At 43.2% G+C, this 115,824-nt stretch overlaps 4 protein-coding genes across 5 annotated transcripts in view; all 4 read left to right on the forward strand.

The window, feature by feature from the left end:
- LOC115105360 (uncharacterized) overlaps positions 1–7,141 on the forward strand; it is a 10,106-nt gene extending 2,965 nt beyond the window's left edge. Inside the window, exons 2-7 of the mRNA XM_029627311.2 lie at positions 321–441; positions 2,179–2,345; positions 2,641–2,828; positions 2,962–3,106; positions 4,114–4,238; positions 4,845–7,141. Coding sequence (XP_029483171.2) covers positions 321–441; positions 2,179–2,345; positions 2,641–2,828; positions 2,962–3,106; positions 4,114–4,238; positions 4,845–5,867 — 1,769 coding nt within the window. The 3' untranslated portion in view covers positions 5,868–7,141. The remainder of the gene's footprint in view (positions 1–320; positions 442–2,178; positions 2,346–2,640; positions 2,829–2,961; positions 3,107–4,113; positions 4,239–4,844) is intronic.
- An 11,755-nt stretch (positions 7,142–18,896) lies between these two features.
- Positions 18,897–90,366, forward strand: LOC115105365 (myomesin-3-like). The gene is given in 38 exon segments (XM_029627325.2): positions 18,897–19,170; positions 21,539–21,669; positions 36,569–36,673; positions 45,646–45,805; positions 46,440–46,597; positions 47,170–47,262; positions 48,387–48,475; positions 49,269–49,313; positions 53,335–53,475; positions 54,460–54,621; positions 57,011–57,152; positions 61,848–62,047; positions 63,188–63,241; positions 64,390–64,517; positions 67,229–67,412; positions 67,722–67,896; positions 68,204–68,325; positions 69,944–70,060; positions 70,063–70,130; positions 75,361–75,487; positions 76,377–76,561; positions 76,691–76,805; positions 76,990–77,146; positions 77,439–77,545; positions 77,628–77,672; positions 77,943–78,079; positions 79,041–79,185; positions 79,526–79,585; positions 82,754–82,821; positions 82,969–83,076; positions 86,162–86,249; positions 87,042–87,080; positions 87,543–87,648; positions 88,597–88,760; positions 89,050–89,086; positions 89,309–89,331; positions 89,449–89,504; positions 89,839–90,366. Coding segments are annotated over 37 exon segments (4,284 nt in total). The 5' UTR covers positions 18,897–19,170; positions 21,539–21,562; the 3' UTR covers positions 90,106–90,366.
- Positions 90,367–91,512: 1,146 nt separating this feature from the next.
- Positions 91,513–92,912, forward strand: LOC115114877 (fatty acid-binding protein 10-A, liver basic). The gene is made up of 4 exons (XM_029643368.2): positions 91,513–91,724; positions 92,028–92,200; positions 92,505–92,594; positions 92,798–92,912. Exons 1-4 carry the CDS (start codon positions 91,658–91,660, stop codon positions 92,846–92,848), a joined length of 381 nt encoding a protein of 126 aa, XP_029499228.1. The 5' UTR covers positions 91,513–91,657; the 3' UTR covers positions 92,849–92,912.
- A 9,593-nt stretch (positions 92,913–102,505) lies between these two features.
- On the forward strand, positions 102,506–106,686 carry LOC115105374 (serine/arginine-rich splicing factor 10-like). Of its 2 annotated transcripts, XM_029627352.2 has the most exons (7): positions 102,506–102,698; positions 103,616–103,773; positions 103,929–104,033; positions 104,985–105,088; positions 105,364–105,547; positions 105,677–105,727; positions 105,905–106,686. In XM_029627352.2, the coding sequence occupies exons 2-7, from the start codon at positions 103,745–103,747 to the stop codon at positions 106,131–106,133; spliced, it is 702 nt and encodes a 233-aa protein (XP_029483212.1). In that variant the 5' UTR covers positions 102,506–102,698; positions 103,616–103,744; the 3' UTR covers positions 106,134–106,686. The 2 variants fall into 2 exon arrangements, with proteins under 2 accessions (XP_029483212.1, XP_029483203.1); XM_029627343.2 differs by lacking the exon at positions 103,616–103,773 and having other exon boundaries at positions 102,507–102,698.
- The last annotated feature ends 9,138 nt before the right edge of the window (positions 106,687–115,824 follow it).

Genomic DNA, 115,824 nt, shown 5'->3' on the forward strand with positions numbered 1-115,824 from the left:
CAGTTGCTTATATTCCCTCCTCTGTAGCCCTGGAACAATTACACACTTTAGTTCCTGCTGCCAATGAAACAAAGCCCAGCTTACGTAAGCCCTGTTTGAGTTTGGCCCACAGCTGCTATGAGTGAAAATGGAGCAAGTGTATCCCGAGAGAGGCAGATCCTTTGACAGAGGCTGTTGCTGTGAGCATGTCACATAGGTCGCGACAATGTTGAATAATAGAGCAATGCTTTTTGTGTACTGACTAGAGAGACGTTATACTACGAATGCTATTCGGAAATGGACAAGTTAACTCTCCCCACCGTCTTTCTCTTTATCTATAGGTTGTTCCGCCATTGGTGAAGGGAAGCCATACTTCATCTCTAGGAATTTCAACACTGTGCTCCACTGGAACAAGTTCGACAGCCCAGATGAAGGGGTCCTTTACAGTGTCCTTTACAATAGGTGAGAGACAGGAATACCGTGGTCACCTTTTCACCTTTCAACCCAACAACATATTTATGTGCCTAGGCTAGGGTGACCTAGGGCGACATGTGACTTATGTCAACAACATTTTAAAGCTGTGTGCTGAAAGACGGAACCATGCTCCTTTTCAGCATCATTGTCCCCATCGTTATCCCCATTGTTGTCCCCATCGTTATCCCCATTGTTGTCCCCATCGTTATCCCCATTGTTGTCCCCATTGTTGTCCTCATTGTTGTCCCCATCGTTATCCCCATTGTTGTCCCCACTGTTGTCCCCTTTGTTGTCCCCATCATTGTCCCCATTGTTGTCTGCATCGTTATCCCCATTGTTGTCCCCATTGTTGTCCCCATCGTTATCCCCATCGTTGTCCCCACTGTTGTCCCCATTGTTGTCCCCATCATTGTCCCCATTGTTGTCCCCATCGTTATCCCCATTGTTGTCCCCATTGTTGTCCCCATCGTTATCCCCATTGTTGTCCCCATCGTTGCCCCCATCGTTGTCCCCATCGTTTTGGATATGGTGGGTTGCTCAATTTGCTGCTCCACCTACTGCCATCAGCCTTGAAACCATGGTGCTACTGTACTTCTCCATGCTGCAGGTTGAGCTCCACTGGCTGGGGCAAACCTTCGCAGACAGGCTGTGGTCTGTGCATCACCACAGGCCTCACTCTGTTTCTCTGCACACCACAGGGATAAATCTGTAAAAAAATAATTGCCTGTAAAAATGTAACATTTAACTTTACAAACGGCACTCAGTTCACCTGTGGCTATGCAAGGCCAACGTTTTCGTCTCAATCACTTTGTCTTACCGCCTCTTTGAGATATCGCTACAAAGTGGAAACGTCAGCTCATCTAATTGGTCATGACACGGTCTGACGGGCAAAAGCCAAGTTTCACACCAATCGCATTGATTTGTTTCTCCGAGACGGTCACCTGGAATGGCTTGCATGTCCTTATTCAATGCCTCATAGCTCCACCATCAAATCAGTTCAGAAAAAGATTGGCCCTGATCATCCCCGCTGAATATCGGTTCCCTGTTTGACACACTATCCTTCAGTTATTTTTCTATGAGGAAGTAAGGGGTTAAATAACACACCTATTTCAGAACTCTGTTGTGCTATTTATGGTCTAGCAGCTAGGATGCCGCACGCACACCCTGAAAGGCAATACATTTACAACATGTGATATGTCATGATAAATGCTCATACATGCTCATAATTTATTTTTTTAAAGCATTGTACCTGCAGGCATCAAGTAAAGTGTTTACATTTACATTTACATTTAAGTCATTTAGCAGACGCTCTTATCCAGAGCGACTTACAAATTGGTGCATTCACCTTATGACATCCAGTGGAGCAGCCACTTTACAATAGTGCATCTAAATCTTTTAAGGGGGGGGGGGTGAGAAGGATTACTTTATCCTATCCTAGGTATTCCTTAAAGAGGTGGGGTTTCAGGTGTCTCCGGAAGGTGGTGATTGACTCCGCTGTCCTGGCGTCGTGAGGGAGTTTGTTCCACCATTGGGGGGCCAGAGCAGCGAACAGTTTTGACTGGGCTGAGCGGGAACTGTACTTCCTCAGTGGTAGGGAGGCGAGCAGGACAAACAGGACAAAAAGTGTTAATCAATATTTATTACAAAATGCAACATTCAATTTTGGCTAAGGGTTCCTTACATAGTGTGTTTTATGTTTGATCATGTTTTTTGTGTTCATTATAGGTACGGAGACCCATACAAGCTGAATATGGCGTGCCAGAACATCACAACTCTTTCTTGTGACCTCACTGCAGAGACACCATACATCTATCAAAATTCATACAGTGCTCAGGTTTTCGCCAACAGTCACTCCCTAGGCCATACAGCACTGTTTAAACCTCTGAGAGACAGTAAGCAATTTCCTCTCTTTATCATACTTTTTCTAGATTGGGATGTTTTTGGATTATGTGTTGGCTCAGAGGGCAGAATCCTTAGCTGTGATACATACACATCGCTCCAATTGTCTGTTCATATTCTCTAATGACATCAAAGTATGTTTCCATGGAAGCTTCTGTTACTCACCAATTCGTCCAGTTAGCATTTGGCCCATACTCAATGGGTTTATCCTGTTCTCTTCAGATTGTCACTAATTCGTTCTTTTTCCTTAGTCTTATTCTCACTCTTAATTTGTCTTTTACACGTCAGCCGTCCTTGGGCCGCCCAATGTGTCTGTGAAAGCCACAACATCATCTTTAAAAGTGACTGTCATCCTACCGTTAGGACCGGATAATAAGACTTCCATCGAGGAGATTTTCAACAGTACCAGCTTTTCCTACCATAAACCTCCAACCGTCTATATCCTCAACATCACTCGTCCTAGCTGGGCAGCACAGGTGATAAACCCCCCCACCCCACACACACACGTACTGCTCACACAATATGCATGCAGACACACGCACACCCACCCACACACACACACGTTAGATACACAAAACATGTTCTGACTGCTGACTCTTTTTTTCGCAGGTCCACGAAAGCACAACTGGAGAGTTTGTCCTCAACAATCTAAAGAACATCAGTGTAGAGTACTGTGGCTATGTAGTGTACGTCCCAACTGTAGAAAGGCACCGAAATCCCAGTGAGAGCCATACCTTCTGTGTGGCATTACCAGGTGAGGTCATCTGGTGTCCCTCAAGGCTCTGCATGTATGCACAAGCTGGTCTCAGAGCATTTCGTATTATTTTGTATGTAAATCCGAGACGCTCCATGTTACGTTTCGTATTGTATGTATTCATTTGTGGCTGTCCATCACCCATGTCGTACGATATGTTACGAATTGGAATTTGTATTATATGTTCTGAATTAGAAAAACGTACAATATGTTCGAGCTAGGTGGCTAATGTTAGCTAGCTGGCTACCGTTAGCTAGGCTAGCGGCTATGGGTTAGGGTTAGGGTTAAGTTTAGGAGTTAGGTTAAAGGGTTAAGGTTAGGGGAAGGTTTAGCTAAAAGGGTTAAGGTTACGGTTAAGGGAAGGGGAAGGGTTAGCTAACATGCTAAGTAGTTGCAAAGTAGCTAAAAAGTAGTAAATAGTTGAAAAGTTGCTAATTAGTTAAAATTCTCAAGTTTTTCGTGATGAGATTTGAACTCGCATCCTTTGGTTATACATCCACCCATCCACCCCGACCAACCACCCAACTTTCGTTTTTGCTTTAAGAAACCATCTGTCTTTTGTAACCATACCAAACGTAACATATCATACTAATTTGAGTGTCCCGGATTTACATTTACTATGTTACGTCTAGTCTATGAGACCAGGCTGGTAATGCCTTTCATTTTTGCCTTTGCTAGTTATGTTGAATGAATCATCTGTGAATGATTTGAGTAACCATACTGTTACCATAAAGAACTTAAAGGCATACTGCAAATGCATAGACTGTGGTTTCACAATGTTAAGGGTATTCCTACTGCCTTTTCAAAGATTATATAAAGGCTCACTTCCTGGTGAAAAGACTGAATGGAGCCTCTTATTTATGCCTCCTTGAAACTACTGCACTGACTGACCTCACAGACACGCCCACGCTTGCTCTATAGCGCTGGCAATTTACAATAGGCTCTGAGAGTGAGGCAGCTGTATTGCCACTACTGAGGTGTAATAGAAACAATCTTCCCCCATCTAGGTTACCCCCGGCTGCTGTTCCCCTGGTTCCTCCTCTTAGGGTGTCTGCTACTTGGTTCTCTCCTGCTACCGGTGGTGGTGTGTCGTCACTATGTGAGAAAGAAGAGCAACATGCCAGACGCCTTGGTAAGAAATGTTGATTGGAGATTTCCCCATATATGAAGGAGTGCCAGTTCCTGTTACTGGAAAAACAGGCCTCCAGGCCAAACTTACAGTAACATGTGTATGAGAGGCCTCAATAGGGTGAAAAGTTTCATCTCAAGCAACACCTAACTTGGAAGAGGGCACAATGTGTAACAGTAGTTACAATAAAATGTTATCTCTTTGCAATTTACACATGCACTGATTTATGAGGAAATTATTTAACTTTATCGTCATTCATTTTCTCTTTAAAGGGCTGCACTTACCAATCTTCCCAAAGTTGTATCTGTTTTATTCCAACTCCTCTCATATGCTGAGAAATCATACCCGTTTAATCAGTTGTATCACTGTAATTTGCATTTCATGCCAAGAACTGAAAGCAATTACAAAAGATTACAGCAGTGTTGTTTCAGTTGAGCTCATTTCATTCTTGCCATGAAAGTTGTTCAGAATTATAATTGAACAAGTTCATTTTGGTTTGACATACATTGTAACCACTCAATGATTCCAAGGGTTTGGTGGGATGTAGAAGGGGTCATAGAGGTGTTTTAGTAAGTTACATAAACTAAATCCTCTTTCTCTTCTACACAGAAACTGACAACCAGCAACATCCCACCTCCATCGTGGTACCCTCCAGAAGCCATCACTATCTCCACTGCCAAGCTGTATCATTACCCTGTGGGGTTCTCCTATGGTGACCTGAAGACTGGTAAACTCCAGATGGGGTCAAAGTTCACCAGCAGTGGGTCTGGGTCCTATTCCCCCCAGGACAGACCCTCCTCCATTGCCCAGCCCAGGCACTGTGACACCTACATGGGCCAGCAGGGTCCACCCCCAGAGCACTCCAACAACAGCACCCAGTCCTCCAACTATAGCATGGTCGTAGTGCAGGTATCCAATGAAGGTGTGAAGGAAGAATGCCATCACCATCCAGACAGCGAAGACAACATCAACTCTCCATGGTCATCTGAATCCAGTGACCACAAACCCAGTTGGGTTCAAGGTGGTCCAGTTTTGTTTTCGCATGGGGCACCACCTGAGCCGAACCAGTGTGTTGGAGACAGGGACTCAACAGGGCACCCCCTGGTCCTGCCCACATTGCGGCGTATTGATGGCCAACTGCAGTTGTCCACTCTGCTGCTCCAGCCAGAGACACAGAGTGCCATGGCCAGCATGGCACTGCCTACAGACACTAAGGGGCAGCCCCTTTTGTGGGACCTAGACAACACTGGGCAAGGGGCATCACTATTGTCTGATCTGGTCACCACGGGGGAGACAGAGTGGTTGGGCCCTGGTACAGGGAGAGAGGAGGAGAGAACAATATACACCCCAATCTCTCCAATGTGTTTCAATGACTCACCATCTCACTCCATACCTCCAATCAACCTGGCAGACTGCGAGACCTCATCAATGACATTGTTGTCTGGTTACAAACAACACTGGGTACCCCTTGCCCCTCAAGGTCTAACAGCAGAGGATAACTTTGTGATTTCCTCATATGCTCCACAACAGGCTTGGATTGATCAGGAGGAAGAGGAAGAAGGAGAGGAAGGAGGGGATGAAAGAGGCAGTGAATTTTTTCTGGGAGGTTGGGTGGTACAAATTCTAGGATGATTGGTTTTCGTTTTTTTAGATCCCTAAAATAATCTTAAGGGCCTCTGTGCCTGTTCTTCGCTCTGTTTGGGTCTCCAATGTACGCCAGAGACAAGTTCCGTCTCAGCGAGCCTTCACAAAGTGCAGGGAGAAGATGGAAGGAGCAGAGAGAGGGTTTTGGTGGCAGTGCAGAGTGGCGCTTTCACGGTCCCTCTCCTGCCTGCCATGGAGCTTATGATTCAGAAACAAGAGCAGGATTCTACTCCAGTATCCAGCACACATGCCCCCCTCAATGGAATCCTACTGAATTAATGCTATAATTTTGGCCCTTTTTTACATTATGACAAATGTTGGATGTAGGATCAAGTGCTGTAAAATGTAGGATCAAGAATATAGGATGAAATGCTGTAAAAAATAGATTCTGTACATTTGATTGTGACGCTCTCTTTCATTTGCATATTTTGCAACATTTCCAGAAACAGGCTAGTTCTTCCAATATATGTGTGCATACATACACACATCTTAATGTACACTAACGTGTTCATTTAAACCATGACTGTGAAGTTTCTGTATCATTTGAAGAAATTCAATGTACATCCAGGGTTGAATCTGGGTGGCATAAGGTAGTAAACGGCCTGTCCTCTCATGTCATAATGTCACAGGCACAAAGCTTTCATTTCAGCATATCTGTACTTTTGTCTCTTTCATTTATTGTTTCTCGTTTGTCATATTATCTGTGTTATCGTGCTACACATTATATGCATCACAATGCTGGTGGCAAAAAAATGTATCGAAAACAATTGAAATTCATATTAGCATTGAAGGTGATGCATACATTTCTAAAATAGTATTGTCAGAAATACAAAACATGGCAGCGTGAGTTACCCGAGAAACGTGTCAAATAACTTTGTTGTGTGTGTTTTGTCTTCAGAGTACGTGACCTCAATAACGTCCTCTCATTGTTTGCTGCTCTTTTGAGGTGATGAAACTACAGTACAGGAGACAAAAGGCTTGGGTCATTCTCCACGAGGGTGTGGTGGTTATGGTACTTTGGTGAGCTACTAACGCCAAACAGGGCACTTAGTATCTAAGTGACAATACCTATGTGTTTACTACACTTTGATATAATAATAGGCTAATAAACTGTTAAAACTGTCAGGTGTGATGTGTATCACATATTCAGCATATATGTACAGTATAATACTGATTTGTTTTTTATAATGGGTCACTTTTATAACTAATATGACTGTGAATTTAATGTTTTCATTAAAAAGGTAACTACTTGTGCTACTGAATTGGTTGATCCATCACTGCTGTCAAACAGTACTTCAGCAAACATGAGCTTCAGTGACATTAGTAAGCAAGGGAAGTTGAGGGGAAGTCTTGATGGGCTGACACATCAAGTGCTTTTTCTATGACTATTCTTCACTTTTACAAATATTATTGATCAGTCTAGATGAGTGCCCGTGTGAATAACAAGACGTTTCACTGCTGTCTCACTGAAAGGCTCCAGCATGTTCTTCCTTATCATGAGGTCTTAGCCAAACACATCAGAATCACCTCCCTCCCTGCCATGTCAACCCGTGATGTGGTTTATGCAAACAAGCCAAAGGGCACAGAAAGAAATACAGTGTGTCCCTCCTCCATCCATATATATTAGATGACTCAATAAAGTGTTGGCTGGTGGGATATTGAACAAAGGTACCAAGGTACAGTGTGGCTGCCAGTTGCCAGGTTACGGTTTCTGTACAACCAACTGTCGAACTAGGGAATAGGTAAGATTAGGAGAAGTTCAGGGCCCATATTCATAAAGCATCTCGGATTAGTAGCACTGATCTAGGATCAGGTCCCTCTGTCCATAATATTGTGTTCAGTCTGATCTAAAAAGGCAGATCCTAGATCAGCAGTCTTACTCTGAGATGCATTATGAATATGGACTCTGAACTTGTATGATATCATACAGTAGCTGTGCAGCACGTTCCATTCAAACGTGTCATACTGCTAATAGATGAATTCGCTGGCTGTTCTCGGGGGACTTTTTTCCAGGAGTTTCATAACTAAGCCACGCCTTTTTTTTTATGCGTGCTAACGTAAATCTCCTGGGCCCTGAAATAATTCCCTCAAATCTACTTCGGCCCTGGAGTCGGAAATCTAATTTGACACCAGCTTTTCTGCAGTGACAAACTGGAGAGGTTAAATATCACTGTAATAATTGAATGGATTTAATTGCTCATAAGCATAACGTGTGGTTCTGCTGTGCAGAAGGGGGATGTAACGTTCGTTGTTGGAAGGGTTGGACCAAGGTGCAGCGTGGAAAGCGTTCATCATCTTTATTAATGTGAACCAGCAACAACACAATAAAGAGTAACACAATGAACGTGTAGCTTTGTAGTGCAACAATACAAAAACAAGATCCCACACACAACAGGTGGAAAAAGACTGCCTAAATATGATCCCCAATCAGAGACAACGATAGACAGCTGCCTCTGATTGGGAAACATACTAGGCCAACCTAGAAACGAAAAACTAGAATGCCCACCCTAGTCACACCCTGATCTAACCAAATAGAGAAATAAAAGGATCTCTAAGGTCAGGGCATGACAGGGGTCTTGCCTCCAGACCTCATTTGGACATTTTATGGCCACAGTGTGCAAGCGCATACACACACACACACACACACACACACACACACACAATGTCTTAGTATACGTGTGAGAACTTTTGGGGGACCAACAATTGATTCCCATTCAAAATCAAATGTTTTCCTAACCCCTAATCCTAACCCTAAACCTTACCCTAACCCTAACCCCCTATCCTTAACCATAATTCTAACCCTAACCCCCTAGCCTAAAATAGACTGGCAAAATGTCCTCACTTATTTGAATTTTAGTTGGTTTACTAATCTTATGAGGACTTCTGGTACTCACAAGTATAGTAAAACGTGTACACACACACACGCACACACACACGCACACACACACATACTATAGGCTATAGACTTAGGCTATACGAAGTGCATGCTCGGAGAAGTACAGGGCAAAGTTATATTTCTGAGAAAATGTCTTTCTTCCTGAGGTTTTGCATTGCTGGGATGGTGTATATAAAACTAGGCTTCACTGCATTACCAGCCTGGTCACCCGTGACACAAGTCAGTATTCGACTTCCATCCATGTCTGAGGATGTCAGGAGATGTGGAAACCGGCCACTGGGGGCAACAATGAGTGCTCTTAACTTCAAGTAGGCATAAGCATCTGCCTCTGATTCCAAAGGTTGCATGTTTGAATCCTTTGGATAGAAAGTTGTTTTCAATATTTTTGTTTTAAGCCTATCCCAAACCTTACCCCTTACCTTAACCATTCGGATGTTAATGCCTAACCTTAAGAATTTGGAGGTAATGCCTGAACTTAACTCTAACCTTAAAAATTCAGACTTTGAACTTAACTTTAAAGGATTAGAACAAATTCCAAATTTGATGTTTGAGAAACATGGATTAATGTCTAATTATGACGTGAGACTGTGAGAGCAGGTAGCATTACACACTGCAATGGATAGGCTATCACAATCATGAGCCCTGGCCTGCCCTGCTCTTGCTGATGTAAAACCGTTTTGTGCTGCCTAACCAATGCTTTATTTTCCAAAATATTACAAATCTGTGTGCGCAGACTAGGCCTGTCGATGTCCGGGTCAGTTTGATAGGGAGAGCATGAAGATGAGAAGGAGGACAGGAGGTAAGCTTGCTACTGCTATAATTGATTTGAATAGAAACAATATGGTTCATTGCCCATAATGAAGCTATTTATCAGAGTTATAGACCTCACAATAGGCCATATTCAAGTAATTTACATTTTCAATTAATTTACAACTTACATTACCATGAAGTGGGAACCACGGAGATGGAAAGCACATAGGTGCTGAAAGTAGGTTAATTCGAGAAGGCCTAATTAATTTAATAAACAAATTAGGCACGTTTGGGCAGTCTTGATACAAATTTTTTAACAGAAACGCAAAGGTTCATTGGATCAGAATAAAACATTGCACATACACTGCTACCATCTAGTGGCCAAAATCTAAATTGCACCTGGGCTGGAATAATACATTATGGCCTTTCTCTTGCATTTCAAAGATGATGGTACAAAAAAATACAAAAGAACGGTTGTTTTTTTCTTTGTATTATCTATTGTGTTATATTATCCTACATTCCTTTTACGAACTTCAAAGTGTTTCCTTCCAAATGGTACCAATAATATTTATATCCTTGTTTCAGGGCCTGAGCTACAGGCAGTTAGATCTGGGTGTGTCATATTAGGCGATCCTTAAGATTAACAGTCTTCATTATAATTTGACTATTTCTTCCGATTCAAAACACAAGAGGTAGATAGTCTACTATCCATAGATTTTGTCAGCCAAATCCATCGGTGTCAGTGAAAGGCTTGGTGTGTTAATTAAGAGTCTAATTAACACATTTTAAAAATCCCCATCAAAATCTGTCAGTTTAAGCTAGAGATGTCAGTTTTTTTGCATAGGCTGTGCGTCTCAATCCACCACATCCACCTTTTTCGGCCTTCCGCATCTGTGGTGGAAAGTGGCAGAGCTACAGACCAGGAGACTTCCCGAAAATTGGTCTTGTCACAAAAACGTCTGTAGCGTCCGAACGGTTTGGCCTACTAACTAATATGACCACTCTATGGAAATATGAGACTCAGGAGCATGATGGTGTTCCCCGTTTTGCTCTACGACCGAATTCAATTTATGTATAGTTTTAATGCCGAATTCAATTTATGTATAGTTTTAATGCCTAATTCAATTTATGTATAGTTTTACGTCTACATTGGCCCTAAAATTCCAAATCAAAATTGTAAATGATCCATGGTATGACCATCCTAAAACAATTCCATATGTTAGCTTAGTAGAACCCCCCTCTTATGTTAAAGAAAATGGCTGAAAGCATAGGCCTGCCACTTGTTACTTTAAGATAAAAAATAAATGATGGACCTGATTATATAAACCGATCTATAATGACGCTTTAGTCCACAATTCTTAATGCTAGAAATAACGTGTAAAGTGCAGGGAAAGACGTGATTCCGATGCATATGGGATATCTTTCATTTAGCTCTATGACATTCAGAGGCTGCGCTACAACCTTCTATTGCCGACCACACAAAAATGTACTTTGCACGGGAAGTAATGTGTGATTCTGTCACTATCAATTGATGTTCAACATTTCAATGGGCTATTAAACAACATACTAACTCCATATCAGTCAGGCGCAAGCCAGGTAGCCTAAGAAGGAACGGAAGTGTTATTTAGGCTATATTATTGTTATTATTTCAAGGCTATAGCCTGCCATTTAAAATATATATTGTGAAACATTTGTGACACGCTAGAGACTGGCAGGAGTGTTCAGCATTTCAACAACACATCAACAACAGCACTTCAACAACACATCAACAACAGCACTTCAACAACACAACAACAGCACTTCAACAACACATCAACAACAGCACTTCAACAGCACATCAACAACAGCACTTCAACAACACATCAACAACAGCACATCAACAACAGCACTTCAACAACACATCAACAACAGCACTTCAACAGCACATCAACAACAGCACTTCAACAACACATCAACAACAGCACTTCAACAACACATCAACAACACATCAACAACACATCAACAACAGCACATCAACAACAGCACTTCAACAACACATCAACAACAGCACTTCAACAGCACATCAACAACAGCACTTCAACAACACATCAACAACAGCACTTCAACAACACATCAACAACAGCACTTCAACAGCACATCAACAACAGCACTTCAACAACACATCAACAACAGCACTTCAACAGCACATCAACAACAGCACTTCAACAGCATGCCTATAAATGTTGCATTTAGGCTCTATAAAATTAAGGGAAAAAAGGGGAATAATACTTTGAGTTAAATAACAGTTCAACGGAAAAATGCCTTATACAGTACATTGCCTTTGAATTGACTTTTAGAAACACGAGTTTAGCCCGTATCTGGTTTGAGGATCATGCAGTGTGCATACAAGTGCATGCAGGCCTACCTGATGATATGCAGCTGCTGGGTTAAAAAAACAAATCTTAAAAATTCTTAAATTTGTTGATGATCAGATACTTCAGTTGTAACTGGTTCTGTTGAGCTACATTTTTTTACAGTTGTTAGAGACCTTTAGCACGGTTCCAAACTTAGACTATCCTCTTTCTTTAAACAACAGCCTGTATACAAATTAAAATGTAGTGAAAATGTAGTGAAAGAGACTGCAACCATCCTGACAATGCGAGAGGTGGAGTAAGGATATGGGAAACTGTCCAGCCCCTTGGCGGGTATTGCAGACTTTTATTCTTACTTTGACTGTTTCCCTTTGAACAGCTGTCAAGACTATTGAAGCTGTGTTCACTTGCAACAACACTCTGACACTGTCACGTTCTGACCTTGGTTCCTTTTTTATGTCTTTGTGTTAGGTTGGTCAGGGCGTGAGTTGGGGTCGGTAGTCTATGTTCTTTTTTCTATGTTATATTTCTATGTGTTTGGCCTAGTATGGTTCTCAATCAGAGGCAGGTGTCGTTCGTTGTCTCTGATTGAGAATCATACTTAGGTAGCCGGTTTTCCCCATTTTGGTTGTGGAGTGTTTCATTTCTATTTAGTGTCTGGTCACCTGGCAGAATTGTTTCGTTTTCACTTCGTTGTTATTTTGTGTACTGTTCAGTTTTTCATTTAAATTATGACCAACACTTACCATGCTGCATGTTGGTCCGATCCTTCTTACTCTTCCTCAGATGACGAGGGATATCGTTCCAGACATAAACCCCACCTTATCTGTCAGACATTCCCTCTACACATCCTCTCCTGCCTTCTTCTCTCCATACCCAAGAAGAAGAGAGAGAGAATTGCCGTGATTGACCCTCTGGTCTTCTCTAACATACAGTATTCACGAATCTCCATGAACTTTCTCAGCGGACCCCAAATGAGTTTTTTGAATAAAGTGCAAATTGCATTTCAAACTGAATTGAAAAGTGTCACCGCCTGCTCTCGATCAATTGACGCAGTGAGAGTTTTACTCACTTAGAAATGATTTTCGGGTATTAATAACCTGATGTTAGCTCGTACTGACCCTATCGAAGGATAATGTTTACATCAACCTCTCCCCTCACAAACGAAACAGCCAGGTGGAAAAGCCAGCATGGTATTTTTCAAAAAGTGCAACAAGGAGACGATGGATGGAAAATAAAGAGGGTATCTAAGAGAAATACAGTTCCTAATACTTTTTTTTTGCTCTTTGGTGTTTCATAACTTATCATCTTACATATTACATAAATATTACTTAATAGTTCCTTTGGGAGTTGAACTCAAACCTTTTGTTCCAAATGTCTTGTTTGAGAGTGGGCATTTTGATGGGCTCACTTAGCATATTCTCTGATCTGAGGCAAAAGGCAGCCTCTCAAAAAGCTACAGCTTGACGGGGTGGGGCAAACTCAATTTTCTTTGAAGTAATGAAAATCTTATCAGCTAGCGTTTGAAGACTTTGATGGGCCTAAACAAGGGGAACGGGTACATTTTGGTATCTTTTACAACACACTATCACCCCAATAGTCTCTCTTGGCAGTGGCTATCTTTTTTTCTACTTACGCACATTAGGTTCCGCTCAGATAAGGTGGACCAATTCAAAACAAATCAAATCAAATTGTATTAGTCACATGCGCCGAATACAACAGGTGTAGACTTTACAGTGAAATGCTTACTTACGAGCCCCTAACCAACAAAGCAGATTCCCCAAAAAATATGGATAAGAATAAGAGATAAAAGTAACAAGTAATTAAAGAGCAGCAGTGAAATAAGAACAGCGAGACTACATACAGAGGAGTACCGATACAGAGTCAGTGTGCGGGGACACCGGTTAGTTGAGGTAGTGTGTACATGTAGGTAGAGTTATTTCAAGAGAGTAGCAGTGGTGTAAAGAGGGGGAGGTGGCTAGATGTTCATATTTTCTTTGACTAGATGTTCTTATGGCTTGGGGGTAGAAGCTGTTTAGAAGCCTCTTGGACCTAGACTATGACTATGAACAGTCTATGACAAGGGTGGCTTTAGTCTTTGACAAATTTTAGGGCCTTCCTCTGACAACGCCTGGTATAGAGGTCCTGGATGGCAGGAAGCTTGGTCCCAGTGATGTACTGGGCCATCCGCATTACCCTCTAAGTGCCTTGTGGTCGGAGACCGAGCAGTTGCCATGCCAGGCAGTGATGCAACCAGTCAGGATGCTCTCGATGGTGCAGCTGTAGAACCTTTTGAGGATCTGAGGACCCATGCCGAATCTTTTCAGTCTCCTGAGGGGGAATAGGTTTTGTTGTGCCCTCTTCACAACTGTCTTGGTGTGCTTGCACCATGTTAGTTTGATGGTGATGTGGACACCAAGGAACTTGAAGCTCTCAACATGCTCCACTGCAATCCCATTGCTGAAAATGGGGGCATGCTCAGTCCTCTTTTCCTGTAGTCCACAATCACCTGGCCTTCTCCCTATTGGCCGTCTCATCGCTGGTGGTGATCAGGCCTATCACTGTTGTGTCATCGGCAGAAAACTTAATGACGGTGATGGAGTCGTGCATGGCCTTGCTGTCATGAGTGAACAGGGAATACAGGAGGGGACTGAGCACACACCTCTGAGGGGCCCCTGTGTTGAGGATCAGCGTGGCGGATGTGTTGTTACCTACCCTTACCACCTGGGGGCGGCCCGTCAGGAAGTCCAGGTTCCAGTTGCAGAGGGAGGTGTTTAGTCCCAGGGTCCTTAGCTTATTGATGAGCTTCAAGGGCACTATGGTGTTGAACGCTGAGCTCTAGTCAATGAATAGCATTCTCACATAGGTGTTCCTTTTGTCCTGGTGGAAAAGGGCAGTGTGGAGTGCAATAGTGGATCTGAATCTGTGGATCTGTTGGGGCGGTATGCAAATTGGAGTGTGTCTAGGGTTTCTGGGATGATGTGCTGATGTGAGCCATGACCAGCCTTTCAAAGCACTCCATGGCTACAGACGTGAGTGCTACGGGTTCGTAGTCATTTAGGCAGGTTACCTTAGTGTTCTTGGGCACAGGCAGTATGGTGGTCTGCTTGAAACATGTTGGTATTACAGACTCAGACAGGGAGAGGTTGAAAATGTCAGTGAAGACACTTGCCAGTTGGTCAGTGCATGCTCGCAGTACACATCCTGGTAATCCATCTGGCCCTGCGGCCTTGTGAATGTTGACCTGCTTAAAGGTCTGACCTGTTTAAAGGTTACTCACATCGGCTGTGGAGTGCGTGATCACACAGTCTTCCGGAACAGCTGGTGCTCTCATGCATGTCTCAGTGTTATTTGCCTCGAGGCAAGCATAGAAGTAGTTTAGCTCGTCTGGTAGGCTTGTGTCACTGGGCAGCTCTCGGCTGTGCTTCCCTTTGTAGTCAGTAATGGTTTGAAAGCCCTGCCACATCCGATGAGCATCAGAGCCGGCGATGTACGATTTGATCTTAGTCCTGTATTGACGCTTTGTCTTTTTGATGGTTCGTCAGAGGGCATAGTGGCATTTCTTATAAGCTTCCGGGTTAGAGTCCCGCTCATTCAATGCAGTGTTAGTGCCAGCCTCTGACTGTGGTGGTATGTAAACAGCTATGAAGAACACAAATGAAAACTCTCTCGGTAGGTGTGCGGTCTAAAGCTTATCATGAGATACTCTACCTCTGGCGAGCAATAGCTATAGCCCATGTTTGGTAAGTTTATTAGGTTGAAGATACAGAGCAATTTTTTGGTTTACAAGCGAAAAAGACATGTTCGAGTAATGTTCGTGCACCCTCTCAACAAAAAGCCCCCTAGCAGATTGCTGTATACGGATGCCGGGATCTTGACCAACTTAGCAGTGAGTGAGTCATGACCATGAAAACACACAAGACTGATGGCTAAAGCTATGCTCAACAAGTATATTATTCTTCTGGTTTTATGTAGCTCTGTTTGTGATACTTTACCTTGCCTCGTTGGCTTGTTAGCTTGCGAGGTAAATCAACATTCAAAAGACATCTGCGATGTTGTAATGTCGACAATAACCATCTGATTACCCGTTTTCTGACTTCCATGAACTGCATCTGAATTTGGATGGGATCGTATTTACTGCCATGCAAACAAACCGCTTTCTGATTCGGAACTGTGCTGGCAACTTTTCATGACGTAGCGGGGAAATGTGTCTTTGCACTGGCAGTCAGTGCCGTTTACGATGAGGGACGACAATAGTGTTTTCCATGAGCAGGGCCTTATTTCTATTACAGCATGTTGGATAACTGTCATTCATATTCCATTCACCCAGTTCAACGTAACACCGAGAGGTTTAAGGCTACTACATGATACTCTAGTTTTCCCTATACCCATCATGAGGTCGCCACAACCTAGCCTATGAATTTACAACGTAGGTTCACACAGGTCGAGAGAAACAGTTGAGATGGCAGACAGTGACACATGGACAGATAGTGACACGTTCAATACCGTCTTTCACCCTCTTACCTGCATCTAGCTTATCTAGGTGTAATCATTAGTCCAGCAGTTGCAAACAAGAGTTTCTATTGGACAAACTCAGGTATTTTTATCGCCGTTTCGATTGCTTCCGTTTAAGAAACGTTTTCAACAGAATCAGTGGAATAAATACACCCCTGATCAAAACAGCCACATTGTATTCCTTCTCACCTCTATGCACTTTCCTCCTCTCACCTTTTCCCTTCGTTTGTGGACTTCAGTGAACAACACATCAGCTGTATGTGACCAGGCGGAAAAAAACTACATCGTTACACACAGCCTACGTCGTTACACACAGCCTACGTCGTTACACATACGTCGTTACACACAGCCTACGTCGTTACACACAGCCTACATCGTTACACACAGCCTACGTCGTTGTCCCCATGTTAGCTAAAGTAACGTCCTAGTCAACATAGCTAATATAACTAATGTGTTAGTAAACCCTTCTACAATCATGCAGTAACGTTACAGTGTATAGTCAGTAAGCAGTTACACCAGCGGGCTTGAGGAAGAGGAGGATGTGGAGTGCCATGTCGACAGCGGGCTTGAGGAAGAGGAGGATGTGGAGTGCCATGTCGACAGCGGGGGGAAGAGGAGGATTGAGGAAGAGGAGGAGGATGGAGTGCCATGTCGACAGCGGGCTTGAGGAAGAGGAGGATGTGTGCCATGTGCCTTGAGGAAGAGGAGGATGTCGAGTGCCAGCGGGCTTGAGGAAGAGGAGGATGTGGAGTGCCATGTCGACAGCGGGCTTGAGGAAGAGGAGGATGTGGAGTGCCATGTCGACAGCGGGCTTGAGGAAGAGGAGGATGTGGAGTGCCATGTCGACAGCGGGCTTGAGGAAGAGGAGGATGTGGAGTGCCATGTCGACAGCATGTGGGTGTCATATTGGAGAGAGTTGTAAAAGAGGGGTCTCATTAGAATGTCCAAATAGTGGCATTTAACCATTGTAGCTATACAGCATGCCACTTTAAGCTGACATATTAGTTAAGTGTCACCTAAATTGATGTGTCACTTGTATGTCACTATAATGGTGTATTTATAACATTACTGACTGACTGATCACTGATTTGTACGGTAAGTGGAGCTAGATTCTCCATTACAACAGGAACTAATAAAGCTGGTCTCTTCAGCTGCTTTGTTCTGGCAGGGGCAGTCCAGTTATTCTTAGTCAGACTGTCACTGGTGGTATATGATGAGAAGAGGGGGCTGGCAAGTCCAGCTTGCATTGTTTACTGATATACCAGAGGCAGGTGTGGACAGTAAATGCTTTAAATAACCCCCCAACCCGGCACACAAAGAGATGGCCTTGGATGAAGCCTCTTAGTGTCTTTTTAAACCCTGTCACACGGTATTGAACTATCTTAACACACACACGCATACACTAAAACACGTGCATGCACGCGCGCACACACACACACACTAGAGCTGGGATGATAAACCACAAATGATCGACACCGACCATAGAGATCACAGGCATTTTGCTGATATCGTTCAGCAGTCAAATGTTATAGTGAAATAGATTTTTGTCCATATCACCTAGCTGCCGTCTCTCTCTCTCTATCTCTGTCTCTCTCTCTCTCCAGCCAGTCTGAGCTCCATGTTTAATAGTGTAGAACAGTGTGCAATCTTCAAGGACTAATCAGAGATCACTGTAAAAGGATAAAAGGAGACAGAGAAAGGAGGGGGGGTGGGGGAGGAGGGGAAGAAAGAGAGGAACTTGGATCAGGGGAGAGACAAAAGTGAGTGAGAGGGGAGGGTGAGTGGAGAGGGGAGGGAGATACAGGCAGGAGAGGGGGGTTGATAGAGAAAGAAATCAAGGACGGAAAAGTAGTCTGCGAGATAAAGGGAGAGGTTTGAAAGGAGGAATGGCGTGACTGGATCACAGGTGCGAATACGATCACTAATAACCCTTGTTCTTTGAGAGGGTGTTCAAGGCCAGTCTTTCAATAGAAGAGAACCAGGCTGTTTTATCTAGGCTCTGTCTTTACCCTTATCGCCCCTGGTCTCAATTATGAGGGAAGGCCATTATGGGGCCAGATGAAGAGGAACACAGAGAATGGACTAGCCCCCACCCCCCATTTTCTGTGAATGTTCAACTACCAATAGGTTTAAGATGATCTTGTTTTATAGACACGTTCACTATATAAAGTCAACCATATATTCACACTCATCCCAACCTGACAGTTACTGATCAGACAGTTGGTGGAATACCTTAGGCATCGTTTCCCCTGTGGTCATTCCAGCTGCTGCTTTCAGCTGCCTAGATCATACCGTCCACTCAACCCTCAATCCTATTGTGTTGTTCTATTGTTGCTACTGTGGCATCCTTGGCCGCAGGTCTGCAGTGCTGACTGTAAGTCTATCTGGCTGGATGGCATTGGCCGGTGTGGGTGGGGGTTTGGGGTTTGGGTTTGGGGGTTGGTGGTGGGGGCACCGGAGGGGACGTGTCAGTAGTCTATATTTACCACCTTGAGTGCATTGTGTTTGGCCACATTCTCTTCGTGAAGGACACTTTGTGTCCAGGGCCAGGTTCACCTTTACTGCTCATACAGGGAGAGGCAGAGCGAGGAGCACCGGAGAGAAAGAATAGAGGTACTGTAAAGACAGGTGAGGCAGGGAGATTAAGAGAGAGTGAGACAGCAATTGAGAGAGACAGACAGTGAAAGGTGGACAGGGGACAGAGAGAGAGAGAGAGACGTGTGTCCTTCATGCTCATCTTGAGGGCCTGTGGAGTATAACCCTTTCTTCAAAGACAAACGTAAGTGGCTTTTTAATTCACCCTTACGGTACACCGTGATGTCATGACTTCCTATTTTCTTTCTCATCCACAAGGACGTGTTAAGGATACATTGCAAGGGTCATAAACTTCACATGAATATATAGTGAAAACCAGTACTGGGAAAGTAACCCAATGACAATTAGCGTCTGGTGACTTATTAAGTAAGGGAGAATGATGGACTTTTAATTAAGCCAATGGCAGTGGTGCAAAGTACTTTAGTAAAAATACTTTAGAGAACTACTTAAGTCGCTTTTTGGGGTATCTGTACTTTACTTTACTATTAATATTTTGGACAACTTTTACATTTACTTCACTACATTCCTAAAGAAAAGAATGTAAGTTTTACTCCATACAATTTCCCTGCCACCCAAAAGTACTCATTACATTTTCAATGCTTAGCAGGACTGGAAAATGGTTCAATTCACGTACTTATCAAGAGAACATCCCTGGTCATCCCTACAGTCTCTGATCTGGCGGACTCACTAAACACACATGCTTCTTTTGTAAATGATGTCTGAGCGTTGGAGTGTGCCCCTGGCTATCCATACATTTTACACAAAACAAGAAAATGGTGCCATCTGGTTTGTTAATTATAAGGAATTTGAACTTATTTATACTTTTACTTTTCATGCTTAAGTATATTTAAGTATATTTAAAACCAAATACTTTTAGACTTTTACTCAAGTATTATTTAACTCGGTGACTTTCACTTTTACTTGAGTCATTTTCTATTAAGGTATCTTTACTTTCACTCAAGTGTACTTTTTCCAACACTGGCCAATGGGATGGCATATGTGTTTACAAAAATGTTTGACTATGTTTCAGTGTTTGTATTATTTCTTAATCTTTCCTCAAATTCATGTGGTTGAACGTCATCTTCTTCCTCCATGGAGTAGCCTCAACGGCCTCCATATGCAAATAATTCATGTTACTATTACGCTGAGCTTTGCATGTCCCATTTCCCTTTGTCTCCACAAGAAGTAAGACAAAAAAACAGAACTTGAGAGTGCATAACTATTCACCCAATTTTAGTCTTCTCTGACCAGAGTACCTTCTACCACATGTTTGGAGAGTCTCCCACACGCCTTTTGGTGAACACCAAACGTGTTTGCTTATTTCTTTCTTTAAGCAATGGCTTTTTTTCTGGCCACTCCTCTGTAAAGCCCAGCTCTGTGGAGTGTACGGCTTAAAGTGGTCCTATGGACAGATACTCCAATCATATCTCAAGCTGGTTGAGTGTCAAAAGAGTCTCTACGTTTGGCAGCCTTCGTGGATATGAGTTGAAATTACACTCTCAGGACGATTAGGTAAAGCCCACATGTGTTGTTCAGACAATCCATGATCTACCAAATGACAAATAATTCATCCCCATGTTACTTTGTCTTTTCTCATCAGAGAGTTGGACTGTGCAGTCTACTCAAGACATAGGGGAAATTGCATTGTGAGCAGAAAGAACATTACTCTCCACTTTCTCCACAGGGGTCCGGGTATCCAGGCACGCACCAGCTAAGACAGATGCATTTTAACACGCTGGAGGTTGACCTTTTACCACCTGTGCACAAACAACCCTTTAGTTTTGCACAACAATGAGCCGTGAAGGGAAACCAGTGGGGATGCTATCCTGCTGAAGTGTTTGCCATCAGCCGCTTGCTAACGTCAGACCAGCAGGCTCACTGCAATGTCATTCAAACCATTAAAGCATTAGACACTAGCCACTCGCTAACGTTAGCCCTGGTCGTCCAATGTAATTCGAACAGACCAGAAGGAAAAACAAATGAGGGTGTTTATATTGCTAACGCGCTAACACTGGTGACAGTTGCTTGTGGGGGTGGGTGAAGGAAGTTATCACTCAGGCTCTGGCCTGGTTCTGTTGGTTGGGCGAGCTGCACTGTCGGCCTCCCCCAGAGTAGAGAGTGATTAATGACTGCTTGGGTGGCAGGCAGCGGCATGGTGGCAGACCTGAACTAATGAATTATAACTCGCTCAATGGCCCACAAAGGGCCAGTTCATTTAACAGAGGCCTGAAGCACACCTTTCTCCACGCCAGCTGCACCTGTCTTTACTTTTACTTTACGCATTGGATATATGTTGTTGTTGTGCTAATACGATATTACAGGTTTTGGATGCATTTCCATTGACACCTGGCTATTTGAGATCCACCATGAGCATAATTACTATGGTCATAAATGTACATATTCCTCACAATGAAAGTGAAAAGAGATCTCTGTAGCGTTCCTTTGCGAGTCTCCGACATGTCATCTCACAGAGTGGTCCTACTGTGCAATGTTAGATGATACATCCTCCTCCCTTCATCCCTCTCTCTCTCTCCTACCTCCTACCTCCACAGGTGTTCACAGGTCAGGGGTTCACCATGGCAACCAAGACGCTGATGACACGGGTCCAGGAAGAGCAGTCCCACCAGATGTCCCATAGCATGGCACTGGCCTCGCAGATCAAGAAGAAAACCTTCACCTCCAGGTAAAGGCACCCTAGCACACACACCCTGCTTCGTCATCATACCATAGATCATGTTCAGCCAATGCTTTTTATAAAAAATGAGATAGAATAAAGAATTTCCAGAAGATATCTAGTTGAATATGGTGTTCTGTATATACACTATAGTTTACAAAAGTATGTGGACACCCCTTCACATTAGTGGATTCGACTATTTCAGCCACACCCATTGCTGACAGGGGCATAAAATGGAGCACACAGCCATGCAATCTCCATAGAAAAACATTGACAGTAGAATAGCCTTACTGAAGAGCTCAGTGACTTTCAACATGGCACCGTCATAGGATGCCACCTTTCCAACGAGTCAGGTCAACTGTAAGTGCTGTTACTGTGAAGTGGAAACGTCTAGGAGCAACAGCGCCTCACTCGCGATGTGGTAGATCACACAAGCTCACAGAACGGCACCACTGAGTGCTGAAGCGCGTGGTGTGTAAAAATCATCTGTCCTCGGTTGCAACACTCTCTACCAAGTTCCAAACTGCCTCTGGAAAAAATGTCAACACATTAACTGTTTGGCGGGAGCTTCATGAAATACGTTTCCATGGCCAAGCAGTCGCACACAAGCCTAAAATTACCATGCACAATGCCAAACGGCTGGAGTGGTGTAAAGCTCTCTGCCATTGGACTCTGAAGCAGTGGAAACGCGTTCTCTGGAGTGATGAATCATGCTTCACCATCTGGCAGTCCGACGGATGAATCTGGGTTTGGAGAACGCTACCTGCCCTAATGCATAGTACCAACTGTAAAGTTTGGTGGAGGAAGAATGATGGTCCGGGGCTGTGAAGGTAAATCTTAACTCTGCAGCATTCAATGACATTCTAAATGATTCTGTGGTTCTAAATTTGTGGCAACAGTTTGGGGAAGGTCCTTTCCTGTTTCAGCATGACAATGCCCCTGTGCACAAAGTAAGGTCCATACAGAAAGGATTTGTCAAGATCGGTGTGGAAGAATTTGACTGGCCTGCACAGAGCCCTGACCTGAACTCAGTCGAATACCTTTGGGATGAATTTCAACACCAACTGCGAGCCAGGCCTAATCGCCCAACATCAGTGCCCGACCTCACTGATGCTCTTGTAGCTGAAGTCCACGCAGCAATGTTCCAACATCTAGTGGAAAGCCATCCCAGACAAGTGGAGCCTGTTATAGCAGCAAAGGGGGGACCAACTCCATGATTTTGGAATGAGATGTACAAAAAGCAGGTGTCCACATACTTTTGGTTATGTAGTGTATCATACACTTACTTTATGGAAAACGGTTTGCATGGGAGTAAAGTACAGTCAATATTGCACCATTACTGTATGTTACCAGATATGTGCATAGCTAGACAGATGAAAAGTGCTCTGTATATAATGGAGCCCTGTTTTGTTGTGGGTTGTGGGATGATATTAGAGCTTTTAAATAAGGACATGTATCCAGTCGGGCAGTTATTGTGAGGTCATTGAGACAGCAGAGCAGTGACGCAGTGTGTGTCCGGGAGTGTGTGTGTGTGTTCGCTTAAGGACTGTATTAGAGCTACACTCACGTGCACAAACACGCGGTACACACAAGTCCATGTGGATAAAGTAGCCTTTGCATTACACTAATATAATGTATGCAGGCATACACATTCACATACACATGTCATTGAGACCCTCTCCAGAAAGAGAGACACGTTGCCGCTTTTATTGATTTACCTACGGATGGGCAGTCAACCTTGTCTGCCTCTCCCTGCCAAAGTCAGCCTTCAATCCCCAGAACAGCCCTGACTCACCACAGAGTCACCCATGCTCATATAAACACACACACACACACACACACACACACACACACACACACACACACACCATACCATTATGTGCATGGCGCCGTTAGGCTAACGTTTTACAGGCTCCTAAACAATTGTGCTATTGTGTGTGTTTTTTTGCGTTAATTTAAACTTATTTTTTGTACATACTGTTTCTGCCACCGTCTCTTATGTCGTGGAAATTTCCTCTATTTACCTAATCATGAGAGCAAACCACACACACACACGTCAGAGTTAGTTATAAAAGTCCATCTTTAATTATATGAGCTCTTATCACAATCCTGTGACTCTCAGATAAATTCAGTGTCTACCCAGTGAATTCTCTGAGAGCCCCCTTACAATGCAACTGAGTTCCTTTAATAGCAAAGACACCCATAGTCAGACAGCATAGACATAATTCATCGTTCAGCTTTGTCTCCTTTCCCAAACCCCAGAAACCATAAACCAAATCCTCCATATCAACAGGCATATATCAAATTGTCATTTATATACAACCCACTCTATATACAAACTCCTGGACAAACTCACGGAGAGGGGGGTGAGGCTATAGGTTAAGATAGAAACAACATAAGAGGGAGCATAGAATGATTCCAGACACTGCAAACCCTCCTTTCCCCACTGGGAAAGGTAGGGAGTAAAAGATATGTTTACACATGATGACACTTTGACCTCTCCCCTCTCAGCGGCCCAGGCAACTTAGTTTTGACATAGAACAGATAACTGCAACCTCACCACAGTATTATACAAATATACCATTCTGATGAGAATTAACTTACACACATTTGATGAATATTAAACATCTTACAAATGTTACCAACAAATTCTGATAATTCCACGACAGACCGAAAAGAGCTTCGGATATCAGTGTAGTGATTACTCACCTCGTAATGGACGAAGATTTTTTTTCTTTAACGAGTCAGACGCGAAGATGTACTTCAGACACCGGACAAGGCCCAAATCCCCATCATTCGCATAAGGAAGAGACAGAGATATCGGGGGGGTAAGTCAGGGTGCCTTGTAAGGATCCGACGGTGAGTGGGTAATCCACCTCTAACATCAGTCCTATTAGCCAATGTGCAGTCATTGGATAACAAACTGGATGAGCTCTGATCAACACTATCCTACCAACGGGACATTAAAAACTGTAACATCTTATGTTTCACCGAGTCGTGGCTGAATGACAACATGGCTAACATACAGCTGGCTGGGATCGAGGCACCAGCTGTTCCGGAAGACTGTGTGATCACGCTCTCCGCAGCCGATGTGAGTAAGACCTTTAAACAGGTCAACATTCACAAGGCCGCAGGGCCAGACAGATTACCAGGATGTGTACTGCGAGCATGCGCTGACCAACTGGAAAGTGTCTTCACTGACATTTTAAACCTCTCCCTGTCTGAGTCTGTAATACCAACATGTTTCAAGCAGACCACCATACTGCCTGTGCCCAAGAACACTAAGGTAACCCGCCTAAATGACTACAAACCCGTAGCACTCACGTCTGTAGCCATGGAGTGCTTTGAAAGGCTGGTCATGGCTCACATCAACACCATCATCCCAGAAACCCTAGACCCACTCCAATTTGCATACTGCCCCAACAGATCCACAGATGACCAAATGTATATTGCACTCCACACTGCCCTTTCCCACCTGGACAAAATGAACACCTACGTGAGAATGCTATTCATTGACTACGGCTCAGCGTTCAACACCGTAGTGCCCTCAAAGCTAATCACTAAGCTAAGGACCTTGGGACTAAACACCTCCCTCTGCAACTGGATCCTGGACTTCCTGACGGGCCGCCCCCAGGTGGTAAGGGTAGGTAACAACACATCCCCCACGCTGATCCTCAACACGGGGGGGGGGGGCCTCAGGGGTGCGTGCTCAGTTCCCCCCTGTACTCCCTGTTCACCCATGACTGCATGGCCAAGCATGACTCCAACACCATCATTAAGTTTTCTGACGATGTGATAGGCCTGATCACCGGCAATGATGAGACAGCCTATAGGGAGGAGGTCAGAGACCTGGCAGTGTTGTGCCAGGATAACAACCTCTCCCTCAACATGATCAAGACTAAGGAGATGATCATGGACTACAGGAAAAGAAGGACCGAGCAAACCTCCATTCTCATGGACAGTGCTGCAGTGGAGTAGAATTAGAGCTTCAAGTTTATGGTCCAAACACACCAAGACAGTCGTGAAGAGGGCACGACAACGCCTATTCCCCTTCAGGAGACTGAAAAGGTTTGCGATGGGTCCTCAGATCCTCAAAAAGTTCTACAGCTGCACCATCGAGAGCATCCTGACAGGTTGTATCACTGCCTGGTATGGCAAATGCTCGGCCTCCGACTGCAAGGCACTACAGAGGGTAATGCGTAAGGCCCAGTACATCACTGGGGCCAAGCTTCCTGCTATCCAGGACCTCTATACCAGTCTGTGTCAGAGGAAGGCCCTAAAAAATTGCCGAAGACTCCAGCCACCCTAGTCATAGACTGTTCTCTCTGCTAACGCACTGCAAGTGGTACCGGAGCACCAGTTCTTGGTCCAAAAGGCTTCTTAACAGCTTCTATGCCAAAGCCATAAGATACATGAACATCTAATCAAATGGCTACCTGGACTATGCGCATTGAGCCCCCCACCCCCATTTTTACGCTGCTGCTACTCTTTGTTTATTATCTACGCATTGTCACTCTACCTCTACCTACATGTACATATTACCTCAATTACCTCGACTAACCTGTGTCCCCGCACATTGACTCTGCATCGGTACCCCCTGCATATAGCTACTGTTAATTTATTGTTGCTCTTTAATTATTTGTTATTTTTCTATTTTCTTATTTTTTCTTTTCTTTTCTTATAATACTTTCTTAACAGTTGTTTTTCTTAAAACTGCATTGTTAGTTAAGACCTTGAAAGTAAGGATTTCACTGTAAGTTGAAATCCTGTTGTATATGTCTCCATGTCCCTGGATTTCAACTGCTCTCTGGACATTCACTCCCGGATCTCACAGCTAGCTGGCTGCTATCCGTGTGTCTATCTGCTTTCGTCGATTCCGGAGCAAACATCAATTACTCCGGAGCTAGCCAGCTCCGTCAATCACTCCTGAGCTCCGTCAATCACTCCTGGGCTGCAGTCACCTATCCGGACCCGTTTTACTGCCTACACGGAGCCCCTCCGGGCCTTCACAACTGGACTGCCGACGTTATCTACCCGAAGGAGATCCGGCTGGCTCCTCTGTCGCGACGTTACCTGAACGCCCATCTGCAGCCTGCTAACCGTTAGCTGTCTTACCGGCTGCTCTCAGAATAGACAATCGGACAATTTATTTATTTGTATTATTATTATGTTTCTTCTTGGGCCTCTATAACTATATCTATTGTTTTTATTTTTTTTGTTGTTGTGTGATTTGGACTAATCCCCTCTACCACACGGAACCCCACTAATCTACTGACGGAACGCAAGAGGTGGCTAACAACAGACCTCCATCCTATGCTAGCTTGCTACCGATGTCCTGGCTAGCTGTCTAAATTGCCGTGACACCCAAACCAACCTCTCCACTCCCTGGACCCTTTTGATCACTCGACTAAGGATGCCTCTCCTTAATGTCAATATGTCTTGTCCATTGCTGTTCTGGTTAGTGTTTATTGGCTTATTTCACTGTAGAGCCTCTAGTCCTGCTCACTATACCTTATCCAACTTATTAGTTCCACCACCCACACATGCAATGACATCTCCTGGTTTCAATGATGTTTCTAGAGACAATATCTCTCTCTTCATCACTCAATACCTAGGTTTACCTCCACTGTATTCACATCCTACCATACCTTTGTCTGTACATTATACCTTGATGCTATTTTATCGCCCCCAGAAACCTCCTTTTACTCTCTGTTCCAGACGTTCTAGACGATCAATTCTTATTGCTTTTAGCCGTACCCTTATTCTTCTCCTCCTATGTTCCTCTGGCGATGTAGAGGTGAATCCAGGCCCTGCAGTGCCTAGCTCCACTCCTATTCCCCAGGCGCTCTCTTTTGATTACTTCTGTAACCGTAATAGCCTTGGTTTCATGCATGTTAACATTAGAAGCCTCCTCCCTAAGTTTGTTCTTTTCACTGCTTTAGCACACTCTGCCAACCCGGATGTTCTAGCTGTGTCTGAATCCTGGCTTAGGAAGACCACCAAAAATTCAGAAATTTTAATTCCAAACTACAACATTTTCAGACAAGATAGAACTGCCAAAGGGGGCGGTGTTGCAATCTACTGCAAAGATACATTTACATTTAAGTCATTTAGCGATAGCCTGCAGAGTTCTGTCCTACTATCCAGGTCTGTACCCAAACAATTTGAACTTCTACTTTTAAAAATCCACCTCTCTAAAAACAAGTCTCTCACCGTTGCCGCCTGCTATAGACCACCCTCTGCCCCCAGCTGTGCTCTGGACACCATATGTGATCTGATTGCCCCCCATCTATCTTCAGAGCTTGTGCTGCTAGGCGACCTAAACTGGAACATGCTTAACACCCCCGCCATCCTACAATCTAAACTTGATGCCCTCAATCTCACACAAATTATCAATGAACCTACCAGGTACCCCCCCAAAGCCTTAAACACGGGCACCCTCATAGATATCATCCTAACCAACTTCCCCTCTAAATACACCTCTGCTGTCTTCAACCAAGATCTCAGCGATCACTGCCTCATTGCCTGCATCCGTAATGGGTCAGCGGTCAAACGACCTCCACTCATCACTGTAAAACGCTCCCTGAAACACTTCAGCGAGCAGGCCTTTCTAATCGACCTGGCCGGGGTATCCTGGAAGGATATTGATCTCATCCTGTCAGTAGAGGATGCCTGGATATTTTTTTTAAATGCCTTCCTAACAATCTTAAATAAACATGCCCCATTCAAGAAATTTAGAACCAGGAACAGATATAGCCCTTGGTTCTCTCCAGACCTGACTGCCCTTAACCAACACAAAAACATCCTATGGCGTTCTGCATTAGCATCGAACAGCCCCCGTGATATGCAGCTGTTCAGGGAAGCTAGAAACCGTTATACACAGGCAGTTAGAAAAGCCAAGGCTAGCTTTTTCAAGCAGAAATTTGCTTCCTGCAACACTAACTCTAAAAAGTTCTGGGACACTGTAAAGTCCATGGAGAATAAGAACACCTCCTCCCAGCTGCCCACTGCACTGAAGATAGGAAACACTGTCACCACTGATAAATCCACCATAATTGAGAATTTCAATAAGCATTTGTCTACGGCTGGCCATGCTTTCCACCTGGCTACTCCTACCCCGGCCAACAGCACTGCACCCCCAACAGCAACTCGCCCAAGCCTTCCCCATTTCTCCTTCTCCCAAATGCATTCAGCTGAAGTTCTGAAAGCGCTGAAAAATCTGGACCCCTACAAATCAGCCTGTGCTAGACAATTTGGACCCTTTCTTTCTAAAATTATCTGCCGAAATTGTTGCCACCCCTATTACTAGCCTGTTCAACCTCTCTTTCGTGTCGTCTGAGATTCCCAAAGATTGGAAAGCAGCTGCAGCTGCCTCCAGGCAAGCTTCAATGCCATACAACTCTCCTTCCGTGGCCTCCAATTGCTCTTAAATACAAGTAAATCTAAATGCATGCTCTTCAACCGATCGCTACCTGCACCTACCCGCCTGTCCAACATCACTACTCTGGACGGCTCTGACTTAGAATACGTGGACAACTACAAATACTTAGGTGTCTGGTTAGACTGTAAACTCTCCTTCCAGACCCATATCAAACATCTCCAATCCAAAGTTAAATCTAGAATTGGCTTCCTATTTCGCAACAAAGCATCCTTCACTCATGCTGCCAAACATACTCTTGTAAAATTGACCATCCTACCAATCCTCGACTTTGGCCATGTCATTTACAAAATAGCCTCCAATACCCTACTCAACAAATTGGATGCAGTCTATCACAGTGCAATCCGTTTTGTCACCAAAGCCCCATATACTACCCACCATTGCGACCTGTACGCTCTCGTTGGCTGGCCCTCGCTTCATACTCGTCGCCAAACCCACTGGCTCCATGTCATCTACAAGACCCTGCTAGGTAAAGTCCCCCTTATCTCAGCTCGCTGGTCACCATAGCATCTCCCACCTGTAGCACACGCTCCAGCAGGTATATCTCTAGTCACCCCCAAAACCAATTCTTTCTTTGGCCGCCTCTCCTTCCAGTTCTCTGCTGCCAATGACTGGAACGAACTACAAAAATCTCTTAAATTGGAAACACTTATCTCCCTCACTAGCTTTAAGCACCAACTGTCAGAGCATCTTACAGATTACTGCACCTGTACATAGCCCACCTATAATTTAGCCCAAACAACTACCTCTTTCCCAACTGTATTTAATTAATTTATTTATTTTGCTCCTTTGCACCCCATTATTTTTATTTCTACTTTGCACATTCTTCCATTGCAAAACTACCATTCCAGTGTTTTACTTGCTATATTGTAATTACTTTGCCACCATGGCCTTTTTTGCCTTTACCTCCCTTCTCACCTAATTTGCTCACATTGTATATAGACTTGTTTTTTTACTGTATTATTGACTGTATGTTTGTTTTACTCCATGTGTAACTCTGTGTCGTTGTATGTGTCGAACTGCTTTGCTTTATCTTGGCCAGGTCGCAATTGTAAATGAGAACTTGTTCTCAACTTGCCTACCTGGTTAAATAAAGGTGAAATAAAATAAATAAATAAATAAATATGTGTTGTATATGTGATCATACTTCGTAACTGGTGTTGTGTGGTGTTTTTAACGAAAGGAATAACCAGCCAGTGGTCCCAGTTGGGTCCCAGTTGATTGGTGTTTACTCTGATGATAGACACAAGAAAGTACATTAGATATGCAGGACGACAGTATGTTGGGGTGGCAGGTAGCCTAGTGGTTAGAGTGTTGGGCTCGTAACTGAAAGGTTGCTCGATCTAAATCCCTGAGCTGACAAGGTAAAAATCTGTTGTTCAGGTCCCTGAACGAGGCAGTTAACCCACTGTTCTTAGACTGTCATAGTAAATAAGAATTCATACTTGCCTATTTAAATGAAGGTAAAAAAATAAATGTTTTATGTTGATGGCTGTAGATTTGTGATTCAAAGCATGCATGTCAATATCAGACTGGGTATTTTGTATTCAAACATAACAATGACAACCATTTTACACAATACAATAAAGGGAAGTACCTGACGATAAACACAAGGAAGCACATTAGATGTGCAGGACAACAGTCTGTTGATGGCTGTAGATTTGTGATTTGTCTGTTAGCATGGAAATAACTGAATTAGCAGGGAGCTAATGTGACCAATACAATTAGAGCATGCTAGCTAACTCGTTCTTATAGCAATAATTATATAAAAGTTCCCACTATCTAACAGATACTGTACACATACACAGTATAGTGGTTAGTGATTTGGGGATCAAATCCCCGAGCTGACAAGGTAAAAATCTGTCGTTCTACCCCTGAGCAAGGCAGTTAACTCACTGTTCACCGGGTGCCGAAGACGTGGATGTTGATTATGGCAGCCCTCCGCGCCTCTCTGATTCAGAGGGGTTGGGTTAAATGCAGAAGACACATTTCAGTTGAAGGCATTCAGTTGTACAACTGACTAGGTATCCCCCTTTCCCTATATACACATCCGGAGATATACACTACTGTTCAAAAATTTGGGGTCACTTAGAAATGTCCTTGTTTTTGAAAGAAAAGCAGAAAAATGTGTCCATTAAAATAACATCAAATTGATCAGAAATACAGTGTAGACATTGTTAATGTTGTAAATGACTATTGTAGCTGTAAACGGCTGACATTTAATGGAATATCTACATAGGTGTACAGAGGCCCATTATCAGCAACCATCACTCCTGTGTTCTAATGTCACGTTGTGTTAACTAATCCAAGTTTATCATTAAGGCTAATTGATCATTAGAAAACACTTTTGCAATTATGTTAGCACAGCTGAAAACTGTTGTTCTGATTAAAGAAGAAATAAAACTGTCCTTCTTTAAACTAGTTAAGTATCTGGAGCATCAGCATTTGTGGGTTCGATTACAGGCTCAAAATGGCCCGAAACAAAGAACTTTCTACTGAAACCCATCAGTCTATTCTTGTTCTGAGAAATGAAGGCTATTCCATGCAAAAAATTACCAAGAAACTGAAGATCTCATACAATGCTGTGTACTCCCTTCACAGAACAGCGTAAACTTGCTCTAATCAGAATAGAAAGAGTGGCAGGCCCCGGTGCACAACTGAGCAAGAGGACAAGTACATTAGAGTGTCTCGTTTGAGAAACAGACGCCTCACAAGTCCTCAACTGGCAGCTTCACTAAATAGTACCCGCAAAACACCAGTCTCAACGTCAACAGTGAAGAGGCGACTCCGGGATGCTGACCTTCTAGGCAGAGTTCCTCTGTCCAGTGTCTGTTCTTTTGCCCATCTTAATCTTTTCTTTTTATTGGCCAGTCTGAGATATGGCTTTTTCTTTGCAACTCTGCCTAGAAGGCCAGCATCCCGGAGTCACCTCTTCACTGTTGACGTTGAGACTGGTGCTTAAAGCTGCAATATGTACATTTAGGGCGACCCGACCCGATCTGTTATTTTCATTGAAAGCAAGTCAAGAAGCAGCAGATCTGCTCTATGTGCACTATTTCTATGCTTCCATTATGAAGTTTTGTTTTTGAGGCTTTTATTTTTGATTTTTTTACACCAGCTTCAAACCGTGTAAAATACAACATTTTTGCAGTTGAGACACAACATCATCATAATAATAATAATAATAAATTACAATTGTAGAATGCTTTTCATTAACAGATGTAAATCACAAAGTTCTTTGCATTGAGAACAACCATTAAAATAAAAAGGCTTTAAAAAAGGACTATAAACTTTCAAAGATGGTTTAGTACTATACACGATACAGAAAATAATGAAGGACTCGACAAGGACAAAACAACAGAATTCTAAGCTAACATATAAGACCAACAACAGACACCACGTGCTCTTGAATATAGGGTGGGTAATTTCAATCGTAGAAATATCATTCATATATCCTGTCCCTTCAGACCACTGCAGTTTAGCTGGTACACCATTGAAATGTGAATTGAATTGAACATTTCACTTCTAATTACTACCACAAATATGGCATCCGGTCCACCCACCATTAAATGTCCATTTCTGTTCTATTACCTATATTTCTATGATTTCAATAGGTTTCTTGTGGAGGATTGACAGTATAATTTAAAACAACAGACATTCCAATTCAAGTCAACATTCTCTGTTAAGTGCCCTCTTATACCCCTATAAACAGTAAGGAGAACACTTGCTTGGGAGGCAAGTCGAGACAATAAAGTTGTACGGCATCTTAAAGTAATAGGAGAGGTGCCAACTTTGGCTCAACTTTGATCCACAAGGGTCCATTACACTTTAACAAGAGCAACTACCGCTGCCTTCAGGAGATATTCTGAGAGATAATGCTTGTATCAGGTCTTATGTGTGAGAGATAATGCTTGTATCAGGTCTTATGTGGGCTGCTTGGCCTATATTCAGGGTTTTGAATTGCCCCACGCTACAACACATTTCTGAAAGTCAGAGTTTATTTCCCCCACAAAGTGAATACAGCCAGCTAATTTATGCAGCCATATTGCTTCAGGCACTCCTTTCAGAAAGAAAGACTACTTGTGATGACAATGCAAATTGTTGTGACTTCCCGTTTTATTTTGTTTATTTGCTGGGACAGTTCCCCTTTTTCACAGAGCTCAGAGAGAGAAACTTCTGCTTTTTCTTTTGTTTGGTTCCTGGACTGTTCCGCAGCGTGCAGAGAGAGAGAGTGATAGGGTGTTGTTGAATAATGTAGCATGGAGCCTAAGGCTGGACAATATCACTCTGGCTCTGGTCCACTAAGCACACACAGTAAATAGAGGCCTGCTCCTTCACAAAAGTGTGTGGTTTCGATATTGATATCATTACTCCCCAAAATGTCGCTGAAAAACAACACGAGGGGGTAGAAAACGCACTAGCAAATCTTTACAGAGTTATAGTGTAAATTCATAGATGATATGCTTTCAAAGGGATCAATATTAATGCATCTCTTTCCAATATAGAACAGGATACATGGGCATCCTATGAGATACATTACATGACCAAAGGTATGTGGACATCTACTTGTCCAACATCTCATTCCAAAATCATGTGGTTAATATGGATTTGGTCCCCCCTTTGCTGCTATAACAGCCTCCACTCTTGTGGGAAGGCTTTCCAACAAGAGCATCAGTGAGGTCGGGCACTGATGTTGGGCGATTAGGCCTGGCTCGCAGTCGGTGTTCCAATTCATCCCAAAGGTGTTTGATGGGGTTGAGGTCAGGGCTCCGTGCAGGCCAGTCAAATTCTTCCACATCGATCTCAACAAACAATTTCTGTATGGACCTCGCTTTGTAAATGGGGGAATTGTCATACTGAAACAGGAAAGGGCCTTCTCCAAACTGTTGCCATAAAGTTGGAAGTACAGAATCATCTAGAATGTCATTGTATGCTTTAGTGTTAAGATTTTCCTTCACTGGAACTAAGGGGTCTAGCCCGAACCATGAAAAACAGCCCCAGACCATTATTCCTCCTCCACCAAATTTTACAGTTTGCACTATGGTAGCTATGCATTAAAATGCAAATCAATTTATAATATTTTTGACATGCGTTTTTCTGGATTTTGTTGTTGTTATTCTGTCTCTCACTGTTCAAATAAACCTACCATTAAAATTATAGACTGATCATTTCTTTGTCAGTGGGCAAACGTACAAAATCAGGAGGGGATCAAATACTTTTTTCCCTCACTGTATTGGTCCTTTTGTGTGTGTGTGTGTTTGTGTGTGTGTGTGTGAGAATGACATTGGCCTAGCTCGAGATAGCTGAGAGGCACAAGAAATGCACTTTTGAATTAGAACCACTACTGCGTGCTTCTGTCACAAACAGGCACAGAGCCATGGCTACTGGTGCGTCCCCTGAAGGTCCATGACACCATTTGTTTTTTAAAGAAAAAATTGTTACATGGGAAATAATGGCATGTGATCATGCAACAGCAAATGAATACAATGCTGCTGCGTCTTAATTAAGCACATGTCTACACAACATGCACTGGATTCATAGCCAGAGGTCAACAAACAATCCTTATGATTAGTGACCCTGTTGCAATTGTTAAGAGCTGGGTTGTATTCATTAGTCCACACTGTATCAAAGTGTTTTGAAACAGAAAACTAAAAATAAAAAGCTTTTCCTATTGGACAAGTTCTGGTTGTCCCTTCCTGTTTCATTTAGTTTTATTTTTGTTAATTGCCAAATGAATATGACCCTGGGGTCAAAACATTGGCCGTTCGTTCCTCCTGGCTCTACAACCTCCCCACAACAAAACAACATGGCTTTATGCACCACTGAAAAAGAGGAACAAAGACGATTAGAACTAGCAGAACAGAAGGCAGCAGGTGATTATAACATTACTCTCAGTTGAGAGAAAACAGGTCAGCCATAGCATTGCCTGACTAGATTTCAGCTTGGTTAGGACCCCACATGGGAGCACCTATCTCAACCAGATATCACCTCAGCTGCAGTTACTGGCTGGGTGGATGTTTTGTGGGACTTTTTAATTCATGATCCATAAAAACAGGATGAACTCGCAGGGATGTTTAAAGATTCAACATGATGCTCATTTGTCATAACTGAAAAGGCCATAGAGAAGATTTATGCACAATTGCTACAGCTGCCATGCTAAATCAAATCAAATCAAATTGTAAGGTCTACACAACAGGTGTAAACCTTACCATTAAATGCTTACTTACAAGCCCTTAACCAACAATGCAGTTTTAAGAAAAATAAGAGTTAAGAAAATATTTACTAAATTAACTGAAGTAAAAAGAAAGTAACACAATAAAATAACAATAACAAGGCTATATACAGGGGGTACCGGTTAAACGAGGTAATTGAGGTATTATGTAATGTACTGCAGGTAGGGGTAAAGTGACTATTACCCCCCAAGAAAATGGGGGATAATTGCAAAAAACGAATATTGTATAATCTCGTTAGAATGTTAACATGGTAACAATTCATCACACAACTGATTTATTGTTCTTATCTTTACACCCTTTTTTACATTGGTTTGGAGGTTCCCAGGTGTTGCACTGCTGTGTTCCCTTAAAATTGATATGACGAAAGGCCTTTGTACGTGTTACTTAAAAGCAAGAGATAACGACTTCAAATCTTACATTGAACAGACGTACACAATGCATCCGGAGGTGATATCACAAATTAATTAACAAACCATTCGATAGCGACGACTGACTAGTGAATAAAACGCTGCCTCTTAATTCCCTCTCTACCTTTATCCTGTATCTAGTCGCTGATCCAAATAAAGGCCTGTAGTCCACTCTAAGCTGTAGAGCTAGTCAGGTGGTCTTAGTTTGGACAGAGACATTGACATCGTTATTCACAGAGGTTATCCGTCTCTATTATCATGCTGAACTCCAGCTCTATCTCAGCTGTTAATATTGCCTTTGTTTTATTCAGCTGTTATTCTCAACAGCTTGTTCTGTTGGTAAGTAATCAGACTCCAGAGCACTTTGACAATTGCTGAGTGTCACAGGAATTGGAAATAATAAAGGCAAATGTAAGCAATGTTTCCGCGTTTCATTTGACATTGTAATTTTAAAAGCCAAAGCCATGTCCCCAGTAAAAATGGTTGAATAAAACATTGTGCTTGTAATTCAGTTTTGTTCTTTAAAGGTCACCTATGAGCGGAACTCCCTCAGGTTGTGTGGCCTCCCCTGGTGGTCAGATTCAGAATAGCAGGACAGTTGTAACTACACTTGACTTGGGGCTGAGATTTCCTGTAGATGTCTGACACCCTGGTGGAAATGACACCATCTAGCTTCAGATCCACGAACCCTGTCCCACAACTCTTGTCGGACAAAACAACCTCCTCGTGATTAATTGATCTTTTATTGAATGATCTGATTTCTACTTTGATTAAAACACCCAATGAATCTAATATGTTGTTGTTTGTTCTTTGTCCCTGTGATGCACCAGTGATGAGGAGGCTTCCTACTCTGAGTTCTATCCCATCATTCCCGGTGATGTGATGTCGGTCAAGGAGATCCTGAACATCGGCAAATTCCCACGGCACAGGACATGGTATGTTGAGAAGAGTTACGCAGGTGTTAGGGTGTCTGATATATACAGTAATACAGTAAGCCTTGTCCGAACCAGAATGGCCCATAGGGCATGGTTCTATGTCCTATTTCTGTAGCGTGAGGTAGCTCCATGTACAAGCACACACCCCTGCATAGTCAATACAATACGATTGGTACAATTCGTAACTAAATGATGCTTCTAAAATGCATTCACGCACCAGCAACGGCCCGTTGTAACAGGAGCACCCTGAGGTAAGATCAATGAATGCTATTATGAAACAATTATGAAACAAATGATGGCAAAGTCAGAGTTGAGGCAACGTTCAAACTGAACCGTCTACAATCGGCAACGCCTCAGCGAAGCACAAAGCAAAGACATCTCCGCTGCATCTTCTCCTGACTAATTCATCCCTGCCTGGAAGTGCTTCCAGGCTTATCTCTCCTGTGTAGAGCACATCCAGAGTGAGGTGTGGGGGTAGTCCAGCAGTTTAGGTCACTGCCTTCAGAATACATGTACCGTTGCTCACATGGGTTTGAATCTGACCCACTGCACACTCTTTCATTCGACTTTTCCTGTTGCAATCACTTCTATATTTAAATCCCAGCCCCCGTCCCCGCAGGAGGCCTTTTGGTAGGCCGTCATTGTAAATAAGAATTTGTTCTTAACAGACTTGCCTAGTTAAATAAAGGTTAAATAAAAAATAGACATCCAATCAAATAGAGAATAGACTCAGAACATGACTCTGCAGTCAGCACAGTCTCTGACTCTCTGTGGACAGCTATCTGTATGAAACATAGCGTAGGCCTCTAAGTTAGCAACGTCAGCTATAAATATCAATGGGGACGCCATGAAACGCCAAAGCCAAAGCAATCTCTGCATCCTCCCACTCCACCATCCATGACAAGATGAGATCAAGTTCCACTGGCGCTGGCCCTTAGTTCAAGGGCCATCCTTCTGAAGCATCAGAGATTGACGATAAAACAAAGATTCCATTCATGTTTCTTTTTTGATTTTCACTCTTCATTTTCGCTGTCATTTAAAACTCCAGCTGCTCTATGACCTCATATACTGGCTCAATAAGTTTATATGTGATGTCAATAAACTAAACAGTAATCCCTGATGACACAAGTTTATTAACGAGCAAAGACGTTATAGAGGAGGGAGGGAAGAGAAAAGGGCTGCGGAGGAGGTGAATGTGATGAAGTAGGGTGCATCTTTTGTTTAAAGATTATATCACAAGCTTGGGGATTTCATAACCAGCTGTCATTGTAGAGAATGTTATACATCTCAAAATAAATAGGGCTCCAGACTGGAAGGTTTAGGTCACAGTAAACATGATGGGAAGGGGGAAAAGTGGCATCTCATAACACCCTTATCCAGGGACACCTTGCCCTGTCCCTATTGTTCATGTGGCTGATAATGTGATTCAATGTAGGCCGTCATTGTAAATAGAATTTGTTCTCAACTACTTTACTTCAGCTTGAAGCTGGGGTTTTGCTAAACCAATCCAAAAGGAGTTAGATTTGACATCTCCAAGTATAATGTAACTGGAAAAAATGGGTGAAACAAACCATCAAGACCTTTTCGGTCATTGAGGCACCTCAACCCTAAAAACCAATCAGGTCATGCCTGTCATGACGTTGACCTGGGGGTAGGTTTATGACAGTCATAAATACATCTTCCCCCCTTTTTCCTCTCTCTAGCCTACTGATGTGAAATTTGAAAACCCCTTGGTTAACATAGAGAGTCTGGGAACATCAGAAGGTGGGGCGAAAATGAACTATATTCTGGTAATACGACCAATTAAATAACATATGCGGTGTTACTTAATGAATATGATGTCAGTTCGGTTGTCATCTGAGGCATTCTCCTCAATAATTGGATGACATAAACTCTACAGTGGAAAGTCTACACATCAGAATTATCGAATTCACATGGAATTGTTGTTCAATTTAAATGTTTGAATATAAAATTATTGGTGAAGAGATGAAACGTAATTTTAGCTTCCAAATTTGAGATTTGGGTTTTCATAAGGCTAGGGCTCTGCTCAATCAGTGGCCCGCCCCTGTGAAGAGACATGGGGTATTTCAGACACACCCTTCTCGCTCCACTATATTTTTATTTATTTTTATTTGTCTGTTATTTTACCAGGTAAGTTGACTGAGAACACGTTCTCATTTGCAGCAACGACCTGGGGAATAGTTACAGGGGAGAGGAGGGGGATTAATGATCCAATTGTAAACTGGGGATTATTAGGTGACCGTGATGGTTTGAGGGCCAGATTGACAATTTAGTCAGGACACTGGGGTTAACACCCCTACTCTTACGATAAGTGCCTTGTGATCTTTAATGACCTCAGAGAGTCAGGTGACGTCTTTCGGGTGCCATTCGAAAGACGGCACCCTACACAGGGCACTGCCCTGGGGCATTGGGATATTTTTTTAGACCAGAGGAAAGAGTGCCTCCTACTGGCCCTCCAACACCACTTCCAGCAGCATCTGGTCTCCCATCCAGGAACTGACCAGGACCAACCCTGCTTAGCTTCAGAAGCAAGCCAGCAGGGGTATGCAGGGTGGTATGCTGCTGGCAAACACCTATATATAGCCCAAAAGCAATATAAAGCCTTGATGTAACTTCCTGTTCCAAGTACGTGAGGTCTGCAGCCTCTGCGTTAAAAGGACTAACATGTCAACTACAGAACTAAGCCAACCTCAGCGTGAGATTTGGTTGCGAATGGTATGAACTTTGAACTCTTATTCACTACAGAAGTGATACCTCCTAGCCGTTGAGTTAGCCACAGCAGCTGCAAACGCGGGCTAGGAAAGAACAGACAGAGTATCCCGTCTACCACACAACGACGTTACTACAACGTATCCAATTGACCACCAGAGACATTCTTCAAAGGACAAAGGACTCGGTTTGGCAACATGGTCTTCCATCTACCACCAACCTACCAAAGTGCAGCTTAGAGTAAATATTTATTGCATTTTCCTTTTCCAAATGGGCGGTAATTTAGAATGCAAAAGATACTGTATTTACGATAGCACAGCTTCTCCCTTTGTCCCTCAGTCTTCCCGCTCTTTCACTCAAACCCAGCCCCTTTTCTTTTGTGTAACCAGCTGTCATATCTGTTCCGCCTGCTAGGGACGTTTTCCTTTATGACGTAATATGTAATCAAGGTATAATTCATTCTGTGTATATGTAATTCTGTGTGATTAGTTAGATATTTAAGTAAATAAATAATTAAACCCAATTTTGTATTGCTGATTCAACTAGTTAGCCAGGGTTCGGAAGATAACCAAGAGTTTACAACTTTCAGATGAGACTGAATTAAGATGACGATTAATATTGACTTCTATTGATGCAAAATATTACTAGGTCTTTAAGAGTTTATCCGGAAGATAACAGCTCTATAAATATTATTTTGTGGTGCCCCAACTCTCTAGTTAATTACGGAGAAAGGATTTTATAGAATAGCATGTCATATCACTTAATCCGGCATAGCCAAAGACACAACATGCAATCACAGTACAAAGTTTAAAGTATGAAATAACTGATCTGTGACAACAAAGAAATGCTTGTTTGATCTATTCAAAGCATGTCAAAGCAGTACGAACCACGAAATGTAAACGCACTGAAATGAACTCTTACACCGTGCTATGAACTCTGGTTCCTCTCTAACAGGAAAGCCAAGAAAGATTAAGAAGCAATCTGCCAGTCACTGGCAGTGATGAATAGAGAGATCGAGTGAAGACGACCTTTTCTCCTTTAGAAAAGAGGACAAGTGTTTGGCAGCAGGAAGATATGCGGACTGAGAGGAAGAGTTAAAAAGAAAGGAAAGTTGTGGATCACTTGAGAGAAAGCCCATGCATCTGACAGCAGTAATAAGCCTCAGCTGTGCAGATGTGCCTGCATCTCGTTGTCATCTGAGTGGCTCTTTCACGCCCTCTTGTCCTCCCATCAACTGGAGTGCCAACCAGACCTCAGCCTGCTAACGTGCTTAGCTCTAATTCCAAGGCCCGGGCTCACCTTTTTATTTCTCTGCCTAGTAATCCCTTTCGCTCAGACAAGGTCTTTCTCCCTTCCGAAGTATATTTGCTGCATGGAAACCTAAAGCCGTTCCACCCAGGAGAGGAGCCGGATAGAAAGGGGATATTTTTGGGAGGAGAGAGTAGAGACTGATGAAATCCTCCTTGAGTGAATTTGGAAGGATATGTGGGATGGATTCTAAACCCCTTCATGGATTCGTCGAGTCTATTTCTGGGACACCTGAACGAACACCCCGGGGATATGGGATTGGCATGACATTTTGTTTTGATTCGATAACAATGTGAACACGATGCTCTCTCTCTCTATCTCTCTGTCTCTAACCCCCAATTAGAGGTGTGAGATTCTTGTTTATTCTTGTTTCACCTTTCTCTATTTCCCTCGCTCCCTCGCTCTTTCCTACAAATCCCACCCTCCTATCAGGGAAGATAGTGTAAATTCAGGACAGTATGCAAATTCGCTGGATGACTCATAGGACTTAGCTCTTTTGTGGGGAGCTCAATACACTTCCAACAGTGTGAAATGATCTTGAAATGTCCATTTGAAGCAGAGTAAGCCCAGCCCTGACTGACAACCACACAAAATCATTCCTGCAGCACTGAGTGTGTATGCCACGTGGGTGTGTGGCACGTGGGTGTGTGTGGCATGTGGGTGTGTGTGGCACGTTGGTGTGTGTGGCACGTGTGTGTGTGGCACGTGTCGGTGTGTGGCACGTGTGGGTGTGTGGCACGTGGGTGTGTGGCACGTGTGTGCACACCGGTTTGTGTCAAGAACTGCAACGCTGCTGGGTTTTTCGCGCTCAACAGTTTCCCGTGTGCATCAAGAATAGTCCACCACCCAAAGGACATCCACCCAACTGTGGGAAGTATTGGTGTCAACATGGAACAGCATCCCTGTGGAATGCTTTCAACACCTTGTAGAGTCCATGCCCTGACAAATTGAGGCTGTTCTGAGGGCAAAATGGGGAGGGGGGCGGGTGCAACTCAATATTAGGAAGGTGTCCTTAATGTTTTGTACACTCAGTGTATATGCATGCATGCATAAATGACCACTTCTCTAATCATGCATGTGAGAATAAGTGAAGTGTAGCTGATGTGTGTGTTCACACTACCAATTTCAGAGGACTATCACTGTCAGTCAGTCAGCCAGGCAATGGGACACCGGGATGGAAACCCCTCTATAGATCAGAGAGAGCCTAGGAGTGTGTGTGTAATAAAAGGCAGATGGAGACCTTGATCGGGGCATGTGTGGGGCGGGATGGGCCACCAATCAAAGAATATCAACATTGCATAAGAACCAGGGCAATGACACAGCAGTTGTATAACTGAATGCCTTCATCTGAAATGTGTCTTCCACATTTAACCCAACCCCTCTGAACCGGGGAGGGGGGGGGGGCATCCACATCTTCGGTGCCTGGGGAACAGTGGGTTCACTGCCTTGCTCAGGGGCAGAGCGGCAGATTTTCACCTTGCCAGCTCAGGGATTCGATCCCCAAAGCTCTAACCACTATACTGTGTAAGTGTACGGTATCTGTTAGATATTGGGGGCTTTTATATGTTACCTGCCATCTTGACTGTACTGCAGGACAGCTCAGTAGTGATTTTCTTGAACTAAAGCTATAGACCTAAAGGCTATACACTGAGTGAGCAAGTGTGACTAAACTGCTTGGAGTAACCCTGAATTGTAAACTGTCATGGTAAAAACATATTGATACAACAGTAGCTAAGATGGTGAGAAGTCTGTCCATAATAAAGCGCTGTTCTGCCTTCTTAACAGCACTATCAACAAGGCAGGTCCTACAGGCCCTAGTTTTGTCGCACCTGGACTACTGTTCAGTTATTCAGCCACAAAAAGGGACTTGCAAAAAAATTGCAATTGGCTTAGAACAGGGCAGCGCAGCTGGCCCTTGGACGTACACAGAGAGCTAACATGAATAATATGCATGTCAATCTCTCCTGGCACAAAGTAAAGGAACGATTGACTTAATCACTACTTGTATTTATGAGAGGTGTTGACATGTTAAATGCACCGAGCTGTCTGTTTGAACTACTGACACACAGCTCGGACACACAAGATACAAGACATGCCACAAGAGGTCTCTTCACAGTCCCCAAGTCCAGAACAGACTATGGCACTATGACTATGCGCACAGTACTACATAGAGCCATGACTACATGAAACTCTATTCTACATCAAGTAACTGATGCAAGAAGTACAATTAGATTAAAAAACTGTTAAAAATAGACCTTATGGAAGAGCGGAGACTGTGAAGCAACACATACATAGGCGCAGACACATGTATACACACACATGTACACATGGTTTTGTATTGTAGACATGTGATAGTAGTGGAGTAGTTGTTTCAAAAAATTCAAAAAAATAAAAAACGGAAAAGTGTTGCGTGCATATGTATTCACCCCCTTTTCCATGGAGCCCCTAAATAAGATCTGGTGCAACCGATTACCTTCAGAATTACCTTCAGAAGTCACATAATTAGTAAAGTAAATTCCACCTGTGTGCAATCTAAGTGTCACATGATGTCAGTATATATACACCTGTTCCGACAAGCCCCAGAGTCTGCAACACCACTAAGCAAGGGGCACCACCAAGCAAGTGGCACAATGAAGACCAAGGAGCAACGTTGTGGAGAAGTACAGATCAGGGTTGGGTTGTAAAACAATATAAACATCCCACAGAGCACCATTAAATCCATTATTAAAAAATTGAAAAAATATGGTACCACCAAAACTCACGGACCAGGCAAGGAGGACATTAATCAGAGAGAACACCATCCCCACAGTGAAGCATGGTGGTGGCAGCATCGTGCAGTGGGGATGTTTTTCATAGGCAGGGACTGGGAAACTGGTCAGAATTGAAGGAATGGTGGATGGTGCTAAATACAGGGAATGTTTCAGTCGTCCAGAGATTTGAGACTGGGACGGAGGTTCACCTTCCAGCAGGACAATGACCCTAAGCATACTGCCAAAGCAACACTTGAGTGGTTTAACCTGACACGCAGGCGTCCCATCTAGACATCTGGAAATGCAAATGCGCTACGCTAAATGCTAATAGTACTAGTTAAAACTCAAACGTTCATTAAAATACATATGCAGGGTAGTGAATTAAAGCTACACTCGTTGTGAATCCAGGCAACAAGTCAGATTTTTTAAATGCTTTTCGGCGAAAGCATGAGAAGCTATTATCTGATAGCATGTAACACCCCAAAAGACCCGCAGGGGACGTAAACAAAATAATTAGCATAGTCGGCGCTACACTAAACGCACCAATAAAATATAAAACATTCATTACCTTTGACCATCTTCTTTGTTGGCACTCCTAGATGTCCCATAAACATCACTATTGGGTCTTTTTTTCGTTTAAATCGGTCCATATATAGCCTAGATATCAATCTATGAAGACTGTAATCAAGGAAAAAAACATCGTTTTATAACGCAACGTCATTTTTTTTAATTAAAAAAGTCGATGATAAACTTTCACAAAACACTTCGAAATACTTTTGTAATGTAACTTTAGGTATTAGTAAACGTTAATAAGCGATCAAATTGATCACGAGGCGATGTAAATTCTATAGCTCTACGTCTGGAAATAATGTCCAGGTAAATCTCAACCAAAATATCCGGTCGGAGACCGGAAGAAAGGCAATGCCTTGCGTCTTTTTGACCCAAGAAACAAAGCCTAGGCAAATGACAAGACTGTTGACATCGTGTGGAAGCTGTAGGTATTGCAACCTCAGCCCCATTAAATGTGGTTCACCTTTATCAATGGGTTCAAGTCGCGCATGGATATATTTTTCCATTTTCAGTGATCAGATTTTCCTGCACTTTTCGATGAAACGCACGTTCTGTTATAGTCACAGCCGTGATTTAACCAGTTTTATAAACGTCTGAGTGTTTTCTATCCACACATACTAATCATATGCATATACTATATTCCTGGCATGAGTAGCAGGGCGCTGAAATGTTGCGCGATTTTTAACAGAATGTTCGAAAAAGTAAGCCCTAAGCTTAAGTGGTTTTTTAATTAAGGGGAGACATTTAAATGTCTTGGAATGGCCTAGTCAAAGCCCAGACCTCAATCCAATTGAGAATCTGTGGTATGACTTAAAGATTGCTGTACACCAGCGGAACCCATCCAACTTGAAGGAGCTGGAGCAGTTTCGCCTTGAAGAATGGGCAACAGTCCAAGTGGCTAGATGTGCCAAGTGTATAGAGACATACCCCAAGAGACTTGTAGCTGTAATTGCTGCAAAAGGTGGCTCTACAAAGTATTGACTTTGAATAGTTATGCACGCTCAGGTTTTTTTTTATTGTCTTATTTCTTGTTTGTTTCACACAAAATATTTTGCATCTTCAAAGTTGTAGGCATGCTGTGTAAATAAAATGATACAAACCCCCAAAAAATCTATTTTTAGTCCAGGTTGTAAGTCAACAAAATTGGAAAAATGCCAAGCCACTATATTATAAGATTATGTATATGTAAGGTGTCCATATTATGACCATAAAAATATCATTATAAACTGGTTGGTTCGAACACTGACTTCTGATTGGTTGAAAGTCGTGCTATATCAGACCATATATCATTGGTATGACAAACCGTTTGTTTTTTCTGTTCTAATTACATTGGTAACCAGTTTAAAATAGCTATAAGGCACCTCAGGGTTTTGTGGTATATGGCCGTGTTGCGTCGTGCTTAAGAACAGCCCTTAGCAGTGGTATATTGGCCATATACCACAAACATCCGGGCCTTATTGCTTAATTCTATTTTTATGATTAGGACAGCCTCACAAGGAGTTGGATTAGGACAGTGTCACAAGGAGTTGGTGTATGTACTGTATGCACGTTTGCCAATAGGCCTTTTCTCAGTGGCTTTCTAACAGGGAATCTCTTGGTTCTCTGGTCCAATAGGGATGTCCTGAAGGAGACCATGGCAGCGGATGAACAGGGTCTGAGAACTGGAGAGAAGTGGACCCTGTTTGGAAATGAGGCTGAGAAAGTAGAGGTGGAGGTGCTCAGGGAACAGCGCTATGTCCGCCAACGCTGTGACCGCATGGCCTTGCGTAGGCAGGTAAGAGTCTGCTCTGATCTCATCCCATACAGATATACACGGACACTCCGGACACTGAATTATAGGCCTACGGTATTGTGAATTCAGTAGGGCCAAATGTATAAAAACAGTTGCCCAGTTGAAAATCAACATGGTCTCATTTAACCATTGTAGTTTTATGTCGCCAACGCTGACATCCCTACATTCCCCCATGGCTTACTGACAATTAAGTTTCTTTGCCTTTATGTCAGTTCACCAGTAATCAAATCAAATCTAACTTTATTTGTCACATGCACCGAATACACCGAACAAGTGTAGACCTTACCGTGAACTGCTTACTTACAAGCCCTTAACGAACAGTACAGTTCAAGAAGAGTTAAGAAAATATTTTTCCAAATAAACTAAAGTAAGAAAAAAAATGGAATAAAAAGTAACATAATAAAATAACAATAACGAGGCTATGTACAGAGGGTTCCCGGTTCCGAGTCAGTGTGCGGGGGTACAGGTTAGTTGAGGTAATTAGGGGGGAGTGGCTATGCATAGATAATAAACAGCGAGTAGCAGCAGTGTACAAAACAAATGGGGGGGGGGGGGGTGCATTTGAATACCAGCTGTAGGTGTATTTGAATACCAGCTGTGTCTATCCGTGTTCCAGGCTGAGCAGAAGGCTTCCATCCATTTGAAGTATCTGGAGGACCTGAGTCAAAAGGCCCCAGACTTCCCTATCCCACTGAGAGCCCACATGGTGTGGGAAGGCATGGGGGTCAAAATCTCCTGCACCATCCAGGGATGCCCACCCCCTAGGGCCACCTGGTAAGCACTCACACTTAAGGCTAATGACCTCCATTGAAAATCTCTGAAGACGGATAGGTTACAGTATGCTTATTATGTAGCTACACAGGTTTTGCCATGTCAACCTTTGATTCCTGAATTGGAATATTGCTCTGATATTTGTGGGTGAAATTACCTCATTTGCTTCGATATTAGCCTTGGCAATGTGTGTAACCGTCACCCTTGATAAGCAGATGCACTAAAAGACTAGTGGATGAAAAGAATATGTGTTCAGTATTCATGCCTGAGCACAGTCAGAGCTGTGGACCAGATGACCAGCGGCTTATGAGTTGAACAATCCCAGACGGGACGCATGCATCCCAATGAGCTCCGAGAGTCTTGACTCGACTGAGACGGAGCTCAAGAAGAAATGTGAGATCAAAAGCCATCTATATGCTAAAGGAGTCGTGTTAACTGTTGCGTAGCATAGATTAGCATGATTAGCACCGGGCATGAACATTGAAAGCCTAACAGTGGTCATGTTTACATTTAATTGGGATTTTTGTTAGCTTATACCTATACATTTGAACTGTTATTAACTCTCTCCTTCCCAGGTATAAGGACGGGGTACCCCTGAGTGCCTTTGGCCAGGCTTGGAACCACAGTCTGAAGCAGAAGTTTGGCCTCAACACGCTGGAAATCAGAAGGTAACCGAAAGGATTTTCAAATGTGTGCCTTTAGCACCCTGCTGTTCAAGACGTTGTAGTTACTTCCACTCCCCTCTTCCATTTCCTCCTCCTTCCTTCTGAGTGAATATGAGAGTGAACCGTCTTCAGAAAGTATTCACACCCCTTGACTTATTCCACATTTTGTTGTGCTACAGCCTGAATTTAACATGGATTAAATGTGTTTTTCTCTCACCCATCTACACACAATACCTTGTATTTTAGTGCCTTGCTGCAAACAGGATGCATGTTGTGGAATATTGTTTATTATGTACAGGCTTCCTTATTTTCACTCTGTAAATTAGGTTAGTGTTGTGGAGTAACTACAATGTTGTTGATCCATCCTCAGTTTTCTCCTATCACAGCCATTAAACTCTGTAACTGCTTTAAAGTCACCATTGGCCTCATGGTGAAATTCCTGAGCGGTTTCCTTCCTCTCCAGCAACTGAGTTTGGAAGGACACCTGTATCTTTGCAGTTACTGGGTGTATTGATACACCATTCAAAGTCTAATTAATAACTTCAACATGCTCAAAGGGTTATTCAATGTCTGTTTTTGTTTTACCAATCTAACAATAGGTGCCCTTCATTGCAAGGCACTGGAAAACCTCTCTGGACTTTGTGGTTGAATCTGTGTTTGAAATGCATTGCTCAACTGAGGGACCTGAGGTACAGATAATTGTATGGGTGGTGTACAGAGATGAAGTAGTCATTCAAAAAGAATGTTAAACACTATTGTTGCACACAGAGTAAGTCCATGCAACTTATATGTGACTTGTTAAGCACATTTTTTACTCCTGAACTTACTTAGGTTTGCCATAACAAAGGGGTTGAGTATTTATTGACTCAAGACGTTTAAGCTTTTCATTTTTAATCCATTTGTACACATTTCTAAAAACATAATTCCACTTTGACATTATGGGGTATTGTGTGTTGGCTAGTGACAAAACATCTACGTTTAATCCATTTTAAATTCAGGTTGTAACAATGCTTTCTGAAGACACTGTACATGAGAATGTTGGCATGTCTTGTGATTTAGCTTTGGGCTCAGCCTGGAGCCAAGATGGTGGCACAAACACATGAGTCATCACCCTTCCCCATCCCCAGGTGCTCTGTTGAGGATGCTGGGGAGTACAAGGTGGTTGCCAGGAGTTCTCTGGGTGAAGCTACTACCATTGCCACTCTGGTGGTCAACTGTAAGTAGCTGCTGATTCTGACAACTGTCATGGACATGGTATTCCTAATATGGACACCGTACATGCAGATTGCTCCTCTGCCTCAAATTCAGATAGATCATGTTAAATTGGTAACCATGTCACATTTCCCCCTTTCCTGCTCCATACTAGTCCATACTTGTTTTACTCAAGTGAGACAACCTAAGGGGATGCTCATTCATACTTCTATGGGATATAAATCACCATTCATCCGTACCAATTATTTCCAATTCATCTTGATCCAGTTCCATCTGCTGTGATGGTTTGCACCTAGATGACTGGCATTCTATACCATATCAATAGCCTACACCTTCAATCTAAACTGATTAGTGCAATACATTACATGCATGCCATTACGAGTGAAAAAACACGTGTAGCTTAGCGCTTAGAGCATTGGGCCAGTAACTGGAAGGTCACTGGTTTGAATACCCTACCAGACAAGGTCAGAAATCTGCCGATGTGCCCTTGAGCAAGGCACTTAACCCTAATTTGCTCCAGGGTCGCTGTACTGCTATGGCTGACACTGTAAAACAACACACTTCACTGCCCCTATAATAGAGGGGCAAGCGCTCCTATTCACCTATCATCCATATTTCACGTGCTCACGTTCTCCTTTCGATTGTTTGAAATAGGCTCAAGGGAATATTAGTTGTGACGTGTATAAAAGTGGCTTTACCAGGATTGATTTGTCTCTCTTTCTCCCTCCTTTCCCTCTATCTCTCTGCACTCTCCCCACCCCCCTCTCTCCTCCTTGTCCCCCCACTCCACGATTCAGCATATCAAGGAGCTGAGGCCGCAATCAAGCAATCCTGGAACCCAAGTAAGTTTCATGCAGCACCTAATGAAAAAATGTCCTTTTTAATTTCTCTGCCGCCTTTTGAAGTTCACTCTCTTCTCTTCCGCTATGACTGAGCCTTTGAAGACACTGACAACTCTGGGGCTCTGCTGCATGTGCTCTGAAATGGTTTGGCTGACTGGATACAAGGATGGATTGAATGGCAAGGGGATGCTTATGGTTCATCGGAGTGTGTGTTGTGTGTGTGTCGTGTGTGTGTGTCGTGTGTGAGTCGTGTGTGTGTGTGTGTCGTGTGTGTGTGTGTGTGTGTGTATGTGTGTGTGTGTGTGTGTGCGCGTGTGTGCGCATGTGTGCGCCTGTATATAAAGAGGTTGATTGGGAGGGGTAGGTGAACAAATCGCTGCCATTTCAGCACCAGTCAGAGTCATGTATATTTCAGCACAGAGAGAAAGTGTGCAATTTGTTCACTTTTGCTGGCAGCTTGGCCTATATGTATAATGCTCCTAAGCCATTCTCCAGATTTTGAGCAAGTAGAGAGGCTGGTTGCACCCACAGGGAGACCATGCAGAGTAGTGATTAGATACTGACTAATAACCAACAGCTTATTTATATAGATTGTTTAGCACTGCTCTGTTGCCTTAGCAAATGACTCGCTCTTCCTAGATTGTGTCAGCATCACACACAACTGGATCAAACTGTTATTGACAATAACAAACTCGCTGTATCACACACTGTTTAAAGTGGTGTGCAAGTCACAATCAATGGACTCAGACGGTGGTGTCCTCTGCATGTTTGAAACGAAATAGCAATCATTCCAAATGAAGCTTTATCAGCATGTAATGCCATCCATACACACTGGCTGAGGAGAAAATGGGATTTGAATAGCAGAATGACATTAGTGTGGTGCTGAGACCTCATTTTGTCATGTGGAGCAGGGAGACGGATACTATTAGCCGATGTGGATTACTCCCTAGAACAAAGGGCAACCCCAGCACATTTATCATAATCATGACGGAGACATGCAGAGAATGACTGAAACAGAGAGATTGATGGGGAGAGATGGGGAGTTATTAAATTGATGTGCATCCGAGTGATTGTCCTGGTCTTTTATTTAGACAACGATCATTATGGAAACATGTCGGCAACCTTTCAGATCTGTTGGTGGAAAGGGGATCTGACAAGGCCTGGTAGTTTTCAGTTGTATCTGTCGACGGAAAAGGGGAGGTCCGAAAAGGAAAAGTTTCATGTTTGTAAATGAGCTTTTGTTGTTTAAATACATTGTGAAAGAGATTGGTGTGTTTTTCACTATTTAATCATGGCATGGGGTTGCTCAATGACAGACATGTATCACTTGATTGTTTTGTTTCAAAGAGACAAATAATCATGTTTTTTTGCTAAATGCTATACATCCGTCTCACTCTCAAGATATGTAATTAGTACTGATAGGTTTTACACAGTCAAATGTAACAAAAAACTCAATTGTTTATAAATTACTGTACACATACAATATTCAAAACATGTTTTTAAAAACATTAATCAATACAGTAATATGAGATCTGTATATAAAACATTTACATTTTACATTTGAGTCATTTAGCATATGCGCTTATCCAGAGTGACTTAGAGTAAGTGCATTTATCTTAAGATAGCTAGGTGAGACAACTACATATCACAGTAAACTATACAGGATACAAACATTCCATTCAAAGCTACAAAATGGATATATAGCGTTTTGCATAAAAATAAAAACATTCATACTCATCTAAAATCTGAGAAGAGTAATATTTTACACACATATGAAGGTACCCATAAGCAATCATTTAGGACGAAGAAACACAAATGTGAAACAATTGTGGATATAGCGTTTTGAAAATACATTTTTCATGTAGTGCGTTTGGAAAGTATTCAGACCCCTCAACTTTTTCCACATTTTGATTTGTTATTTAAAATTGATTACAAATAAATAAAAAATATTCTCATAAATATACACACAATACCCCACAATAACAAAGCAAAAACATAAAAAAATTGAAATATTACATTTACATAAGTATTCAGACCCTTTAAATCAGTACTTTGTTGAAGCACCTTTGGCAGCGATTACAGCCTTGAGTCTTCTTGGGTATGACGGTACAGGCTTGGCACACATTCTTCTCTTCAGATCCTCTGAACCTCTGTCAGGTTGGATGGGGAGCGTCGCTCCACAGCTACTTTCAGGTCTTTTCAGAGATGTTCAATCGGGTTCAAGACCGGGCTCTGGCTGGGACACTCAATGACATTCAGAGACTTGTCCCGAAGCCACTCCTGCGTTGTCTTGGCTGTGTGCTTAGTGTTGTTGACCTGTTGGAAGGTGAACTTTCAACCCAGTCTGAGGTCCTGAGCGTTCTGGAGTAGGTTTTCATCAAGGATCTCTCTGTACTTGTTCCATTCATCTTCGTCTCGATCCTGACTAGTTTCCCAGTCCCTACCACTGAAAAACATGCCCACAGCATAATGCTGGCACAACCATGCTTCACCATAGGGAGGGTGCCAGGTTCTTCCAGATATGAAGCTTGGCATTCAGGCCAAAGAGTTCAATCTTGGTTTCATCAGACCAGAGAATCTTGTTTCTCATGGTCTGAGAGTCTTTAGGTGCCTTTTGGTAAACTCCAAGCGGGCTGTCATGTGCCTTTTACTAAGGAGTGGCTTCTGTCTGGCCACTCTACCATAAAGGCCTGATTAGTGGAGTGCTGCAGAGATGGTTGTCCTTCTGGAAGGTTCTCCCATTTCCACAGAGGAACTCCAGAGCTCTGTCAGAATGACCATCGCATTCTTGGTCACCTCCCTGACCAAGGCCCTTCTCCCCCAATTGCTCAGTTTGGCTGGGCGGACAGCTCTAGGAAGGGTCTTGGTGTTTCCAAACTTCTTCCATTTAAGAATGATGGAGGCCACTGTGTTCTTGGGGACCGTCAATGCTGCATAAATTGTTTGGTAGACTTCCCCAGATCTGTGCCTTGACACAATTCTGTCTTGGTGCTCTACGGACAATTCTTTCGACCTTGTGGCTTGGTTTTTGCTCTGACATGCACTGCCAACTGTGGGACCTTATATGAACAGGTGTGTGCCTTTCCAAATCATGTCCAATCAATTGAATTTGCCACAGGTCGATTCCAGTCTTGTTGTAGGAACATTTCAAGGATGATCAATGGAAACAGGATGCACCTGTGTCTAATAGCAAAGGGTCTGAATACTTGTGCAAATACGTATTTAAAAAAAAAATGTAAACCTGTTTTCATTATGGGGTATTGTGTGTAGATTTGATGAGGAAAACAATGCATTTAATATATTTTAGAATAAGGCTGTAACATCACAAAATGTGGAAAAAGTCAAGGGGTCTAAATACTTTCCCAAGGCACTGTATAATGTCTCAGGAATATAATGGACCTTTTCAGAAATGGTCAAATGTTTCTCTCAATAATCTTAATCCTATGTTTACCCCCTTGTGAGGGAGGCCTTTTCAGGAACAAGGGTGCATGTGTGCGAGAGAGGGAGTAAGTGTGTGTGTGTGTCCTTTTGTGCTTGTGTGCGTGTGCGTGCGTGCGTGCATGCATTCCTGAAGATGAAAAATATCCCCCCTTCCATTACTAATACAGGCCAGTTGGCTTTTCTGGGCCTTTGTCCAGTTAATTAAGGTTCCTCTTTGCTTTGTGCATTTTCACTCTGCTGCCACAAGTGCGAGAATCTGAGGGAGAGCAAAGCTTGTTACTCATTGCTTGCTGAGAATAATGGGATCACACTAGTGTCCTCCATAGTACGCTGATGGCAAATCTCAACTTCATCTGACATAACGTCATCATGAGGCTGGAGATGGTGGGAAAATGAGTTCTCATCTCGGTGGATTATTTCCCATCTATATGTTTGTTCTTGCTTATTTCTCTTCTTCTTTTTGCCTTCTCCTCCTCTTCGTCGCCCCAACGTTCCCACCTCCACCTCCCTTTCCCTCTTTCTTTTCGTCTTACTCTTCCTCCTCCTCCCCCCACCCATCTTCCTCCTCCTTCCTCTGTAGTTGCAATGCTGGAGCGGGAGGCTCTGTTTGAGTTCAGCTTCCCTCCGACCTGGGCGAAAGAGGGGGAGAATCTGACCCTGCAGTGTGCCTTCTCCTCGGCCCTGCTGCCCTTCCAACAGGACGTGGCCTGGTTCAGAGATGGTGAGTGGAAGTGGATATTAGTCTGTTACGTTTGTGCGGTCTTGTCAACTCTTATCGACAATGACTACAGGAGTTGGCAAGACAGTACAAACAGATCTGGGACCAGGCTAGTATGAATCCTTCCCCAATATCAACTGGCATTGGCATTGTTGGTTGTATCGTCTGAACTGTATACATGCCATACTTTATACACTGAGTGCACAAAACATTAGGAACACCTTTCTTAAATGTAGTTCCCCTTTCACCTTCAGAACAGCCTTAATTCGTTGTGGCATAAACTCTACAAGGTGCCGAAAGCGTTCCACAGGGACGCTGGCCCATGTTGACTCCAATGTTTCCCACATTTGTGTCAAGTTGGCTGGATGTCCTTTGGGTGGTGGACCATTCTTGCTACACATGGGAAAATGTTGAGCGTGAAAAACCCAGCAGCGTTGCAGTTCTTGACACACTCAAATCGGTGTGCCTGGCAACTACTACCATACCCCGTTCAAAGGCACTTAAATCTTCTGTCTTGCCCATTGACTATCTGAATGGCAAACATACACAATCCACGTTTCAATTGTCTCAAGGGTTAAAAATATTTCTTTAACCCGTCTCCTGCCTTTCATCTACACTGATTGAAGTGTATTTAACAAGTGACACCAATTAGGGATCATAGCTTTCCCCTTGATTTACCTCAGTCTATGTCATGGATAGAGCAAGTGTTCCTAATGCTTTGTACACTCAGTGTTAATTCAGGTGAATCTCCAAGAGCCTTCCCACTGGGCACAGACGTCAATTCAACATCTATTCCACGTTCATTCAACAGACATGACGTGGAAATGACATTGATTGAACCAATGTGTGCCCAGTGGGCTGTTTTTTGTTGCCTCAGCTTCTTTGTATTATTCTGATGCACGTCACTTGCTAGAGGGTGCTGGGCCCAAGAAAACTGGTATAAATGAAGTAGGACCCGCACACAGGAATGCCACCTCCCTCCCACAGGAGTCCAACTGCGCCAGTCCAGCAGGGTGGAGCTTCAGACCGCCCTTCGCTCCACTTCCCTCACCCTGAAGGGCGTGCACAAGGAGCAGGAGGGCATGTACATGGTGCGTCTGCGTACCTGGGAGGGGGTCAAAGAGCATAAAGCCTACATTTTTGTCAAAGGTAGGTTCTGGGATGTTTCGTGTGTATCTGTGGGTCTGGCGTGAGGTTGCATATTCCCTATAACATTCACAATAGCAACTCTTGAGTTTGGAGTGTTTCTAGTTTTTCTGGTGAAAATGTGGCCACCATAACTTTGGTGGCAGTGGTGGGATTTCGGTGCCAGCAGGGGCACTATACCAACATTAAGGCAATAATAAGAAAACACAATGCCAAGAGCAAGGCAGCTGCCAGCTGACATGTTATGATCTTCAAGCAACTAGCCAACACTACAATTACAAGTAGCTTCTTCCCAAAGTTGCCTGGAGGCCTTGAGATACGTCTGGGTCCCATAGGTGTCTGTGGTTGGGTTTAGCAGTAGTGTGTTTCGAAACAAACCTTACTTGAAACCCACCAGATTCACAGTCACTTCACAGTCACGTCCACTGAATGTCTCATGACTCCAGTCACCCACACCTCCCCACCCCCTTGTCCCTCCTCTCTCCCTCATCCCCACCACTGCAAACTCCCAGCCAGAGTAAGACCTCAATATCATTAACAACCATTGCACTGCATTGTATTTTCTGTCTTATTTAAAAATCTTGGTCCTTAACTCCTGCTGGAGTTAGTCATTAGGGAGTGGAAGTGGAAGTGGATTCTTTCTTTCTGAATTTGCATTACAAATGGGTGGTAAGAGAGAAGAGACAAGGGCCATGTTTGGTTAAGTCTTTTAGCTTATCAGAGGGAGATATGGAGGGAGGGAGGGCAGAGGGAGAGAGGGAGAGAGACACACAGAGGGACCTCTTCACCACCGAGTACAACAAAGTAAAATGACAGACTGAGGGTGTCTACTAGTTCAACATGGTCTCAATAGAATACGTCAAAATAGTGAGATGTCTGACATTTGACCGCAAGTACATTTATGAACAGTCATACTGATACCTAGGCAATTGGTCACGACTCATCGGCCTTAAAGCTGAGATCTAGGAACAGTGAAATAGCGCCACTGGTCGCCCAAGGCACATTTGTTATTGTTTTGTTTAACAAACGGAAGAGATGCACATCCAGCGGCGTGTTCAAATAAAATCACAGTACCTACTCCGCTGTTCTGTGCAATGATGTCTTTTGTTGTTGTAATATCGCAAACGGACGGATTCCAACTTCAATGTCTCACACTTGCAGCATAAACTGTAAGAAGGTTGGGAAGACATTTTGCCTGACATTTCCCTACTCTTTTGTTGGTGCCAAAGCAACAGTCTCTCAAGCCTCAGAGAATAGAAAACGGGTCTAATACATGTCACATCTTATCTCTTTAATCCTCTTAACATAATTCCCTCGTTCCTTCTCTCTCTCTCCTATCTCTCTGTCACTATCTCTCTCTCTCTATTTTTCTCAGTCTCTGTTTAGTGCTCTCCTTTGTGCTGTCTTTATAACTAATGCAGATTTGATGACCTGTTAATCTTACCTCCAGACAACGCACCTTGCTTTCACATGGCGGCCCCAGACAGACATCGGGGGAGGGTTTAATTGAACTGCTGTGGATTACATTACCTTGATGGCTTTTAATCCTCTCCCTCTCCTTTTTTTCTATCTCTATTTCCCTCTGTGTTTCTCTCCCATGTCCCTGTCTCTCTCTCCTTCTCTCCGTGTCCTCTCCCTCTCCAGCCTTTTAATTCAATTTCAATTTAAGGGGCTTTATTTGCATGGGAAACATATGCTTACATTGCCAAACCAAGTGAAATAAATAATAAACTAAAGTGAAATAAACAAAACTAAATATTACACACAAGTTCCAAAATAATAAAGACATTTCAAATGTCGTATTATGTATATATGCAGTTTTGTAATGATGTTCAAATTGTTAAAGTACAAAAGAGAAAATAAATAATCATAATAATCACTGGTTGACCTTTTCTTGTGGCAACAGGTCACAAATATTGCTGCTGTGATTGTACACTGTGGTATTTCACCCAATAGATACGGGAATTTATCAAAATTGGAGTTGTTTTTTGTGAATTATTTGTGGGTCTGTGTAATCTGAGGGAAATGTGTCTCTAATATGGTCATACATTTGGCAGCTCAGTTTCCACCTCATTTTGTGGGTAGTATGCACATAGCCTGTCTTCTCTTGAGAGCCAGGTCTGCCTTCGGCAGGCTTTCTCAATAGCAAGGCTATGCTCACTGAGTCTGTACATAGTCAAAGATTTCCTTAATTTTGTGTCAGTCACAGTAGTCAGGTATTCTGTTTAGGGCCAGATAGCATTCTGGTTTGCTCTGTTTTTTAAAATATTTTTCCAATGTGTCAAGTAATTATCTTTTTGTTTTCTCATGATGGTTTGGTCTAATTGTGTTGCTGTCTCTCTCCCCCTCCCTCCCCTCTTCTCACGCCTTCCCCATTCCCTCCCCTACTCAGATGCGTCTGCAGTAGTGTCCGGTGGTCCAGGCTCTCCTCTGGACCTGAAGGTTTCTGACGTACAAAAGGACTATGTCTTCCTCACCTGGGAGCCTCCCAGTGCTGATGGAGCCTACCAAGTGGAGGGTTACTTTGTGGAGAGGTACTTTTCGACTGTAACACCAGTGTTTCACTAGTGTATGCACCGTTATGTTATCCTAGGGAAATTGTGTTTCCATAGCTAGGGCTGACAGTGAGGACTTGTGAAGCGCCACTGCATAATCAAAACAATTACTCTGTGAGAAGGTGTTAACGTTCAGTTAGCCATTGTTATTTAAATGTGAAGAGGCCTTTAGGGCTTCGTATGAATACCGTAACAAGGACATAGGTTGAGGACTCGTATAACCTTTTCACACTACTTAGCCAAGATGTAAGATCAAATAGTCATATGGATGAGTGATGGCCGTGCGGCATAGGCAAGATGCAGTAGATGGTATAGAGCACAGTATATACATATGAGATGAGTAATGTAGGGTATGCAATCAATATATAAAAGTGGCATTGTTTAAAGTGTCTAGTGATACATTTATTACATCCAATTATTAATTATTAAAGTGGCTAGAGATTTGAGTCAGTATGTTGGCAGCAGCCACTCAATGTTGGTGATGACTGTCTGATGGCCTTGATATAGAAGCTGTTTTCAGTCTCTCGGTCCCAGCTTTGATGCACCTGTACTGACCTCGCCTTATGGATGATAGAGGAGTGAATAGGCAGTGGCTCTCCTGTAGGAGATAGGCAGTGGCCATCCTGTGACATCGGATGATGTAGGTGTCATGGAGGGCAGGTAGTTTGCCCCCAGTGATGCGTTGTGCAGACCGCACTCAACTCTGGAGAGCCTTATGGTTGTGGGCGGAGCAGTTGCCGTACCAGGCGGTGATACAGCCCAACAGGATGTTCTCAATTGTGCATCTGTAAAAGTTTGCGTGTTTTCGGTGACAAGCCAAATTTCTTCAGTCTCCTGAGGTTGAAGAGGCACTGTTGCGCCTTCTTCACCACACTGTCTGTGTGGGTGGACCATTTCAGATTGTCCGTGATGTGTACGCCGAGGTACTTCAAACTTTCCACCTTCTCCACTACTGTCCCGTCGATGTGGATAAGGGGGTGCTCACTCTGCTGTTTCATGAAGTCCACGATCATCTCCTTTGTTTTGTTGACATTGAGTTTGATGTTATTTTCCAGACACTACACTCTGAGGGCCCTCACCTCCTCCCTGTAGGCCGTCTTGTCGTTGTTGCTAATCAAGCCTATTACTGTAGTGTCGTCTGCAAACTTGATGATTGAGTTGGAGGCGTGCATGGCCACGCAGTCATGGGTGAACAAGGGAGTACAGGAGAGGGCTGAGAACGCACCCTTGTGGGGCCCCATTGTTGAGGATCAGCGGGGTGGAGATGTTGCTTCCTACCCTCACCATCTGGGGGCTGCCCGTCAGAAAGTCCAGGACCCAGTTGCACAGGGCAGGGTCGAGACCCAGGGTCTCGCACTTAATGACGCGTTTGGAGGGTACTATGGTGTTAAATGCTGAGCTGTAGTCAATGAACAGCATTCTTACATCGGTATTCCTCTTGTCCAGATGGATTAGGGCAGTGTGATTGCGATTGCGTCGTCTGTGGACCTATTGGGGCGGTAGGCAAATTGGAGTGGGTCTAGGGTAGGGTGGTGGTGATATGATCCTTGACTAGCCTCTCAAAGCACTTCATGATGACAGAAGTGAGTGCTACGGGGTGAGAGTCATTTAGCTCAGTTACCTTAGCTTTCTTGGGGGCAGGAACAATGGTGGCCCTCTTGAAGCATGTGGGCACAGCAGACTGGGATGGAGATTGATTGAATATGTCCGTGAACACACCAGCCAGCTGGTCTACGCATGCTCTGGGGACACGGCTACGGATGCCGTCTGGGCCAGCAGCCTTGCGAGGGTTAACACGTTTTAATGTTTTACTCACGTTGGCCATAGTGAAGGAGAGCCCACACGTTTTGGTAGTGGGCCGTGTCAATATACACGGCTGTATTCTGCTAGCAAACGTGCAATCGTTGGAGAATAAAATCGACGAGCTACGATTAAACTACCAACAGGACATTAAAAATGGTAACATTTTATGCTTCGTGGAGTAGTGGCTGAACGATGACACTGTCAACATACAGCTGGCTGGTTACACGCTATACTGACAGGATAGAACAGCTGCGTCTGGTAAAGCAAAGCGCGGCGGACTATGTATTTTTGTAAATAATGGCCGGTGTACAATATCTAAGGAAGTCTTGAGCTATTGCTCAGCTGAGGTAGAGTGTCTCATGATAAGCTGTAGACCACACTATCTACCTAGAGTGTTTTCATCTGTATTTTTCATAGCTGTTAACATACCACCTCAGTCAGAGGTTGGCACTAAGGCAGCATTGAATGAGCTGTATTCCGCCATAAGCAAACAAGAAAACACTCACCCAGAGGCGGCGCTCCTAGTAGCCGGGGACTTTAATGCAGGGAAACTTAAATCCGTTTTATCAAATTTCTATCAGCATGTTACATGTGCAACCAGGGGAAGAACAAAAAACTCTGGACAACGTATACTCAACGTATACTCCACACACTAAGACGCATACAAAGCTCTCCCTCGCCGTACGTACATACCCCAACCAGAAGCCATGGATTACAGGCAGCATCCGCACTGAGCTAAAGGGTAGAGCTGCCGCTTTCAAGGAGCGGGACTCTAACCCATAAGCTTATAAGAAATCCTGCAATGCCCTCTGACGAACCATCAAATAGGCAAAGCGTCAATATCGGACTAAGATCAAATCATACTGCACCGGCTCTGACACTCGTTGGATGTGGCAGCGCTGGATGTGGCAGCGCTTGCAAACCATTACAGACTACAAAGGGAAGCACAGCCGAGAGCTGCCCAGTGACATGAGCCTACCAGACGAGCTAAACTTCTTCTATGCTCGCTTAGAGGCACCAGCTGTTCCGGAGGACTGTGATCACTCTGTCCACAGCCGATGTGAGTAAGACCTTTAAACAGGTCAACATTCACAATTCACAGACAGATTACCAGGACGTGTACTGCGAGCATGCGCTGACTAACTGGCCAGTGTCTTCACTGACATTTTCAACCTCTCCCTGTCTGAGTCTGTAATACTAACCTGTTTTAAGCAGACCACCATAGTGCCTGTGCCCAAGAACACTAAGGTAACCTGCCTAAATGACTACCGACCCGTAGCACTCACGTCTGTAGCCATGAAGTGCTTTGAAAGGCTGGTCATGGCTCACATCAACACCATCATCCCAGAAACCCTAGACTCACTCCAATTTGCATACCGCCCCAACAGATCCACAAATGATGCAATCTCTATTGCACTCCACACGACCCTTTCCCACCTGGACAAAAGGAACACCTATGTGAGAATGTTATTCATTGACAACAGCTCAGCCTTCAACACCATAGTGCCATCAAAGGCTTCTAAACAGCTTCTACCCCCAAGCCATAAGACTCCTGAACATCTAATCAAATGGCTACCCAGACTATTTGCATTGCCCCCCCCTCCCCCTCTTTACACCGCTGCTACACTTTGTTGTTGTCATCTATGCATAGTCACCTCAATAACTCTACCTACGTGTACATACTACCTCAACTAACCGGTGCCCCCACACATTGACTCTGTACCCCCCTGACTCTGTGCCCCCTGTACCCCCCTGACTCTGTGCCCCCTGTACCCCCTGACTCTGTACCCCCTGTATATAGTCTGGCTATTGTTGTTTTACTGCTGCTCTTTAATTACTTGTTACTTTTATCTCTTATTCTTGTCCGTATTTTTTAAAACTGCATTGTTGGTTAGGGGCTCGTAAGTAAGCATTTCACTGTAAAGTCTACACCTGTTGTATTCGGCGCATGTGACTAATAACATTTGATTTGATTTGAACCTGGCCTGCTTACCTGTACGTTCAGTCTAAACGATAAGAGTGATCTTAGACATAAGCTATCTTTGTTGACTCCAAATCAACAACACACAGCAAACCAAACTAAACTGTTGGGCCACAACTTACTCAGATGAGTGTGAGCAAATTGGATCGGGGAGATAAAACCCCTGCCAACTTTGATGTCATATCCATTTGGCAAAGCCCAAAGAAGAGGATGATACGCGTGATAATAATTCAACATGGAACACAACGTTAACTCAATCAAAGCCCTCCCATAGGTAACAGGTGCTCACTAATCACTGAAGCTGATCGATGCGCGCGTGTGTGTACTTTCATCATACTTACACATCTTTCTCTAGTTAGCATGCAGAGGGCACATTAAAATACTAATGTTAGGTCTCACTCTGATGTATTATATGATATATATATTATATGCATCAGAGAAAGACCTAATATCAGAGAGACCTAGCCTTCCAGTCACCTAGCAACACATACACGGCTTAATGTTCCCTCAAGCTATTTGCTTTCCCAGGTGGCTTCTTGTTCAGTATTGATTTATCAGCATTCAACGGCTGCTTTTCTTCACATTTTCTTATAAATTAGTTGTGAGACTTGTTATTTTGAGGTTATGTACTTGGGTGGAAAAATGATTGTCCTTTGTTGGCTGAAATGTGTTTCTCTTTTATGCAATCGAAAATGTTTACAAATGTATTTTATAGTGACAAAATTATATTCATGGAGAAATAACAAAATTGTGGAATGTTGAGCTAAGAACTATTTTGAAAGTCATAAAGTGAAATCAATTTTTAAAAATCTTTGATCTTTTCCGTTCCCTTCTCATATGGTCTCTTTCTCTCTCGCTCTCCCTCGCTCTCTCTCTCTCCCTAATCCTAGGTGTGACATTGGTAGTGGGCAGTGGGTGCGTTGTAATGACACCATTCAGAAGGCATGTCACTACCCTGTGAGAGGTCTGAGTGACAGCACCATCTACCAGTTCAGGGTGTGTGCCGTCAACCAGGCAGGTGTAGGACGCCCCTCTAAGGCCACCGAGCCTGTCATCACCACCGACCCTTTAGAACACACCAGAACTATGGGTAATCTGCACACTCAGATTTACACACACCGAACACATTCTGGGTAGGGGTCATTAGATAGAGAGAGACATAACATAGGCTAAATAGAATACATTGTGTTGTGTGTGTGTGTGTGTGGTGGGGGCTATGAGTGAGAGAGAGAGAGAGAGAGAGAGAGAGAGAGAGAGAGAGAGAGAGAGATAACATAGGCTAAATAGAATACATTGTGTGTGTGGTGGGGGCTATGAGAGAGAGAGAGAGAGACATAACATAGGCTAAATAGAATACATTGTGTGTGTGGTGGGGCTATGAGAGAGAGAGAGAGAGAGAGAGAGAGAGAGAGAGAGAGAGAGAGAGAGAGAGAGAGAGAGAGAGACATAACATAGGCTAAATAGAATACATTGTGTGTGTGGTGGGGGCTATGAGAGAGAGAGAGAGAGAGACATAACATAGGCTAAATAGAATACATTGTGTGTGTGTGTGTGTGGTGGGGGCTATGAGAGAGAGAGAGAGATAGAGAGAGATAACATAGGCTAAATAGAATACATTGTGTGTGTGGTGGTGGCTATGAGAGAGAGAGAGACATAACATAGGCTAAATATAATACATTGTGTGTGTGGTGGGGGCTATGAGAGAGAGAGAGAGAGAGAGAGAGAGAGAGAGAGAGACATAACATAGGCTAAATAGAATACATTGTGTGTGTGGTGGGGGCTATGAGAGAGAGAGAGAGAGAGAGAGAGAGAGAGAGAGAGAGAGAGAGAGAGAGAGAGAGACATAACATAGGCTAAATAGAATACATTGTGTGTGTGGTGGGGGCTATGAGAAAGAGAGAGAGAGAGAGAGAGAGAGAGACATAACATAGGCTAAATAGAATACATTGTGTGTGTGTGGTGGGGGCTATGAGAGAGAGAGAGAGAGAGGGAGGACAGATGGGTGTGCTGGTCAGATGCTGCGGATCATTAGGCACAGATGAAGTACGGCCAGGAGGTTGGCTCGCCTCTGACTGTTTCCCCCAGCTCTCTCTCTCTCTACCTCTCTCTCTGCCGAGCCCTGGCATGCTGGCATTGTATGGACGGTTTCTTCCATGTTATCTACTCATTTTGCTATCATGCATTTCATTTCCTTCTTTCTCTCTCTCTCTCTCTTTTTCTTCTCAATCAGTTATCAAGGTGGACAGAGGTAGAGAGATCACCATCACCAAAGACCAGCTGGAAAGTGAGAAACCACATACATCATCGTTGTAGTACTATTGCTAACAGTGTTCGTAGCTATGGCACTACAGCCTTTCAATGGTATCCCCCAGCTACTTACCCTAGACCGAATACTTACGATACAGTGCCACTGTATATTTCTGCTTTTCCCTTTCTATTCTTTTGACATTTGAAGATACATGTTCTGCAATTCTATACAGTTTAACATTACTTTTTGAGGGGAGGGGTATTTTGGAAACACAGTATAAGTGGAAGTGGAAAGTGATTTTTTTGTTTTGGTAAAAACATTTTTTTTGGTGGGGTGTGGAAACAGTTAACTTCAACACTAAATCATGGGGCAGAAAGAAAACTTTGCAGTTTAAAATTGTAAATATTCATCTCCAGCACCACCCCGACATCAACATATATGAAAATGGCGTGTTTCTATGTTTTGTAGTAAAAAAAAGATTTGCGTTTCCAATGACATCATCAACCAATGGTCAAAATCACACAGTGCACACTGTTGTCATTGGAAACACTTATCTTTCACTCTCTTTTTTTACTACAAAACCCCAGTGGCAATTTTGCCTATGATATTCAATATAACAACGTCATGTTTCTTCATATCATCCATCATGTAATAGCTTTGTGAAAGCAATGTACTTTGTTCCATTAGGTGGACTATTCTCCATGGTGTCCTAGTAAATGCCTATTATAGCCCAGGGTAGTCAGCGTGCTTCTCTCTGAACAGGGATCATAACATGACCCTGATGTAGCTCAAAGATGGAGGAGGAGGCAAACACCATGGAAACACCAGGGAATGGTGTACTATTATGAAAAATAAAGCACTATCTCAGCCTCATAGACTGCCATACTCTCTTTTTCGAGGCACCCTGGTACAACTTTAGGTTTCAATGAATCAATAACTGTGTGTGTGTGTCATGACAATCTGTGCGTTTCTCATTAAAAAAAAACATTTTATATCTGACCCTTGCTTGGTCATGTGATACAATGCTCTGGGTCTTGTTTAGCAGGGTACACCGTAGCAAAACTATTTGCAATGGAAAATAGTCCCCGTCTCCCCGTCTCAAAATGTTTTCTCCTTCTGACCATGACCCGGTTGTCTTTACTGTCTACTACACCCATCCTCCCGTTTCTTCCCTCTGACCTCAGGTCAGATGAAAGTCCCATTCCCTCCCACAGGTGTCCATGCCTGTGAGATGAGTGACAACTACGCCGTGCTTAGCTGGACTGAGCCGGAGCCCAGAGGCAAGGAGCAACTTACCTTCTATGTGGAGCGGGTGAGTTAAGGCCTGTGCTCCTACTCATACACACAATACAGAGAAACACACACACACAGACCAGCTACCCTCAACCCGGCCATCTTAGTGCGTGTAGCGTCAGCCCGCCGCTGCCCATTGACCTGTTTCACTGTTGTAGACTCGGAGCCAAATGAATGAAGAGCTCTGACCACTATGATAATTAAAGATTAAAGGGGCGGCAGAAAAACACTTATACGGTTGCCGGTGTCAGTTTAGGTGGGCATCAGTGCACTCGTTAAAAACCGAGAGACCTTGAAGCTGCTCTCTTGTCGCTAGCTAATTTGCGTTCTCATGAACTAACAACAAAAGTTCCTGTGATGTGCAAGGAATGATTCCAAGAGACCATTCCCTTAATGTCAAATAGAACTTACCCAGAACGCGGTTACCATGTTCTCAGAACTTAAGATATTATGTGTACAAAACATTAGGAACACCTGCTCTTTCCCTGACTGACTGACCAGGTGAATCCATGAGAAAGCTATGGTTATTGATGTCACCTGTTACATCCACCTCAATCCGTGTAGAGGAAGGGGAGGAGACAGATTAAAGACAGAGTTTTAAGCCTTGAGACGATTGTGTATGTGTGACATTCAGAGGCTGAATGGGCAAGACAAAATATTTTAGTGTCTTTGAACGAGGTATGGTAGTAGGTGCCGGGTGCACTGGTTTGAGTGTGTCAAGAACTGCAGCGTTGCTGGGTTTTTCCACGCTCAACAATTTCCTGTGTGTATCAAGAATGGTCCACCACCCAAAGGACATCCAGCCAACTTGACACAACTGTGGGAAGCATTGGAGTCAACATGGGCCAGCATCCCTGTGGAACGCTTTCGACACCTTGTACAGTCCATGCCCTGACGGAAGGTGTTCCTAATGTTTTGTGTATGTTCTAGACACATTTCATTGGAACGTTGCAAGATATTTAGGTGTCCAGTTTTCTGTGGTGAGGACAATATTCCATCAAAGTCCCACCAAGAATACACAGAACATAAGACGTTCTAGACAAGTTAAATGAGAACGTTGCAGGAACATTCATGTGCCCTCCCCAAAAAATGTATTACACATCACTTATTGATGCCGAGCCAATCAAGGCCCCGATTGGTGAACCACTGACCCATTCATAGCTCTTGTTGGCAATGTTAGGGATACTCACTCACACCGGTGCTTTTAACATATAGTGTTTTCAACAGACACATTTAACACACATGATTATATCGTGCATGTTCATTTATACAGTAATTATTATTCAACGTGTCCTAACCTGGGATTTGAACTCACAACCTTAGTTCACAGTACTTCGATCTTCCCGATGCGCCACCATGTCCGTGTCAAGTGTCAGTTAATCTGATTATTCTCTCATCCTTGAATTTATTGACTTATTTCAGCGATTTAAAAGGCTTTCTGTATAGCTGTCTAATATTGGTGGGGCATATTAACCTATTCACATATTAATGGCCTGTTTTAATGATAGCCCTGAATCACTATAATCAATAAAATGTTTTCTTGAGTGTACTTTTAACAGAGCTGAGATTTACTTCAAAGTGTATTCACCAAACCGGTTGTTTCAGATCTACACAAGCGCCTAAGGGAGGGGGATTGGGGTTTAGTCTGGCCAGGGCCTCTGGCCCAATAAGCACATGCCCTAAAGATATCGAAACGTTGATGGAATACTCTCCTAACCCTCAAACTGGACACGTTAATGTTCTTGCAATGTCCCATAAAACACGTCTAGAACAGTAATGTTGTATAATCTGATCAATTCTGTTTGACATTAAGGGAATGTTCTCCTAACCTGAACACCAAAACATGCTAAAACGTTTCTCACAAGGTTTTAGCTAACATAGATAGAATGTTCCCCTAACTAACTCAAAACTGGACAACTGGACATTACCTGTAACATTACAAAAATGTTCTCTCTCCCCATAATTGTTAGCTGGGTCAAAGCTCTCTCTGGGCTTTGGGGGTGATTAAAAGCATAAATCTTGGTTTTCTAGGTTCACGGTTGTGAATTAGCCACAGTTTTGTTCTGGTTTAGTTTTAACGTCAAGGAGGTTTTATAGTACAGGTTGTGGGTGTGTTCGTACATGGCCACCAAACTATAAAGGACACAAGTGTTCCTATTTTGATGAATGTCTTACAATGACTAAAGTTTATCAAAGTTCTGGTTTATCAAAGTCCTGGGGGGGGGGATCATTCATTTTACATCTCCCCCAAAGTGCCCCAGTTCTTCAATATCAACCAGGACTCTGCATACTAGATGCCCAACAGCTTGCAATTGCAATAATGAGAAGAAAAGCGGCAAACTGCCACAGGAAATTGCTTTATTGGACTTTTATAAGTAACTCTGTAATAAAACTGTCCAATCCATCAAAAGCATCTGCAATTGCCAAGAACTCCCGCTTCTGTTCTGCCCAGGAATATTCAAATATCCTCGGCTCGCCCTTGGGCTTGCCGTATATATCATCGCTGATCTCCTTTTAAAGACTGGGTTTTTATTCAAATGTACATTTTAAAAAGGACTTAAAGATATGGGAGTCAAGTTAATGGAGCAGAAATGAGAAATAATGGTGAGAAACATTTAGATTAATCACTGTGTGTATGTCTGTCTTTCTGCCTACTTCTCTTTCTATCCACCTCTGTCTCTTTCTGCCTGCCTGTCTCGCTCTCTGTTCGTACTTCCTTCTGTCCATCAGTCCATTGCAGGTAAAAACAGCTGGCAGCTGGCCAGCATGGACATCACGGTGGGCTCTCCCAGGTTCCCCATGTTTAACCTACAGAAGGGGAAGTCCTACTACTTCCGGGTGCGCTCCGTCAACAAGTTTGGCGTGAGCGAACCGTCAGAGCCGAGCCCGCCAATCTCACTGGGACAACCCCAAGGTGAGGGAGAGGGATAAACATATTATTTCTTTAATGTTACACTAGTTCCATTGATATGGATTTGTGTTTTCTCTTCTAAATAAAAAAAAAACAGTTCTAGGGTTATTCTGCAGGGACAGTGGTTCTTTAGTTAGCCATTTTCATCCAGGTTGGTTCTTCCTTCAGTACCTTCTCTATGGAAGATTCTTTTTTTTAAACAGTTCTACCTTGAACCATAAAGGGTACTCCTACAGGGATGGCTTTAGATAGAATGTTTTTATTTTCCTAAGAGTGTGCCAATCAGCTGAGCTCACTGTGTTATCCTGTTAGCTGCTCCTGCTCCAGCCACCTCCGTCTTGGCCATCCGAGACACAGATTCTGCTGTCCTGCTTCAGTGGCAGGAGCCCAAGGAGAAAGAGGGCATTCTGGGATACTACCTGTACTACAGCGAGGCTGGGAAGCAAGAGTGGAGGACGGTCAACAACAAGCCAACCACCCACACCAAGTACAGTACTGAACTCACGGTGCCATTTAAATGAACTGAGCTCCTCTTTTTTGAAAGCTGTTTATATTGTGCATTGGATACATGTTGTAGTTCTTATTGCCACTAATTATACAACAGAACATGATTGTACAGTTTCCAGGACACAGATTAAGCCTAGTCCTGCTCCATGACCATTTCCAGTTAAATGGCTTTTTAGTCCATAGAACCATCCCAATGTAGAAAGAAATGCTTAGGCATTAGGGCTATACGAATAGTCAAATTTGACATTGCAACACCTAGGCCTAAATGTATTGTTTTTTCCTCTCAGTTTTACAGTCCATGGTCTGAAGTCGAAGAAGGAGTATGTGTTCAGAGTGAAGTCTGTGGGGCGAGCTGAGAACAGTATCTACTCCAACGAGTCTCCCCCTATCCTGGTGAAAGCAGCACTCAGTGAGTACCAGACAAAAAACTGCGGACTGACCCACAATGTTGTACATGCTACTGGGATATATTCATTAGGGCAAACTGAAATAATGAAACAAATAGAACTAGTTCAGATAGTAGCTCCCTTTTCCCCCCGTCTGTTTTCAACGAATCACGGAATAGTAATTAACTAGGAAGTCAGGGCACAACGGACAAATTTTGTTTTTAGAATGTCAATTTCACGAATATATCATATCTTATCGATTACAGTCTTCAATTAATGTATTATTACCTCATCAGTCATATTCTGAATGTTGCAAACCCTTGGATATCTGCACAAACTCTAGCATAGATCATGAATCAGCGATATACAAATTGGCTTAATTATTTATTTACTAACTTAATCACAGAATTACATAAACACACACACACAATAGGTCATAAATTGGTTACTGACATGATAGAAAAGTCCCTAGTGGGCTAAGCCGATATGGCAGCTTGGTAGACAAAGGAAAGGGGTGGTAACAGTTCAAGAGTGGGAAGCTCTGAGAGGATTCACTGTTATACAGTTGATAACTACACTCATAGAAATTGCTAATACTTTGAACATGAACAACCACTCATTCAAAATGAGTGTATGCCTTTGCTGTCCCCCTCTGCGATCGCTGGTCCATCTGCTGGATAGTCAGTTGACAGAAAGCCTCTGGTTTGTCCACCAGAGATCAATGGCTGTTGTAGGTTGTTATAATGGACTACTTCAGAGTACCATTTGGAAATGTTCTCAGATCGGATGCATTTACCAGACTAAAATATTTAAACAGCTGCAGCTTGAAATTGTTCTTTAGTTTGTAGATTTCTTAGCCATTTCAACGTGGGAATGATCACCATGTTCTCTGGTCTTGTCCTTTGGTAGAGTTGCCAACCATTTCAACATGAAGCGACGGTTTCCATGTTTTCTGGCCTTGTCTTGGAGTTGTAGTTTAAACCACTTCACACACCCTCAATACTCCATGGCAGCAAAGAGAGTTTCTCCCAGGAATTTATGACTGTTGTAAAACATGTGGTGTACTTCATCAATCTATTCCTGATCTCAATTCACCATTAGTTCATAACAGCCTCATGAACCCATTACATGATGACAGGTATTAAATCTAATGGGTAGGCTCCTGATTTATTTTGGTGTGTCCACAAACACAGTGAAATACATAGACTTGTGATGAGGCAGGAACCTGATCAATAACTGCTGACCCCTCTCACTGCTGTCTCACTCTATAATAGCATGTCTGATAATAATAACATGCACTCTGCAGGATGCTACATTGTAATGACTGCTCATTTTAGCTGCCACTCACAGTGATGCCAGATTCCAAATCTGGACTCGGATCAGTTGATGTTACGGCTGAAATCCAGGACTTTGTGTCTGGAACCCTCTGTGGCCTTACATTAACTGACCTGATACATGGAAGTGGCCAGAATAGAATATAATCGAATGGAATACAGAAGAATAGAAGCTGATTAGCTATTTATTCAAAACACTATCTATCTAAACTATCTAAATGCAATACTTTTTTGTTGGTCTCTGGGCAGGCTGAGGAAAAGTATAGCATGCCCAAACGTTCTTTTCAAATACATCTCCCCTTCCCAGTCGCCCCATCCCCTTCCTCTGCCATCGCCCTGCTGCTCTGCACTGGCTCGGAGATGATTCTCACCTGGAGAGCCCCTGCTAACAATGGAGGAGACCCTGTACGAGGCTACTACCTGGACCAAAGGACAAAGAGCTGGACGCCTGGAGAAAGGTCAACACCAAGCCTGCCAAGGAGAGGCAGCACAAGGTGAGGAAGGATCTGGTGCCAGTACCCAGATGTCAGTGCTGTTAGAATGTTGGGTCACATTTGACATGACAAAGGCCCTCTACCAGAGTAACGTTAAGTAAGGGATAAACGCTGATGCTCTGTGTATTATCTTGTAAATAACTGACGACTTTTATTCCTCTTATACCGCAGTTGCCAGAGAAAACAATACAGAAGCAAATATTTACTGGAGGAAATGACATGTTTTCATTGATATTTGAATTTTGATAAGTAAAATCGTTATTTTCATCCTCCCACCAAACCTGGTCATTCGTTCTATCGGTTAGGTAGCCAACATAGCAGGCGGAACAAACTTCTGAGCAGAGTTCCCACATCCGGTTTTCAGAACATCTGCTTGTTGGCAACTCCACTAAGGCTAGGTTGCCAAAGACATGACCCAGTTGTCCATTCTTTGCGATTTTGCCTGGCATTGAAGAGCAGCTTTGTCCTTAAGGAGACACTGTTCTTTACAGTAGAGGAGATCGCATTGCATATCAAACACTAGGCTAGAAGCTACTGTGGCTAAATAGTTTGTTGCTAGCAAATCTGCCAATGTGACAAACAAATTCAACAATACCAGTTGCTGAAAGCAGCTGGTCAAACTACAAACATGTGGGAGGATTTGAAATCAAAGCTTCAACGGCATCTTGAAGAACAGGAGAAATTCATGTCCATCGCTCACCACGTTAGGTCATCAGATGCTGCAAAAGAAATTCCATGCAAAAGCAAATCAATGCTATCTAGAGAGCTAAGTTTGCCCTCGCTGGACCTGCGTTTACACTGTATCCTATTTCGGTTTGCATGGTTGTTGTTTTGGCTCTCTGTAACTTTGTAGCAAGTATGGCCTGCATGGTGCAGTGGTTTAGAATGGGAAAAAGGTGCCTATTGTTGGAACTACTTCAGAGGTGTCCTATATCTTTTCCAACTGTCCTGTATATCTACATGTAATGCCCACTCTTGTAACGGCTCTCGTCGGTGGTAGGAAGAGTGGACCAAAGCGCAGTGTGGAAAGTGTTCATGATTCTTTTAGTTCAAAACCACTCAAACAAAAAACACACAGTTCTGTCAGGCAGAAACACTAAACAGAAAACAAGATCCCACAAAATCCAAAAGGAAAATGACACCTTATATGTGATCCCCAATCAGAGACAACGATAGACAGCTGCCTCTGATTGGGAACCACACACGGCCAAAAACAAAGACATAGAAAACATAGACTTTCCCACCCGAGTCACACCCTGACCTAACCAAACATAGAGAATAAAAAGGATATCTAAGGTCAGGGTGTGACAAGTCTAGAATGCCTTCCTAGCTAATTATTCAACAATGTCGTGGTATAACTAAAATGTAATAACCAACAGGGGCACAACTTGCATTTTTGTCCCCTCTGAAATACACCCCATTAGAACAAATGTCTTTGTATCTACGTAGAAAACAGAATTAGTGGTGGTCAGAGAGCTGAACATAAGGCTCCGGTGGAGGTATACTGGAAGAAAAAACACATTCCCTCTACTACCTTAGCTGTGTTACTAGGCAACGAGTAGTGGTGCCAATGGAGACTAATGGAAATTGTCACCTGTCTCTTTTTGCAATGGAAATTACAGGTGTCCTGTAATTTTATGGAGTGCAAAAGAGTTATATTTAAGCAAAAAGGCCAGGGGGGGATGTGGTATATTGCCAATATACCACGGCTAAGGGCTGTTCTTAGGAACAACGCAAAGTAGAGTGCCTGGTCAAAGCCCTTAGCCATGGTATATTGGCCATATACCACAAACCTCCGAGGTGCCTTATTGCTAATATAAACTGGTTACCAACGTAATTAGAGCAGGAAAAACAAATGTTTTGTCATACCCGTGGTATACGGTCTGATATTCCACGGCTGTCAGCCAATCAATATTCAGGGTTCAAACCACCCAGTTTATAATGTTGTTTTTAGACTCAACAGAACAAAGCAATTCAAAGTCTGCCATACTGCAAAATAGTTTAGAAGTTTGGAGCAAACCGTGCTTTTCCACTAACCAGGGTCTTGTTCAGGAGGCAGACCGAAACAGGGATGCAATGTCCAATAAGAAACGCTTGTTTTTGTTTTCTATTGCAAAACATATTGCTGCGGTGTGCCCTAATGTCCAAGGTATTTAACATATAAAGCCATTGATCTGCTTGCAGGCATTAATGAAAACAGTGGCCACATGCAGTGCCCTCTGTTGGGTGACTCCAGCCCCTACCACTGCCCAGTCTCTTCCAGTAATAGTTCCTCCCCATCTCTGAGTTCGCTTTTTGCTCTTATTTTTACAAGCTGCTCACTTGCTGCCTTCATGTAAATGAGATAAATTAGAATATTGATCCAACGGAGGCGTCATGCTCGGGACACTTTGGTCTTCCTGCTTGTGTAAGCCAATGTAAATGACTTTACCCCCTGAATCCTTTCCTTCCACCACCACTGGTTTAGCAGTCAGGCAGACATGCCATCTATCCAGCCTCGTTAGAAGTATGTCTGAGATGTGAATCCTTAGGATTTTTAGTTATCTCGCTTAGTTTGGAATTCCACCTCCATTTCGACCGCAGTGCCTTTACTTCCACTGATTCAGAATCAGGTGAACTGATGCCATCTGGTGGCGATAAGTTGAATCGACAGACCCTTTGGGACGAACGCCCCTTATCCCCTACCCCTGCTATACTTCACTGCAGAGCTCCAAGCAGCACTGTCTAGGTATTGATTTGATGAAGAGACTTTTGTTGTACCTAATTAGGGCTAGCCTAGTGACCAATCTATAAAAAAAAGAGACATAGTCTTTCGATGGTGTGATTCCTATCACACTTAAATAAGCCCCTCAGGTTTGTCTATTGATAGCCATTGTCCCATGGCTCAGTCCCCCTAAAGCAGAATAACTTCATAGGTGATAAGGACTTTAAAGGCTAAGTGGCTGTGAATAAAGTGGTTGGGATCAATGATCTGAATCCCCTTCCTAAAGCCATGCAAACGACACTGGCATAATTTAATCTTTGCTTTACAGTATGTGGCTCAGTTAGGATTAGGTTGTTCTCAACCTTACAAGTAAGTGTACACTACCGGTCAAAAGTTTTAGAACACCTACTGATTCAAGTTTTTTTTTTCACTATTTTCTACACTGTAGAATAATAGTGAGGACATCAAAACTATGAAATAACACATGGAATCATGTAGTAACTAAAACAGTGTTAAACAAATAAAATACATGTTATATTTGAGATTCTTCAAATAGCCACCCATTGCCTTGATGACAGCTTTGCACAAACTTGGCATTCTCTCAACCAGCTTCATGAGGTAGTCACCTGGAATGCATTTCAATTAACAGGTGTGCCTACTTAAAAGTTAATTTGTGGAATTTCTTTCCTTCTTAATGTGTTTGAGCCAATCAGTTGTGTTGTGACAAGGTATGGGGGTATACAGAATATAGCCCTATTTGGTAAAAGACCAAGTCCATATTATGAACAGCTCAAATAAGCAAAGAGAAAATGACAGTCCATCATTACTTTAAGACATGAAGGTCAGTCAATACAGAAAATGTCAAGAACTTTGAGTGTTTCTTCAAGTGCAGTTGCAAAAACCACCAAGCGCTATCATGAAACTGTCTCTCATGAGGACTACCACAGGAAATGAAGACCCAGAGTTACCTCTGCTGCAGAGGATAAGTTCATTAGACTTACCAGCCTCAGAAATTGCAGCCCAAATAAATGCTTCACAGAGTTCAAGTAACAGACACATCTCAACATCAACTGTTCAGAGGAGACTGTGTGAACCAGGCCTTCATAGTCAAATTGCTGCAAAGAAACCACTACTAATGGACACCAATAAGAAGAAGAGACTTGCTTGGGCCAAGAAACACGAGCAATGGACATATGACCGCTGGAAATTTGTCCTTAGGTCTGGAGTCCAAATTAGAGATTTTTGGTAACAACCGCTGCGTCTTTGTGAGACACATGGGTATTTCCCACCGTAAAGCATGGAGGAGGAGGTGTTATAGTATGGAGGGGGGGCTTTTCTGGTGACCCTGTCTGTGATTTATTTACAATTCAAGGCACATTAAACCAGCATGGCTACCACAGCATTCTGTAGCGATACGCCATCCCATCTGGTTTGTGCTTAGTGGGACTATCATTTGTTTTTCAACAGGACAATGACCTAACACACCTCCAGGTTGTGTAAGGGCTTTTTTTTTTACCAAGAAGGAGAGTGATGGAGTGCTGCATCAGATGACCTGGCCTCCACAATCCCCTTACCTCAACCAAATTGAGATGGTTTGGGTTGAGTTGGACCGCAGAGGGAAGGAAAAGCAGCCAACAAGTGCTCAACATAAGTGGGAACTCCTTCAACATTATTGAAACAGCATTCCAGGTGAAGCTGGTTGTGAGAATGCCAAGAGTGTGCAAAGCTATCATCAAGGCAACGGGTGGCTACTTTGTTTAATACTTTTTTGCTTACTACATGATTCCATATGTGTTATTTCATAGTGTTGATGTCTTCACTATTATTCTACAATGTAGAAAATAGTCAAAATAAAATAAAAACCCTTGAATGAGTAGGCATTCTAAAATGTTTGACCGGTAGTGTACATCAAATCAATGGAGTTGAGTAGAGACGAGAGTGTAAATACGGAAACCCTTACCGTGTACCTTATGTTTGTCCTCTGCAGCTCCGTGCCTTTCTTAATTTGCTGAAATCCATCCTTTTTTTAACAAAACGTTAATCAAATGCAACCACAGACTGTTTCCTCATCTCGACTGACAGCGTCTCGATCTAGTTGGAGGTACACTCCTTCCACAGTCGTCGCAACCCAACTCCACCGTCATGTCCATATGTGTGGAGTTGAGAAACCAAGCTAAATTAGGACGTGAGAACACAACCTCAGATTTAAGATGAATCTCTGCGAATATGCCCGAGGTAATCCAGCTACTGTGTTGCATTATCTTTAAAAAGGTACCTTTTTTGTTTTGTCCACGGTTTGTCCATGCAAGAGCTGACGTACTGAAACTCAAAGCTAGCTGACCCTTGTTTTCTCAATGACCAGAGTATTGTTCAGTAGGCACCAAGCAGAAAACTTGACCAATAAGAAATGCTCATTTCTGTTGCAAAAATGTTTTGAAATGTTTTTCCTGGTTGTGTCCTAATGAACACAACCCTGGTTGTAATTTGTGCAGTAACTGTATTCATTTTATGGTGTCTTGTTTACAGGTCTGTAATCTGGATGGGGGGCATTACTATCAGTTCCGTGTTTTTGCTGCCAATGTGGTTGGTGTTGGTAAACCCTCTGAGCCCAGTGAGGCTTTCCTGTGTGAGGAGTGGACCATGCCTGAGCCAGGTGAGGATGATGCAAGCATCATGAAAACACACACATTCACTTACGCATGCACATACACACGGATGCACACACATGGTCGCTGTACACACACATGGTCTCTGTACACACACACACTTTTACTCTCTAAAACACACACACATTCACACGTTTGCTCTCTAAAACACACTCTCTCTCTCTCTCTTTCTGTCTCTCTCTACTCACTCTGCCATTCGGTAATGGAGCAGTTCAGTGCACAGCCGTGGCCAGCTGTGTTTCTCATATAACGCTGCCTGTTGTGATATTCATATTGGAAATGGAGAGAGCCACACACCATTTATTCCACACAGCCCATTAATCCAGCTGAATCCAGCCGGCTCTCCCCGCGTCGTAAATAATTTAAATGCGACTGAAAATCGTTAAGCAAATTAACTACCGTGCACTGGCACTAAGAACGAAGGGGTAGATTAAGCAAAATCACTTTACTTGTTTTTTAAATGTTATTATTACTGTTTGTTCATTTCTTTATGATGGCCTGTTCTGTCACGGACAACTTGGCTGTTTATGGGTGATTATAGAACACGGGGAAAAGGATAAATATCAATATTCTCCCTGTTTTATCCTGGTTTTAAATCATTTCAAATACTTTATCTCTGCTTGAATAAGCATGCATGTTGCAATGTAACCAATAGAAAATTCCAAAAAGTGCAGTCCCTGCCCACCTAGCACTCCAGTCAGGATGAACCAAACACTGATTTCAAATAGTATTTGCACCCAGGTCTGGTTGGTATTTTTCTAACACAGTAGACACTTATCAATCCATGTACTGTATAGAATGTAAGGCTGTATGGCTTGATCCATATTTCTCTCTTTGTGTTATGCTAACTATGCTAACCCCACTCATCCCACCCAGGCTGCCCGTATGACCTGGAATTCAGGGAGGTGAGGCATAACTCACTGGTCCTCCTATGGGCAGTGCCTCTCTACGAAGGACAGCAAGGACCAATCACAGGGTACCTGGTGGAGCTGAGCGAGGGCGACCAATCACAGAGCTGGACTGCTGTGAATGACGAGCCAATTGCAGATACCTTTTTGAAGGTTGGTGAGATATACTTGGTTTATTGTAATAAGGATATAGATACATTGAAATAGAGTTAATATGTTTTTGTTTTTGATAAAATGATCAAATGTATCAAATATTTCATTTTGGTGTGATTGTGTTCCCAGGTGTCAGGTCTCCAGGCAGGTCGGACCTATCGTCTCAGAGTGTGTGCCTTCAACAAGGCTGGAATGGGCATCCCTTCTCTGCCCTCTGAGCTTATCAGAGCCCAGACTCAACCAGGTAAGTCATTTTAGGGTTTTAGTTAGCCTGGTTCAAGGTCTGTTTGTGTTTGACATAACAATGACCATAGGAGTTGGCCAAAGAGCACAAACATGTCTGGGACCAGGCTTGATTTTAGCAATACTAGGTCCCTGATTAATAATATCACCAAAATGACTTTTGATTCATGTTCTTTCTCCATCAGGCACCAGAGACATAGAGATTGGTGTGGACAATGATGGCTTCATCTTCCTGGCCTTTGAGGCCACTGAAATTACGGAGAAGAGCACGTTTGTCTGGCGCAAGAACTACAAAGAGGCCATTGAAGCTGGGAGAGCCAGGGTACTGTGGGAGAACAATAGGTACTGCAATGTTGTATGTGTGTGTGTGTGTGTGTGGTGTGTGTGTGTGTGTGTGTGCCTTTTACAGAGAAAGAAAAAAGTGACCTGTAGAGTTGAGAGAGGGCATGTAACCCATGAAAGACTTGTTTAATGTTAAGAGGTCACCAAAGGGTCAGACTCAGTGGAGATTCTTCCTCACCTCACACTACAATGTAAAATGTACTCCCTTTTCACTGAGCACTATTGTCCCATTCAGGCCTACTGAGTCCCCTGGTCTGTCCTTTAAACCTACTGTCCTTCTGTCCGTCCCCAGGTCCATCCTAACCTTCACAAACGCCACTAAAGAGGACCTGGGCCTGTACACAGCAGAGATGAGTGACAACCCAGACATCTCTTCCAGTTTCACCTTTACCGCGGAAGGTACTTTATACTCCAAGCTAAAGAAGACCTGCGCAAAAGATAGCTGTTCCCTGTAATTCTCCCTCTCTCTCTTTTCCCATAGATCTGAACAGACTGACCGAGCTCGGCTGGCACATCTGCCACCCATGTAAGACTTAGTCTCTGTAATAATACAAGTCTCTATCGAGCTAAAACAGTCGATAGTACTCCTTTTCAAATAGAAACAGGCATAATATATTGTTCAACATCACAATTTCAACACGCTATTCCCTCAGATGCTTTCTTGGGTAAGCCCTATTTTTTCAATTCCTGCCATTGTTGTTGAGCACCCTTCCTGATGATGATTTTGTTTGCGGAAGCTTGGAGGCCAACCTGAACCCATAACCTATTCCCTCTTCATTGTTCTCTCCCCCTACAGTGATAGCCCTGCGCTCCAAGTGGCAGGTGGAGGTGTCAGAGAAAGGGAACGTGCGTCTCTGGATGCAGACTGAGAGCCTGAGCAACGCTGCAGAGCTCCGCCTCATTCTCAACGACAGAGAGATCTCCAGTACTGCAGTAAGGAGCGCTTCAAAACACAGGCTACGTGTTCTAATCTCAGAACCCAGAACTACATCTTGTGCCTACTGGTCTGTCGGTAGAGTGTGTATGTCTCAAATGAATACTAAAACTAGCTTGGGTGTCAGAATGTTCCTGCTTTAATCGATGGTGCAGTGTTGTATGAATAGGAAGGTGACAAGTTGGTTAAAACAGAAATAGGCCGAACCAGGCAAGTTATAGCATGTCTACCGGAGGTGTGCATAAAGCATAAGCTACTGCATTTTGCAAACACACATTTATTTCTGAATATATGCAGATGGTTATTTGTTCCTGGATGCATTTGAATTTCTAGTGAAAATCTCCATAAATCAACGAAATCTAGACGTGCCACAAAATAGCTAAATGTTTGATAGTTCCCCATTCAAGTTTGCATTAGTAAGAGGTATTGACTGTATAGAAAGAGAAAGTAATCACACAAACAATCGCAATAAAACATGTTTACCCTCACCATCATACTTGCAATTTAATTTAAACACAAATCGCCTTCATAAAGATTTCCACCAGAATGTGCGTAGCAACATGATAGCAATGTTGATTTGTTATGAAATCAACCTAAAAAAATAAATAACCACAGGTTGGAAGACTACTGTCGGCAGAGGTTGTTGCAACAGATGTGGATTTTCCATGGGGTGAAACTAATATTACACAACTTGCATGTTTTTCACGTGAACGTCAACACTGCTAAGGATTTATTACTAAATGACTACAGATGAGGATTTTGTGAATAAACCAAACCCCATTTCCCCCATTTTATCCCCTTGCCTTGATTAGCTCAAATCAACATGCAAGTCACACTTGTAGAAGTTATTGTAGAAACGTGGATTCTGTGAGGTGCGCGTGCCTGCGTGTGTGTGCACATGTATGTACATACGTGCGCATTCATGTGCTTGTGTGTGTCCTCTCTCTTCTCTCTCCCTAGGCCCACAAGATTAACTTTGACAAGGCCAGTGGGCTGATAGAGATCCTGTTTGACCAGCTGTCTAAGGAGGACGAGGGCTCCTACACAGCCCAGCTCTGCGACGGCCGCGCCAAGAACCAGTTCACCCTGGTGCTCGTGGATGAGAGTGAGTCCATCTGGTCACCCAAACTCATCACCAGGATGTTCATACTACCGAACCGAGCTGAGCTAAACCAAGCTGTGATGAGCCTGTTTTCGCATCCACCATAGTTGCTGGAAGTGCTGAGCCAGCACAGTTTGCTTCAGATCGGCACAATAGTGTGAAAAGGGCAGCTTACTATTTCTGTGAACTCTAAAGAGCAGTAAATGTTTGGCATGGCCTGATATATAGATTTGTTCCAATCGATTTGGTTATTGCAGTCAATGTTACTGTCTTATTGTTGGTAGTTACTACATATCCTCGGTGTGCCAGTAGGGAAGTGACCCTGTGGTTGTGTCTTTGACAGAGTTCCGTCAGACACTGGCTCAGTCCATAGCCAACAGAATGGACTACAAGAGAAAGTCAGGTGAGTGTTCCCCTATTGGCCCCTAGTTCACCCCTGACCTCTGGGCTGGATCCAGTGCTTAATTTTGTAAATCGGGAGGTCCTGGAACACATAGTGAGTGCAGGAGTGGTGGGGGGGTATCCGAGGGGGTATCTGAGGTACCGGAATACATTGAGAAAAAAAGTGTCAAACACAAAGTGTCAGCGCAGCAGACAGAGTAAACAGTCAAGTAGCCTACTGTCTACGGTGGTGAAACAGACAGCGCTCTCCAAGTAGCCTACTGTCTACGGTGGTGAAACAGACAGCGCTCTCCAAGTAGCCTACTGTCTACGGTGGTGAAACAGACAGCAAGTAGCTCTACGGTGGTGAAACAAGCTCTCCAAGCCTACTGTCTACGGTGGTGAAACAAACGGTAGCCTACTGCTCTCCAAGTAGCCTACTGTCTACGGTGGTGAAACAGACAGCGCTCTCCAAGTAGCCTACTGTCTACGGTGGTGAAACGGACAGCGCTCTCCAAGTAGCCTACTGTCTACGGTGGTGAAACAGACAGCGCCTACTGTCTACGGTGGTGAAACACAGCTCTCCAAGCCTACTGTCTACGGTGGTGAAACAGACAGCACTCTCCAAGTAGCCTACTGTCTACGGTGGTGAAACGGACAGCGCTCTCCAAGTAGCCTAGCGCTCTCCAAGTAGCCTACTGTCTACGGTGGTGAAACGGACAGCGCTCTCCAAGTAGCCTACTGTCTACGGTGGTGAAACAGACAGCGCTCTCCAAGTAGCCTACTGTCTACGGTGGTGAAACGGACAGCCTACTGTCTACGGTGGTGCTCTCCAAGTACTACGGTGGTGAAACGGACAGCGCTCTCCAAGTAGCCTACTGTCTACGGTGGTGAAACGGACAGCGCTCTCCAAGTAGCCTACTGTCTACGGTGGTGAAACGGACAGCGCTCTCCAAGTAGCCTACTGTCTACGGTGGTGAAACGGACAGCGCTCTCCAAGTAGCCTACTCTCCAGTAGCCTACTGTCTACGGTGGTGAAACGGACAGCGCTCTCCAAGTAGCCTACTGTCTACGGTGGTGAAACGGACAGCGCTCTCCAAGTAGCCTACTGTCTACGGTGGTGAAACGGACAGCACTCTCCAAGTAGCCTACTGTCTACGGTGGTGAAACGGACAGCACTCTCCAAGTAGCCTACTGTCTACGGTGGTGAAACGGACAGCACTCTCCAAGTAGCCTACTGTCTACGGTGGTGAAACGGACAGCACTCTCCAAAGCATTTTAGACGTCACTGCAGTAGGCCCACATACCTGAGTATAGCTGCGGGGCTGACACAAGTCTGAATTTCTTATAGCCTCATTTTCCAGACGTCAATGTACAGCGACCTTTTTAGACGACACTTGCAGAACACATTGTGCATCGTGCACACATGCTCAGCTGTGGGGCTGACACGACCAGCATGTCATATCATTTTCAACACATCAAATGTAGCAGTTGAATAAATATCACAATATTGGAATATAACTTCAAATAAGATAAATCAGTGTAGGCTACAGCAGAACACACACATGAGAATATATAGGCCTTCCTGTGTGAAGCACCTATTCAGATTACCTTCACAGTACTGAACAAGTTTGTAAAGGGAAAAAAATGTCCTACCTTAGTTTTCAGAACCTCCCACAATGACTCTCCCCATGTCATGTCCATTGAACCCCTAAGAGTCCATTTCTTGCTCAAAGCCATGAGCGGGCCTGTGGCTGGGACAATTAGCTTCCTTCTAAGGATTTTCTGAAGACTCTGGCTGTAGTGTCTATTACTTCATTTTGAGTGTTAAATATTTATGTTTTTTTTATTTAACTTTGATTTAACTAGGCAAGTCAGTTAAGAACAAATTCTTATTTACAATGATGGTCTAACCCGGACGACGCTGGGCGAATTGTGCATCGCCCTATGGGGACTCCCAATCACGGCCGGGTGTGGACCAGGGTCTGTAGTGAGACCTCTAGCACTGTGATGGAGTGCCTTAGACCGCTGCGCCACTCGGGAGCCCTAAAAACTATTACCTGGGTATCCTCTTTAGCCCTGTCTATAAGGCTTGCTGCCACCAGATGTGCCTTGGTTCGGGCATGTTCAAAAACCTTTTTCTCAGAGGACTTTTTTACGTCGGAGGCATAGGATGTTAAATGATTGTACATCCCACCCACTCTTTTGCTAGTTTCATCCCTCCCAGTGATTTCTAGACCCCAAGTTCCCTACCTTTTTTCATGTTGTACAGCCCAACTTTTAATTCTACATGACAAGCCAGGGGTTATATGTTTGATTGTTGTTGAACTGCAAATTGCACCTGCTCTGAGCACTTCGTCGGTGGATGCACTGCCCCCCTCCCCGTCTCACTCTCCTGCTGAGTCTGACTCGCTAGTAGGCCTACAAGCTAGTGGAGATGCTGAACTGGTGGGATTAGCAGCGCTGCTAGCTAAGGCATTGGCATCAGGAACAGTTTGCCCCTCACTCCTCTCCTCCGGCAACGATAGTTCTCTGGCTCGTTCTGGGTTCCATTCACCGTCTTTTTCTGGATTTTTGGACATGAAAAAATGACGTCAAACTCGATTGCCTTTTCTTTTCCATTTTTTTAATGTGGCCTCCCAGGATTCAAATTCAGTAGGGAGACGACCAGCCTAGGCTATGTAACGTGATTACATAGGGACCTCTTCACCAGCTGACCACCACTACCAAGACCTGTGTCAAGATCAGTTACTTACCCCACAAGGCCCCTCCCCATGTCTCTACGTACAAATAAGAGAGCAGAAATAACAAGAAGGCAACTTGATTTAACGCTGATCATTTTTATTAGAATGTCTACAGTGCGAACAGCGAAACAATGAATAAATCATGCCGCGAGAGGTACCGGATCCAGGCAAATAGGTGGCGGAACGAACAAAGTCAAATCTGAGAGGTGCCGGATTCGGCTGTCCAAAGTCCATGTAGGATGTGTTTTTATTTACTGCCAACAGTGGATAAAGATCCGATTTCTGCGTAAAATGCTCCTGTCAAATAGGCAGCTATAACTTTAGAACATAATATATAATGCTGACACACCAGAATATGGCGAGCTTCATTGATTGACTGCCAGCAAAGACAGCCGCTGTATCTCTGGTCCAGTGGACGCAGTTAATCATTCGCTCTGTCTTTCAAGGACCCTATTTCCTGGAGTTTTTGTCATGGACCGTGACAGAGGACTGTGAGTTCATAATCAAATGCAAGGTAATTTAGAAATATCCAATATGTTGTTATCTTTGTTCTGAAATAATCACATGGATTCTGGATTCTGATATGCCTGTGCGTCGTTATGAATGTATTCCGTGCACAGTGTTACTGTATCATTAGAATCCTCTGTCTTTCTGGGTCCAGGTGACCAACGTAAGCAAGGATACGACTCTGAAGTGGTTCAAGGACGGCGTGGAGACTCCAGCTGTGTATGACCAGCAGACTGGAGTCAGCACCATGACTGTGCAACAGGTACACCATACCACATCCAGTCCTCATGGGGCTGGTTTCCTGAACCCAGATTAAAATTAATCCTGGACTAAAACACACTTCCAATGGAGATTCTCTTTTGTGAATGTTTTTAATCCAGGACTAGGCTGAATCTGGTTCCAGGGAACTAGCCCATAATGTCACATGTCACTTTGATCAACCCCACTATTTAGCGCACAACTGGATATTTGACCTGGTGACCTTCCGGCTACAGATCCGCCTCTCTAACTATTAAGCTCCTAACCACCTAATTTTTGTAGCATAGTAATGTACACTACAGTTCAAAAGGTTTGGGGTCACTTAGAAATGTCCTTGTTTTTGAAAGAGACGCACATTTTTTCTCTCTATTAAAATAACATCAAATTGATCAGAAATACAGTGTAGACATTATTAATGTTGTAAATGACTATTGTAGCTGTAAACGGCTGACATTTAATGGAATATCTACATAGGTGTACAGAGGCCCATTATCAGCAACCATCACTCCTGTGTTCCAATGGCACGTTGTGTTAACTAATCCAAGTTTATCATTAAGGCTAATTGATCATTAGAAAACCCTTTTGCAATTATGTTAGCACAGCTGAAAACTGTTGTTCTGATTAAAGAAGCAATACAACTGGCCTTCTTTAGACTAGTTGAGTATCTGGAGCATGGGTTTCAATTAGAGGCTCAAAATGGCCCGAAGCAAAGAACTTCTTCTGAAACTCGTCAGTGTCAGAGTCGTGTGTATAGGTGGCAGGGAAGTCACGCGCAGGAGAGTCAAACGGAGTGTAAAATGGAGGCTTTTAATAAATGCCCAATTAACATGCTCCAAACACTAATATGTACATCCAGAAATAAACATGGGTACGAGGGCCCGTCGCGCACCTATACAACCATCAAATAACACTGACATAAAACCATCTCTGACAAAGACATGAGGAAAAACAGAGGGTTACGACTTTGGCAGAAGTCGTGACAGTCAGTCTATTCTTGTTCTGAGAAATGAAGGCTATTCCATGCGAGAAATTGCCAAGAAACTGAAGATCTCATACAACGCTGTACAAGATCTACCTCAATCAGCCCGACTAACCGGTGCCTGTATGTAGCCTCGCTACTGTATATAGCCTCGCTACTGTTATTTTTCACTGTCTTTTTACTGTCGTTTTTATTTCTTTACTATTGTTCACCTAATACCTTTTTTGTACTGTTGGTTAGAGCCTGAGAGTAAGAATTTCACTGTAAGGTCTACACCTGCTGTATTCGCCGCACGTGACAAATAAACTTTGATTTGGTTTGACTCCTCCCTTCACAGAACAGCACAAACTGCCTCTAGCCAGAATAGAAAGAGGAGTGTGAGTCCCCAGTGCACAACTGAGCAAGAGGACAAGTACATTAGTGTCTAGTTTGAGAAACAGATACCTCACAAGTCCTCAACTGGCAGGTCCATTAAATAGTACCCGCAAACACCAGTCTCAACGTCAACAATGAAGAGGCGACTCTGGGATGCTGGCCGTCTAGGCAGAGTTCCTCTGTCCAGTGTCTGTGTTCTTTTACCCATCTTAATCTTTTATTTTAATCGGCCAGTCTGAGATATGGCTTTTTCTTTGCAACTCTGCCCAGCATCCCAGAGTCGCCACTTCACTGTTGACGTTGAGACAAGTGTTTTGCAGGTATTATTTAATGCTCAGTCCCCTCCTGTACTCCCTGTTCACTCATGACTGCACGGCCAGGCACAACTCCAACACCATCATTAAGTTTGCCGATGACACAACATTGGTAGGCCTGATCACAGACAACGACGAGACAGCCTATTGGGAGGAGGTTAGAGACCTGGCCATGTGTGGTGCCAGGACAACAACCACTCCCTCAACGTGATCAAGACAAAGGAGATGATTGTGGACTACAGGAAAAGGAGGACCGAGCACACCCCCATTCTCATCGACGGGCCTGTAGTGGAGCAGGTTGAGAGTGGTGTCCACATCACCAACAAACTAACATGGTCCAAACACACCAAGACAGTCGTGAAGAGGGCACGACAAAACCTATTCCCCCTCAAGAGACTGAAAAGATTTGGCATGGGTCCTCCGATCCTCAAAAGGTTCTACAACTGCACCATCGAGAGCATCCTGACAGGTTGCATCACTGCCTGGTATGGCAACTGCTCAGCCTCCGACCACAAGGCACTACAGAGGGTAGTGCGTACGGCCCAGTACATCACTGGGGCCACGCTTCCTGCCATCCAGGACCTATATACCAGAGGAAGGCCCTAAAAATAGTCAGACTCCAGCCCCCCCTAGTCATAGACTGTTCTCTCTGCTACCGCATGACAAGCGGTACCGGAGCGCCAAGTCGAGGTCCAAGAGGCTTCTACCCCCAATCCATAAGAGCGCCAAGTCGAGGTCCAAGAGGCTTCTACCCCCAATCCATAAGACTCCTGAACATATAATCAAATGGCTACTCAGACTATTTGCGTCCCCTTTTACGCAGCTGCTGCTCTGTTATTATCTATGCATAGTCACTTTAATAACTCTACCTACATTACCTCAATTACTTCAACTAACTGGTTCCCCCACACATTGTCTCTGTACCGGTACCCCCTGTATATTGTCTCGCTATTGTTATTTTACTGCTGCTCTTTAACTACTTGTTATTTTTATTTCTTATTCTTATTTGTATTTTTCTAACTGCTTTGTTGGTTAAGGGCTTGTAAGTAAGCATTTCACTGTAAGGTCTACACCTGTTGTATTTGGCACATGTGACTAATACGATTTGATCAATGATCATCACACACACACAGAATGTGTCAGAGTGGTCTCTACAGTATGAGTGTTTATAGATCATTGCATGATTACCCACCGGGCACACACTGGTTGAATCAACGTTGCTTCCACGTCATTTCAATGAAATTACGGTGAACCAATGTGGAATGGACGTTGAATTGGCGTCTGTGCCCTGTGGGTAGGATTGTCTGTGTACAGAAAGTCAAATGTGTTTTGGGTATTCTCAAACCCTGTGTGTATGTGCGTGCTGACGTGCCTGTGTGTGTGTCATAATGATTGACTGTTTTGTCTCTGGTGAATCTCAGGTGACTAAGAAGGAGGCAGGCCACTACAAAGCCGTGGCGTCTGATGGTAGAGGACAGGATGTCAGCACACTGGAGTTACTAGATGAAGGTGAGACGTCATGGCACTGTCATGGACAACCACAGACATGGGCCCATGTTTGTAAAGCAATCAGTTTTGCTTCGTAGAGCCTAATGAATATGATGACTTGGACTGGGGGAGGACCTGATCCTAGATCAGCACTAGTACTCTGGGAAGCTTTGTGAATACGGGCCCCGGTCTAGCCGAAATATCAGGGAAATGTTACTCTCTCAAGTTACATTGTTATGAGGCAATTTCAAAGTGCATTATTGTTATGTCTCATGATTATTCTGAAGATGCAGAAACTGAGACTGCACATAGTGTAATATTATGCATAGAGGTTAATGAACATTATAAACTGGGTGTTTTGAGCTCTGAATGCTGATTGGCTGAAAGCCATAGAATAACAGACCATTTATCACGGGTATGACAAAAAAATACTTCTTACTGTTGGTAACCAGTTTATAATAGCAATAAGGCACCTTGGGTGTTTGTGGTATATGGCCAATATACCACTGCTAATGGCTGTATACAGGCGTTCATAGAATGTCCTATATGGACTTTGGTCAGCCGGATGGGAGACACTTTTGTTGACTCTTGTTGGCCCAGGCAGGAACACTGTAGACCAATCACAGCGCTTAGAGACCCAGCCCAGAGGTCAGAGGTGAACCAGGGGCCAATAGGGGAACACTCACGCGTTGCATCATTGATAAGAATAGCCCTTAGCTGTGGTATATTTGCCATGTACCACACCTCCACAGACCTTATCGATTAAATAGAGCCCAATGTCTGGAGACATAATTATTCTGTCTTTATTTACAGAGTATGACAAGCTCCTACAACTCCTGAGCAAACAGTGTGGTAAGTTCAGCATGGATTTCCTAATACTATTACGCCAACATTTCAGTACCGAAACAGGAGTGACTTCTCAAGCATTCTTATGAACAATTTTTGGATGGGAACAACGAAGTCATTAAATGATGAAGGATCGGCCCCCTTTTTTCAATTTTCACCTAAAATGACATACCCAAATCTAACTGCCTGTAACTCAGGCCCTAAAGCAAGGATATGTATTTTCTTGGTACCATTTGAAAGGAAACGCTTTGCATTTCGTGGAAATGTGAAAGGAATGTAGGAGAATATAACACATCAGATCTGGTAAAAGATAATAAAGAAAAAAACAACCGTTATTTAGTATTTTTTTGTACCGTCTTTCAAATGCAAGAAAAGGCCATACTGTCAACTGTCAATATCCCAACAACGACATTCTGTCACAGAGTATCATCTCTCTGAATTTGACTTTTTCCTCTCTCTGTGGCACAGCGCTGTCTGCAGGCCCAGTGAGGATTCAATGCACTGCTATGGGCTTCAAGCTCTACTGCTCTCTCAAGTACTATATCAGCTACATGAAGACCAGCTGGCACTTCAAGTGAGTTCCCTGGCCTGGCCTCTGTACTCTGCCCTGCCACACGGGCTGTGCTCCAGGCCTACTGTATCCACTTTGTCTACATTATACAGTCAGCCTATGCTATACAGAGTAGAGTGAAGTTGCCCCTAGGCACTGAGCTTGGGTCAGTTTAGCATTTTCCCCACTAATTGTTAAGGTTTGGATTGGGTGAGGGGAAGTTGATCCTAAATCTGTGTCTAAGGGAAACATCATACAGGGAACAGAGACTGGACTTTTATCGCCACCTGCTGGCAGCTTTTATGGTTAGCACCAACCACCAACCCTGGTTCTACAGAGTTACGGAGCAGGCAGGCTTTTGTTCTAATCCAGCATTAACACACCTGATTCAACTAATAGACTAATCATTAAGACTTTGATTAGTTGAATCAGCTGTGTTGGTGCCTGTCTGGAGCAAGAGCCTGCACATCCTGTACCTCTCCATTACGAGAGCTGATGACAACCCAACACGGAAGAAACACATGAATTTCACCTGAACACAGGTGGAGTGTTCCAAAAACACGTTTTCATGTGATCACATGTGATCTTATGTGAAGTTAATGTGACAACATGTAACTCAACATGTGATAACACGAAACTACACGTGAAATCGTGATTTTTCTGTAAGGGCACTGCTGTAGCGACATGGTTTGTTGTCTAATTTTAACTCAAGAGTTGCTTTAGCGTTTGTGTTTTTCTTCACATCGCCCCACAGCTTCCTTAGTGAGACAGTCTGAGCCCTTAATCCCAAATCCATCTCATCTCACCAGTTTGAAAAAGACCAAACGTAAAGGCTTTTACAAACAAACTGAACAAGTAAAGCCCTCAGACATAAATAGTCATGGCCTTGTATGGAAGTATCTTTTGTTGGATTTTTAGAAAAACAATATTCTATTGAATTGTATTACCATATTCTATTTCATTGTGTACCAGGGAGAGTAGGATTGACCAGTTGGAGAGGTGTAAGCCTGGCAGCAGTATGCAGAAGGTGTGGGTCGAGGTCTTTGCGCCCACGGAGAACGATAAGGGGAAGTACACTCTGGAGATGTTTGATGGTCAAGAAAAGCACACCCGCTCACTAGACCTATCTGGACAAGGTTAGTCTGACCAGTCTGATTCACTCAAAAAGCAGTATCGTCTCAAAGCAGTTAAGCGAAATAGGCTTCATACAGGGGGTTTTACTGCTTCAGATTCATGTCAATGTCTTCAGAGATAGAATGTAAACTTCCGAATTGGACTATTATTACTCAATTATAATTCAATGTGTCTGCAATCTTGATCTACCTTCACATCTTTCGAGACAGGCAGTTAATGAATATTACACTCTTCCTAAATACTTTTACAGTAATCTATATTGAATTATCTCTATCTTTCTCTCTTCAAAAGCCTTTGCTGATGCTCTGTTGGAATACCAGAGGTTGAAGTAAGTGCAGTACCATATTGATGGTGTGTTCCCAGCATGGCTTGCAGTGGTAAACACTAACACAAACAATTGTAGGTACTATTTTCAATCACTATTCTCACATGGGCAAACCGAAAACGGTTCTATATTCAATATTGACGAGTTGACATATAGTATGGCAATGGATATGAAACCATTTGCAAATGTATTTACCAGTTTTTACCCTTGCTTTTTGCTACAAAGGCAAGTGGCGGTTGCTGAGAAAAGTGAGTAGCCTACTCTTTCATTGTTTCTTAATAATTGCATTTTCTGTACACTGGAATGATTGAATGAGCTTCCTGTGGGTGATTAAAAGGGAGTAAATATCCTTCTCGTTGCTTTAGATCGGGCCAGGGTGACCAAGGGGCTACCAGATGTGGTGGCTATCATGGAGAATAAGGTAGGCTAACTTTGGGAAATAATACTGTCCTATTACGTGGTTACCATGTTCACCAGTCCTTCATTATCCTTTTACGTCCAATTTGTGTGATTGTACTGTTAGACCAACGAGTAGAAGTGCTGATCTAGGATTAGTTTAGCCTTTTAGATCATAATGAATACAATTAAATGGACAAGGGGGACTGATCTTAGATCAGCATCTTCTCCAATACGTATTTCTTTTTAAATAACCTTACCTGCCCATGTCAACAGTGATAAGTGATATTTGGTCATTATTCCTATTTACATTGACTGTTGTGAATCATGTCATCTTTATTTCCCTCTCTCCTCCTCAGTCTCTGTGTCTGACCTGCTTCACTGATGGTGACCCTGCCCCAGAGATGTTCTGGCTGAGGAACGACAAAGGCATCGTCTCGGGGGGCCAGTTCAACATCGCCAACGAGAATAAGTGCAGCACTCTGACTGTAAACAACGTGACTAGCGAGGACACGGGCAACTACAGCATCTTTGTGCGCAACCAGTACGGCACTCAGACGGTCAACGTGACCGTGAGCGTGTACAAGCACGGCGAGAAGCCTCCACCCGATGCAGTGGAGATGTAAGGAAGGAAGGAGTGTGTGCCCAGTGGGTTGTGTTTGTATGGTGGTTCAGCCAGTTGGTCTTCATGGGGTTCAATTAGAGTTACTGAGGAGTGAAATATAAGAAGCAGTTCATTTCTGGCATTGGGATGTAGCAATGACTAAGAAGTTACATGTGCAAGGGGGAATACGGTCAATTTGGGGCCCAGTCAAAACTGCAACAGCCTGTATTCTTGTGTCATTATACTGCCAATAAATATCCCAAGAGTGTCGGCTATAATTTTATGATGTCGCCCCTTTCTTTCTGGAGCAATTAAATAATAGGACCTGTGAGCAGGGACGAGAAAGCTCGGAAGTAGGATTCATTGGCCAAGGCAAGCACATTAAATGTTCATTCCATGTCTTGACAGCAGCAGACTTGATCCGAATTCCAATTATCTCCCATGTTGTACTTCACTAGACGTGTCATGTTAGTCATGCACATGGAGCAGATTACAGAGGTGCGACGACACGTCAAGTGCGTTTTTCCACATCAACCTAATTCATGCTTTGACCTCCGTGTAATGAGGCAGCAATCTCGCTCATTCAGAGTCTGCACCTGCAGCTTAAGTAGGTCTATTAGCCTGTTAGCTCTCCACATACAGTATTTGTCATATCATGCGTCTCTGCAATCGCTTGTGTGCTGCTAATAAAGTCATTTGATCTTGGTGGCTTGACACGGTTTCATTCACCTCAACATGCTTCTGATGTTGTTATTGTTTGCACTGTTTGAGATGTCTGCCAGAGGGATTCGTCATTTAATGATTATTAGAAACATCTCATTACAAGTGTGGGCAATTATTATGCGAGCAAAGAGTAGCTAAGACATGTCTTCTGAACTGATAGACAAGCTTTTGTCCAAGGTGTCATTCACCCATCGCCTGGTTAAACAGTGGAGTAGGTTGTTTTTTTAGGAAGATTCCACAGGACATCAGACCTGGGTTCGAATACTATTCAAACAGTTTCAGAGTTTGCTTTAGCCTGCCCGGAGTGCCATATGGTCTGGTTTGCACTTTTGCAACGATTTTAGCGGTTCCATTGTACTAGGCACGCTCGATAAAGCCCAGCTAAATTATTCAAAATTATTTCATACAGCAATTTAACCCAGGTCTGCATTTAGGACAGTATTGCAAGAAGGGCTCCCCTGAAACAAACTTGAGATCTGCGTCTCAGAAGTTTCAGAATCTATTGGGATGAGTAAAACCCATGCATATGTCATTTTATGACGATACGATAGCACAGCTCGGACATAACGTACTCTTCCCCATCCCAAGACAACTGGAAGTTGGGGTCTTGCCAGACAGAGATGTAAGCGAACTCTGGGTTGTTCAAACAATGAGGAACATTACTTCAGAGGCTGTGTTACTGATTAGACACAGATGCACAGAGCGGAGCCCCTTCTACCTGCTGATATAAGTAGCTGTGGGGGACACAGTGCCGTTTCTACATTTGTGTTGAGCTTCGCACAGCTGTCTCAGGCTCCTATTGCCCATTTTGGTGAAGGAGGAGAAACCGGACCGGTACAGACACAGACGACATGGCCTTCAGTGGAACGTGGCAGGTGTATGCTCAGGAGAACTACGAGGAGTTCCTCAGGGCCATCTGTGAGTTTCCTAAAGATTCATTACATTGCACCTATAGGGTTGTTTAGGGCTGAATCTGAAATGTATGTGCTTGATTCCTCGTGTCCTCTTTCTCAAAACTCATTGGAGGCTAGAAGATTAATGGTACCTCCCCTCTGACCTTCTCATCTAATGAGTTTTGAAAAGGAGAGAGGATGTAAGGAATCAAGGAAATACAAGAGATTCGACTATAGATTCCCAACTATGACCCAAAATGAAAAGGTAGGGTTTGCCTCCATGGCTCCAATCCTAAGCTAATGAGTCAACCTCCTGCCCATCCATCAGCACTCCCAGAAGACGTTATCAAGCTGGCCAAAGACATCAAGCCCGTGACAGAGATCCAGCAGAACGGCAATGACTTCGTCATCACCTCCAAAACTCCTGGCAAGTCCATCACTAACTCCTTCACCATCGGCAAAGAGGCTGACATCACCACCATGGATGGCAAGAAGCTCAAGGTAGGCAATCCCAATGTACCTGTCTGTGGTGAATCTATACTTATGAAAGTATTGATTGATTCACTGACATATTGTTAAATCGACAGGTTTCATCTTTGAATTGAAGTAAAGCAATGCTTGGTAGTTTAAAAGTTCTGTCTTATGGATGTTCTGTCTTATGAGGGAGGAGGGGGGTCAAGACGATCGTCTTGTATCTGCAGTTAGTGTTATGTCTTGTTCAGTCTTCCAAGTTTCTTAGCTCATCTGTCGTCACTCGTTATTGCTACACATTACTGATCGCCTCTCTCTTCTCTGGCCCCTACAGTGCACGGTCAGACTGGCGGGAGGGAAGCTGATGTGCAACACAGAAAAATTCACACACATCCAGGAGCTCAAAGGCGGAGAGATGGTTGAGGTAATTTGACCTAATGTTGGTAACACTGAATAATAACACACTACACATTTGTCAGTACATTGTGTCAAATATAAGCATATACAGTTGTGACATATGGGGCACAGGTCAAACAAGCTGGCTATTTCTACCTTAGGTGGTTTTATTTGTATAATAGTGACCTGACCACAGTAACTAAACACTTTTCACTACCTCCCCCATTTCAGACGCTGACAGTGGGCTCTACGTCACTCATCAGGAGGAGCAAAAAGTTGTAAACCTGGAATGGTAGCAGGCAGGGGGCAGTCCTTGGCTATTTAAATAAACATGCTTGACGTAAAACGTGTGGTTTATTATGTGTGCTGTGAACATGCTGCTGTGCATCATCTAATACACAGTAAACACTGATTGGATAACAGAAAAGTATTCAATCTACACTACCGGTCAAAAGTCTTAGACCAACTACTCATTCAAGGGTTTTTCTTGCTTTTCACAATTTTCTACATTGTAGAATAATAGTGAAGACATCAACACTATGAAATAACACATATAGAATCATGTAGTAACCAAAAAAGTGTTAAACAAATACAAATCTATTTTATATTTGAGATTCTTCAAATAGCCACCCTTTGCGATATTACTGCACGGGTTGGAACTAGAAGCACAAGCATTTCGCTACATTCGCATTAACATCTGCTAACCATGTGTATGAGACCAATACAATTGTATTGTATTTGCCTTGATGACAGCTTTGCACACTCTTGGCATTCTCTCAACCAGCTTCGACTGGATTGCTTTTCCAACAGTCTTGAAGGAGTTTCCGCATATACTGAGCACTTGTTGGCTGCTTTTCCTTCACTCTGCAGTCCAACTCATCCCAAATCACCTCAATTTGGTTGGGTTTTGGGGATTGTGGAGGCCAGGTCATCTGATTCAGCACGTCATCCCTCTCTTTCTTGGTCAAATAGCACTTACACAGCCTGGAGGTGTGTTGGGTCATTGTCCTGTTGAAAACCAAATGATTGTTCCACTAAGCACAAACCAGATGGGATGGTTTATCACTACAGAATGCTGTGGTAGCCATGCTGATTAAGTGTGCCTTTGAATTGTAAATAAATCACAGTGTCACCAGCAAACACCCCCAAGCCACCTCTTCCTCCATGCTTTACAGTGGGAAATACATATGGGGAGATCATCTGTTCACCCACACCGCATCTCACATAGACACAGAGGTTGGAACCAAAAATCTCTAATTTGGACTCCAGACCAAAGGACACATTTCCAGCGGTCTAATGTCCATTGCTCGTGTTTCTTGGCCCAAGCAAGTCTCTTCTTCTTATTGGTGTCCTTTAGTAGTGGTTTCTTTGCAGCAATTCGACCATGAAGGTCTGATTCACATAGTCTCCTCTGAACAGTTGATGTTGAGATGTGTCTGTTACATTTATTTGGGCTGCAATTGCTGAGGCTGATAACTCTAATTAACTTTTCAGCAGAGGTAACAGCAGAGGTAACTCTGTGTCTTCCATTCCTGTGGCGGTCCTCATGAGAGCCAGTTTCATCATAGCACTTGATGGTTCTTGATACTGCACTTGAAGAATCTTCAAGAAAATGTTCCGTATTAACTGACCTTCATGTCTTAAAGTAATGATGGACTGTCGTTTCCCTTTGCTTATTTGAGCTGTTCTTGCCATAATATGGACTTGGTCTTTTACCAAATTAGGGATATCTTCTGTATACCCCCCTACCTTGTCACAACACAAATGATTGGCTCAAACGCATTAAGGAAAGAAATTCCACAAATGAACTTTTAAGAAGGCACACCTGTTAATAGATATGCATTCCAGGTGACTACCTCATGAAGCTGGTTGAGAGATTGCCAAGTGTGTCATCAAGGCAAAGCTATCATCAAGGCAAACGGTGGCTATTTGAAGAATATCAAATATAAAGTATATTTAAATTTGATTAACACTTTTTTGGTTACTACTTTTTTCATAGTTTTCATGTCTTCACTAATATTCTACAATGTAGAAAATAGTAAAAATAAAGAAAAACCCTTGAATGAGTAGTTGTTCTAAAACTTTTGACCGATAGTGTAGATTTCACACATGATTCAAAATACACAGTCTATAATTTCACAGTGCTCTTTCAAGTCGGGTACATAAACTCATTTTACATTGTAAAACAAACCACTGAATCGCTAATGCATAATTTACATTCAAGATGTACAACTAAAATAAAAACCTGTATCCTGATTCAAATGAATGTATGTACAGGTGCTAATCTACAGATTTCACATGACTGGGAATACAGATATGCATCTGTTGGTTACAGACCTTTATAAAAAAAGAAGTAGGGGTCGTGGATCAGAAAACTAGTCAGTATCTGGTGTGACCACCATTTTCCATAAATGTTGTCACACTCCTTTTCAATGGCTGTGCGAAGTTGGTGGATATTGGCGGAAACTGGAACACGCTGTCATACATGTCAATCTAGAACATGCTCAAAAGGTGACATGTCTGGTGAGTATGCAGGGCATGCTCAGCTTCCAGGAATTGTGTACAGATCCTTGCGACATGAGCCTGTGGATTATCATGCTGAATCATGAGGTGATGGCAGCGGATGAATGGCACGACAACGGGCCTCAGGATCTTGTCACGGTATCTCTGTGCATTCAAATTGCCATCAATAAAATGCCATTGTGTTCGTTGTCCGTAACTTATACCTGCCAACATCATAACCTCAATGCCACCAATTTCACACTCCCTCAAAACCTGAGAGAAATAAGCTTTTGTGCGTATGGAACATTTAATTTCTTTTATTTCAGCTCATGAAATATGGGACCAACACTTTACATGTTTAATTTATATTTTTGTCCACTGTACGGGGTTATTGTTTTTTTAGCTGAAACCTTCCTCAGCGTACATGGTCATTACTAAATACACAGGTGGCCACAGGTGTTCAAACTGATGGGCAATATTGGCCAATAAAACCAAAGCAGGGGATATTGTTTAGCCACTATTTGAAGTTGTGATTCTCACCTGATGACTTCAGGACAGGCTGATCTTTCCATTGAGCTGCTCCAGTGGGCTTGCTCCGGGAAGTACGCCAGATGGCCCCACTGGGCACAGATGTCAATTCAATGTCTATTCCACATTGGTTCAACGTCATTTCATTGAAATGATGTGGAAACAATGTTGAAGGGGTCTGAATACTTCATGAATGCACTGTATCTAGTATCAGGCATAATTACACATGGTCATTGACCAATTTTATCAAATGACTGCAAAATAGAGTTGGTGATTGAAATAATTAATACTGGGGTGTGTTCATTACGTCTTTCAATGGGAAACCGGTTACCGTTTTAAGAACCAAAAGGATGCAAACAGAGCAAACAGAACGAAATGGGGATGGACCTCCCTGAATTTGTCCAATACAAACTCTTGTTTTCGTTGCAAAACGTCTTCTGTTTGAAGTAAACGGTTTCTGTTGCAAAACTTTTTGCAAAAAAAAAACTATGCTTACACACCTGAAATGATTACTTCGATGAGGCTCCTAAAGTCCAACTTTCACTAACAACCAACAAATGAGTGAAATATCTAACACATTTTCAAAACCCAGCAGTTTTAATGGGCTAGTTTGACACACACATCAAATCCTCACATGCACTGGCCCAGCACAGATAGGCTCGCTAGACCTACACAAAACACTTCAGGTTCATGCCATTCACAGGGTTGTTCTTTATTTTTTTTACTATTTTCTACTTTGTAAAATAATAGTGAAGACATCAAACTATGAAATAACACACATGGAATCATGTAGTAACCAAAAAAAAGTGTTAAACAAATCAAAATATATTTGAGATTCTTCAAAGTAGCCACCCTTTGCCTTGACGACAGCTTTGCACCCTCTTGGCACACTTGACAGCTCACCCAGGTGGGAGAAACAAAATGATTAAGACAGGTATTCACCCAGCAGACTGTCAATCAAAATGCCCAAATGATCTTTCTTCTTCACCATCAAAATCACGACAGGCCTACAGCACATGTCAAAGTCATTCCACGGGGTTGGAGGGGCGAGTGTCCTCAGGTTTTCGCTCCTCCCTTGTATTTGAATGATGAATTAAGGTCACTAATTAGTAAGAAACTCCCCTCGCCTGGTTGCGTAGGTCTTAATTGAAAGGGAACCAGAAACAATCAGACCCTCCATGGGATGAGTTTGAGACCCCTGGCATACAGGTTCATTCTAAAATGGTGCATATTCGGGCAACAACCATGTGCAAAGATGGAGTCAGATTGGAAGCCAATAAACAACCAGTTCATGTGTTCTTCTTCTTCTTCTTATTATTATTATTTGAGTATAATGGTGGTTGGTATTCAATATGTTGCAATACCACCCCCAACTGGACTATAATATTAACATATTTTTAATATTATATATATATATTTTTAACTATCCCATTCCACTACTTTGACCTTATCTATGCCTGCACCATGCCAATGGCCTGGGAGGATGGGACACCATCACTCAACACACCCTGTAACTCTAATTAAAGTCAAATCTGGTATACCCAAATACCTCTGCCCCGTTCATGCATCGCCAAAGATGGGGTTTTCTACTCTCTCCACCTAAACAACGTGATTGGTCAATTGAACATTTAATCTACATATTGGTCAAGTTTTTTGTAATTGATTGGGCGTGTTCCTCTGCCCAGACGCATGATAATAATAATATGTACCAGTCAACAGTTTGGACACAGTTTGGACACATTCATGGTTTTTATTTTATTGATTTATTTACTATTTTCTACATTGTAGAAGGATAGTGAAGACATCAAAACTATGAAGAAAAAAAACATATGGGATCGGGTAGTAACAAAATATATTTGAGATTCTTCAAAGTAGCCAACCTTTGCCTTTGACAGCTTTGCACATACTTGGCATTCTCTCAACCAGCTTCATGAGGTAGTCACCTGGAATGCTTTTCCAACAGTCTTGAAGGAGTTCCCACATATGCTGAGCACTTATTGGCTGCTTGTCCTTCACTCTGCGGTCAAACTCATTCCAAACCATCTCAACTGTGTTGAGGTCGGGTGATTGTGGAGGCCAAGTCATCTGATGCAGCACTCCATCACTCTCCTTTGTGAAATAGCCCTTACACAATCTGGAGGTGTGTTTTAGGTCATGTCCTGTTGAAAAACAAATGATAGTCCCACTAAGCGCAAACCAGATGGGATAGCGTATCGCTGCAGAATGCTGTGGTAGCCATGCTGGTTTAGTGTGCCTTGAATTCTAAACAAATCACTGACAGTGTCACCATGCTTCAAGTTGGGAACCACACATGCAGAGACACGGCGGTTGGAACCAAAAATCTCAAATTTGGACTCAGACCATAGAACAGATTTCCACCAGTCTAATGTCCATTGCTCATGTTTCTTGGCCCAATCAAGTATTTTCTTCTTATTGGTGTCCTTTAGTAGTGGTTTCTTTGCAGCAATTAGACCATAAAGGCCTGATTCACAGTCTCTGAACAGTTATACAACGGCGCCGGAGAAGATGGCTGCCGTTTTACGGTCCCCTAACCAATTGTGCTATTGTGTGTTTTGACAAACTACGATCACGTATGTCATACCAACAGGACATTGAACTGTAATATATTATGTTTCACCGAGTCGTGGCTGAACGACGACATGAATAAGATGCAGCTGGTGGGTTTTTACGCTGCATCAGCAAGATAGAACAGGGGTGGCGGTCTGTGTATATTTGTTAACAACAGCTGGTGCACGAAATCTAATAGTAAGGAGGTCTCGAAGTTTTGCTCACCTGAGGTAGAGTATCTCATGATAAGCTGTAAATCACACTTTACCAAGAGAGTTTTTCTATGTTCTTCGTAGCTGTCTATTTACCACCACAAACTCAAATCAAATCATACTTTGTCACATGCGCCGAATACAAGTGTAGACCTTACCGTGAAATGCTTACTTACAAGTCCTTAACCAACAGCCCAGTTCAAGAGAGTTTATTTGCCAAATAAACTAAAGTAAAACACAATAAAAAGTAACACAAAATAACAACGAGGCTATATACAGGGGATACCGAGTCTGTGGTGAGGTACAGGTTAGTCGCGGTAATTTGTACATGTAGGTAGGGGTGAAGTGACTATGCATAGATAAAACAGCGAGTAGCAGCAATGTACAAAACAAATGGGGGGGTAAATCTAAATAGTCCGGTGGTCATTTGATTAATTGTTCAGCAATCTTATGACTTGGAGGTAGAAGCTGTTAAGGAGCCTTTTGGTCCTAGACTTGGCGCTTCGGTACTGCTTGCAGAGAAAAGTCTATGACTTTGGTGACTGGAGTCTTTGACTATTTTTTGGGGGGGCCTTCCTCTGACACAGCCTCGTGTATATACAGTTGAAGTCAGAAGTTTACATACACTTACGTTGGAGTCATTAAAACTAGTTTTTCAACCACTCCACAAATGTCTTGTTAACAAACTATAGTTTTGGCAAGTCGGTTAGGACATCTGCTTTGTGCATGACAAGTAATTGTTCTAACAATTGTTTACAGACAGATTATTTCACTTAATTCACTGTATCACAATTCCAGTGGGTCAGCAGTTTACCTACACTAAGTTGACTGTGCCTTAACAGATTGGAAAATTCCAGAAAATGATGTCAAAGCTTTAGAAGCTTCTGATAGGCTAATTTACATAATTTGAGTCAATTGGAGGTGTACCTGTGGATGCATTTCAAGGCCTACCTTCAAACTCAGTGCCTCTTTGCTTGACATCATGGGAAAATCAAAAGAAATCAGCCAAGACCTCAGAAAAAACATTGTAGACCTCCACAAGTCTGGTTCATCCTTGGGAGCAATTTCCAAACGCCTGTAGATACCACGTTCATCTGTACAAACAATAGTATGCAAGAATAAACACCATGGGACCACGCAGCCGTCATACCACTCAGGAAGGAGACGCATTCTGTCCCCTAGAGATGAATATACTTTGGTGCAAAATCTGCAAATCAATCCCAGAACAACAGCAAAGGACCTTGTGAAGATGCTAGAGTAAACAGGTACAAAAGCATCTATATCCACAGTAAAACGAGTCCTATATCGACATAACCTGAAAGGCCGCTCAGCAATGAAGCCTCTGCTCCAAAACCGCCATAAAAAAAGCCAGACTACGGTTTGCATCTACACATGGGGACAAAGATCGTACTTTTTGGAGAAATGTCCTCTGGTCTGTTTGGCCATAATGACCATCGTTATGTTTGGAGGAAAAAGGGGGAGGCTTGCAAGCTGAAGAACACCATCCCAACCGTGAAGCACAGGGGTGGCAGGATCATGTTGTGGGGGTGCTTTGCTGCAGGAGGGACTGGTGCACTTCACAAAACAGATGGCATCACGAGGAGGAAAATTATGTGGATATATTGAAGCAACATCGCAAGACATCAGTCAGGAAGTTAAAGCTTGGTCGTAAATGGGTCTTCCAAATGGACAATGACCCCAAGCATACTTCCAAAGTTGTGGCAAAATGGCTTAAGGACAACAAAGTCAAGGTATTGGAGTGGCCATCACAGAGCCCTGACCTCAATCCCATAGCCAATTTGAGGGCAGAACTGAAAAAGCATATGCAAGCAAGGAGGCTTACAAACCTGACTCAGTTATACCAGCTCTGTCAGGAGGAATGGGCCAAAATTCACCCAACTTATTATGGGAAGCTTGTGGAAGACTCGCCTTCCGAAACTGTGGACTACGAATCCCATTATTAGGGAGGAGACATAAGTATCTCATTATTATATCCATATCTCTACTGTAACCCTTATTCATGACTCCAATTCCATTGCATTACAATGAGCCATTGGACCTCCCCTTTAACCTTGTGAGGCAAATGACGCTTCCCAAATGCTCTGTCTAAACGCAAATATGTCTCACATGCGATACAGTTTTGGAAACACTTGGAACATAATTTTCATACAATGTATTCAGACCCCTTGACTTTTTCCACATTTTGTTACGTTACAGCCTTTGTGTTTAGCAAATGGTAGGCTTACCACATACAGTACCTATTTTTCAACATTCAGAAAATAATCCTTTTCAACGTTCTGGGGGGGGAAACGTTAATTTTTTTGGTCTCACCTAGGGCGGCAGAACGGCAAGGACCGACCCTGCGAGTAACCAGTTATGTTTAACACATTGCAATACATCAGGGTGTATATATCAATCACACTGGTAAAACACTGGTGTTGCAGTAATGAACATTTACCAACAGATGGCATCAACGTGCCATTGTACACCCATAACAAGGGCTGGTCCATTTTTAGCCCAGTGGGCCTGCCTATCAAATGTAGGTCTTCAGCCTGTCGACATTGCATTATTTGGCTAAAAATAGGTAGCGTCATACGACTCATCCTGATCTTGCGAGCTTACATTCTGTTTCACTACACGGATATCAGCATAACAAAACAGAATGGTTCATATGAGGCTAAATAAAATGGGCTGGTGGCTTTGAGAAAAATTCTAAGGTCGATTTCCAGTCCCAGTCTGCCACTGCTGCATACCTCTTCAGATTACTGGAGAACAGGGGCTAACACTAGTTAGCACAGGCACAAAGACAACACCCCACCTATTTCTACATTTAGTCTTAAAATCTGATTTGAAACTTAACCCTAAAAAGCATATTTTTGTTTTCATACATGTTTACGATATAGCCAATTTCAACTTGTTTGGGCTGTGTTATCTAGTGGAAACCTCTCACCTTTGTGCCAAAAAACACTTAATATTCATCCAATGTCTGCCATGCTTCTGGACGACGTTGTTGATGCTCATGCTTGTTCCAGCGTGTACTAAGGTGTTATTGACTCTGTAAAGCAGATTGCAGCGACCCTTCGAAACGGAGTATGCGAATGTGAGTAGATTACGTTGAAAACAACGGTCGACCACGTTGGACGCTGAAATACCTCAGTGCTCGAAACCCTTCCACACAACTCTCCCAAACCAGGCCTACCCCAAACATGCAAAACTCTAATTTTGTCCTTTTCCTAGATGTTTTTAGATAGTAGTCTAAATCATTTCTGCAGTGACCTTAGCTCTCGAACCCAAGGGTGCCCAAGGTGACTTTACAGCCAGTGCCTGTTTTGGGTTCTCAGTTGATGGTATGGAGGACAGCTGGATACATGTGAACTATCGACACTGTTTTAACATTTATAAGCATTATTAATTATCCCTAGTGATACATACGGGTTTGGAAACCTCTGGAACTTAACTTTCATATACAGTGTATTTGAAAGTATTCAGACCCCTTGACCTTTTTCCACATTTTGTTACGTTACAGCCTTATTCTACAATTGACTTAAATCCTTTCCCCCCTCAATCTACACACAATACCCCATAATGACAAAGCAAAAACAGGTTGAGTGGTCAGAACGGCTCGGATCAACCCTACTCCTCGGCCGCACAGTCCAGTGTGCACTCTTAGCGAAATTGTCCATTCATAAATTCGGAGAATCTGACAAAAGTCTGAATTTACAAATGCCCAGAGCGGACTCTGAGCACCTCTGGCACTCCAGGTTGAATTTAAGAACACACCCTATGTGAGGTTGTGTATAGTCTTTATTATTGAACCTTTTTAACTAGGCAAGTCAGTTAAGAACAAATTCTTATTTACAATGACGGCCAAACCCGGACGACGCTGGGCCAAGTGTCGCTGCCCTATGGGACTCCCAATCACGGCGGGATGTGATCCAGCCTGGATTCGAACCAGGGACTGCAGTGACGCTTCTTGCACTGAAATGCAGTGCCCACTCGCCCTAATCTTGCCTAATTAGCGGGCCGGCCGTGGATACTCATCATTTAACATCTAAACACTCCTTGCCCAAAATACCAGATGCCCAGGCCACCCCTGGTGGGCTGGGCTAAAATAATGGTATTTGAGCCTGCGCGCTGGCCTCTGTTTGCCAATTGATGAGACTACCTCGCTGCTTTTTGCTACAGCTAGAACAAGTCCTATAATTTACTGATATTAAATTAGATTGGAAATTTCAACCGTAATAACAATATTTTACAATGGCTAGGTACATGAGACCACCTAACCCATCACTCTTCATTAGAAACATCTCCGACGAATCCAGGTAGCTATGATCGAATCATTCGGGCGTGCGAGGTACAGCTACGTTAGCTAGGTGGCTAAACTGTTGTTTACTGATTTTAGCTAGCTAGCATTTACAATGAAAACGTGTAGCTAAGTGTTGTCTGTTGCCTTAACGTTTTTCACCATATACAAAATTAAACTAGTTTAGCTATCCAACTAACGTTATCTGAAAAAGTTCGCTGATCTACTTATAGCTTTGATACAAAGCTTAGCAAGCTAACGTTAGCATGTCTGCTAGGCTGCACATGAGTTTGCACCAAATATAGTGGTGTGCACAAAAACAGGAGAGTTGTTTGAACCAACTATGAATAACCCGATTTAGCTGGCCATCCATCTATCTGCCAGGTTGCCGGCAGTGGTGGAAAAAAAATGACCCAGTTGTCATAGTAAAAGTAAATATACCTCAATAGAAAACGACTCTAGTCACCCAGTAAAATCCAACTTGAGTAAAACCTTTTTTTAATAGGTTTTAAATATACTTAAGTATCAAAAGGAAATGTAATTCCATAAATAGTAAGCATTAAAAGTATAAATATACATCTTTATATTAAGAACCAGACGGCACAATTTTTATCTTTTTTAATTTACGGATAGCAAGGGGGGCACAGAAACTCAGGCATAATTTACAAAGCATTTGTGTTTAGTGAGTCTGTCAGATCAGATGCCATAAGGGATGACCAGGGGTTTTCTTGTCCTGCTTAAGCATTCAAAATGTAACTAGTACTTTTGGGTGTCAGGGAAAAAGTAAAAAATACATTTTCAAGAATGTAGTGATGTAAAAATATAAATACCCCCAAAAACTACTTAAGTAAAAATAAAGTACTACTTAAGTACTTTACATCACTGGTTGACTGTCTGTTTCTGCTCTTTTGCCAACTCCATATCATGGAGAACCAGTACCTGGGCTTAACTTGCATGCATGCCAAACATGACAATGAGTGACAGGAGTTGGCATGATGGCACAGACAGACTGGCACTCAGGCTACCATCTACCTGGCTTGTAGTGCATGAAATACCTCTTGTCCGATGTCACATTTTATACCCACATTTCTATGGTAAGTATTAAGCCAATTTAGTTGAATCGGAAGGTTCTCTTATTGGCCACAGTTGCAGGTTTGAACTTCGAATCACACTGGTTTAATATTTGCCTAAAAGGGTTGTACTTTACTGGCCATTACACTAAATGTCATGTCATTTCATAACACTTTAGGCCAGAGGAACTACGCCGTGAATTTGGTCGTTATGGGCCTATTGTAGATGTCTACATTCCACTTGACTTCTCTACACGGCGACCAAGAGGATTTGCTTACATTCAATATCCTTTCTCCTGATGTAATGTATTAATGAACATGTCTTTCATTCGGGGCATTATTATTATTCACACGTGGGGGTCATATTGACGATGTCACACGTCTTGAGTTTGCCTACTGTTTTGAAGTAATTATTGTATATTTGTCATAAAAATAGGCTATACTGGTTCATGGGAGGGGAACATTAACATTCAAACATAGTAAAATGTGTACAGACATTAATCAACATTTCCTCTCTTAAATAAATTGCTTCTGTTACCCTAGAAATGTTAGACATGCAGTTCTGGAGAAACCCCAACGAAGAATGTAAAGGCTGGTGTAGAGTAGCTTCAAGCCAAAGGGACTACAATGATTTCGGGCGACACGAAATAGTGGGAAAAGAACACCGAGCAAAGTTAAAGCATGAAGATGCAAGGAGGAGAAAAGAGAGCATGAAGGCTTCCATTTGTCTGCCGAAGAAAATAACAGGATGTATTGGGATAAGACAAGCCAGAAATCAAGTTCTTCTGCCAAGCAGTTAGAGCGTTATGGTCAAGGTGAAGCTCAAAGGTCAAGCATGTTAAAGGTAACACGCTTAATGTTTTGTATCCTACCAAATAGAAGCCTTGCTCTTCACCTCCAAATATTTTGTTCTGTGTGTTTGTTCTCTGTACAAAAGAGCAAGAAAATCATATCTGTATGATACCTTTAAGTGTATACAAGTTTACTGAAATAAGATTTCAATGTTGCATTTGTATAGCCTTTGTTCTCATTTACCTCCCCGAAATTTGAAAAGAAGTTTCAGCTTCATGTTGTTTTTAATCTTTTAGGTTACTATTATCCCATGTTGGCACACAATTGTTGGCACACAATTGACTGAACAATTGAAGGTCCCAGCCTCTTTACTTAATTAAAGTACATGTCTCCCCATTCCCTTTCCACAAGTAAAAGTAAAAAGCCTTAACAGTCTGTAGCACATTCGAGGACGTGCGAGATGCAGAGGATGCCCTCCACAACCTGGACCACAAGTGGGTGTGTGGTCGACAGATCGAGATCCAGTTTGCACAGGGTGACCGAAAAAGTAAGAATGGGTTTTATTTAGGTGCCCTGTATGAGTGCACTATTTACTACCTACCAATCAATTCAACGTGAATTGTAAGTTTCACTGTCGGAACAGTTTACCCAAGAATCTAAGGAGAGTCTAACTAAGCCTACATCACTTTTAGCGGTAATATCTTGACTTGAGTCTCAGACTAGTGAAATCATTGCCAACCTGCATGCAAAATTATAATTAAAACCCTTCTTGCTCAACTCCTTGTGCCCAGTATTTAATTTGAATGACTCTTGTCCCTCCAGCCCCCAACCAGATGAAGACTAAGGAGAGCTCTCCTCGCAGAGGGTCCCGCAGCAGCTCCTTCTCCCGCTACGACGACTACGAACGCGGCGATGGCCGACGCAGACGCAGTCGCAGCTACGAAAGGCACCGGTCGCGCAGCCCTTCCTGCGACCGCCGTCCTCGGAGGTCAGAGAGCCCCAGAGAGTGAGTTCCTCTGACACTGAAACGAAACCACTGTTTCACTTGTCAAGTCATCTTCCCAAGGGGCATTCATTGCAGACCGAAATGCCTTTGTATGCAAACTGGTTCTTACTTTCACTTTTCTCTCTACAGCTCTCGGTCAAATGGCAGGCACAGGCGAAGCAGAAGCCATGAAAATAACAGGTAGACCAATGTATACGACTCCGTATTCTGACTTAGCTAACACGGCACAGTGCAATAAGATTGCATTTATACTGCATAGGCCTATGTGTTTTCAGAACACCATTTGTCAAGTCGGTGTATTCATTCGTGTGTTGACTGATTGTCCTGTTCATATCCCATCTTCCTTTTTTCTACCAGGTACAGGGGCCCTCCACGTGAACACCACAGGATGCACCACGCACCCCCGTCTCGTAACCGCTCCGCCTCCCGCTCCCCCTCTCATCCCAGATCCAGGCCCAAAGACACAAAGTCCCAGTCCAAATCCCCCAGCCCCGTCAAGGACTTCCACACCTCTTCTGGCTCCCAGAAACAGGCCTGTCGACGCTCCTACTCGAGATCTGTGTCCCGATCTCGCTCCAGATCCTAGGACCCCACCACCCTCAAACCCTGTTATTCTGAAGCTAAAGATGTTTTTGAATATGGTATCTAGTGAGTGGTTATTACACCCCACCTCGGTTCATTAGTTGAGTTATCATGATATCTCTGGGCTGATACCATTCAACAGAGCTGGTTGCCCTTACAGATGGATAGTCATTTTTGTTAGTTCAGTTTCATTCACCTCTAAAGAAAATTGGCTGTTTTTATTTTACCTTCATATCTGTTTAATTCTATTATTTGAGAACCCAATGGAATTAAGTTCAGCGCATAAGAATTGGTCAACTATGAAATGTCATGGTACTGCTTGTTTTGAGCTAACAGGTATTAACCTCTGGCTATAGAAGTTGAGTGCAAAAACCCATTCATAAGAGAACAAGTTATCCATCTGGAGTTTGCAGTGATATCTAGCCATCAAGTTTACTGCTATTATCTTTGTACATTTGATGTAACTAAAGTCTGCATTTTTTTAAATCTGTTTTTATTTTGTTTGTTAAATTCTTGCAGCAGTGTTTTCTCTGTGGATTAAACATGTTTACTTTTAACTTTTCTCAATCATTTGGGTTGTACAAAGATATCGCTCCCTTGAAAGTATGGGCGAGACACCGGACAGTTTGTTAGGTACACTTATCTATTACCAGGGCCCCCCCGCCTCCAGAACAGCCATTATTCTTTGGGCTATTCTACATGGTGTCAAGTGTTCCACAACGATAATGGACCATGCTGGTGCAATGGCATCACGCAGATTGGACGGCGGGCGGTACGTTCCTACTGCAAACGGCCGTTCCAAAGATGCTCTTGAGTAAACTGAACTCGCGGTCATTTTTCCAGGTGATGGTTTTTCTACTCTGTTGTCCAGTATTGGTGATTGTGTGCTCACTGGAGCCGCTTCTTATTGTGTTTAACTTATAGGAGTGGAACCCGGTGTGGTTGTCTGCTGCAATAGCCCATCGGTGACAAGCATCAACAAGTTGTGCGTTCTGAGATGCCGTTCTGCGTCGCTTAGGTCACTCTTGTTTTCTTCTAACTTTCAATTTAACAATTTCTCAATGCCTGTATGCTTTATATAGCAAGCCAAAGTTATGTGACTCACGGTCTGTGGGAGCAATATAAAGAAAAAATGTGTGTGGCCTGGTGTACCTAATAAACTGGCCAATGGGTATTGTAGACACGTTTAATTCTGTTCAACATCTGACTTTTTACCTTAACTTTTAATGTACCTTATTGGTAATATTTGTTTGTGTGTGTAATAAGACAAACTATGTAGACACCTGCTCGTCGATCATCTCATTAGAAAATTATGGAGTTGGTCGCCCTTCCATTGCTGCTATAACAGCCGCCACTCTTATGGGAAGACTTTTCACTAGATTTTGGAAGATTGCTGTGGGTACTTGCTTCCATTCAGCCACGAGCATTCGTAGTGTTGGGTGATTAGGCCCGGATCGCAGTCAGCGTTGCAATTCATCCCCAGGTTTGATGGTGTTGAGGTCAGGGCTCTGCAGGCCAGTCAAGTTCTTCATCGACACCTCGGAAAAAACATTTCTGTATGGATCTTGCTTTGTGCAAGGGAGCATTGTCATGCTGGAATGGGAAAGTGCCTTCCCCAAACTGTTGCCACAAAGTTGGAAGCACAGACTCGTCTCGAATGTCATTGTATGCTGTAGCGTTAGGATTTTCCATCACTGGAGTTAAGGGGACCTAGCCAGAACCATTATTCCTCCACCAAACCTTACAGTTGGCAGTTCGCATCAACTGGCATCCGACAAATCCAGATTTGTCCGGACTGCCAAATGGTGAAACATGATTCGTCACTCCAGAGAACGTTATCATTTCAGCAGACACTTGGCATTGCGCATGGTGATCTTAGGCTTGTGTGTGGTTGCTCGGCCATGGAAACCCATTTCATGAAGCTCCCAACGAACAGTTCTTGTGCTGACATTGCTTCCAGAGATTTTGGAACATAGGACAGATGTGCTTCAGCACCTCTAGACGTTTCCACTTCACAATAGTGTTTGTCTATGGAGATTGCATGGATGTGTGCTCAATTTTATACACCTGTCAGCAACGGGTGTGGCTGAAATAAACAAATCCACTCATTTGAATGGGTATCCACATACTTTTCTATATATAGTGTATTTACTAGTGATGAGCACCATTATGGAAAATCTATAAATTGCATTTTTCCATTTGATATTGTTATCGGTTTGTATCAAATACATTGCAATTTGCAACCGAGTGAACGTTAACTTTTCTGTTCCCTTCCACGGCTCTGAAGTCCAGATAACTGCTTATGGATTGCCTTTTGGGCCAGGTGTGAATGTTCTAGCATAAACCTACCCAACCAGCTTGAATACAATGCGAAATCAGATCCAGTTGATGGCCCATCAGCAGGCTGCTAAGAGGTCTGTGAGGGTTTTGTGCCTGCACGAACAGTCGTGTGCTTTACATAGCGATATAGATTAACAGGAAGAATAACCCAATTTAAAAAGCCTTGCTGGCATCAATATCAAACAATATATCATTCCAAATGATTAATTATGATCCCGGCCCACCACAAATTGTTTGTTTGAAACGTCTAAAACACTGTCCCTGTTAAATTGTTACTGATCATTTAGGTCGAGGCCAGACTGATCCGTGGAGAACGGACACCATATTAGAATGGATAAATGTTGGTCAATGCGCACGGGTGGGTGCTTAAATGAGTCCTATTTCACATATGTACAAGTGTATATTAGTACGCATGTGTGAATTGGAAATTAGTTTTTTTTTGCATATCCTAACTACCTCGAAACACCCCCGGAGAGTGTGATGTATAAAATACCCTATTTTCTACAACTAATTTGAACTTTTTGGCTATGCAATGACTACCAGTGGTCATAGTGCATTTCTACACATTTTGCATTGAGACAGAGAACATTTTATTTTTAAAGCAAATCACCTGCTATTCTACATATTTTGCCTTGACTTATGCTTTTGGGTGTTTTCCCATCGGAAATAATAAATAATATGGGTTGTGGGCCCCCTGGTCAGAATTAAGGCCCTGACTTCCACTGCTGTACAGACAGGCAGGTGCAAAGGCTATTTGTATATTGATGGAAAGTTACTAACCATGTTTCCATCCAGCTTTTATGCAAGTAAAGTAGAAACTGGAAGTTCCGGTGTCATTTTATAAATGCCGACAGCTCATTTGTTTGTTCAACATGATGGGATATTCTTGTGTCTGTAAAATAAATTATACGGGAAACGGGTAGGATAGTAACCAGGTAGACTAGTTGAGAAAAAGTTCTCAAGCAAAGCAGTTCGACACATACAACAACAGAGTTACACATGGAATAAACAAACATACAATAAATAATACAGTAGAAAAATGTATATACAGCATGTGCAAATGAGGTAGGATAAGAGAGGTAAGTCAAATAGGCCATGGCGGCGAAGTAATTACAATATAGCAATTAAACACTGGAATGGTAGACTGTGCAGAAGATGTATGTGCAAGTAGAGATACTGGGGTGCAAAGGAGCAAGATAATAAATACAGTATGGGGATGAGGTAGATTGGATGGGCTAATTTACAGATGAGCTATGTACAGGTGCAGATATCTATGAGCTGCTCTGACAGCTGGTGCTTAAAGCTAGTGAGGGAGGTAAGAGTCTCTAGCTTTAGTGATTTTTGCAGTTCATTCCAGTCATTGGCAGCAGAGAACTGGAAGGAGAGGCGGCCAAAGGAAGAATTGGCTTTGGGGGTAACCAGTGAGAGATACCTGCTGGAGCACGTGCTACGGGTGGGTGCTGCTATGGTGACCAGTGAGCTGAGATAAGGCGGGGCTTTACCTAGCAGAGACTTGTAGATGACCTGGAGCCAGTGAGTTTGGCGACGAGTATGAAGCGAGGGCCAGCCAACGAGAGCGTACAGGTTGCAGTGGTGGGTAGTATATGGGGCTTTGGTGACAAAACGGATGGCACTGTGATAGACTACATCCAATTTGTTGAGTAGAGTGTTGGAGGCTATTTTGTAAATGACATCGCCGAAGTCGAGGATCGGTAGGATGGTCAGTTTTACGAGGGTATGTTTGGCAGCATGAGTGAAGGATGCTTTATTGCGAAATAGGAAGCTGATTCTAGATTTAATTTTGGATTGGAAATGTTTAATGTGAGTCTGGAAGGAGAGTTTACAGTCTAACCAGACACCTAGGTATTTGTAGTTGTCCACATATTCTAAGTCAGAACTGTCCAGAGTAATGATGCTGGACGGGCGGGCAGGTGCGGGCAGTGATCGGTTAAAGAGCATGCATTTCCCTTTACTTGCATTTAAGAGCAGTTGGAGGCCACGGAAGGAGAGTTGTATGGCATTGAAGCTCATTTGGAGGTTAGTTAACATAGTGTCCAAAGAAGGGCCAGAAGTATACAGAATGGTGTCATCTGTGTAGAGGTGGATCAAAGAATCACCAGCAGCGAAAGCGACATTATTGATGTATACAGAGAAGAGAGTATATAACTCATATCGAAGTAAATTTGGAGTCACGTGATGATCCATGATCCACGTGTGGTCCATATCATTGGGCAACAGATGAAATAAATGATGAACTTCACAGGGTGGTGAAAGTGCACGGTGATGAGCTTGATGCTGCTTTCCAATAAATATGGAGGGTCTTATTCTGGTGACAAGATGATCAGTACTTGACTGCCATTTGACAAGTAAAAATATTCTCACTCTCATCCATAAACTCATTATGTAGACTAGACAACGCACAAACCGTGCCAAGCCCAGTGTTGGCCCAGTGTTGGCGCATTTGCTATTGAACAAAACAGTTGTGACAAAACTATCAGTTGAGTTGAAAATGCGCTGGAAACCCATTGAACTTTAGATTTGTATTCAGTGCATGAAAATTTAAGTGAAACTCTGACTTTAGCATCACATCTGGAGGAAACCTGGCACCATCCCTACGGTGAAGCATGGTGGTGGCAGCATCATGCTGTGGGGATGTTTTTCAGCGGCAGGGACTGGGAGACTAGTCAGGATCGAGGGAAAGATCAATGGAGCAAAGTACAGGGAGATCCTTGATGAAAACCTGCTCCAGAGCGCTCAAAACCTCGGACTGGGGCAAAGGTCCTAACAGGACAACGACCCTAAGCACGCAGCCAAGACAACGCAGTAGTGGCTTGGGGACAAGTCTCTGAAAGTACTTGAGTGGCCCAGCCAGAGACCGGACTTGAACCCAATCTAACATCTCTGGAGATCTGAAAATAGCTGTGCAGCGACACTCCCCATCCAACCTGACAGAGCTTGAGAGGATCTGCAGAGAATGTGAGAAACTCCCCAAATACAGGTGTGCCAAGCTTGTAGCATCATACTCAAAAAGATTCAAGGCTGTAATCTCTGCCAAAGGTGCTTTAACAAAGTATCAGTACTTTATAAATTTTATCAATTTGCAAAAATGTCTAAACTGTTTTTGTTTTGTCATTATGGGGTATTGTGTGTAAATTGAGGGAAAAACAATTTAATATATTTTAGAATAAGGTTGTAACATAACAAAATATGGACAAAGTCAAGGGGTCGGAATACTTTCTGAATGCACTGTATGCATATTATGGACAGTATTTGGATAGAATATGTAATAAATTTGAAGAAAACGTAGGATAGAATATTATGTGCAGCAAAAGTTGAATAGGATGGCACCGGAGAACAAGGCTGACGTTTTACGTATTCCTAACCAATTGTGTGTTTTTGTTATTTTATTTGCATTGTTTAACTTATTTTTTACACTTATTTTGTACATAATGTAGCTGCTACCGTCTCTTATGACCGAAAATAACTTCTGTGCATCAGAACTGCGATTACTCACCACGGACTGGCAGAACCCTTTTTTTCTTTAACTTAACGAGTCCGACGTGACTGATATACTGCTTTACCGGGAACAGGCCCAGATCCCCGTCATTTGCGTGAAAATAAGGGAGAGAAAAAGGGGCCAGAGGGTTGGCTGCCTTCTGAGAATTCATAGGCGATCGAATAAACCCCCACTTCCTTCCATTCTGCTAGCAAATATGCAACCTTTGGAAAATAAAATCGATGACCTACGCGGAAGATTAAACTACCAACGGGACGTTTAAAACTGCAATATCTCATGCTTCACGGAGTCGAGGCTGAACGACGACATTATCAACATACAGCTGGCTGGTTGTACGCTGTATTGGCAGGACAGAACAGCGGCGTCTGGTAAGACAAGGGGCGGCGGACTATGTATTTTAGTAATTAACAGCTGGTACACAATATCTAAGGAAGTATCGAGGTTTTGCTCGCCTGAGGTAGAGTATCTCATGATAAGCTGTAGACCACACTGTCTACCTAGAGAGTTATCTGTATTATTCGTATTCCGCCATAAGCAAACAGCTCACCCAGAGGCGGTACTCCTAGTAGCCGGGGACTTTAATGCAGGGAAACTTAAATCCGTCTTACCAAATTTCTATCAGCATGTTAAATGTGCAACCAGAGGCAAAAAAAACTCTGGACCACCTTTACTCAACACACACAGAGACGCATACAAAGCTCTCCCTCCATTTGGCAAAGCTGACAATAATTCTATCCTCCTGATGCTTACAAACAAAAAATTAAAGCAGGAAGCACCAGTGACTCGATCAATAAAACAGTGGACATACGAAGCAGATGCTAAGCTACAGGACTGTTTTGCTAGCACAGACTGGAATGTGTTCCGGGATTCCTCAGATGGCACTGAGGAGGACACCACATCAGTCATTAGCTTCATCAATAAGTGCATTGATTACGTCGTCCCCACAGTGACCATACGTACATACCCCAACCAGAAGCCATGGATTAAAGGCAACATCCACCCTGAGTTAAAGGCTAGAGCTGCCGCATTCAAGGAGCGGGACTCTAACCTGGAAGCTTATAAGAAATTCCGCTATGCCCTCCGAACCATCAAACAGGCAAAGCATCAATACAGGACTAAGATTGTATCGTACTACACCGGCTCTGACGTTAGGTGGATGTGGCAGGGCTTGCAAACCATTACAGACTACAAAGGGAAGCATAGCCGAGAGCTGCCCAGTGACACAAGCCTACCAGATGAGCTAAACTACTTTTATGCTCGCATCGAGGCAAATAACAAACATGTTTTGAGAGCACCAGCTGTTCCGGACGACTGTGTGATCAAACTCTAAATAGGTCAACATTTTCAACCTCTTCCTGTCCGAGTCTGTAATACCAACATGTTTTAAGAAGACAACCATAATCCCTGTGCCCAAGAACACTAAGGTAACCTGCCTAAATGACTACAGACCCGTAGCACTCACGTCTGTAGCCATGACTGGCTTTGAAAGGCTGGTCATGGCTCACATCAACACCATTATCCCAGAAACCCTAGACCCACTGCAATTTGCATACCGCCCCAACAGATCCACAGATGATGCAATCTCTATTGCACTCCACACTGCCCTTTCCCACCTGGACAAAAGAAACACCTGGGTGAGAATGATATTCATTGACAGCAGCTCATTGTTCCCTCTTTTACACTGCTACTCTGTACGAACCGGTGCCCCCGCACATCGACTCTGTACCGGTACCCCCTTGTGTAGTCTCGCTATTGTTATTTTACTGCTGCTCTTTAATTACTTGTTACTTTTATGTCTTATTCTTACACATATATACACTGCTCAAAAAAATAAAGGGAACACTTAAACAACACAATGTAACTCCAAGTCAATCACACTTCTGTGAAATCAAACTGTCCACCTAGGAAGCAAAACTGATTGACAATACATTTCACATGCTGTTGTGCAAATGGAATAGACAACAGGTGGAAATTATAGGCAATTAGCAAGACACACCCAATAAAGGAGTGGTTCTGCAGTTGGTGACCACAGACCACTTCTCAGTTCCTATGCTTCCTGGCTGATGTTTGGCAAGCTGTGGCAAGGTTTGCTGTGTCTGTCAGCGTAGTGTCCAGAGCATGGACACGCTACCAGGAGACAGGCCAGCACATCAGGAGACGTGGAGGAGGCCGTAGGAGGGCAACAACCCAGCAGCAGGACCGCTACCTCCGCCTTTGTGCAAGGAGGAGCAGGGGGAGCACTGCCAGAGCCCTGCAAAATGACCTCCAGCAGGCCACAAATGTGCATGTGTCTGCTCAAACGGTCAGAAACAGACTCCATGAGGGTGGTATGAGAGCCCGACGTCCACAGGTGGGGGTTGTGCTTACAGCCCAACACCGTGCAGGACATTTGGCATTTGCCAGAGAACACCAAGATTGGCAAATTCGCCACTGGCGCCCTGTGCTCTTCACAGATGAAAGCAGGTTCACACTGAGCACATGTGACAGACGTGACAGAGTCTGGAGACGCCGTGGAGAACGTTCTGCTGCCTGCAAAATCCTCCAGCATGACCGGTTTGGCGATGGGTCAGTCATGGTGTGGGGTGGCATTTCTTAGGGGGGCCGCACAGCCCTCCATGTGCTCGCCAGACGTAGCCTGACTGCCATTAGGTACCGAGATGAGATCCTCAGACCCCTTGTGAGACCATATGCTGGTGCGGTTGGCCCTGGGTTCCTCCTAATGCAAGACAATGCTAGAGCTCATGTGGCTGGAGTGTCAGCAGTTCCTGCAAGAGGAAGGCATTGATGCTATGGACTGGCCCGCCCGTTCCCCAGACCTGAATCCAATTGAGCACATCTGGGACATCGTGTCTCGCTCCATCCACCAACGCCACGTTGCACCACAGACTGTCCAGGAGTTGGCGGATGCTTTAGTCCAGGTCTGGGAGGAGATCCCTCAGGAGACCATCCGCCACCTCATCAGGAGCATGCCCAGGCGTTGTCGGGAGGTCATACAGGCACGTGGAGGCCACACACTACTGAGCCTCATTTTGACTTGTTTTAAGGACATTACATCAAAGATGGATCAGCCTGTAGTGTGGTTTTCCACTTTAATTTTGAATGCGACTCCAAATCCAGACCTCCATGGGTTGATAAATATGATTTCCATTGATAACTTTTGTGTGATTTTGTTGTCTGCACATTCAACTATGTAAAGAAAAAGGATTTAATAAGAATATTTAATTCATTCAGATCTAGGATGTGTTATTTTAGTGTTCCCTTTGTTTTTTTGAGCAGTGTATATATATTTTTATTTTTTAGCCATTGTTGGTTGGGGCTTGTAAGTAAGCATTTCACTGTAATTGTATTCAGAGCATGTCACTAATAACATTTGATTTGACTAGAATACAGTATATTAACTCAGCAAAAAAAGAAACGTCCCTTTTTCAGGACCATGTCTTTCAAAGATAATTCATAAATATCCAAATAACTTCACTGACAAGTCGTGGTTTTGTCTCACCAGGGGTGATGGTCGGATTCGTGTTTATCGTCGAAGGATGCCTGTACTCTGTAGCGGGATCGATTTGGAGGTGGAGGGTCCGTCATGGTCTGGGGCGGTGTGTCAAAGCATCATCGGACTGAACTTGCTGTCATTGCAGGCAATCTCAATGCTGTGCGTTACAGGGAAGACATCCTCCTCTCTCATGTTGTACCCTTCCTCCAGGCTCCTCCTGACATGACCCTACAGCATGACAATGCCACCAGCCATACTGCTTGTTCTGTGCGTGATTTGATGCAAGACAGGAATGTTAGGGTCCTGCCAACCCAGATCTCAATCCCGTCTGGGACCTGTTGGATC

The sequence above is a fragment of the Oncorhynchus nerka genome, linkage group LG3, assembly GCF_034236695.1.
Source record: "Oncorhynchus nerka isolate Pitt River linkage group LG3, Oner_Uvic_2.0, whole genome shotgun sequence".
Lineage (NCBI taxonomy): Eukaryota > Metazoa > Chordata > Actinopteri > Salmoniformes > Salmonidae > Oncorhynchus > Oncorhynchus nerka.

Excerpts from the sequence above, each read along its gene's own strand:
- LOC115114877 (XM_029643368.2), top strand. The coding sequence starts at position 91,658 with ATGGCCTTCAGTGGAACGTGGCAGGTGTATGCTCAGGAGAACTACGAG. Across the intron at positions 91,725-92,027 it reads GGAGTTCCTCAGGGCCATCT|CACTCCCAGAAGACGTTATC; the intron begins GTGAGTTTCCTA and ends CCCATCCATCAG. Across the intron at positions 92,595-92,797 it reads AAGGCGGAGAGATGGTTGAG|ACGCTGACAGTGGGCTCTAC; the intron begins GTAATTTGACCT and ends CCCCCATTTCAG.
- LOC115105374 (XM_029627343.2), top strand. The coding sequence starts at position 102,634 with ATGGCTAGGTACATGAGACCACCTAACCCATCACTCTTCATTAGAAAC. Across the intron at positions 105,089-105,363 it reads TGCACAGGGTGACCGAAAAA|CCCCCAACCAGATGAAGACT; the intron begins GTAAGAATGGGT and ends TTGTCCCTCCAG. Across the intron at positions 105,728-105,904 it reads AGAAGCCATGAAAATAACAG|GTACAGGGGCCCTCCACGTG; the intron begins GTAGACCAATGT and ends TTTTTCTACCAG.